The sequence below is a fragment of the Trachurus japonicus genome, chromosome 14 (assembly GCF_045865225.1).
Source record: "Trachurus japonicus isolate A0001 chromosome 14, Traja_1.0".
Taxonomy (NCBI): domain Eukaryota; kingdom Metazoa; phylum Chordata; class Actinopteri; order Carangiformes; family Carangidae; genus Trachurus; species Trachurus japonicus.
In genome coordinates this window covers 6,499,070-6,643,248 of record NC_140920.1, presented here as the reverse complement: position 1 = coordinate 6,643,248, position 144,179 = coordinate 6,499,070, and the positions used below count along the sequence as shown (strand labels likewise).

Below are 144,179 nucleotides of genomic sequence, written 5' to 3'. Positions count from 1 at the left end.
TTTGTTTTTATGTTACTAGTTATAGCCTGTTTATTCTTTGCGGTGGTCAGACAGTGCCCCTTGGCCAACCAGCCGTTATGATATGATGATGTAATAATACAGATCAACACAGAGACAGCTTTTCCCTCCAGTCTGGCTCTATCACAGTGTTGTTATGTGTTCTTCCCTACAGGGTCTATGTAATCAAAGATTTTCGAATCAACAGAGCAGAGACATGAGTCAGATATGGATCAGTTTTGCGGCAGCGTAACTTTAAAAAAAAAAAAAAAAAAAGTGATTCTGAAGCCTAAATAAACAGTGATAATGTTCACTGGCACTCAGCAGAGAATTTTCCTTAAATGCACCAGCATGTGCAGTGTGTCTCTGTGTGTGATTAAAGTTAACTGGCATGGTCAGATATGGTAAGTGATAGCAGTGTGGGATGTACGGAAGCATCAGCGTTCCCTGTAGAGAAACAATTAGACGATAGAGTCGGAGCCATACGTTAGTTTGGCAGCACGTTACAGGAGAGGAGAACTCACAGTCTCGTTCTCACTGAAACACACAGGCAGAGAGGTAAACACAGGAGCGCATATACACCAGCCATAAAACAAACTGCCATTTTCTAAGTGACACTGCAAATGTTTCTTGTGGTGAATCACATTCACAAGCTGCTCCTCTCATCTCCGAGTGTTTTTGATGTTTGGGCGCTGCTTGAAATGTCAAAAACACTCAAGAATACAAAGTGTTGAAGACTCTAAAGTTGTTTTAGAAGACGTGGATCTGAAGGAAGGAAGGCTGCAGACGAGGAGAGAGTTAATAAACACAACTTGCTTCTAGGGCTGTCAGAGTTAACGCGTTAATCGCGATGAGATTAATTTAAAAAATTAACACGATTAAATTTTTTAATCGCGGTTAATCGCGGCCCATTTTGTCCTCTGTCTGCTGGACTGGAGGACTGGAGTGTGGGACCTCCAGTCCAGTAGGTGGGGGTAAGCCACCTTCAAGTTGGTTGCTACACAAATATACACAGTCTAACATATATCCACAGCTCCATCCATTGATTTTTTGACGGCTTTGTTGTAAACAAATGCACATGGCCATGTATTGATTTTTTTGACGGCATCGGTTGTCAACAAATGCACGTGGCGATGTATTGATTTTTTGACCGCGTCTGTTGTCAACAAATGCACATGGCCAGGCAGAGGCGTAGCAAAGTAAAGGGCAATTTCCACTGGATGCAATTCGTTTAAATTCTGTGTGAGTTTCATGCATCATGTGTTATGATTAGGTACTAGGCCTGCTAGGTCTGGTCTAAAAGTTGTTTGTCTAGAGATTATAACACTTTGGAGTGTTGAAAGTCCAAAGCGCCATATATAATATTTTTAATAGAGATTAATCGCGAGTTAACTATGGAAAAAATGCGATTAATCGCGATTAGAAAAATTAATCGTTTGACAGCCCTACTTGCTTCATGTTGTGCTTCAGTTCATCCTCTTGCTGAAAGACGACTCAATTATTTTGTTTGCATACATAACTCAATAGGAAAAGCAACCGGACCTCCATCTGGCATTTTGTTTCTGCAGATCCATCGTCTTCCTGGTGTAATACTCCTTGAGTGAACGTATAAACAACACAAACCATTATCACCTTCATCCAAAAGGACACACAAACTAACACCAACTTGTGTGCTTCACTCAATCGATAACAATCAATATCACAGGTGATGTGTTTTAGAAAGCAGCTGCCGTGGTGTGTGAAGTGTTTGCTCTTAAATCCTGCAGAATTTAACCTTATTTAATTCTGTAGATGTTTGAAGAGAGACAGAATCCACTCACCGGTGTTGGTGCAGCTGTATTATGTTCCCTCTCTGTCTGGCTCAGTTGATTGGTTGTTGACTCGCGATTACTCAAGCAGCTGGGAAGTCATTAAGGAACAGACGCCACGTTCTCACCAGAGGAGACACCTGAGCACCACAGAAGAAGTTGCTTTTGTGTAGAAGATGTATGGAGTGTCGTCATGATGTGTGGTATCCATTCTGTAGAGACTATCAGCCCATAAAACACTCTGGCAACTGCTGTGTGTAAATCCAAAAATAAACATAGCTGTTGAGACCTAAATTAATTTAGAGAGGATAATCATCAGCTCGCTCTGGGACCAGTCGTAGATTTTTAGCGGTTTCTTTTATTGGGATAAAAGCTTCAGGTCGGTCTATTTTTAAATCGGTAATAATAATTATTTCGGCCCCCGGTGCACAAGGAAACATCACGACTGATTAACACCAAGCAGATGTTAGTTTTAAATCTAATAATCACTCTCCTTTCAGCTCTGGTTTGGTCTCAGCTCCAGTGTAAAGTATCGACTGTGGATTTATAACGACTGTATTCATGAAGCTACTGAGACTAAAAAAACAGAGAGTGAAAATATGCGCTCCAAAACTGTAGGGGGAGCTCTGTAGAGAAAAAAAAGCGACCAAAACAGAGAAAAAGCGTCCAAACTTACATAGTTCCCCTGTAACACTGCAGAGCAAAGACAACCTGCAGAATCGGACGTGCTCTCACCAATATGAGCGACCTTTCTCACATCACGCAGTCATTTGATCCGTTAAAAACATTGATTAATGCGGCTTCAACAACACTGTGTTTTGTAACACAGACCCAGTCTCTGACATTAATGTTAACTGATACACACTCAGCTGCAAAACACACAACATGTGCTAATAAGCAGAGTTCATGCCTGCAGGTATGTGGTCAGGCAGAGGTCATAGAGAGACCTGTGGTGTGGGATCAAGTTTTACAGCTTATTTACTGACTTTTGATTTAATGAAACACGTTTATTGGTCAGATGTCGAAGTAAGAGAGTGGTTGAGTCAGATACAGAATATTTGCTCATTTATACTACATGAATATTTATATATTTTATTTTATAGTTTTAAAATTCAAAAGGACTTGTCCTGAAGAGATGCAGAGACGGTCGGGGGGCCAGACTGTGAAAACAGAGTAACTACCTCGAAGCTTAAGAAAACACAAGAGGCCGAGCGGAGCAGTCGGACCGCTGTGATTAGCTATCCAATTAATTTGTTTTTGTATATTTTTGTATATTTCCCGTCTACAGCCGGAGTGATGAAGCAGCACGAGAGGGTCAGGACGGGAGAGCTGCAGCTAATGAAGCGAGAGATGTAGGAGGAGGTGGAGGAGGAGGACGGCAGCCAACACGCTGCAGTGGGGAGAGGAGAGCAGGCTGGTTCAGAAACAACAGGTGAGATCAGACAGAAAACAGAGACAGAGCTGAGGACGGAGGGATCAGGTCCTGTTGCTGCTGCTTTCCTTTGGTTTCTCTTGTGTTCCTTCATCTATTGCCTGTGTGTTTCCCTTGTATGTGTTTGTGTGTGTGTGTGTGGGTGGGTTGTCTCAGTCTCCATCCACACATGGAAGCTCATCATCAACTCCACAACCAGCTGCAGTAAAATCTGCCGTTTCACTCATCACTCTTTGTCAGTCACTGTTTCACATCATGTCCAAACACTGTAGCTGCAGTTTACTGACCACCTGGATGGTGACCTTACTGGGCCATACTGGGCTGATTGCAGTTATTTTTGGTTGTTGTTGAAGCTAAAAACAGCTGAAGCATGAAGCCGATGATGATGACTGCAGTGAAAGTTGAACAACAGGAGAAAGAAGTGAGAAGTTGAGCCGATGGAGTTGTTTTCGAGGCAAATAGAGAGAGACTGCTTGCCAAAAAACTGCCCCCAGCGGAAACGCGCATCAGTGGTTTTGCATGAATTTACCTCTAAAACAACTCTGTCTCGTAACGTTCCGTTATTATCTCATAGCGTGGTGAAGGTGCAGGTCACAACTTGTCCACCAGAGCGTTTTGGAGTTGTTGGATTGTGTATTTGATGAGTTTGGTAGGGAAACCAAGAAATCCCATTAGCCTCCGTAGTGTAGCTCTGAGCAGCTCGCGGCTCTGCTCCGCCGTTCTAAAAATAGCTTGCACTGACAATTAAAGGTAACGAACCTACTGTTATGACTATAGGAATTATGGCAATGGGCCAATTTGCCAAAATGTTTAACTATCCCTTTAACTGGTCAGATGTTGTTTGCCTTCCTCGTCCTGACAGCACAGTACCAGGCTACATCTTCTACCACCCAGAAACATCTGGATACAGATCTCAACCTAACACCGATAATAAAATGAAACATCAAGAAGTTCATTCTCTACACAGACTAAACCCAGGAACACAGCCCCCGTCTGGTCATGAATCACACCTACAGATCTGCTCATATACTGTAGTTTCCACTCGTAGCCGTGCTCCGGCGCTGAATGTGAATCAGTTTTTGCCTCCATGACATTTCCTCCCCTCCTGTGTTACCTGCTGCAGGCTCTGAGGGAGATAACACTGACTCACATTGATCCTTCATTTCAGCTCTTTTGTTCGCTGATTACTGGAGAGTTTTGTGACCAGGGGCTGAAACGTTTCACAGACCCAATGTCAGGTCTAACTTAAGGCAAAGAAACCAGAATATATTATGTTGAATGGTTGTGATAGATATGAGTGCAGTGAATCTCTAATGTTGAGCTGGATCTGAAGGAGAATAGGGGGCAAATCTGAGCTGGTGAAGATCCTGATTTAATACACAACATTAGATGGACAGGAATGTAGCTAGATACGTAAATAGAAGAAATAGTTTTGCACTCGTACAGCTCATTCATAATTTTAATGAATATAGATTTGAGACATTTGAGAACCACTTTCTCAGGTTCTGTGAACAGCTGAAATAAAGTTATTTTAAAAGTTAATGAGATACCAATGAAGACAGAGCCGCTCTTTAATCTCTGAGATGGAGAACAGTACAGTTCATAGTTTAGGTGAGCAAATTTATAGATTATACATTATTCCAAACAAGGGATGCTGTGATTTTTTGTGATTGCACTACAAACTATACTTTGAATTTTCAGTATTATTCAACAATGGGTTGAATTGTAGTGAGTCAGCAATATTTCACTTTGCAGCTTAAGTTTCAACAACAACAGCAATAAAAACTTAACCAAGCACCAACTGACACAAAGACAAAGGACACAATAAATTAACTAGTGAATATTAGTAACTAAGTAATCTTTATTTCTATAGCACGTTTCACAGATAAAATCACAAAATGCTTTACTATAGAGTAAATAATTTAAACCAGTCAGCTAATATTCAGGATGTAGTTCTTTGGTGCCGGAGGAGGTGAACGCAAAGCGAGAAGGAGAGCGTTGGACGAGGACTTAGCTTTGTATGATGATGATAAATAAATGCTAATATTGCTCCATGATGTGAACAAATATATTAATGTTAAAAAAAATGTAAATTCAATCTAATCAACAAAGTAGCTGCAAACATCTCAGGTGGGCAGCACCAGGAGGAGAGCGAAGTGTTTGAGAAGGTGATTATCGTATATATGTCGCTCTTCTCTGCCTGCAGGAATCAAATGGGACACATGGAGATTCAGCTGGAGGGGAATTTAATCTTCCGGAGAACGCTCTCAAACTATCGCTTAACTCGCCGTGGGGGTCAGATGAGCGGATGGAACCTGTGAATTAAATTTTGGCATAACTTGTTTTTGTAGGCAGGACAGTTGAATGTCACGTTGCTCAGAGCAGCGTTTCCACTCCATCGCTGCCGCTCGGCTCCCAGACAAACACTTTGCTGACAAAGCAGGTGGCGGTGCACTCTGATACCTCAAAACAAATCTAACATCAGTTTTCCATTACACCGAATACAATTTGTGAATTTTTTACAAAGGCTCACACACAATCCTCAAACTGTCTTTGTCACATTTATTGAATCCTCCACTGTAGTTGTTAAATAATGTGTGAATGAGTTGGAATGGGCCTCAGTGGTGCCTTTAAGTGCTGAATAAGAAGCTTCAGTGTCTCCAAATCTGGGCTTTATTTTGTTTTAATTCTTATTTTTGCCATCTCCTCTGTCATGAACCAGAAATAAAAGCTCCATTTAGATCGTTTAAGACTGTTAAGGAACTTTATTACCTGTTACTAGTTGCGTTCAGGACTAATTAGTAATGCAATTAAAACTAGAAGAACAGCAAAAAAAAACCAGCTTGTGCTCTGTGAGTTTGTTGCATCTGTCTGTGCCTGGAAAATGCAGGTGGGTGGGAAACGTGACTCTGACAACACGGGGAGTCCGACCGGCTTTGGCTTTTACACCTGTCTGCAGAGGAAGGTGAGATGCCAAAAGTAGATCTTGTAATTTCGGCCACGTCCACACTGCTGTGTTTTCATGGCAACACATCTCTTTTCCAACATTTACCTCCTAATGCTGCTGGGCCAGTGGTAGTTTGAGTCTGGACAAGCCAAAAAAGGAGACCTATAGGAGACCTTTAGAAAATGATGATGTATTAGACACCAAAGGTTGCTCCCTGATTGGTCCAAAACACTGAATCACAAATTTACAAGCTTGACCTTGCTCTTTCTTATAGCTATTGAGAATCTTAACACTACAGAAACAGCCTTTACTGCCCCTTGTTCATTGTGTTGTGTGCAACTGATCAACTGCAGAGTGGACGGTCTGTTTCCTGTTTCCAGTGTGTTTTCAGGTCTGTTGGTCTGGACTGAGATTGTTTCTGATAAAGGACTAAACAAGTCTGGAGATTGTTTCCGTCTTAAAATGAGAACATTAGAAGTGTGGAGCACAGACCTCCAACAAGACCAAACGACCGCTCCAACTTGTAGCTACAAAGTCACACAGATCACAGCACCATGAATATGTAAGGTTTTTATTTTTTACATCAAGATCCATAAATCATTTGCAAAGAGTGGAAAAATTACATATGTTTAATATTTTCAAATATTCAACTCAGTTGTTTTTTTTTTCAACTTTCTATTATTGTCAGAATATATTTTGGGGATTTGGAGCAAAAATATCACTTGGGCCATTTTGTTTTCTAGCTACGTCGACTGAATGAGTGATTAGCAGATGAATAAATAGTGAGCCTGCAGCTAAAGTGAACAAGATCAGTAAATCCAGTCTCTTGTGTGTATTAAAAGCATAATGGGATCAACGTGGTTACGGTGACAGTGCACATTTGATAACTGCTGTCTGTTTGAGCTTTTACACCAGTCGTATCCATAGCAACAAAGGAGAAGACTGCATGTCCTTCTTGGCTCTTTTTTTTTTTAATGCAGCCTCACAGCCCTGTTGCCCTTTTATCTATTTATTTATTTATTTATTATTGATACAGGCAATGGCATACAAACATAAATACACATAATATACTCAACAGGAGATTATAAAGACATGTGACACCATTGACAGAAAAAAAAAAATCAGTTCCTCTTCATTTACGTTGCAAACAAACCAACATTATGTTGTAAAACACAGCAAACCTTACTGGTACAGTTTAGATGTCAGATGCTGCTCTGCTCTCTCTGCCCCCTGTGCCTCACAATACACACACACACACACAAACACACAGAGAAACACACAACCACATTTCTTGCTCCTGATGCTAGTCTGTTACACTGGCTCAAGAGAGACTCTCCTCAGGCCTTTGTTATACCCACTTACCATGTCAGGAGCAGTGCTCATCGCAATCTGTCTCTCAAGATGCATCATGACAGCTTCTGCTGTCTGCTCTGGACAATGTTCCTGTGATGTGAGAGAGAGGGAAGGTGCAGAAGTGCCAGGGTGAAGGAGGAGGAGGGGAGAGATGGAGGGATGATGTGAGGAAACAGATCCAGGGAGACAGAGATGGAGGTTGCGTTCCTCCTCTCAGCCCTCGATCTGTTAAAAAAATGTGAAGGCAGAGAAATGTTGGACATCACAAGGCGTGTATGTCACATCAGCGTTATGTGTCTCGGCACAAAGCAGCGCTGGGCAAAGGAGCATTTTTCTTTCGCTTGGGGAGAAGTGGTTTATGGACTCGCCGCTGACTGGAGTTTCATTTGAGAACATTGGAGAGATATTGGACTCAGTTTGAGCCTTTTGTCTGAGAGCTCTGATGAAGAAAAACACACTCACACTTAAGAAGGAAAGATTATGAGCTCTAAACCGGAACAACAGTAAAGATTTCACTAAACTTTAAGTGTTGCAGTAAAAATGACTTTGCACAGAAAACATTTAAAGTATACAGTAATTCTGCTTTATTGATGCTGAGCTTCTGTTTCCTACCAACACAGAAGTGAACAGGAGATATGAGAGCAAAACAAAAAGCACTGTGACGATTTCTTTCAAATTTAGACTCGTCTCATTTTCATGCTGGATTTATTCCCTGTTCTGTGTCACAGTGTTTGACGACAGAGGGTCAGGAGGGTGAGTCACACCTGTCAGTGTCTCCATCATGTAAATCATCACTGTGAAGGATGACGATTTTTCTCACTCCACGGTTCCTCTTGTTTTCTTTAATAACAACAAATACTCAAAGAGTCCAGGCCAGAACAACCACCATGTTATTGAATATTATTTAGCTTCTGTTGTGTTTTCTCATAGACGAAGAGCTAAAAAACAAAGTACAGACTTACACACCGTAACTCTGTTCAAATCTAGTTGTTAAGGATGAGTTAAATCAGGGGAAAGGATGAGGGAGGAGAGTTTAAAGGTTCAGTGTGAAATGATTGGCAGGGTTTATTGGCAAAATCTGAATTTACCCATAAATATATTTGTATACGTGTATAATTGCTATCAAATAATATTAGTTTGGTTTTTTTAGCCTTATAATTCTTCTATTATATATACATAGCAAGTGTCCCAGCTCTCGTCTCTGCACACCGCGACACAAACGCGCCCGTAACCCATAATCTCTTGTTTATGGCAGATTAAACTACACAAATATACACATCGTAACATTGTATATGATATATAACGTTATCTACCACTCTATTGATTTCTCTCTCGCCGACTTTGTTGTAAACAAATGCACATACCCAGGACGAGGGTTAGCAACAGCGGAAAAGCGACCGGACTTGCATAGATCCTCTTTAAACAGATTCTAAGTAATTGTGATGGTTAAATAAATTATTTGTAACTTGTAACAGGGAGAATGGAGGCGCTCTGCCTTCAACACTGTCCCAGTGTCCCAGATCTCCTCAGGACACAAACGCGTCTCATAACTCGTCATCTCTTGTTTATGACAAATAGTGTAGCCTACACATTGTAAAAAAACATCATCCACCACTCCATGGGTTGCTTTCTCGCCGGCTTCGTAGAAAACAAATGCACATGGCCAGGAGGAGGGTTAGCAACACAGTGTAAAGCAACCGGACTTGCATATTTCCCCTGCCATATTGGGTCTCTGTAGATACAGTTCTGAAGACCTTCTCTTTTTGTAAAGTAGGCACTATATAAATAAAACTGACTTGACTTTTCTTCAGGCCACTAAAATTTTTAGCAACATAGCTGTTTATTGTAGTGACCTCAATTTTTTTTTTTACTGATATTTGGTCACACATCTTCTCAAAAGTCAAGTCACAAAGCAAACTTATCTCATGAAAAGGTCAAAGCCGAGTACTGTACTGACAGACACTGTGGATGATAAATACGGGATTACAGCAAACGTAAGATTAAATGGGAACTGTAGGGCAGATTTAGAATCGAGGGATTATCAGGTAAAGAGCAGAAGAGAAACCACAAGGTAGGAGGAAAGAAACGGAGGAGAGAACAAAAAAACAAGGGGGGGTTGGAGAGGAGGGAGGAAGTAAGATGAGAGGGATGGAGAGAGTATTAAGGGCAGAGAGGAGGAAAAGAAAAGGACACGGGGATAAAGATGGAGGTGTAGTCAGGTGACTGAAGAGCGGTGTGAACCTGGATATTAAGAAGGTGGAAGGACTCAGGTCCGTTTGTTCAGCGTCCTCAGTGAGTGATGAAAGTCATTTCATTTTTACACCCCTGATGACATGTCCTCCGATGTCCACTGTCAGACTGATCAGTGTGTGTGTGTGTGTGTGTGTGTGTTATTATGTGTGAATGTAACCTCTTTGCAGGGTGTGTGTGTGTGTGTGTGTGACCGCCCTTGGAGTTTTTGAATGATATCCTGTAAGTGCTGTGTGTGTGTGTGTGTGTGACTCATCGGTGTCCACAGCTGGAACAGGGGCTTCAACAAGCTCCACAATTTAATGGCCTGCCTGACAGTCCAAACTCAGGGCTAAGAGATTCCGGAGGACACTTGTTGACACTGTGTCACTCATTACTGTGAGTTTAAAGGTTTAACTGTTAAGGCGGCGTAGAGCTGTGTTCATGTGAGGGGTTAGAGGACACAAGCCTTCGAGTGTGTCTTTTTGAGTCTGCCTACCAGTGTACACTTGTGTGTGAGTGTGTGTGTGTGTTCTCTTCCTCTTTCCTTTCTTTCTAGGACGTGTGAATGCACTTGTCGTGTTCCAGACAGCCTCAAGTGGGCGAACTAAAGGAGAGGGTCTTCCTTGTCTCTTCCTTGACTTTTTTTTTATCTCACCCACTGTCTGGTGGAGATGAGCGGGGGAGTTGGGGGGGGGCTGGGGTCGTATGAGCTGTCACTCTGTTCCCCATCGCTGCACACACACCACCAAAAGAGCTCACACACTCCTGGAGGACCAGAAGTCACTAAGAGGGACGAACACAGGACACGAGGATGCACATCTGTGCGTACAGAAGATGAGATTTCACAGATGAAGCAACACAAAGACACACACTGACACAAAGAGACGTACTGACAGTGGTTGATGTCAGAGTGTATGTGTGTGTGCAGACATTAACACGCACATCCATACCACAGGGGCTACAACTGGTTGCGTGGGACAATCTTAGAGCTGTGTGATGAGTGACAGGCAGCTGGTAGCGTTCAAGACGTCCATGGGACTCAACGCCTGGGCTTGTTGTGACTACGTAACATCTGTTACACATTCACTCTCTTTTTCGTTTTTGTTGAAAGTGAAACTGTCGACTTTTTCTGGACAAAAGTTCAATCAACTGCATGATGCCTTAAAAGACCCCACAGCTTTATTGTGTGTCCACATGTTATCTCTGGATATATGTAAACCAAATTCATGTCAAGTATTTTTACTTTTAGAGTATTTTTACATCAAAATCGATGTTTCAGTCAGTTATTTGATGACTCATCCTGCACACGTCCTAACTTTGCATCCACTTAAAATCAATTTCTCAAATGTTTTTGTTCCTCCTCAAACTACTGTATAAATTCTTCCGGTCACCATGGCAACCTCGGTGCTGGACCTGCTAGCTCGTTCGAGAGTTAAAGGGATAGTTTTACATTTTGGCAAATTGGCCCATTGCCATAATCCCTATAGTCTTAGTGCGTTACCTTTAATTGTCGGTGCAAGCTATTTTTAGAACGGCGGAGCAGAGCCACGAGCTGCTCAGAGCTACACTACAGAGGCTAATGGGATTTCTTTGTTTCCCTCATCAAACTCATCAAATACACAATCCAACAACTCCAAAACGCTCTGGTGGACAAGTTGTGACCTGCACATTCACCACGCTATGAGATAATAACAGAACGTTACGAGACAGAGTTGTTTTCGAGGTAAAATTCATGCAAAACCGCTGATGAACTCCAGTGTGAAGCATCATGAGTCTGTGTCTCTCGCTCCGCTAGCATCACTGCTGCCTTCAGGTATCGGCTCAAACATATAGAAACGTCTTCATCATCCATATCATCATCATCTCCCACTGATTCATCCTCCACCAGACTCATCAATGAGGTCAGCAGGTGGAGAGAAGTCCTCCACAACAGAGTGCAGCCTGTTTTTTACTGTCTAAATCCCACAGGTGGTTCATTCCAAGCTGTTGGCTGCTGTAGGTGTCGATCAATATCTATGACAAGTCCCTCCCTATACCAGAGTGTTTCAACTGGAAACATGTTATCATGTGGAGCTGATGGGATTCAGAGAGACATTTCAGGACGTCCTTAGGTGAACCATCCCAGTCTGTCTTATCCAGTCCACATCTGAAGGAGACATCGTCTCATTGTGAACCAGCCACGGCTCGATATCTGAAGCTGGTGGAGTAATCTAACTTTTTTCTCTTTATATACCGACTTTTCTTCTCTTCTTAATTGGAAGTTCAACTTGTGGCTAAATTGCAGCATCAGGTCTTAATGGAAAGTCCTTAATGAAAAATCCCGCTTTGATTCAGTTTCATTCCACCGGTCTGATTCAGCTCTGTCCGTCTTCTTCTGACAGTAATGAGTTCAGCACGACTCAAAGAAAGTCTAATAACCCGACCCAACATTTATTAGCTTTGTGCTTCTGGTAATCTAACTCTGCTCTTGAGTACGGTGAAGATCAATTAGATGTTTGTGGACCAGGACTTTGTCAAACACCATCAGAACCACTGACTGGACTGGTATCAACACAGCACAGGACTGAACGAACAAACACTCACACTCACGACAGTCGCTGAACCAAGGCCTCTGTTACAAGCTGTGATTCACATTGTCAGATTATGTTTTGAGAGAGTGATGAGTAACGACGTCTGTGTCGTTCTCAGCAACTGAGGTGCATCCAACACTTTGCTCTTACAGTGTGGTGGCGCAGCTCATCCGACAGCATCAGTTTACATTATTTCAGTCATTCTTAAAGGGGAATTACACTCACAATGTGTTTTTACTGCAGCTTTGACACCTTTTATTTGGATTTCACAGTCAAATCATCTCCATCTACCTGCAGCAGTATTCACTATATCTGTATAGTGAAGCCACAGAATTAAAAAGCCTCATAAAGTGCTCACAAGGTGAAAAGAACAATTTGCATACACCTAACCTTTGGTGCAGCAACTCCCCGGAGAGACGGCAGCAGGTAAATGGCCAATTACAGCAAGTTAAATATGGGATCACACTCATACACACACACAAAAAAAACAATCCCTGTCACCCTGCACACACATTTACAGCCATATCACTTCTTCATACTGTAATTGGAATAAATTTATAATGCTCACCTGTCAGCCTGCTTGGTCATTTCATGAAGAAGATACACAGGCTAATGGCTCTTTTCCAGTAGCGCTATTCAGCTACTTGTTTTTTTGCTTTTCCACGAGGGATAGTACCGGTTACCTGATACCTTTTTTTTGTAACGCCGCAGCTGAGGTTCCAAGCAAGCCGAGCTGATACTAAAACATGATGGCAACCAACTGCCGGCCACTGATTGGCCAGAGTGTCGTCACTGGAAGAGTCGCAAGCACCATGTCCGACACGAGAACCAAACCCAAATTTTAAAAACACTGTTGGGTACTGGCTCCACCACCTGTGGGTCGTGCCAAGAGCAGGACTGTGAGGGTGCATGACTGCATGTCGCTGCTGTGTTGACACTACACACTGTGCCGTTGTAATGATCCGCTTTATTTATTTACTTGCGGCCGGCGTTGTGACATTTGCCCACATTGCTCTATGGCCAGTCCATCACTGTGTGCAGAAAACTACACCGTGGTACGTAATCGAGGTGCAGACGACCTTGTTTGGAGCTGATGAAAGTATCGAAAAAAGAGAGCAAGACAGAATGACCATAGCAGCCCACGCTGCACATTGAAGTAGTATGAAGAACTCAGCTGTAATGGAAAAGGACCTTAACCAAGTTGAGCCGGGTAAAGCTGTAACTGTGTGGTGGAAATGGGTCATAAAAGAGGAGATGAAAACATTTTATGATCACCTGAAGGCACCTGGACTTCTCTCTCTCGGTTTCTTGAAGATGTTTCACCTCATTGTGATTGGAGAGTCACAGGTGTTTAACCTTAGTGAGGTGAACACTTTGGAGGTGGTGCAGAGAGTCAACCCAAACTATTATCATGCGATTTTTTATTTTTTTATTTTTTTTATGATTGGTGTCGTAGGCCTTCTCTTCTGTTCAACAAGGGTTGTTCCAGTTGGACGTATACTGTAGATGTCTTCTTTACCACCTCTCTTAAACCACCTGACCTCTTTGTCCATGATGTGACCATTGGGATCTTCAAAGGAGTGACCTTTCTCCTTTAGATGAAGGCACACTAATGAGTCTGGAGAGCTTGTTCTTCTGTCTTGTACCATGTGCTGGTGGAGCAGCTGAAGAGCAACTTCTAGTTATATGTTTGTGCATTGAGAAGCTTTTGGTCCATGCAGGAATAGCAGACCCAGAAATCTGGAGGAACCATCAGAGATATTAGAATCAGACATAATTGCAAAGCTCCCACCACCTCTTGGGAATAAAGGTCTAAAGTTGCAGGTCCGACCTGCGCTGCTCTCTCCTGGTTCTACTGCACAGAGCACAGTCCTGCATGAGTCCAGTTGTCCCGGTGAATCTCAGCACTAGAACTGACTCATTATCCAAATCCGTTCCACCAGGAAAAACTCAACAGCACCTGACCATTAACAGTTCCTGTGCCATCACACAGAGGAAGAAGAGTCATTGTGAACAGAGAGGATCTTTACAGTCTCATTGAAGGCAGGTTAGAGGAGATGTAGGAGGACTGTTTGGTTTTTCCTTTTTACAAAGGGACTAAAGCAGGCGTATACGTTTTTGCCATGTTGAAGTAGGCCACGTACACAGTGTGCTGCATTTGTCATAAGTGACAGCCCTATTAATCATGAAAGGGCCGGTGTCAATGCCCAGTGGCTTTGCTCTGCAGGTGGCTTGTCCCTCTGGATGCCAGGGCTCCAACCTCACTGTTCTACCTCTGTTCTCCTTTCCTTCCCTCTCCTCTGATCCCCCGGTGCACTCACAATGTGAAATGACTCTCCTTGTATTCCCTTTGTGCATCCAACTTCTTTCACCTCTTTTTTTCCGTCTTCCTTCACCTCACTTTTTTCACTTTTTTTCCCTCTCACTGCCCTTGGAACTTCTTCTGTCTGTCTGTTTAACTCCAGACTCCAACCTCTGGTTTTTCTCTCCAAGAACTGATGTTTTGGTTCCCAGTGGTCTTGACCAACCTTGTTCCCCTCGCTCACCTGTCCCTTGGTCCATCTTCTCCTCTCAGTGTAGAGAGTTGTTGGTAAAAGCCATAAGTGATGTTAATGTTAAAAGGAGGAGATATTTGTTTGTTATGACATTTTGATTTTGTGACAGTTTCTAAGCAGAAACCTAGAAAATCCTTTGATATTAGTCAGCATAAGATGTTGCATATTTATTAGGATAAAATTAGGATAAAAAAAACCATGACATGTTGTTTCCCCCTAAGGCAAATTGATGGTAATTTAACAATGAATCCTTCAAAATCCAAAATTGCGGACCAGAATAAAGGCTGACTAAAACATAGACATGTCATTCTGCAAAATAACTGCTGTCTCATACTGCTACTAGATTGGAGGACGTCTGGGTTCCTCTCGTCTTATTTATTTTGGTCTGGACCAACAACTGTGGAAAACCCTGTGGTCTCTTTAGCTGCTAAATGTTCCACCATGGTCTCCTCCGAGCTTTGTTTCTGGAAACAGTGAAGTTGGCGGACATTGTTTGTAGCTCTAAATGCCAAGGGAGCTGCAACTAATGATTCTTCATCTTACACATCACACTGGCATTGATGTATTGATAATATTCTACAAATATTGATTGTGTCACTTCAAATCATAGTGCATCTTATTTTCTGTTTCTGGTAAAGAAAACGTTATGTCTCAGTCTCCACTAACAAACTTGTGTTGAGTAACAAAGGTAAAGTAACAACAACTAATTACATTTGGTGTTTAGTAATAAGTAAAAGTGACGCTGACAACGTCTGTGTTAAGACATGATGGTGTGAACCACAGCCCATACAACACAGTACAATTCTTAATACTGACACACAACTCTTTTATTAGGAAGACAAGTGTGCGTGTGTGTATGTGTGACTGCGTTTGTGTGCGTGTGTGCATGCATGTGTGTGTGTGTATGTGTGTGTCAATCATTGCTGTTGATAGTGTTACATATTTCAGTCAGATTCCACGGTCATATATCTGGGTGCATTTGAGACCCAAGATAAGGAGGGATTTATGAAGGCAGCCCTCTGCTAAGTCAAGGTGAACACCAGAGATATGATGCATCTGAGTGTGTCTGTGTGTGTGAGAGAGAGTATGTGTGTGTGTGTGTCTGCGTGCAATTCATTGGTTGTGTGAAAGAGCACAAATGTAGAATGTGCCTCCATACACATGCATGTCAGACTGAGTGTGTGCGTCGTATTTTCCACTTAACTATTCCATCTGTGAAGGATTTAATGTCTCCTGGTTCCTGAAATCCGTCCTTTCAACTCCTCAGGATCATTTTCTTCTTTCTTTTTTATTCTTCTTCTTCACAAACTTAATCCATCTCATGGCCGCGGCCTTGAAGCTTCTCCTTACATACAAGTAGCATGAGACAGGACAATCAGTGATGTACTAATAACATGTTTCCAGTATAAGTCTAATAATTCGATTCATAACCTCCATACTACACAGATGGATAAACTAATTTTAGCATCATTTCTCCTCCACCTGATGTTATCAGCCTGTTTCATATATGATAATCCTGTGTAATCTCATGTTTGTTCCAATGCTCCAGAACCTAAACTGCTTTGGTTTGACTCTGAGTCATTGGGCGTCTCTCTCATGATCGTCAGCCCGAAGCGTTGGCTTCTACATCAGTCACGTCTTGTTAACAGGTGGAGGTGGATTATTAGATAGATGTTAACTGTGTCTCTTTATTTTTGTCAGATGCAGCAGAGTTGTAGCACCGTCCACTGCAGACATCACTTTGTATCCTAACGAGCAACAGTCTGGTATAGATCATTATGACCTACATGCAAACAACCCACTAAGTGTTTAACTGCAGAGAGTCTGAGAACTTCATCACATACATGCAGAGATCAAAAAATGGGTCTCTCCTAGGGCCTTTTAGCTCATTGTTTTGGTTTTGGTGCTTGTAACTTCACTTTTTTGGTCCTGAAATGTGCATAAAAAAGACTCAGTTGTGCATGATGTAAATTTTTTTGTCACGATACTTCACAGAGAGTGAGTATGATGCTTTTTGAGGTGATGTCTTAAGTGATATCTCACACCTGGAGATCAGGTATTCTGGCTTCTTTGAGGAGTTGTGGTGTAGTTCATTGGGTCGTGTGGGTTTTTTGTGTGTTTCCATCAGCACTTTGGTCTTCAGACTCAGGAGAAGTGATTTCTTTGAAAAGTTGGCAAGGTGCTAGGAGAGAGGAAAGTTTTGGAGAACAGGACTGGAGACATGGCTGCAGTGTTGGGTGATGTCTGTCACTCCCTGTTTGGTGTCTGGGCAGCTCCTCCACCCCATCGATGGCTCGCTCCCTAACTGAGGAGGATCAGGCTGCTCAGCATCCAGCCTCTCCTGCCCCCTCACATCAGGTCATTTCATCACAAACTCGCTCTCTTTTTGGACTTTTCATTGAGGACTTTCAGATCCTCTTGTCCTCTCTTTCAACTTTCTCCAACCCTCAGAAAAAAAGAAACTTTAAAGCTCTTATCTACTTTTTTTTTAACATTCAATCACCATCACAAGTCAGACTATGTAGAAAAAAGGAGCACAGGCAGTTTGGGCAGGTCACAGTGTTAACTGAAAAGTATTGATTTTTGCATATCTGATACATCTAGCAGATATAGCTGTAAATGTGGTTTTGGTAATAAAATAGATTAGCTGCCATTCATCATTGTACATTATATATATAAATAAAAACATCTATGTTTGTGATTAAGTTCAGTTTTGCTCAGTGTCAGTCAAGTGACAAGCAAGCCTCCACCAGTTTGACACCTGAAGGACTTTACTCTGAAATGTACAAATAACTATTGTACATATTCTCAGTGTATAACTCAACAACAATGACCCTGAACTGTCCAGTCCAACTGGCTGCTTAGTGCTTACACACCTCTGTGTCGCTGTGTGTTAACTTGTACATCAACACAAACTGGAGGATCCAACCTCAGCTTTTAGTGACTGAAGTACCATTTTCATACACGGGCATTAGGAGAGAGAGAAAGAGCATGGCCAACGTGGGAGCTCAGTATAATTGGGTTTACACTGTCACACACACTGAGCTTCTTCAGCAAGTTGGTCGACGCTCTCTGGGCTAAATGGGCAAATAGGAACCCCAGTGCATTCTTTATACTATTTCTGTGTGACTGCAGTGACGCTAATGAGTCCTGTTTACAGCGCTCATGCTTCTACCCCATGGTTAGAGACCAAAGCTGCATTAACACACATCGTAGCTCTTTCTCTCTCTCATTTTGCCTCGCTAGTCCTTTCCAGATATGTACTGTAGCTTTACATACAGCAAACAATGTGTTGTTTGTTATTATCAACAAACAATCTTGTAAACCAACCTCATAAAACCATCTTGCTTTTTTATTTCATGAGCAGCTTTCATCACCACTGGAGATGCAAAGGCTTTTTTTCTTTTACACGTGAAATCTGATCTGTAAAGCTCCGTAGAGTCAGTTTATCAGCAATCACAGGTTTTCAAAGCTTCAGTGGTCGAGTTGTTAAGATGTCACAGACCCACAGAGTCGTCTATTCATGAAGCCAGCGGCTTCAAGAGAAAAGCTTTTTACCCTCGACACTGTAAGATAAAACAGGCTGAGATTGAAAAACGGTGAAGAGTGAAGTAAAACCCAAAGACGCTTCTCTGCAGATAATTCACCTCAGCTCTGACCTTGACCTCTGACCTTCAGCGTGAGCCAAAGTCAAACTGGTACAACTTCGTTATTGACCCTCCTGTTCTCCTTTATCAAATTCCCTCTCTGAAAAACAAAACTCCAGAGGCCTGTTCCTTCATTACCTTCATCGCCCCAATTATTCTTTCAGCTGCACCCAATGTGACAGGCTGATGTGGTGGCTGCCACCTCCCATTCATTTCTGTGACAAATGGCAAATTCATGTAAAGCATGATTGGATTATTTAGCGGCAAGGACGGAGCGGCAGACAAAGTTACAACGGCTGCACCGCGACCTAGAAAAGTTTCATCAAACACCTGAAATCTCTTGTGTAAACAGATGAAAACAGTCTGGAAGACACAGCGGGTGCACGGAGGAAGGTTTGAACTCCCTGGGTCCTTTGAATGTGACGAACATTTCCTCTTTTTGGTAATATTTCTTTCTTTCTTTGCATTTTTTTTGGTTTCATGGTCAAGCAGCATCAAATCTTTCTCTTTATCCTCTGCATTTATTCATTTTTATAGTTTTATCTTGTCTAACAACACACGTTCTGTCATTTAACCTCTTGCATCGCCGGTGCATTGATGCTGCTTTATCTCACAAACACACACACACTACTGAGTTGACCAAGGCACAGAAAACACAACCACACTGAGAGCTAATGACTCTGTTATCCTGACGTCTCTATGTACAGTTTATGTGGAAGTGATGGAGAGGAGGAGGAGGAGGTGGGGGGAAAAAAACACATTAAAGTTCGATTCCCTCCTTCTCACCATGGGTTAATGGTTTGTGTTGAGATTGTCGCAGCAGCTCTTCCAGGTCTTGTTTGTCATGACATGGACAGTGACGGAGGAGGAGGCTCTGAGCTCTGACAGAAGATGTGTGCAGGTTATTAGCAAGCAAACACGGTGACACAATTATTAGCAAGCAAAATAAAAGATTTCTCTCTCTTCTCTTCGCCTGCCATCTCTCTCTCTTTCTCTCTCTCTCTTTCTTTCGTTCTTTCTCTCTCACACACATTTTCCTTTTATCTCTCGCTCATGATCTCTCTCTGTGCTTCTCTCCAGTTAGATACTGTTTGAATGATCACGTTCCCTGGCATGAGAGTGCTATGTAATTAACCTATGAGATTCCTGCTGTTGCAACGTGCCTCTTGCCTGCCTCGCTGGGCTCCTCTGGTGGATTATTACTGCCATCTACTGGACAGACACACACCAGAGTGGGAGAGCCAATCATGACAGAGGAACAACTTGACATGTTATTGACAGGTGATCATGCAAAAAAAAATACTTCCTGTTTTTCCGATCTTCCATCTTTTCAGAGGTGGTGAAGGTCTGAGGGGAGAATCTGACTGTAAGTGCAAAAGAAAATGCACAATTTTATTTCTACATTAACAATAAGAGAAAGATATATGCATATATATATACACAAACTGTAGATCCACTTTACTTCTGCTTCATTATCAGCTAAAGATTTGGTCGGAGATTCTCTGCACTCATCATCAATAAGGCCAAACAGAAATGAAATGATCCTATTGTTGGTGTTGGTTCCTCTGCACCATATTCACATTGTTTTTTAAGACATCATTGAACCCTGATTGACATGAACACTGTTATTAAATGATGTTGTACCAGAAGGAAGCTGTTTCCTATTTGCAGAAAAAAACATGAACCTATATAACGTTGAGTAATGAGGTCACTCAGTCACTGGTTCACTCTGTTTGCACCACTTCTTCTTCTTCTTGTCTCTCTTTTGTTTTTGCGGCTGCCCACTCAGTCTGAGTGTCAGGATTAAAGTTTTTCTGAGACGTCAGTGTGTGAGCAGATCGACCAGAATGCATCGGGGCTCCCAGGTCTGTGTGTCTTGGCAGCAGTTTACTGTCAATACTGTGGAGTCGAATCAGTCATTTCTCTTCCTTGTCTGGGCTCGCTCCGTAAAACCAGAGCTTTCACCTCTTGTCTTCTGTCTTCCCTTCTTCACAGACAGGAAACCAGTGGGTTCAGTGTGAGTATTAGCGCAGCGGGATTTCACCTCGTACTCTTCAGTTAAACAATAATCATGTGTGTGAAAAGGTTTATTTTGTGTCTTGGTAGATGCTACTTTCTTCTCTGCCTGGTAGACAGGTGTATTAGTATCAATTTCTTTCTAATTATGTGGGTAGTAGGTGCTCGCTAAGGCTAATTATACATTGAAGCAGCATTGAAGGAGTTTTATCTTGGAAGTGTGATGTAAAAACACCGTAATTATAGATAATGTGGGTGTAATTAGGTACTTCTTAATGAACAGACTTTAAATGAGATGTTGCTTCGATGACAGCAGCAGTGAGATAGGACAGAGGGACTTCCACCGCGTTTGTGTTCTCACTTCCTGTGTCTGGTCTTTCCTCCGTGACTGTGCAACCACACTTTTTTTTTTTTTTTTTTTTTAGTTTGACGTTGAAAATGGGAGGTCATCTGTGTCGTTCACTCATCAATGCAACCTCACACAGCGCCGGCTAATCGATCCTCCAGCAGCAGCAGCAGCAGTCGGCTCATCACATTTAACTCCTGGGATCCACATCACACGATGAGCAGAATATCTGGCTCTCATTTCCCCCTCGTTCTGCAGATAAATGCTCAACATTACACGGCGGCAAATATTACTCTGCTCTCCAGAGGCTGAAATGCACCAAGGGTTTTTTCTTTTTTTTTTTTCCTTATTCTGTTTTTTTTGTGGTGCATGTTCCCGCATGGCTATTTCCAGCCTAACAACGTGGAGCGTGATGAGAGAACCTGAGTCACAGTCGTGGTTTAAAAACGTCCATCTCTCTCTCTCGCTCTCTCTTTTTCTGTGGGTGAGATCAGATATGAGGGTGACACAGCTGACTGGCAGTGACTTGGCTTTTTGCTTAACCCTCCTGCTGTCCTCCTGCGTCAAGGAAGGAAGGACAAAAGGAAGGAAGGACGAAGGGAAAGAAGGAAGGAAGGAAAGAAGAACAAAGGGCACGATGGGAGGAAAGAAGGAAGGGAAAAAGGAAGGAAAGATAGATGGAGGGAGGGAACAAATTGGGTCAAAAAAGAAGGAAGAAGTAAGGACGAAGGAAGGGAGGGAGGCAAAAAGGATTGTGGAAAGAAGGAAGGGAAAAGGGAAGGAAAGAAAGATGGAGGGAGAGAACAGACCAGGTCAACTGGATCAAAAGAGGAAGGAAGAAGAAGTAAGGACGAAGGGAAGGAAGGAAGGAAAGAAGCAAGGGAAAAAGGATTGTGGAAAGAAGGAAGGGAGAAAGAAAGGATGGAGGAAGTGAACAGGGGTTTTAATTCATCCATTCGCCTGCTCCTCCACCTCATCTTTTCCTACGTACCTCTCCCTTCTCCCTCATCAAAGCCCGTGATTTAACCACCTTCCCTGCTGCGTTTGACCCCCACCTCTTCCTCCACCTCCTCCTCCTCCTTAGCACTGATCCATCAGTCATGAAACCGAGCTTTGATCCGTACACGATTGGCCGTGACATCCTTCGTCTTGGCCTATCACACTCGGAGCTGCGGTTGTGTCCACGCCTGCACAGTTCAAAGGCTTCGCTCCTAAAACTTTTAAGCTCTTAACTTTAAGCTCTTGTTCTCTCTCTCACTCCAACCAACTAGTTTCTACTTTGTCCTCTCTTCTCCTCTTTTTTCTCTCTCCTTCACCTCTGCATCCTGTTGTCATGAGTTATGAGCTCAGAGTGAAGCAACATGAAGGAAACGTTACAGGGCAAAGAGTCAAAAGGAGTCGTTTGTTTGAAAAGTTAAGATGCACAGATGTTGAGCTGCTCCCACTGTGTCACATACAAACTATCTGTTACGGAGAAAAAGGGAAAGAAAATAAAAGAAGATCAGATTATTTAACGCTGTGGAAAAACACTGCAACAAGTCTTTCATCTGATGCGAGCCCGAACCTCAGAGTTTGACGGGCCTTGAGATTCCAGTCACATTCTGCTCTTGTGCTTTGTTGTCTCTCGGCTGCTCTCTTTCTCAGGTCGGCTTTTAACTTGTACTGCAGGTTCGTGGGAATACACAGGAGGGATGAAGGACATGGATTGACATTTGTATATTTTAAAGGATATGCTCGGTCTAAATGTTGTTGTGCTCCCTGCAGACCCACAGAGAGAGAGACAGAGAGAGACGGAGACGTGTGACCAGACTTCAGTCCGTCCACCGACGCCCTGTGAAAGCTCTCCCCCCCCTCGGCAGACACTGAAATGCTTTTAGTGGAACATACTAAACAAAAACGTTGGCGCCCCCTATCTGCTGCCACCAGCACTGCAGAGTTCACCCATCCCAGGAGGCCTGTGTGTGTGTGCACGGAGTCTGTTTACAAATGGACAGAGCCAAGTGGGTGTAACTGGGGGCCGCCGTGTTGAGGAAGTGGATGCGGGTCCACGGAGCGGTTCTCGATCCATCAGCGGAAACCACAGAGTCTGGTTTCTGTGAGATGTTCTTTCAGCTGAGCAGCAGAGAGAAAGACGGGCAGGAGAAATTAAGTGAAAGAGTAAAAAAGGGGCTGAAATATTGCTGCCTTGAACCTTCAGAGGGAATAACTTCACTGTGTGATTTTTCTTTACGGATGTCAGCGGCCTGAATGTCGTCTGCTGATGCAGGTCTGGCGGTTTTCAGGAGGAAGAAAGGGAGGGAGAGCCTGGAGAATTAAAATGTATTTCAGGTTTGGAGCAAGTGGTGCATTGCTGCAACTGGTATCTCAGGGAAGGAGGGAGTTTAAATGTGGAGGAGGAGGAGGAGGAGGGGGAGGGAGTGGGAGGCTTTTGCATCAAACTGTTGCTAGGAAACACTTGTGGCATCTCTTCTCCGTCTCCTTGAAATGCCAGAACTAACTGACAAGAGGAGCTGGAGTGAAATGTCAGCGCCATCCTCCCAGGAGTTTGAAGAATGTGCCGCGTGTTTCTATTTAAGTAGCCGTGTTTATCAAAGGCTTCTCAGAGAGTCAACAGGAGCCTTCCCTCCGCCGGTGTTTAGGATGCAGACTGGAGTTTCTGCGGCTCCTCTCTCTTGTCTCCTGTTTGTCTGCTCGCCTGTCGTTTCCTGCTTTATCTTTGTTTTGTTTTTTTTTCCTCCCCTCTCTTGCTCACGTCTTTCAAGATGTTCCTGCTTCCTTCCCTCCTCCTACCTTCCTCTAACTCTCACACTCACTCTCGCTTCTGCACCTTTATAACTTTATCCTGACCGTCTCTTATTGGGATTCTCTCCTCGCTGCCCAGGTCCCTCCAAGTCCAGGAGTCCATCTGGTCCATGGGTATAATCATCCTCCCAGATATTTGATCATCAACTCTCCCCTGCACTTGTACATTGTCATTCAGACACAGTATCCAGAACAAAAGCATTAATATATTCTATAGTGATGACCTCCTTCATAATATAACAGTAGAGTTGGATTTCCTTCGAGGAGAAATTTTAATGAGCAAACAAAAGGTGAGCTGAGCAGAGGAGAAGCAACAAAAGATGTAAAGTTTGAGCTGCACATCTGTTGAACTGATTATGAACTTCTATAAAACATGAATCAGCTTCATGCTCATGATATTTTATGTAGATTGTATAAGTGAACTGTTCACACCACTACACAGCCAATCAAAAGGAGATATTGCATTCAAACAGTTTACTTCAGCTTTTAACTGGATTGTTACCACACTCTCTCTCTCTCTCTCTCTCTCTCTCTCTCTCTCTCTGTCTTTACAGTTTTCATGTACCTCCTTTCACTCTCCCACAGGGAGGAGAGGAAATTCATACCATTGATTGACTTCCACTGCTTCATGTGAGGCCTCACAGCTAATTGTCTCATAATAAATGCCGGGCTCATGCATGGAGGATAATGATTTCTCCTTAAAGGAAGAGGAGCCAGGATTTCAGAGCATGAGGCTGCACAACCGTGAGAGAGACTGCTCTGCACACATACCAATGGAGGCCTGGCCGTCTTCATGTTTGGTGTTTGCTGCACCCTCAGGTGAAATTATCAACATTGTAAAGACCTCACGCCAACTTTGTGGGTGGTTTTTTGGAATTGTCTCAAAGAATGAAAAGATAAATGTTGACATTGTGTCTAGCTAACGAGCCTGTGAAGGTGAACCAGGCTGCAGTTAAATCTCAGCAACAAATAAGGACTTTATGAACAAGGAGAGAGGGCTGTGATATATTAAGTGAAGAAACTGTAATCACATATCCCTCAGAGTGACATGAACTTTAAGGATAAAACTTATTATCCTGTAAAAAATACAATAACATTCACCTACTTTTTCAGTTTCAGGCAGAATATCATTACATTATCAACAATGCATTTTACTGCAGTGATTAATAATATTACAGTTTGAGCAAAGAAAATCATGAATATGTAATATCAGGCTTACTCAACAATATTGTCATGTAGCTACAAAATACTGAAACACAAAGAAACAGATTTAAATCAAATTTGTCCACACAGTTGGTGATTTCACACAGAGCTGGAATATATTTGTTCAAACTTTAGTTTCTCGCTGCGTTTTCATAGAGGCCGATAACTGTGAGCTCTGTGTAACTTCCAGTATGGCAACAAAAAGTCGATAAAGTGAAGCCTTTTCCAGCACATTAATGTGTGTGTGTGTGTGTGCGTTCTCTAAAGTCCAATATCAATATTGACAGTGGGGGAACGTCCTGTGGTCGGAGCCTGCGGCCTGCACAGCTTCTCCAACAGTCGCTGCTTTGTGTCTGGACCCACAGCGTCTGCAGCTTCACTGTAACTTCTCCATGAGCTCGGTGAGTACAGACCGATTCTTTGACAGAATCTATGAAGATGACACTGAATGCATCGTCTGAGGTTTATGTTTTCTCTCCTTATTGCACAAGGTTTTAAATCTCTGATCCTGCAACAATGAAAATGCTGTTGAGGGTTTGTGTCACTGCAGCTCTGCTCCTGTGCTGTAAGTATGGTCTGCTACTGTCTGCAGAATATATATTATACATGATAAAGTGACATGCATCATGACGTGCCTGAGCTCTGTTGAGAGACTGTGAACTCCAGTAAACACAGACCTCGGTGGTTGTTGGTACAAGTGAGACATTTAAAGAATGATTGAGTGTTTAATGAAACATTACATCATTGTATGTAACAGCAAAGCAAAAGGCAAACTGACCCTGAGTGGCATCACAATGAGATGCCCACTGCTGCATGAGAAGAGAACTGTGATGTCTCTCTCTCTGATTAACTTTGACTGATTTTTTTCTTTATCTTTCATCACCTTAGAGGGAATTTCTATATTTGTGTTCATTGTCTGAATGAAATCTCTTAAATCAAGGCAGAAGCAGTGAAAGAAAAAGTCCAGCAGGTTTTTGTCAGACAGTGATTTTAACCCTCTAAAACTATTTAGAGTCAATGATTCAACATTTATCTATACATATTTCATGATGTATGTTTTGCAAAAAGCATGTGCAAAGGAGTGGCCTGTCATATCAGCTTTTTTTTTTTTTTTTTTTTTTTAAGGTACTTTATTAGTCACATATACAGCTAGTACAGTGAAATTCTTTCTCTGCATTTAACCCATCCCTGAGGAGCTTTATTAGTAAATATATACTATACACAGATAAATTTGGCTCTAAGTATGAAATATGATACTGTTACTAAGCAAAGACACTAACTATACTATTATATCAGTAGTTTTTATTTGGCTGTGTGAGAAATTGTCGGCACAATCGAGAGAGGTTTGATTTTGTGGGTTTTGTTACTTTACATAGAGAAAACTGAGACTGATTTGACTTAAACTGCCTAAACAGGCGTGTCAGGTATCCATAGCAACCATCTACTCAAAAAAAGAAAAGAAAAGAAAAAAAAAAACACCCAGAACATCAAATTTACTGCATCACAACACCCTGGCAACCCTGTGACGTAGCAACCACCCAGAAATGCACAACAACAACAATTGAAGCAGACACAGCAGCACACAACATCCTCGCTCTGTGCCACTTTCACCATGGCAACGAGCTCACACCCGAACATTTCTGTCTCAAAGTTTTTTCCCTTTTTTTTTCTAATTTTAACCCGCATGTCGAGGAGAAGCTGCTTCTCCTTGCCGCAGCCTGATATCCATCCCGTCCTCGTGCCTCGCTGTCATCACGGCCCTCTGGTGATAAGCAGCTTCTTTCAATCACGGAGCCCAGCGTGTGTTCTCGTGCCAGGGCAGCGTGATTGAAATATTTTCTGTGCCTCTGAGGTTAACGGAGTTAATGAAGATCAAAGACTCGTGTCTGGGCAGGGTAATTAGTATGCTGTCAGAACCAAAAACACACTATGAATAACTGAACTGTGACTCTGTCTGCGTGGACAAGAATCACAGTCCTCAACAAGTGTGAATGACAAGACGAGACCAGGAAACTCTGCTCAGACGTGGAGAAAAAGATAAATAACTACAATATAATCTAAAGCGAGAGCAAGGCCATCAACCATCCAGTTAGTGTCTATAAGGTCTGCTTTTTGGCTTTTAATCTCTTCCAGTTTTTATAGTTTGGGGCATTTTGCCTTTATTGTGAAAGGACAGCAGAGAGAACGAGACGGGGTATTAAGGTTAGAAGCAAATATTCACAGGTCGGATTCATGCTGTTTTTATGGGATTTTAAAGAGGAACTATGCAAGATTTTTATCTTAATTAAACAGCTTTGAAGTAATTGTAATAGTTCAATGAATTGTTACTGGGAGAATGGAGGCTCTCTGCCTCCCACATAGAGTCCCTTGGGCCGAAAACCAACCTTGCAACATCAACGCCTCCGACCCGGTGTCCCGAATCTCTTCTCATGAGAAACATGGACTGTTTTACAGCTCTACGACACGAACACACCTGGTGATCCGTAATCTCTTGTTTAGCCATCTCATTAGACATTGGCTTCGTTGAAAACAAATGCACAAGGCCAGACCTTGAAACTGTAGGGAGAGCTCCGTAAAGAAAAAAGCAACCAAAACAGCGACTCGCATAGTTCCCCTTTAAAGCAAATATTCACAGGTCAGATTTACATTCATTTTAAAGCAGCTGTGACTTTGTAAAGCAACCAAATTGGGAAAAGAAAAAAAATGTAATTGATCTGAATGTTGATGTGCTTTTGAATAACTCTATCTGTAACCTGCTACAATATCCTCACTGTTTGAATTTACCTGTGTGGTTATGAATAGCTGCTGTTGGTCAAATTCTCTCAGATAATTTCCTCTCTGTGTACTGTTGTTGGCAAATTATCAGTAAGTAAGATCATCTGTGACTTTAAATTTCTAAATATTAAAAAACTAAATCCAAAAATCAATCTTAACCTCATAGATATTTAATATTGAAGCGGCAAAGTCACATTCTCACTTTAATCCTCCCTCTTCCCTCCTCCTTCGCTCCTTTCATCTCTCCATCAGACATGCTGTTGACTCACGCTTCAGAAAATAAAAAGACGAAAGGTGAAGGGTCTCAGAGCGGTGACATGAGCGCCAGCAGCAGCAACATCAAGGCGAAGGGGAACAACACAACAGCAGCACACGACAGGAGATCTGAGGTTGTGGTTCCCAGGAAGAAGCTGAAGATGAAGATGAAGAAGAAGAAGACAGGAAGTATCGAGACGAGGTCAAGAGGTCGCGGCGCCGGCGGCTGCACCCGGCTGGGCGGCGTCTGCCAACCGGACCGGTTCATCTGCCCGGGACGCTACCTGAAGGACAAGTGTCCAGGGAGCAGGACGCAGCAGTGTTGTTTACCGGGTAGAGTGATGCAGCTACACATGTAAACACACACACACACACACACACACACACACCTGCACTCAGTGTTTTCAGATGTTACTCCAGGTGAGACATGAACTAACTCTTCAGCACAGTCGCTGTTCGCTGCCAACAGGGATTAAAGAAAGAGTCTGGTGTTGTTTTCCTGACTCAGACTGGAGAGCAGAGTTATTAACTCATTGAGTGCCGCGCTCCTTTCCAAAGTTTTAGTCAAGTGTACCGGCAAATTAGACCATATTTGACTTTTTATTTTAGAGCCATAGTGTATTCTATATTATTGCCACCAACACATACTGTAGCTCATTTGAAAGGTTTAATTTTATCCTTCAAATGGCCACAAACCGTTTGTTTCTACGTGCCTCCGTTCCTGAGAAAAGTCAAGCTAAACATGGCTGGGTTTCACCAAAATCCCTCCTTTTTTTCTAGAAAAGGAGATACAGCGTCTTTTATGAAAGCTGCGCTGTTTGTGCCTGTCGCTCTTCTGACACTCGCATTTCTGGATCAAAGGGCTCGTATAAGATAAATATACACAACAATTGTTGTTCTATTCACAAAACCACCATCGGGGGCGGGGGGGGCGCCACTAAACAACAATAACACAGACGCACCGTGCCGTGTCACAGCCTCTCGCCGCGGAACGTGAGGGTCTGTCGGCCACAGCGGCTCGCGAACACCGGTCCCGCCGGTGGTCACGGTCCTTCTGTGGTACGGGTCGGTGGTGCCGGTCTGCTTTGACCCAGAGACCATCAGATTTTACCGCGGGAGGACTTTGGGGAGGACACGGTGTTGCTCCAGATGAAGACCGGGCGGGACAGTGGGCTGAGAGCTTCCTGGTTCAGCTCCCAGCTGCTGGAGCCTCGCGGGTGAGAGCGGAGCAGCAGCGGAGCAGCAGCGGAGCAGCTGCTGCATCCACATGCAGAACTCCGTTTGCAGAAGCTGAGTTATGATAAAAACTTCCAGATCATGAGCTGTCATGTGACTTTGATCGTCATCTATTTCAGTTCTCCTCGTCGTAGAGTCCCCATATTTACATATAATGTGTATTAAAGTGTCTATTTTCATAATTAAAAAAAAAAGCAAAAAACGAAAAATTTCGTTTTTGGCACTCAACGCATGGGAACGAAAAACGAGAAATTACGTGGTTGGCACTCAATGAGTTAAAAAGTGACATTTGAACAGTGTCTTTGTCTTTAAGCTGTAATTGACCTTATTTTTTTGAGTACAACACTGAGCTGACTCACGCTCTGTAGATGTTTTAAGATATAATTACTTTCTTCTGCTTTTGGGGAATTTTAAAAGTGAAACATTAATTTATTTTTTTTTCTCCCGTCTCTGAAGTCGGAGCGTGGAGCGTCCTTTGTGCTGGTCACCACAACAACAGAGTGAGAGCGTGTGACACACACGGCTGTGGAGCTTTCAACTCCAGAAGGTGAGTCGTCTTCTTCTTCATCATCTGATATTTAGTGTTAGCTTCATCCTGAGAGCTCGTCCATGCACAGTGGGTGATACGGCAGAGTTTCATGTCATGTTGGATGGATGAGGCAACGTAAGAACTTCAGGTCTTTATGTGGACATTCATTGAAGCCCAACCTGCTGTTGGAAACCTTCTACTGACTAAACCAGAAGTGGCTGAGTTCACTTCAAATATTTAAAGTTAGCAGTTATTAATTATTACATATTTATTTCTATATTATATTTATTTATGTTCAATTATCGTCTACACATTCACAAGTTGAGATGTAAACAAGTGAGTTATAATGTTATAATACTGTTACAGTAACATCTGGACTCAACAGGTGTAGTTCTTCTCATATTTACCTGAGCTTTGGTCCGTCCTGCCTGCTGCCTGTTATTGGTTAGATGAATGTCCTGTTAGTGGAAGAGGAAACAGGAAGTTGATGAAGTGTGAAGCGAAAGAAAAAGCTGCTAAAAAGTGAATCCATCTCCCTCCTTCATCCAGAGGATCCAGTCCACCACATATCAAACCGTCACGTTACACATACAGTATAAACATGATTTGTCCAAGTAATATCAACATGTTATAGCCTACAATAATAATGACTAGAAATGTGTCTTTATAGTAAGGACACACGTCCTCTCCAGACAGGAGGTATAATTTGCTGTGCCTCTTTTTGCTTGGAGAGGAGCTCACATGTAAACAACACAGGTCTATAACAGAGATTTCTAATAGTGTTGCATTAGACTCAGAAGAAGTTCAGACAATGAATCTCCCCAAGTTGCACAACCCATAAACTGAGACGCACACGTTTTTTGTGAAATATGTCCAACTGAAACAATCATCTATCCGTCCTCTTGCAGAGGTAACAGCCTCTACAAAGCCGTGGACCTGGTGTGTGATGACTACGGTATCGTCAACGCCCCGTTCTCTGGAAATCTGGCAGGTCCAGTGACCCGGAGAGACCCAGAGGGGAATCAGTACGACGGGGTCAAACTTCTCAGTGACGGTGAGGAGGAGGAGAAGATGTTAAAGATCCAGGAACATGTTTTATCAATCAACAATGCCATTAATAAAGTCAGGACTTCTGATAACTGTTTGATAAATCAATAATAGAAGGAACCTATAGACACACAACAGTGGCTCTGGAGGCTTAAAGAAACCACTCAGGTCTCAGTTAAAGTGTATTGTCATTCAACATTTTAAAAACATGAATGAACAAAATACGTCACAGCAGCATAGAGAATAACATTAGACCCTATAATGAGAAATAAATAATTAAGATAACCTGAAAGAATAAATAGAAACAGACACAGTTAAATTAAGCAAAACCAACAATGGTATCAAATGAAACATCACCAAGGTCCAGAGAAAAGACTGTCGTTTCTATTGAACAACAAAAACAGGGAAAGTTGAAGACGACCAGATTTTATTGCCTGGAAATCACAAAGTGCAAAACCGTGTCGAGATTTCAATAGATGAGTCTGACCTTCTGATGGAGCTGGAAATAACCAGAGTCATTAGGATTCACCCTCTGGGCAGCAAACCATCCAATAGTTGTTAAGATGTTTGAAGTCCTGAACAAACCAACACACCGTGCAGATAGAAACCTGGAGGCACATCTGTTCCATCCCCAGAGGGGGGGGGCACCTACAAGAAGGCATTGTTAAAATGGAAGAAAAGTTAAATCCTGTAATCTATACAGTGTGGAGCTGTGACTGCGGGGTTGGGGGGGCGGGGCAGAGGGGATGTGAGGTCATCACCGCGGAGACGGCAGGTGGGGATGAAACGATAGGAAGTGATTTAGTCGGATTAAGTCGAGGCGTTGGAGAGCCGGGCTGAGATTCCTCTGAACTCCTGGTTGCCTCTAACATCTGGCCCCAGCTGCATGTGAAACCTCATCAAAGGCTGCTCATGAGTAATGACCCCCAACACCCACTACCCCCCATAAGGGCCGGCATCATCACACAACACAACAAAGCAACGCGTCCATGTTTGTGTGTCCGTATTGATGCCTTTGTAACGTATAGTTTTGTGTGCGTGTGTGTGTGAGTGTATTTCTGAGTTGATAAGGTGCAGGCGTGATGGGTAAACATCATTAGTCCTCACTCTGCCTCTACCTCTAATTGAACTGTATTATCAGAAGAACACATGTAGTGTCAGCTCCTTTCATCTCCGGCTAAAGCGCAGACATGATTAGACATCACAGAGACACATTACCTCGCCATGATACCCACATTAATGCTGAGACACTGATCATTAGGAGCTCATAGGACTTAATGATGATGCTGCTGCTGCTGCTGCTGCTGCTGCTGCTGCTGCTGCTGCTGCTGCTGCTGCCCTTATTGTGGACTGCAGCCTTTGTTTTTTCTTTGTTTGTTTGTGTGCAGAGTGCTGAAAGAAAGTCTTGAAAACAGTTATCCTCATCTTCATCAACATGGTTGTGCTGTGCGTGTGTGCAGAGTGTACATTAATGTGCATTAAGGAGGATTAGACTGCGGATTCCCATCGCTTCTGTGTCTCTCTTACAATTGTAATGATTTATTTATTTATTTACTTTATTGATCAGCCATTAACACCTGTTTTACACATCCATTAACTGGTGGTGCAGAAACATGAACCCTGTCCTCAGATGTTCTTTCAACTCGGCTGCAAAATAGGTGATAATAATCTGAGAATATTGGTATAAATATAATAATAATCCATCAATTACTGAAGACAATTAAGATAAGATCAGATAAGATAATCAGAATCAGAATCAGGATTTATTGATCGCCAAAAGGAAATTCTTTTGTTACCGAGCTCGCAATAGAAATTAAAATATGAAGTGTAATACACGTAGGAGTTAGGAAAAACAAAGATATGGGTAAAAAATAACACTTCTAAGAAGAAATCAAATTAATAAACATACCGTAATACAATTCCCCGACCCTCGGAATACAGATAAATCCCAGAGCAGCAATGTAAAACATATTTGCATATTTAAACATACCCTGTTTCCCATAAAGTTGCAATAAAATGTTATTTTTACCTCTTCTCATTAAATGATTTCGACAATGTGATTTATTCTTGATAGATAAAGTGTACATCTTCTCAAAACTTTATTGATCACTGAAAATTAAATCACAATTAATTTTATGATAGGAATAAAAAAGAGGAATGTGTCGGAAAAACAAAATTATTCCAACTTTATGGACAACAGTGTATTTACATGGGATTAAAAAAATGTAACATTAGATTAAGATTAGGATAATGCTTTATTTGTTCCACAGTGTTGCAAGCAGCAGTGATAAACAGTGGTGGACAGTAATGGAGTAAATTTACTTGAGTACTGTACTTAAGTAGCTACATATCCAGAGGATTTGTACTTTACATGAGTATTAGATTTCTTTGGTACTTATTACTCTTACTTGAATACATTTCCAAGACAAATATTTTTACTTTTACTCAAGTTAATTTCTAGGAAGGCTGAAAAGTACTTTTTTTCTAAAATACTATTGGACACAAGCTGTGTTTGTCAAAGAAGGAAACCTATCACAGTGCACGCTCTCCATTTGGGTTCTACGTATTCATTTTATTTGTTTGTGTAGGTGTTTCTGCAGGCTTTATATAACATTGTGGTTCTAAAAGCAAGCACATCAGTGCAGGTGGTTTCAAAGAGTTAATTCTCAGAAACAAGAGTTAAAAGGTCCTTAAATTCATTTAGAAAAAATTATAGTAATTAATTGATGTGAAAAATAAGAAATGTACTCTTACTTTTACTTAAAGTAAATTTAAAAGCATGTACTTTTGGATACTTAAGTACCTTTAAAAGCAAGTACTTTTTTACTCTTACTCAAGTAACATGTCGACTGAGCGACTTTTACTTGTAACAGAGTAAACTTACTCAAGTACTACTGGGGTCGAGTACTCTGTCCATCTCTGGTGATAAATATATAACACAGATAACAAATGAATAATGAGGTAACATGCGTGTCTTCTGTGTCCGGTCCAGTCGACTGCGTGAAGATCTTCAACCTCCGTCCGTACCGTTATGCCGGCGCCGTGGCTCAGGGTGAAGCTCTGGGCTACCTGCTGCCGCTGCAGGAGCGATTCTCCGGCATCACGTCACACCTGCAGCTGCAGAGGTGTGACGGCTCCGACCCCTCACCTTTCATCTGACCTCACTCACCTTCATCTCTTTGAAAACGCCTGATGATTTGATCATGTCAGCTCTTATGTTTCCATCATGTGATGATGAGAATGAGCTGTTGTGTTTTTTTTTATTAGGATTCATTTCCAGCCTGTGATGCAACAGACTCAGATCATCATCACTGACTGAAGCCAAAATAAACGTTGATGTGGCAGCTTTTAAAAATACACACACCCATCTCATAATCTTGTGATGATCAGTATTATGATCTTCCACTGTTCTGATGATCCTTCCTTTCCATTATTACATTATATACATACATTTTTCTGTATCATTATTTTCCACAGAGTATTGACTCCTTTTTCATTTTCTATTTGGATTTGAATGAGGCAATAAATTGAAGGTTTCATTTCTGCTTTTGATTAAATTAGTTTCTATTTCCAATGACTAAGGGAACAAAAAGACAAGAAGTTTAAACAGTGGAGTCACATGCTGTTGTCACTTGTGTAAGAAATAGATTTATTCTAATATCTGACCTCTTGGTTTCATTTTATTCTGCAGCCACAGTTTGTTGTTTGTGCGGAAGAACTGCCACATGTACAGTGTTGATGTAATGAGCAGAAGGAGCCAAAAGATGGAGCTATTCTGCAAGAAAACTGTCAGAAACTTTGTCTCCAGTCTCAACAGATGTCTGCAAAACTGTTAGAAATATATTAGTTATATTTTTCTTGTGTTCAGACAATGAAATCAAGAGTGATGTTACCTGCTTGACAGTTTCGACTGTGACTCCAGTCTTCCTCAGAAGCGTCATCCGACGTGTTACTTACGACGTTCTTCTTCTGAGGAAGACTGGAGTCACAGTCGAAACTGTCAAGCAGGTAACATCACTCTTGATTTCATTGTCTGAACACAGGAAAAATATAACTAATATATTTGAGAAGACAAAATGAACATAATTAATCTAATATGTTAGAAATTCAGTTTTTTTTGTTACTTTAATTTTTTTTACCTCTTAAAGAAACAAATAAGTCACAACATTAAATACACTTTGCTTCAGGATAACAAGTACACTGACTGATCTATAGGCCTGTTAAAGATGTCATGTGATGAAGCCTCAGTGAGTCAGTGAGTTACACTTTTAGTGCAGATTTAGTCTTTTACCAAACTGTTGATTAATAAACCTGTGATGGATTCAGGGCTGAAAATGTAAAGATGCAACAAACATCAGTGGAACTTTTATTGGGGCAAATTATAAAAGACTTAACTTGAGTTTATTCAATGTTTAACAAGTTATTTCATGTTAGATGTGTGTATATAAAGATCAATAATTAAAGAACATTAAACTCAATGAAGAAATTGTGAAAAGCTGTGAACTGACACTATGTTTGGAACAGTTATCTAACAGTGAGGTAAAAAATGATATATCGCCTTTTTCTGCCACTTTACTAACATGAACAGTTTTTACAAACTGTGTAGGGTGAGATAGGCTACAACAGAGATGCACAACAAAAAAATAATGAAGACGTGTTAAGAAGTGTTAATAGCCTACTGATTCTTTAGATAAGGAGCCAAACAGGTTTTAGTTTGTGTTTTTTTTTCTTTTTCTCTTTTGTCAGTGTTTGGATATTTACAACTTAGCAGACCATCTATTTATAATTTCAAAATGAACTGATTAAAGGGCAGGGAAAATAAGTTTTCTTCATCCTGCTCCCTTCCATGCATGTGGATTATAATCATCACTTTGTCAATAATGTATGAATTGAAAATGTCTATGCAAAATGAGATGAGAACACGTTTGAGTTCTTCACTCACTTTATTTTTTTCCTTTTTTTTTATCATATCATACCACAGTTACTTGAAATATACAAAGGTCTCAGCCACTAACCCCTTTTTATGAAAATTGACTCATTCACATTGGTTCATGTGCCGGTGATACAGCTCCTCCTCCTCCTTCCGGTGCTGCTCCTCTCCTCCTTTATGTGAGGCTACACAGAGATTTAACTCTTTAAAGGCCTTTAGAGGCCTCTTAAAAGATGATGATTAATATTAAAAGTGTTTGGAGAAACGTTGCCACCAGCCAGTGATCTGTCTGTCTGTCTGCAGGAGCCCGGGCTCGGTGTCTCGGTCTGCAGCCTGCGGTCCTCTCGCCGTGACGCGGAGGGGCTGGGAGTGGGCGAGCTGGGATAGGCTGGGAGTGTTGGTCGGGGAGCCGTCAGCGGGACGGCACAAGGCAGCGAGAGGAGCCTGGGGGGCGGGGAGGGGAGTGGAGGGGGGGAGTCAGAGCGGAACGGAGGCGTCCGAGTCTTAACTTGTGGCTGAATGTGGGGCAGGAAATCTGACGCAGCTGTTTGGGGGAAAAGCTTCAGTCGCTGTGGAAGGAGGAACCGAGCGGCGCTGATGACCAAGGAGCGTCGGCCTCTCAACTTTCTCCTCCAATAAACCCAGTTTTTATTTTATTTTATTCTATTCTATTTTTATTTCCCTGTGAACGGAGACCGAAGCGGAGGAAGGAGGAGGAGGACATCATGCCGCGGCGCACCGTGCAAGAAGTATTAGTGCAAGATGTCCAGAAGAGACGGAATCCCAACAAACACTATGTAAGTGGGGTTTCTTTTATTTTCTTGCTTTCTTTTCTTTTTTTTTTTTTTAAATAATCACAACAGATTGCTTTTCGCTGCGGGACTCGAACCGCAGATCGTGAAGTTGGTGCGGCTACTCTGTCGTTTTTCCACTGGGCCAAAGTAAAAACAAAGAGAGTGTCAGATTACAGCTCAGCAAAATCAGCCGAGCTGGACAGAGAGTTTACAGCTGAGAGAAGTCTCATCTGTGGGTCCTTAGTTTATTATAAGGATTATTAACAACACTGTCAATCAATAGATAAACCGATCGATTAGTGAAGGAAAAGGGTGGAAGTTTGAGAAACTTGAAGAGACACAGTCCCTTTGAAGTTTTGCCTTTATAGTTTTACAGTTTAAGTTTTTTTTTTTCTAAAAAACTGCTGAATCAGGAAAAAGAAGAAGATTTATTTTCTATTCCCACTAGACTTGAGAGGTCAGAGTTGTTTTGGATCGTCTGGCTCGTGTGACCTCTGACCCTTTTCTCTGTCTACTCATCCTCCAGTCGCTCAGTGATCTTGATGGATTCTCATGTTCATATGGATATAAGTGTTGAGCTGTTGCTCTCAGCTCCTGCAGCTTAAACAGAGGCTCCTTCAGTCCTGCTGCTGTGCCCAGTGCCACGTGTGTATGTGTGTGCGTGTGTGTGTTTGTGTGTGTCACCACAGAAGCAGAAGAGACCCTGAAAACATCCTTAATAGGCAAATCACTGCCGTCCACAAAAACCTCCTCACTAATCCTCATGTGGATGCAGTTAGGCTTCGTCATGCTCCAGACGCTTCAATTAAGAATAAAATACCTGCAGGCGCTGATAAGCAGGAAGTCCTGATCACGGTGCTCTTAAAGGTCATCACAGCAAACGCAAAAACTGTGTTTGAACAACAGGGACAGGGACATATGTCATACAGCGCTTGTAGCTTTATACGACTCTGGTTTGGCGATTTTATTCTGATCAAACACGTTCATTTAATCAGGTTATTTACACACAGAACAAGCCGAGTCCTGCAGCTGCATGGTGCTGACTTTACAAGACACAAGGATTCTGATGCCTATAAAGGTTGTCATGTGATAATGCTGCACTCATCTCATTAAGGGTATCTGGATCTGTACTGTATTGACTATAGTCAGAGAGAGGGGGAAAGTAGGTAGAGAAGCAGAGAGTGGATGTTTTTTTCCAAGCAGAGTCTGAGTGGGAGACAAAAAAAAAGGAAAAAATCTCCAAAAGACAAAGACTCATTTATCATTTTTCTGCAAATCATGAACAATGGAGCTTTTATCAGGCTCATGTGAAAGTGAGTGTGAGTGTAGAGGGGGTGGATGGATGGTGAACGGATGGTGGACGATGCATCTGGTTATTTATTTTTTTTGTCGGTGCACAGCTTAAAAGTAACACGTATGACATCATAGGATGTAGAGAGCCAACAGGACGAGGCCTCTCTGCCAGGTCCTTAGCAGGTGTTGGTGTTGTACATGCAGCGTGCCCCTCGGATCATGCATATTTCCGGATTGCATCCATGTACATATGTGTGTGTGTGTGTGTGTGTGTGTGTGTGTGTGTGTGGATGGGTGGAGGCACCAACAGGCTTCACACCACTGAGGGTGTGAACGGTCAAGGACACAGAGTTCTCCAGGTCCTGTGACTTCTCCATCTGTCTGTTTGCTCTGCAGCTCATGTTGTTCTGTGCCTCTGGTGCTCGCTCTCTCCCACTCGCTCGCTCTCTCATTCTTGCTATACACACAGCCAGGCTGGACACATTACCCCCACCCCACCCCACCTAACACCCACCCAACCCCCACTCCTAGAAACCTGAGGTGTGGTTAAGAGCAGGAAAAAAGCAACTTAAAAACCTCATCTGAGTCCAGTCAGCCCATCGCAAAGAAAAGGAAACAGTGCAGAGTAGAGATGAAGATATAAGAAGATTTTATTACCAGTCCCATTATGTCATAGCCTGGCTAACGTCAGACTGCATCTCCGTCTCATTTGACGTATGAGCATGGATCTGGTGAAGTTGTAATTCACCTCTGACCTCCAAGATTGGACTGGACAGACCTCCAACCAATCAGAGCAACGATCCAGATGACGTCTGCAGAGAGACGGAAAACAAATGTCAACAGATGTGGTTGTTGTAGTTTTGCAGGAGCGATGGCGTCTCAGGGACTTCAGAAATTAAATCTGAGAGTGTCTGGTGTCCTTACAGACGCTCGACTGACGCTACGATAGCTGCTCTTCGCTAGCCGCCATGTTACATGTAAACAAAAGCTGGATCTGCAAACAGAAATGAAAATCGCTGGCAGGTTCATTGAATTGTACAGTAGGTGAAATGATGCTCCATCTTCACCCTGTGGCAAGAATAAATCCATATTTCAGCATCGTTTTTAATGTGTATATAGATACATAGACCCTATATTAGTTAAAGTTTCTACACTGAGTTTAGACTGTGCTGTAGTGGTCGGTCCATCCGTTGCTGTATCCGACTTCAGAGCCCTGAAAGAGGAGGCGAGGCCGGAGAAGGTCTGGGAGTGGAGCCAGCAGGGTCGAGCCAGATTCACCGAGCCACCCGGGAGTTTCCGATCACCTCCCTGCCTCTCCCCTCCGCTTCATCCTCTGGGAAGAAAACGAAGAACTGTTGAAGCCTGTTGCCTCCGGGCTGCAGCGATTAGACGAGATGCTTTTTGGTTTAAATGCTTCATGATGTTCCAGCGTTGTTTATTTGTGTTCTTTACTGTGACGTAATCTGAGGTTTGACGCGGTTTCAGGGTTTTAACTTGGTGAATCAGCTACATCCATCCTGAATGCCACTTCCTCAGGAAGTGATGGGAATGGGAAATGTCGTGTTTTGTGTGAACGGATGGCGGTTGGCTGTTCAGAAGTCACAGCTCTGCAGATTACTGGCACTATGAGTCAGGAGAGATGCCCCAGGCGGGTTGCATCATCAGGATCTTAAAGCAGAAGTAAGCGATCCTGTCGTTTTGGCTAACTTCTTGTCAGCCGATGGAGTTAGCAGTCCCCGTCCTCGTCCCTACGTCACCACATTCACGCGCATCCCTTGGCTGCACACACAGAGAGGACCGCCCCTTTATGCCGTTCTCTCTCCTCATTGGATGAAGGTTGTAGGATACAAGGAAAGTTTTCTCCTCGGCTTACAGCAGAGCAGAGTGACTGACAGACCCGTGTTTCGGACCAAACACTATAAGTGATTGCTGTCGGAAGATATAACTCTTTAAGACTTATATTAACACAAATATTCCGCTTACTTCTGCTTTAATAATAATAATAATGGTTATTTGTTGTCCCACTGATCTCTCAACCTCTGTTTTCCCAGGTTTACATCATCAAAGTGTCCTGGAGCGATGGCAGCACAGAAATCATTTACAGACGCTACAGCAAGTTCTTTGACCTGCAGGTGAGTAATTTGTCTGTGTCTGTTTTATACTGCTGCAGCTGTGTGTGTGTGTGTGTTGAGTGCAGTTGCATGTCTTGTATTAAAAGGAAGGTGACAGGTTTTAAGTTTTCTACCAGTGAGGATCAGTCCAGGCCAGTCAGAGCATGGAGCAGCTCCCTCCAGATGACACTGGTAATTATATTGTATGAGAGGAATCGGAAAATGTCCCGGTGCAGTTAAACCGAGGACGGTGATGAATGCAGCGACCGCACTGATGACCACAGAAATGTCTGAATCACTCTCGGACGTCAGCGTTGTGTGTATGTGTGTGCGTGTGTGTTGCACAATGAGGGAATCTCATTAGTTTCCTGGTTTTCACTTCCTCTTTTGAAGGTATAATGGACATGTATAGCCCCCGTGCACATCTGAGCTTGGAGAGCACTGACTCTGAGAAAGCAGAGAGAGAGGCAACTGCTTTTAATGAGCACGTAGTCAATCCAGGGAAACTATCCTGTCAGTGTAACTGGATTAAATGGCTTTTAATTGATTAGACTGGTCAAAGAAATACAGTATCATGTGATCCACTAAGGGTTTCTGGGCTTGTAAATGTAACGTTAACCAGGAGGAATCTGAGCTGGTTCGTTATTAATCTCATTAATTTGACTAAATATAAAACTAAATATATTTATAACTGTTTTCTAGTCGCGTCACGTTTCTGTTTGTTGAGGTGTTGCCTCAGTGAAAGAGCGTGTATAGTTATGAACAGGAATCAGAGAGACACTGAGTAACATGTGGTGTCTGCTCTACACTGAATGAACTCCAACAACATGATTTTTCTACAAGGACACAATAATAAAATGACCTTTTTATAGAAGAAATAAGAAAGCAAATGTTGCAGATGTTGCATATTAGTTCTTAAAGAGAAACTATGAAGGATTTTTACCTTAATTAAACATCTTAGAGTAATTGTGATGGTTAAATGACTAGTTCCAGGGAGAACGGAGGCTCTCTGCCTTCCACCTACTGTCTCTTGGCTGAAAACCAACCTTGTAAGATCAGAGCCTCAGACCCGGTGTCCCAGCTCTCGTCTCTGCGGCTCAACGACACAAACACACCCTGTGATCTGTAATCTGTTGTTTATGACAGATAAGACTACACAAATATACACATCGTAACTTTGTATATGATACATAAGTTATCCATCGCTCCATGGATTGCCTTCTCACCGGCTCTACTGAAAACAAATGCACATGGCCGGGTGGGAGGGAGGGAGGAGGGTTAGCAAAACAGCAACCGGACGTAGCAGAGTTCCCCTTTAAATGATTTAAAGTTATACGGAGAGAAAACCACATCAGATTTAGATGTGATTCAACGAATCTGCACTGGAAAGTTTGGTGGGAGATTTTCAGGGTTGAACATTCATTAATTGCAGTTTCATCTTCCAAGAAGAAGCGTTTTTAGATCCTGTCAGTGATGTGATGAGGTGATAGGAGGAGATTATGAGGCATTTGACGTTTTTTTGTTTCAGCATGGGACTGGAAAGAAGCAATAAATCTTAGCACAGGATAAAGTCATTGTGATATCAGGCTTAATCACAAACGTACATGTTGTAGTGATTTGTGCGCTTCTTTAAAACATGCATGGATAATATTAATAAAAAAAAATAAAAAAAATAAAAAGTTAGCTGTCATGGATCTTTAATCCTTTGCTTGTTTCATTCATTTCGGTCATACAAATGACTTAGACACACAGCATCAGATCAGTGGCACTGGATTGAATCAGACAGGCATAACATATATATAAATGAGTTATTTTCAGCTGGGGGGCATTCCTGGCTGCATTTACCCCGACCACGCTCTCAGCTGCTTCCTGCTGTGTCGACAGCCCAGAGGGTCGACTCTCGGTGGTGACGGAGATGTAGATAAACTCAGCTGCAGAGTCCAGGCCCGTCGCTTATCTCCTGTTAGGTTTGGCAATAAGAGCAGCAGCAGCAGCTCAAGGTAGTGGTGTTGGGCCATTCGATATAAGATGTAGTATTTTGACTTTTTGTATGTTACTTTATTTTTCCAACTGTCAACCAACTTTGTGCAGAAATGTGAGGTAGCTCGGAGATGTTGCAGGGAACATGAGTCATATCTCCACAGGTGAACAGGAAGTGAATCCACTGACTTCCTCTGATTCCTCACTACACATCCTACAGGAAACTCAGTCTCTGCTTCCATCAAACTAAAACCGACACTCAAGTGAGTTTTAAACACCAGCGTCTGTCGTGGCCGTCACTTTGGAAACATGAGTCTAAAATCAGAATCAGAACTGTTTTATTGCCAAGAGCAGTAAAGGTCAGTTTACAGCACGAGGAACTTGTCTTGGTGTCAGGTGCAAACATAAAAGTACCAAAAAATAGAATAGAATGAGAATTTAGAGAATTAAAAATTTTAATAAAATGAAATAGAATGAATTAAAAAATTCTAGTGCAAAAGATACGCATATACTATACAAAACAAAAAGGAAATATGCATACCGTATACGATAAATACACATACTATATAAAAGAATAGAATAAAGATATATACAAATACTACTAAATAAGTTATTGTGCAAAATGTTGTAGTGCAGAGTGACTGTCCATAGGTTTTGGGTTATTTAGGGGAAACTGGGGCATTGTTCAATAAGCTGACTGCAAAGGGGAAGAAACTGTTCTTGTGGCGTGAGGTCCTGGTGATAAAAGGTGATAAAGTGGGAGAATTGCTTCTCCGTGTCGATGTCACTTAATTTCTCTTGAACTCTGGGCGTGGTCGCAGGTGTCAGGACAGGATGATGATGATGACGATGACATCGAGCTGCGTCACTCATTTCCTCACAACGACGTGTCTTCATTTCCTGCCATCCTCCTCTCATCCCTTTCCCGTCATCCCTCGTTCTCTCACTGGATGCTGTTGATTCAGGAGTGGTTCTTATAACAGAGAAAAGATGTTTTAATGATCCATAAAGTGTCTTTGATGAGTCCGAGGCCAGACAGGAAGTGTTATTCATCACATCCCGTCACTACAGCTGGACACAGCAGCTGACAATTCTTTAATTCCTGACCACAGACTGTTTATTCACCCTCAGTCTGACTTCACCACATGTTTCTACATCTATTCAGGGGTGTTCTCTTCTCTAATCCTTATAGCTGATATCAATCTACATATTCACATCTTTATATATCCAGACAACACTTATCTCTAATGTTCCCTTTTTTATAAAACAAGTTAAATCCAGACAGTGATCCTGGTGATAAGAAGAAGAAGAAGAAGAAACCCTGCAGAGGATAATTACCTGTTATCTCTTTAAAAGCAGCTCTGTAGCTCTGACTCACCCTGTAATGATTCTCCTGTCAGATTAAAGTATTTACCCGTTAGCAGAGGTGATAAAAAAAAAAAAAAGTGCTATTGCCAGACGCTCTCTCCTCATCTGAGATATATCTGCTGCTTCTCACCCAAACATCCAACCCAGACTCTCTGTGTCGCTGCAGAGTTAATGAACTCTCTCTCAATGAGGCGGAGTTGTTTGATATAAAAGCTGTGACTGTATTTTTTCCCCCCTCTGTGCTTCACTGTGAAACAGAAATAGACGAAACTTCTGCTGCTTCAAGAAGATGGAAAGTGTGGAGGGTCGACTCGTCCTCACTGCTGTACAGTTTTGTTTCCATGTCACTGTAGAACACGTGCTGCACACGTGTCCACTGAACGTCTGGATGCAGGAGAAACTTTTACTTTTAAAGTTGTTGGAAACAAAAAGCAGCACATCACGTCTTATTTACTGAGGCAGACGACTCACATAGTTTCCATCTGCAGTGATGCACAAACAAACATTTTAAATGGGGGGTGGGGGGGTGGGGGGAGTCATTTTGCCACGGGGTGGTGGGGCTGTCTGCTGCATGAATTTAACCAAGCAGCTGTTTTTATTTCATGAGCAAACTAAAAACTTCGTACTGTGATTATTTTTATATAAATGCACAGTGTGCATCCTTCAGGAGAGCAGTAACAAAACCAAAATGTGTTTTGAAAAGGTACATTTAGTCCATATACCCTAAGATATACATTATCCGTGCACTCTTTTTATGTTTTAGAGGAACTATGCAAGATTTTGACCTTGATTAAACGGCTTCAGAGTAATCGTGATGTATAATTGACTTGTTATGGGGGAGAATGGAGGCTCTCTGCCTTCCACCTACAGTAGAGTCTGCTGGCCAAAAACCAACCTTGCAAGATCAGCACCTCTGATATTACTGATAGACATCGCTCCCTGGATTGTCTTCTCGCCGGCTTTGTTGAAAACAAATGCACATGGCCAGGGGGGGGAGGGAGGGAGGAGGGTTATCTATGAGTTTTTACAACAGTGAAAATATGCACTCTGAAACTGTAGGGGGAGCTCCGTAGAGCAATGAAAAAAACGACGGGATTTGCATAATCCCCCTTTAAGTTGTTTTTATAGGAACAGGATAGGTAGGTATAGGACAGACATTAGCTTTAGCAACAGGGGGATATTATTGAAGATGAAGATCCAACATCAAACCACTTGATTCACACAGGGATTCCACAGGGACCGAGTAAGAGTGTCACATTAAAATGATGAAGACCAGATAATATGTAAACTGAACTCATTAGACACAGGAGTCGTCCACGTGTCACCAGAGATTCAGCTCTGTGTTTTTACTGCTATGGTAACATGAGCATAATAAATTAACATGAGCATGTACAGCACAGGGAAACTTGGTCTTAATCACAGTAAGAACAGAAACTATTTATTCATTTTTGGGAAACAGGAACAGTGATCTTTGGAAATTATTTTGGGATCAGTGGTCAGTGTTGTGTCTGGATTTTACGTTTACAAACAGCTGTGTTGCACATCAGCATCAATCAGGTTCGATTCCACAGCTAATAAACTGTTGATTATGTGGATGATACGGTACATTAAACTGGAGCGTAGACAGTTCAGCCCACCATGGATGTAGGTTTCCTGTAAAGGGTTAACAATGACCTCATCTATATGAGTCTACAGTGAATGAATGAATGAATGAATCAGAGGACGACTGTGGTGAAGAGAGCGGCCATTGTTCTTTTATATCTCCCCTCCTTCTTTATTCGAGGCCTGATGATGCGGTTAGAGCGGATCTGGACCAGACAAATTATAGACTGGTGGAAGATTGAACAGTGTTTAAAAGATTTACAGTATCATGGGGAATATTAAAGGACGTGTTGACAATACAGAGGGTTGTTCCTCCTCTTTAAAATTCCTGCTTCACAGCTGTTGGTCGAAAGTCAGTCAATCAAATTCAGACTCAAGAGTCAAAGTGTTGTTGTTTTATTATTATAATTAGTGCTATAATCAACATTGACACATTACAACACAGTTAAGAGACTGTGTGTTGTGAATGGATTCCTAACAGTTTACATGTGTCTCTCTTTATTATTCAGTTTCCTGGCAGATTAAAGTTTAAAAAAGAAAAAAGTCACTTTGCAGGTTCAGATTAGAATTAACTTTACATTATACATGAGTTTATAGATTGAACTGCTAATGTAATTCTAAATGTGACATCTGCAGATTATATTATGCAGTATATTTGTTGTTACAGTGTCAGTGTTTCTTCATCTCTACGACTATTTAAAAGAACACACTTCATAATAGCCTGTGGAGTTGACTCCACATGAGTCTCTCCTCTCCCCCCCGTCCGCCTGCCGAGCATGAATATTTGATGTTTGGCTGCAATGATGTAACTGGTATTTTGAAGAGCCGTCTTCTCTCTGGGCTGATGCCTTGTTCTGGTTCTCTGATTACAGAGCAGATACATATCAGAGGTACAGAGTCAACACAGAGGCTGGGTGTGTCTGCTGCTGCTGCACTCACTCCACTCAGTCAGACACATGGGAACAATTACAACGAGAGGAGGGCAGCCGGCTCTTCTGTCTCTGTCTGTAGGTTCGTACCGTCTCTTAAGGTGGTATCGTTGCATCAGTCATGTCTGAACCTGCGGTCCAGCAGAGTGATGTTTTTGTGAGTCGAGTGGCTCTTTCTTCCCTTTTGTCGTATCATTAAAACTCAAACACTTGAAGACTGACGTGACCTAAAAAGACCTTGTTTATTTAACTTAGCCTTTCAACAAAAGGAGGGTTGTGGCTCTTGCTCCCTCTCTTTCTCCCTCTCTCTCCCTCTTTTCTCCTCTTCCTCCTTTAGTTTAGTTTGTTATTTTTTTGTTTAACAGGGGAAATTGTGGCTTTAACTTTATGATGCCGAGCTTTGGCAGTCGGAGCCAATGAGAATCATTTAAGTGCACCCGTATGTGGTTTGATATTCATGCCTGAAGCCTGATCGCTGCAAATATATAGTGCACACACAGTATAATATAATGTTTTACTTTTTCAACCAAATCTAAGTTATGATTTGTGAAAACATAGGGTTAAGGATTAATTAAGTTGCACCAGCTTTGTCAGCTATTGTTTGGAAATGTTGACTGGATTTATCACAATGGGCTGCTTGTTGTTGGTGTTGTTCTTGTTCCACTAATTTCTAAAGAGAGGAAATTATCGAAATCCATTGAGTTGGGAGAGCAGATCATTAGTGGGTTTAAGGATTAGGTTAAAATGAGCTTGGTTGAACTTCTGTGTGTGTGTGTGTGTGTGTGTGTTTCATGAAGCTGAGAAAACAAAGGCTGGTATAGGAAACAGCTGGAGCTCTCTAAAACACATATGTCATCTTTTATGTTTGAACATACAGTATAGTGATGTTTTTTCTTTTTTTTTGCTGACTGGTGCTTTGCCATCCAGATGTCTGTGATAACCCAGATGTTGACAGGCCTTTTATAATATATGGTCAATATGGAGTTTGGATGTGGAGCCACTCTGATGCTGAGTTTGTTGTATTTCTCCCTCCATCTCTTACAGTGTATTTTTTATTTATTTAAAATTTTAATATCCAACGTCAACATGTCTTTGGTTTTATCTAATCAAGTTGTTCCATCTGTGTTTTCCACAGAATATTAAAGTTTGAAGCTCTATCTGTTCTATCTACTCCAGTAATTTGTTGAAAACGTTATCCCTCTTATTGTTTTAAGGCAACGAGGCCTCTTTGGCACCTGACCACACTGAATCAGTCCATAAAAACCATTAGAAAGGACTCTCTGGCACCGCTCTCTCTCGCTCTGTATCACCTCTGCATCACCTCGCCTCATATTACACCACCCCCTGTTGGTTTTGGCTCAGTCTCACTTATTGTTTCTCTCACATTTGCATTCAAAGGACATTTCTGTGACATCTTGATTCGACTTTGTTTTTATTGCTCGAAAGCTGGAAGAACTATTGGATTATATTGCAATGACCAAAGTTCATATCAACAAGGCCGAGTTAAAACCTAATATATAGCTGGATGTCAGCTGTTTGATTCTCTCCAACTCTCTGTGCTCACATATACACGATTATTTAATACAGTTGTGTTTTTTCAACAAATACTGTATCAGTGAGACACGGCTCATTAAATCTAACATGTTACAGGCAGTCGCTTAAACTAGTTTCCAAGCTGCTGCTCTGCTTTATGAAAGAGTAGATTTTTAAAAACCACAACATCGCCTGATAAAACAACGGCTGTGTGTGGTGTTATGTATTTACATAGACTTATCACTCAGACTTGTACAGTCACATGAGGGAAAGCCCAGCCTTGTTTTTTATGGAGGAAAACTAGTGACTCTCTTCTCAAGAATTTTTTTTTTCCAAAATGTTGCTAAATTTGTTGGTTTCTGACTCACTGGGTCTGAAAAGTCGGTAAATTCAGCCAAAAAAAGGCAAAATTATTTTGCAAAGGCAACGTCCAGCAGGGAAACTCCAACATATGCTTGACCGACAATGATGAAACATCATCACTCAGTCACATCGCAGTCAGCTGACCCATGATGTAACTCCATCACTCAGTCAGTCAGTCAGTCAGTCGGTCAGTCAGTCAGTCGTCCTACAAACTTTTCCACGCCAAAGCCCCTTAGCTTCTTGCCCCCTTTGCAAACCCACATAGTTTGATGTCAGGAGCAAACCACCAGGTCAACACTAACAGTTTATAACGTCATGAATGATGTTTTGACTGGCAGGCAATTAGAAAGATGAGCATGGCAAATAAGGTTTCGATATATTATAATAAATTATATTTTATAATAATACTCAAATTATAATAATTCATTTTATTTTGTTATTTGCATTTTTTTCTTATCTTCCCCGCCCACTTTGAAAACTGTCCTACACAATCCTACATATGAATTCAGATTCAGGAGCAGGTGGACCAGAGGAGGCTGATGCCGTGTTGACAGGAAGCTGGAGGCTTCTCCCTGTCAAATATGGGATAAACAGAGTCTCCAAACCAAAAATACAAAACCTGTCATACATAATGCATCAAAAGTCTTTGGCAGAGAAAAGACAAAAACTTATTTATGCACAAACACAAACACACACACACTGGCTGTGAGATCTGACATGTAGCTGCTGAGAATAAATATACAGCAGTGACAAGAGTCTGTCTCGATTTCCTGCTCAGGTTCAGAGACATTAAACTGTGGCAGGAATGAAATCATCCTTGGTTTAGATATTTAGTGAATTTACTCAGTTTGACCCTCAAAGGCCTCTGTAGCACGGCCTTGGTAGATAAATCCAATGGTGTTATCTGGTTAACATTGAACAGAGCAGAGTCAGAAATGTCACTAATGTCATTGTGTGCTCGCTCTGTCAAAGGACACGGACTCTGCTGCAGGCCTTCTTACTCTGTAATTATGTTGTTTTTCTATAGGAAACAGAAGATCAGACAGTATAGAGTCACTCTGGGTTCAGTTAATGCTTAACTAAAAAAACAAACTATGCGTCCTCTTCTAAAGTCGTGTTTTGTGTAGCTGCTTCATTGTAGAGATGCTCCCTCTCCCTCCCTCTGTCTGACACACAGATACATGGATGGACCATCAGAAAAAATCCATAAAGTTTTTATTGGTCTTGTATTTCACTTCACTGGTTTCTCTGTGTGCATGTATGCAATGAAAGCGAGCTGCAAGTGTGTGTGTGTCTGAGTGTGTGCAGGGACTGGGCTAAAGGAAAAGACTACAAGACAACTGGCAGTCAGTGAAGATGATGACTAAATCTTGCACAAAAAAATAATAAGTGAGAGAAATAATCCCTCATGATGTCGTCCTGTTATCATCTCAGCCCTCAAAACAACACCACTTTTCTCTGGTCAAATCAAATTTAGTTTTGGACAAAGACATCAAATCTTTTCTGAATTTTTCACGCAGCCTGTCATGTGGACACAAATTTCCAAACACTCCTCTGTTCTGCTTATTGAGTTGAGCCAAGTTATTTTACTACAAAAGGTTTGCAGGTGTCACAAAGAGAGAGAGAGTTCATGGCTGAGTGTGACCAGGTGTCTTTTTATTATAGGCCTCAGCTGCACAGAGACGAAAAGACAACATGATAAAAACTATAGTTGATCCAACATGTTGAATCAGACACTGTAAGATTGAGTTTTAAAAATAAAACAAGACAAAAAGCTCCAAATGGTGGTGGTGGAGGAAAGGAAAGGAGCCACTGGTTGATTATGGTAACAGAAATGTTCCACTATGTCAGTGGTGGCTCGCTGCTCACACACCAACGCTCAGCTACAGCAGCACACGAGGCAGAGAGGAAAAACCAAACCATCTGCTCAGTTCGTTCCTAATCACTGGCAGCTTTTTCCTTTATTGGCCGGATTCCTTGTAGGAACTGCTGATTTGTAAAAAAAAAAAAAAAAAAAAAAAGAGCCCTTCCTCTCTAGGCTCAGCTGCTATCCTGTTGTGTGTCTCTGTGTGTGGTGAATGTGAAATGCATGTTTATATGTTTTATGTGTGAGTGTAAATACCTTATGTGCTAACTAATAATGTTGAATTTGTTGTTTTTCAGATGGAGCTGCTGGATAAATTCCCAGTGGAGGGAGGTCAGAAAGACCCGAAGCGCAGGATCATTCCTTTCCTACCAGGTAAGATTTAAACACACATTACTCATAAACAGGGACTGTCTGGCATAAACAGAACGAGAATTATTCTCATCATCATCATTATAATAATAATAATGATAATAATAGCAAATAAAGGGATACCAAACAGATGCAGAGACTCAAGCTGCTGGAATTTGAGTTTTTGCTTCTTCTTTTTTTTCTTGGGTTTAAACGACTGATCGTCACGTGTCATTGTTTCTTATTGAATTGAATTAGATTAGATTTCATCACAGGATAGTTTCAACCCCACTTATAATAAGATGTTGTGTTAAAAAATGAATGAAGAACAGAAGAGTGAAGTCACATGAGTCAGTCTCCGTACTGTCGTGTCTTCGTGTTCGATTCCTGCTCACTCACTTGCATGTGGGCAACGATGTGACTCACTGATGGGTGAATGGGGCTGTGGATGAAGTGTTTTGTTGTGTTTTTTTACACAAAGGAAAAAAACCAGAATCATCTGAAACAACCACAGTTGAACTGAGCATCAATATGTTTCTTCATCTTCAGCTGAAGTCGACCCGGTGGATGAATCAGAGCTGTCTGTTATTGTTTCAGTTGATAAAAACAAGAAAGTCACAGCTCATAAGATTCATCACGGGCTGTTCGTTGTTGCATCATTTCTCTGACAGAACTTATGAAACCTGAGTGGCCTAAATAACAAGTCCTTCTCTTTTAGTTTCCGTGACTTTATTCCAAACAAATCTCAGAGCCACTTGTAGTAAAGAGCTTTGAAAGCACTCGGCCGATGTTTGAACTAGTTTCACACTGAGTTCCTGCTGAAAGTTGATTTTCTTTATGAGAGTTTGAAAGAAAGCCTCACCCAAAGACCCAAAGACCCCACCCATACCCCCCACCCCAACTCCAACCAGGCGAAGGGGGGGTGGGTGGGTGGTGGACAGGATTATTTTTGTGGCCTTGCAGGTCTGGAACTCATTCTGGGAACTCACACACACGCACACACTGGGCCTGTTTGGTGAACTCAGAGTTGGAGGAGGGGGAGAGAGATAGAAGAAAAAATGCTTCTGCTCCACTGCTACTAGTAATACAATAGAATATATATTATAGAATAGATAAAACAAACTTTATTATCATTGGACAGAATACAACAAAATCCAAAGCGATGTTTACTACACTAAAAGACACAGTGCATCATAACAGACAACCACAATGAGAAACTCAGGTTCTACTGAATAACAATAAATTAAATAAAAAGCTAACTGTATATTATGTGCATCTATATATTTGAATTTTCTACCTCAGTGAAGAGATCTGAGTGTTGGTAGAGTCTGCTTCTGTTTCCAATGGTAGAAATGTACCATTGATGGTCACATAAGAAAGAAACTCAACCGTTAACTGATGCAAAAGCACCAAGAGTTAAAGTTAGTCTACTCTACCTGACAAACCTGTAGGAACGTCACTGTGGAGCTGGAAACGTCACCTGCACTCAGTGCCTGCTAGTAAAAAAAATTGAGGTTTTAGATAAGGAGGATAATCTCCATCCTCAGGCCTGAAAACACCAAACACATGATCATTCACACACACGCGCACACACACACGGTCTGCTGTTGTAGCTGGAAAACACTGAGAACAAGGAACACTGGACCAGAGATTTCTTTATTTGCTGTAAGTGATGAGAGACGGACAGGAGGACACGCTGTGAACAAAAGAAAAAGTCTGTTTCAGTCCGTGTCTATGTCTGAAAACTAAAGACATGTTACTTTTAGATGTGTCACAGGTCCCAGATCTGCTCATACAGTCTCTCTGTGGGAAGGAACTTATTTGATTTTCAGGCATGAATTTTCCTCACAGCCAAGAGAATCCTTCATCCACAGAGCAGCAGCAGTCTGGTCTGTGGCTGAACACGGCACGGAAGTGGTTTTCTCAGCTCAGACCTCAGGACGGTTTTACTCCTTTGGTATCTGCACATCAGCAAAGTGGCTGGTCTGAATGCATGTGTGCAGGATTTCTGCTTTGTCTTTAGTATTTTTCTGCTGCGTTTAACTTTGAGTTGACCTTTAACCCCTGAGAAGACGCCCTAGAAAGCTTTTTCATATTTTTTTTCTTCCCCTCCTTGATGGTTTTGTTATCTTGAAGATAAGCTTCCTGTCATATGAATACATGCCTCCCACTGTGGCGCTGAGATTTCTTGGATGGGCTCATCATGCATGACATTTAGATAAAGGTGATGTGTTTGAACCCAGAGCCCTGAGCAGTGTCAGCGGGTCAGCTAACCGATAACCTTAAGTTGGGCTTTTTAAAGGGATAGTTCACCCAAAATTCAAATTTCATTATCTACTCACCCTCATGTCAACTAAGGGCTGAGAGAAGTTTCAGAGTCCTCCGTGCCTTCTCGGAGTTACAGCGGGGCTCCATGCAGCACTGCATGTCCATATGACAGTAGCGAACGGGGCTCAATTTTCTTCGTCCAAAAAGACACACCAAAAAACATCCAAATACCTCCACACAGCTCGTCTGTAATGTCCCTCTTGTATTGAAGCCCCAACATGAGAAATTGTTCCGAAAAAAATTAAATAAGTCTATATTTTAAGCTTGTTTGTAGCGGAAGCTCCCAGCACTGCTCTTCCTGGTCCGTCCAAATCTCGCGTGATTTGCACTGATGCTGGCGCAAATCGCGTGAGATTTGGACGGACCAGTAAGAGCAGTGCTTCTCATGCCGGGGCTTCAATACAAGAGGGACATTGCAAACGAGCAGTATGGAGGTATTTGGATGTTTTTTGGTGTGTCTTTTTGGACGAAGAAAATTGAGCCCCATTCGCAACCGTCATATGGACATGCAGTGCTGCACGGAGCCCCACTGTAACTCAGAGAAGCCACGGAGGACTCTGAAACTTCTCCCAGCCCTTAGTCCACATGAGGGTGAGTAGATAATGAGTGAAATTTGAATTTTGGGTGAACTATCCCTTCAAGCTAAAAGGAGGCGTGTGGGTCCCTGTGTGATGGAGGAGGGTGTTTTTTTTTTAATAACTTGGATCATAGAAGAATGAAGGATGAATGTGTGATTCTTGTCGGCCGTCCTCCTGAAGATGGATCAACATTACTCAGATGCTGAGCAGGGATCTCTCCGCCCGCCACAGTAGGAGGCACAGTACGTTAGACGGGTCAAGTATGAGTCTCCAGAGCCGAATAACTAACATTCCTCTGTCTGAAAAAGGGCAAAAAAAACCAACAAAATATCTCAACAGTTACCATGACCTGGTTGTTTATGTCTCGGCCGTCTCATGTTTCATCTCCTGTCTGCAGGGAAAAGCCATCACTGCTCTTGTCTAATTGAATCTGTTGCACATGTCGTACCAGGAGCGGCTGATGAAGCTGTTTGTGGCCTCACTCAGTCACAGACACTGATTACAACAGACACACGGCTTTGTGGAAACCGTCAAGTCATTTCAGAAAAAAAACCATGCAAGTCATGCAAGACAAGTTCAGTCTCAACCCTCAGCTCATGAAGTAATACGTCTTTAGTTAAGTGTCAAGGTATTCAGGATAAGTCGAGTCAAAATTTAGAAATCTGCAAATTGACAGCAAACATTTCAGAGCCTTAATCCATAAAAAAGAAAGAGAGGTTATTATCATCTGCTTGTTGCTTGTCTAATGAGGTAAAAACACAACTTGTATAGTCTGCAGTCCTTGGCTGAGGTTTGACCGAAACCAAAAAATGAAATTCAGTCATTATTGACTCACCCTAATGCTGATGAATACTCCGGAGTAGTTTTTTATTCCTCAAAGTGCATCTGGAGACCTGGGAGGCCGGTTCATAGTCCAACGAAATCCTTATATGAAAGTCAATAGCGCCCGACACAAAAACGTCCATAAAACTACACAAAAACCCTCTAATATTCCTCCACACTGTTCGTCCACTGCAATCCAAGTGTCCTGAAGGGATATAGTCCAGAGTTTACTCGAAACAACGTCATTTAGGACATTTTTACAGCCTAAACAGTCCTGTATTGAATTTGCCTGGGGCGCGGTCTCGCGTTCACATACGCGAACGTCAGAGTCTGTAAAAATGTCCTAAATTACGTTGTTTCGAGTAAACTGCTGTCGTTTCGGGTAAACTCTGGACTATATCCCTTCAGGACACTTGGATTGCAGCGGACGAGCATCGTGGAGGAATACAGTATTAGAGGGGTTTTGTGTAGTTGACTTTTTGTGTCGGGCGCTATTACTCTCATATAAGGATTTCGTTGGACTACGAACCGGCCTCCCGGGTCTCCAGGTGCACTTTGAGGAATAAAAAACTACTCCAGAGTATTCATCAGCATGAGGGTGAGTCAATAATGACTGAATTTCATTTTTTGGTGAACTATTCCTTTAAGTCTGTGTTGTTATATAAAAGTTTAAGCTGCTCATAAATTTCCTGAAGAGGCAAAATAAGGTGAAAAGAAAAAGATTAATTCATGTGTGGAGAGTTCATTGAGTGTGAGGTGTCGAACGACGACAACAACGACCTCCTCTGTGTTTCCACTTGTGTCTTCTATCTCTCTCCCTCTGACGGCCTCGCTCACCGTTGGCTCTGAAGCAGCTTCAACCCCCCCACCCCCCCTCCCACCCCAACCTGCCGCCACCCAAACAGACTCTTTTCATCGGCTGCAGCCATGAGTCGCGGTGGTGCATACAGAGTGGGCAGTGTTGAGTCAGTGCTTCTCTCCTGACCCCAGAGAGCTTTGGAAAACTGTCAAAAAAGCTTTCTGTTTGAGGAGTGACAAGGGGAGGAGAGGAAGAACAAGACAGAGAGGAGAGGAGAAGGAGGAGGAGGCGTCCGAGGGGTTTGACTTTCAAAACTCTCTCATTTTGTGGAGCTGTGTCCAGACAGTGCGTCCTTTCTGCTGCTCTGCCAACAACACGTAAAAGATTTGGAGCGTCATTCTTCATGGACTCGATCTCTCCCTCACACAGCGCTGCTCTGTCCTCCTCCGCACAAACGCAGCTCAGGTTCATCCTCTGGTGACCGCGCATGTCTGCACATCATCCATCCAAAACCTCCAGAACAGAAGCTACAGGAACAACCACATGTCTGAGGCTCGGCTCTTTTGTCACAACCCCGTCCCTCCTGCTGTAGTTTTAGTTTTAATCTCCGAACCAATCAGGTGACGATGTTGAGCTCTCTGATGTTACACATGGACAGACTCTCACATCCTCCACCTCCATCACATCTTTAGTCACATACTGTAAATAGGAAGTACTCTGAAGAAGAAGAAAAAAAAAGAGTTCCTGTGTTTATAGTCTTGGTTTTCATCGCCCACCTGAGTTAACTATAGTTGTGGTTGTGTTTTCAGGAAGTGACTTCACATCTATAAACTCTCTTCTTCACCTTCGCTCACATGTATCTGTCTTTCCTTCAGTCTTTAAGTCAGATTAGTCAACAAGCAGTAACACAGGGGAGTAAATATTAGACACTGTGGTGATCACACACTCTTTGCGTCACTCACTTTCCCGCACACACACACACACACACACTTGTGGGTTTGATCTCTGAGAAACACTTGTTTTTTTTAGTATCGTGGTTGAAGCTGAGGAGCTGAAGGTGTCGACTGCTCAGCCTCCAGCTCCTGTGACATTTATTCATGTTCCAGCAAGTCCAGACAAATACCTTCACCCCTCGATGGACGTGATACACTAAACTTTTCAAAACACATTCCCTTTTTTTTTCATTATTATCATTCAGTCCTTGTTCCGGCGTCGACTTTCCTGCCCAGTTCATATGTTTCCATTAACGCTGTCTCAGCGAGAAACTTCAGGAGAAAATAGATGGAGACTTGAAATTTCCTGCAGGAGTGTTTTTTAAAGAGGCCTATTTGTGGCCGTTTCTTGTTATTGTTATGGCGACGCGGCTCGTCTGTGCCCGAGGTTTGTTCGTGCCCGGAGATAAGAACAGCAGCAACAGCAGCAGCAGCATTTAAGCTGTCAGGCAGGCATAACTAGCTTTTCCCAAAATCATTTATTCATGACTTGGAAAGGCCAGATATTCACCTCGCTGCTCCGCCGCCTCATTGTGCTGTCAGTGATATTGATAATAGCAGCGTATCTGCATGCTAATTCACTCAACCTACTTCCTACAAGTCTGTGTCCTTATTGTCCTTTTTTTTTTAAAGTTTGTTTTTGACACAACATCATCCAAATGAAACAGCCTGGGTGTTATCTTTAATCTGATAATACCTGTCATGTACATGTTTAAACACAGTTTGCACTTTCTGTTTTTGTCAATATCTAAGCTGTTTCTTTCTTTCTTTCTTCTTCCAGGGAAGATCCTGTTCAGGAGGAGTCACATCAGAGATGTGGCCATGAAAAGGCTGAGGCCCATCAACGAGTACTGCAGGGTGAGTGTGTGTGTGTGTGTGTGTGTGTGTGACTTTAACTCAAAAGTCAGCAGCGGTCGTATTACATGAACATCCATGGTGAAAGCTCAGCACATATAAAACGTGTGTAAGATGAAGGTAGAGAGAGCGGAGTGGTCAGAGCAGAAGAAAAACATCCAAACCACCCACAGAGTGAAACTGAATCAACTCAGTCATGAACAGGAAAATGGAAAATAATCTTCTCATGGCCTCTGTGTGTTTGAGCAACACGGGAATAACACAGCGGCACCAGGACATCTGGTTTCAAGGGGACGTATTATTTGTTGTTGTTGCATATACAGTATGTATTTTTAGCGTGATAGAGCACACACACACACACACACCAACATTATAGTCGTAAAATATTCAAACACATGGTTATATTGATTAGAATTAAGCTGATGGCCACACTGCAACATTTACATAACTAAATTTATAGAGCTACATCTTTCCAGCAGCAGCAGCAGCAGCTGTGTGAACGATGCCTTGTAAATTGGCAGCGCGTGGTGTGAACTGCACTGACTCTGACAGCAGGTACAAAGGCCTCTAACAGCCCCCCAGGTGCTCCGCCGCTCACTGACCTAACTGTAAAAAGCAGCAGACAAACGAGAGGAGAATTTCTCTCCAGGGATCGATAGTGTACGGAGGAGAAGAGGATGATCTCACTGGAACACCCAGATGTTCAATAACCCATCACCATCCCACTGAACAGGACGACTCCTAATGCATCTGGTGTGCTGATGCCGTGGTAGTGGTGATGCTGTTGCTGCTGCCAGTTAACAGATGAAAGTGGTGACATGTGTGAAAATGAAAGCACTGTTCTTTCCATCACTTGCAAAAAAAAGGAAAAGAAATAGAAAGAATGTAAAACCTGTGCATTATCCAGCTCATTACACGTCTTTTTTTTTCTACCAGAGGTATAAATCACTTGGACCCTCGAGAACAGGTGGAAAAAATGCAACTGTACAAACTGCGGCTGCACCGTAGCAGAGCTGAGCTGTGACCATAAAACTGCCAATAGCTGGAAAATAATCACTGCAATCTGATGGAAATAATGTTGCCCCGGCAACCTAAAGAATACGTTATGATTGATGATGATTGAGCACATCTTAGCAACAATATTATGGTTTGGACTTTTTTTTTTTAAATAGAAAAAATGGACGAATGACACATGATTTAGGTGTGAAACAGCAGGAGGATGAGCTGTAGTGTCTCCTGTTGTCGTGGTTACTGTTAATAGAGTCACATCGAAGGCGAAGGGGTTTTCACAGGTGCTGACTTTGCTCCCGTCAGCACATCCACCACAGCCCTTCACTGTGTTTTTATTCAGCTCTACAGGTTTTTACCTCAGGGCCTCCACTCTTCCTCCTCCTCCTTCTCCTCCTCCTCCTCTTCTTTTTCTGAGACAAGGATATTTATATAAGTTAGTTCTGACTTTGCCCACTCTCTCTCTCTCTCTCTCACCCCTTCACCTGTATCATTTTCTGTCTCCTCAATAATCCATCTCTGTATGAATTAGTCTCCGATCCCGAGCTGATCGGCTGATTCTCCTTCCTTCCTGAGTATTACAGATGCTAATTTACGAGGCCTCGGAGTGAAGAGAAAGGCTTTTATGTACGATACTCCACCGAGTGTCATTGGGGGCTTAGAGGAATGTACAGCTGCTGTAGGAAACATCTTTAACCACTTATGTGAAAAATAAGAGTGGGGGGAAAGGGGGCGGGGGTAAAGAAGAGAAGAGTTGTTGGTTCACGTCTGAGGGCGTGGATGTTTATGGGAATAGCTGAGCCAGTTTTACATCTGTGGTGTCGCTGCTGCTGCACACAAAGTTGTTTTTGTGGAAATGTCTGAAAAGTGATTTAAGAAAACAACAGAAGTTTTCATTTACCTGCTGCTGATGGATGTGAGAGGTCTTTGATGTGGTGCTGCTCTTTGAGGACGGAGCTTATCTGAGATAGGTGCTGGTGACTTGAAACAACATCACTCAGCCCTTTGATGAGATGGTACAGTAGCTATACTAAAGGTCAGATCTAATGATGCAGCCGGGGCGTCACCAACCACGCTCACTTCTGAGACAAATCCAAACTTGAATGTAAGCACAAAAAAGAAAAGAAAAGTGCATTTTCATCCACCCCGCTACATGCTGCCGGCGTCAGGTTGACAAGGTGAAACTTCATGTTTTTCTTCAGGAGGAGCTGAGTCAGCACTTCTGTTGTACAGCTGAGGAGGCTTCAACCTGACTCATGGAATTTCCCTGGTTGTTTGGAGTCTCATGTTTTCTTTCAAGTCAAGTCCGGGAAAACAGTCGGATAAAACAACAAAAACACATCTAATCAGGGATTGTTTGCATAAAGACGGAGGCTGAAGTGGAGCGACTGCAGCGCCATCACATGTCAAAGTCCATGATGTAATAAAACACTTTCTATCTGACCTTCATCAGTCAGGACAACGCTTTTACTTTATTTGACAGAAATAAAATCCCTTTGACACATGTCAGTAGTTTCAGATGCAACAGACACAACATTATATCTTATATATATCTTTGTAGTATAGTTATTTTGTGTTTAACAGGACTGATCCCAGGCTGCTGTGAAACATTACCGTGCACAGTCACAGTCACAATGCTCTGTTTCTTTTTATAGGAATGAATATCCATTTATCCATTACCTTATACTTTTCCTTGGAGAAAACACACACATGCGCACACACACACACACACACACACACACACTCGACACACACAATTACCTTAATGCTGCCGGCTGTAAAGAACACCCATAAAGTCCATTTGCTGTAATGTACCCTGAGCCTCCTCCTCCTCCCTGGGGAGAATGGTAATGAGCGGTCGGGCCGCCGGCTGACACCAGGAGAGGATGGACGGTTCTCTGACCTCAGGCATGATGCAGCTCTCTGGGCTGCAGCACCAGACATTGTGTGTGTGTGGGTGTGTGGGGGGGGTCCTCTGGAGGTCAAAAATAATCTTAAATCAGCTGCTCAACTTCTGTGTCTGGGTGGATATGGATGTTGATGCACAATCATCTTCACAATATTAGATCTGCCATGAATCAACAAAGGCGTATGGTTGCTCTGTGGTGGTGGTGGGTGGGTTTGGGTTGTGGGGTTGGGGGGGTCTCATGCATTGCACACTCCCAACTCTTTATGACTTTGCTGCTAATGGAAAACACCACATACACACACTCTCTGTCTCTGTCCATGGCAGCAGGCCCACTCCTTTTATTTCAGCACAAGTTGTTGGCGTGAATTGATGGTGATAAGTGTGACGAGGCACAAGTGGCCACGTGGGGACAAGGACACCTTGGTGGGGAGGGGTGCGGGGGGTGGGTGGGTTGTCTTTGACTTCCATTTCATATCCCTCAGTACTCCTGATGTGATATCAGTGTGTGTCAGAGACTCTGCTGCCTTAAAGGACACAACAGAAACACTTAGGAGTATTAAAATCAGAGGGAGCGGCTACAGAGGAGGAGGCCTGATGGATGATGGCACCGAGCTCTGGCTGCCAGCGGATGGAGGGAGGAGGAGGAGGAGGAGGAGGAGGAGTGGTCTCTGTTTCTTAGCAGCAGCAGTAACAGAGACAGTCAGCACAGGGTCATTAATGTGTCTTCTGGTTTTGGGTGGGGGGGTTGAGCTGTTAAGGTGATTATCAGTGTCACTGCTGCCCCCAGAGAGGTTTGTTTGAAAAGAGAGTGAAAGGCAGATAAAGAAAAAAAAGAGGAGAGAGGAGAGAGAGAGGGGGTAGAGAATGTGCAATAACAGGACTCGCCCGCCGTGTGCACATCGATACAGAGGAAACGCTGAATGTAGCTGTTTGTGTTTCATCTCCTGCTGTGTTGTCAGAGCTCATCACTGATCCTCCACAGAGACACAAGAGGAGGGAGGAGGGTAATCGAGCCGGATCAATGAGCCCAGATCAGAACCAGAACCAGAACCAGAACCAGAACCAGAACCAGCTGCTGAGAACAACATTAAACTCTGGTTTTGATATAAATGTTAGAAACAGGAGACGTAGACGTCTGCGCCGCCTGCACAGTCATCTAAAAAGAAGTTAGGCAAAATCATGATGGTGCTTCGCCATTTTATACACAAAATGCATCAGATTTTGAAGCTCATGTAGTAAGAACAAAACAGTGCAAATCAAAAACGGTTTTGGATATTTAGGAGTGCATGAAATTTTATTTGCAAAATGCAAAGAATGTGTAATGGTGGAATAGGATGGGATAATATAAAAGTGGAGACCAGTACTGATGAGTTGGCATCTGGATATGAAGAAGTGAATAATAATAATAATAAACTTTATTTCTATAACATTTCTGAACATAGTTAGAAGGTGCTTGGGCAGAAAAAAAATATTTAAAATACACCAAACACAAGAGAAAACAGACAAACAAATGACAAAAAAGGATTTCAAAAAGATAAAGCAGTATAAAAGCCCCAACAAGGACCAAAATAGAAGTCACGTTTTTATAAAAGTGAGTTTTTAAAAAAGTGAGTTTTTAAAAAAGATTTAAAGTTTGTTAATGAGTGTGCTAACCTGAGGTCCACAGGTAGACTGTTCCAGAAAACGTTCATTAAATAGTCACACGGTAAAATCACCAACATCAGATAATCCACCAGCTCTGTGTGTTTTCCATATTATCACATGTTTCCCGGTGCAGTGAGAGGACTCCTGTGAGCTCAGACACACATTGATCACTATGTTTCACCCTTGGTGGACGTGTGTATATATACAGTCAGTGTATATGAGGTGATTGTAACTGTCAGTTTGTTTTGTGCTCTGCAGGCTCTCATCCAGCTGCCTGTCTACATCTCCCAGTGCGAGGAGGTCAGGGTCTTCTTTGAGACCAGGCCCGAGGACCTGAACCCACCCAAGGAGTAAGTACCACCACCACACACACACACACACACACAGACACACACACACCCACATCTCCTCTTCCTCCTCCGCTGTGGCGAGGCGTTCAGGATCTCACACACGATGGAAAAACCCGTCATTGTTCTCTTGACTGATGTCATGTCACCCCCAGTCTGCCGGTAATGAGCGTTCATTACATCTCTAATGGACGTGACTTCATGCTGTTGCACCACTTCCTGTTGAGGTTTTTTCAAGCAAAAGCACATTTAATGATCTTTTTTTTTTTTTTCAAATGCTGAGTTTGCATTTCAACATGTAGCTGCAGCTCAGACAGCTGAGTCTGCACAGCTCCTCACTCCGTCTCTCTCTCTCTCAACACATTAACGTCATATCCAGCGCTGACAGTTAACGATGTGCTAACACTAAGACATCAGTGGCCAATGAATGCCAGCCGCCAACACACACACACACACACACACACACACACAAAGCACATGATATAAACATGAGCCTGTGTTGTTATTAAAGTCAGCGGCGGCCTCGGGGGCAGGCGAGGTTACGGACGACTGGTTTCATAGAGACTTTAACCCCAGAGATGGTTTTTACACCAACAGCTGTCGGCTCAGGCTTTCAGCTTTAACATCTCTTGTCAACACACACTGGAGCGTCGAGCGGGTTTCCTCAGACAGCAGGAATATTAGTCCACAGGTCCCGTTATGTGTGGGAGGAGGAGTGCATGCTGGGAAAGCAGCGAGGGAGCGAGGCTGCGAGACATGGTGACAAAATCAGGGTCACAGAAGTGGAAGTCTGTCACTGTGTCACAGTCGTTCACCTAAAGACTGAGCTGTACACTCTCTGACTATACGATTAATTAGTAACTTTTTTTTAAAATCACTATTAGTTATTGTTGTCTTAAATATTCCTACAACTGTTTTCACTTATGCAGTTTCATGCACCCTTAAAAGGGAATTCCAGTCATTTTCTACGTAACGCTACAGGTCTAGATCCATATCAACAAAGACAAAAGGAAAACATGGCTTTAGGGGGAAAAAATGATTTTGGATGGGTAAAAAAGCAGTTATATTCATATTGATGCTTTTTCCCCATCCAAAATATTTTTTTCCTCCTAAATCCATGTTTTCCTCGCGTTTTTGTCTTTGTTGATATGGAAACAGTCCCAAGCTCGACAGTCGACTAGTAAGGTCTACCCAGGAAGCTAGAGTTAACAGAGGTACGTGATAAAAACACTACTCTCTCATATTAACTGAGTTATACATACTCAGTGTTGTGTGTTAAGGAACTGGCGGATGTTGCAAAGCATGTGTAGTGATATTTTGAACATTATATAGAGGCCAAAGTCACGGTTAGAAGAAGAACTGCCCCCATTACTTCACTGTTTAACTGCAGTGTAGCGCAGCTAGCAGGAGGAGAGCTAGGTCCGGGCTGCACATATTTTTCTCATATTTTTTCCTATGGTCACACTCGGGGACCTAGAGCTGTAGAGCGTTACTACTTAGAAAATGACCGGAATTCTCCTTTAACTGTGAAGCTCTTTAGTAAAGGCACTTTCGCTGACGTGGCTGAACAGTTAGTCTCGCTCGCCATGGTCCGGGGGTTGAATAACTCAATTCTCATTGGCTGTAGGGTGTCGACAGTTCTAAATATTATTGTGCTGGCTCAACCGCTAGTTAGTAACCATGGCAACGGAGACTGAGAGCATCACAAGTTTTCTTCAGTGCATCACAGCCCCTTGAGTCTGTAACACGCAAGTGGTAAGGAGTGTAATAGCCTTCTGTAATAATACTTAGTGTCAAGTTAGTTCATTCATCTCACTTCCCTTCACTGATCAACCATTGGACTGCGGTAGAGTCGTTGTGGCTCTACACTTCGGCCACAGCGGGTTTCCTTTTTCTTGTCTGTGGACGAGCGATATTAAATAGTCCGCTCAGCTATAGCTTGTGAAAAACCTAATTTTAAACACATTTAAGTATAAAAAAAGTTGATTTCATATTTATTTAGTTGGTAAGTGAACATGGTATAAGCAGGATAATGCCCTTCAAGGTGTCGTGAACCGTCCAACGCGAAGCATCTGTCCAAAGAATCTACAAATGCAGCACACTGTGGCTTTTAATCCCTATTTAGATTTTTTTCCCCCCAGTAAGTAATCAAATTATGTAATGTAATTATGAGCCAATCTTGTTAAATCATCATATTTACATCTTATTTCCTGTTACCTTCTCTTCACATCCGTCCTGCTCAAGGACGTTAAACAGGACGTGAGGCCGTTAAAGAGACTGAGACTGATTAAATGTCACATTAAAGTGTGTGGTGCAGCTCAGGCCTCTGATAACATGATCAGTATCAATCAGCTCAGGAGTTCTGACAATCAAAACCCTCTGCAAGTCTCCAATAACAAATTCAGTATCTATGGGTGATCACTATGAAAGGACATTCATCATTGGAGCATTATGTCATTGTTTGTTAATGCCCAACATTATACCACTCCCTTTTCTCGTGTTCAACTAAACAAATCATGTTCTCCTTCGACCGCTGGTTTTATAAAACAGTGCAGAGTCAGTCTGAGGACAAACTGTAACTTGCTCTAGAAGATTTCATATTTCCTGTCTCCTCCTGGACGTGGGGAACATTTCTGTCTGTCTGCTGCTTGATAACCAGAAATGGCAGCGGTATTTGTCTGACAGTAAATGGACAATATGTCTGAAGGAATCAACCATTGATCTGTTTATATATGTCCTGACAGCTGGACCTCTCCCTCTCTTCTCAACGCACACACACACACACTCAGTCACACACACACACACACACACACACACACACACACACACACACACACACACGCACACACTTTGTCTTCTTCTGTCCTCCCTCGGTGAGGTTGCCAAGGACACATACCTCCTCACTCCTCATACAAACCCCCAAGCATGTGTTGGAGAGAAGCAGGAAGGAGAGGCAGCGTTTTACTTGAGGCGGATGAATATAGGAAAGACCTTGGTTTGTCTTTTATTGAAATTGGATTACTGCTCTCTGCCAGTGCAGCCTGTTGTTTGGCCGACTGACAGCAGGGCCGGTGCACAGACACAGGCAGCAGCAACTGTGGAAGAAGATTTATCATGGACTGTAAATCCACCGCTCTGAGACGGACATCTTAGACTCCCTCTCCTTAAGAGCAGCAAAGTTACAGGGGGCAGGGGAGGGGGTTGTACTGTACAGTAAGTGCAAAGAGGAAGTAGAAAAGACAGCCATGATGGGAAGTGTTTGCAGAAAAGTGGAAGTGTTGCACAATATTGAAAGCAAAAGGGAAAACAGGAGAGGAAAAAAATAAAAAATAGAATCATACGATGGGCCAAGATGGAAATAGAGCTGGATGGAAAGAATGAAAAGGAGCTCAGATAAAGACGGAGACAGAAGGAGAAGGAGGTGAAAGGGCGTGGAGGTTGTGGAGAAGCAGGGAGACAGATGATGAGAGTATCGATTTTTATTAATCACTCAAATGAATGCAGGTGTTGGAACTCCAAAGCTTTATTTTAATGTCTGTGAAAGCCTGTCCCAAGTCCTGTGGCTCTGATATTTGTCACCTCATTTGTTTCACACTGCGCTCTCACGACTGGATGGCAATAGTTTGTTTTACCGTCTATTATCTGAGTGCCCTGAATATGACTCAGCCCTGTTTGTTTGATATGAATTTTCCCATGAAGGTTTGAAACTAAAAATTGACCCTAATGGTTCAGTTCTTTTTTTTTTCCTTTGGTAACCAGCCTCAGAATAAAATGCAAACTGTAGAGAAGTTAAAATAATCACATTAGGCCAAAGGTCAGTTACTGGTGTATAAATTGACCGCGGTTTCACCTCGGTACACAAAGAGCAACACACACACACACACACACACATACACAGGTCTTCTATAGTAATCCAAAACATTGGTATTGCTGTGGTTGGCTCGGGCAGGGGTTTCTTTTTATAGCACGTTAATGGGCACACTTCATGGGTAAAGATTTATTGAGACCTGAGCCTCTGCAATTAACAGTCGTGTCGATTGAACAGAGCTTTTTGTGGCTGAGAGAGCTCATGTTGATGCAGGGGAGCGAACAACAAGCTGCTGCCAAGGAAAATGATTAAGGGAGATGAAAGGAGCGAGTGGAGGAGACGTGGAAGATGTGAGATGGAAAAAAGCGAAGGCCATAAAGTGAGGGAGCAATATTTAGATAACAAAGAGGCTGAGACAGGAGTGAAACACTGAGCATTAGCCACCATTGACTTTTCTGGGAATCTGGACATTGAATCAGCTCCTGATGCCTCGGTGGAGCGATGGTCTATTTGTCTGGCTAATGTCTAAAGCAGACGCTGTATTAAGTTCAACATCAGAGGCTCCTTCCTCACACCGATAGACACAGACTCTCTCAGATAAAAAGCAGACATCACAGAAAATGGCAATATTATGATTTATTGTAGATAATTTGCTGCAGGGCATCACTCCGCTGCTTTATTGTCCTCCATAACAAATATAAAACTCTCATGAAACAATTCAAAACCCATTTAATTCTCTTTAACTCTGAGTTTGTTTAAAAGGCTCCATTAGTGCCAGATTGTTGTAGAAACGACCTTTCAATCCTCTACAAGGTTTCATTCCTGCAAAATACAGACTGAATGTTATCTTATCAGTGAGAGGAATGAGTCTCATGTTAAAGCATTTTATGACATCTGCATGTGAACTATTCAAAGTATCTTGGATAGTATTTGTTGGCAGGAATTTTATCCTTATCTCTGCAAAAGGACTTACAGTATTTCTTGGTCCTAATGTGATTTCCTCTCGTTGCCAGGGAACCAATCGGAAAGAAGAAATCAGGTAAGATGCAGTTTTATTTGTGTATTTTAAATGAAAATGGGGCGAGGTGGTTATTTTGTCCTTGTTAAAGCCTGTTGCCATCATCCCTATGTTCTTAGCAGTAGGTTTGTTACCTTTAATTGTCGGTGCAATCTATTTTTAGAACGGCGGAGCAGAGCCGCGAGCTGCTCAGAGCTACGCTACAGAGGCTAATGGGATTTCTTGGTTTCCCTCATCAAACTCACAAATACACAATCCAACAACTCCAAAACGCTCTGGTGGACAAGTTGTGACCTGCACATTCACCACGATATGAGATAAGAACAGAACGTTACGAGACAGAGTTGTTTAAGAGGTAAATTCATGCAAAACCGCTGACGTGTGTTCTCGTCGGGGGCAGTTTTCCGGCAAGCCGTCTCTGCATTTGCCTCGAAAACAACTCTGTCTGGTAACGACCCGTTATTATCTCATAGCGTGGTGAATGTGCAGGTCACAACTTGTCCACCAGAGCGTTTTGGAGTTGTTGGATTGTGTATTTGTTGAGTTTGATGAGAGAAAACCAAAAAATCCCATTAGCCTCTGTAGCGTAGCTCTGAGCAGCTTGCGGCTCTGCTCTGGCGTTCTTAAAATAGCTTGCACCGACAATTAAAGTTAACGAACCTATGCTGCTATGACTATAGGGATTATGACAATGGGCCAATTTGCCAAAATGTTGAACTATCCCTTTAAAAAGTCAATTATCACAGTAGCATTTATAAACCAACCACCTTGGCCACTGTTTTGTTTTGTTTTGTTTTGGTTTGTAAATCCTCTCTGTCCTCTTCACTCATCTAATTTTCTGAAGTTGCATCCATGTCGTTTTTTTCAGTTTTCTTCTCCATTCATTTTCCTTTCCATCAGGCATTGTGGAGAGAGCGACCACTTTCCTAAAGAGAGGTAGTAAACAAGCTGTCATGGTTGGTCGTGCTGTGTGTGTGACCCAGCCGGTTGCTAGTGGGCTGTTACTCCCCCTCTCCCTCCCCGGCCCGGGCAGGTGGGATGTGGCTCTGTTTGGAGGCTTGGGGCTGGCGCTGGTTCTGGAGATGATTCTTTTACAGTGTAACTGGTGAATTTATATTTAATAGACCCAGCGTGGCTCATGGTCTGTTGGATGAAGTGAGGATAACGACACCTACATTAGAGGGATTTCACTCTGTATGTATTCTAGCTCGGCCCACGGGTTGTCAGCATCTGGCAAAAGCAGGAAGATTGAAGTTATGGAAAATGATTTGAAAGTGTGAAATCTATAGAGTTAGAAGTAGCTGGTTGAGTTCAGTGGAAACCAAAAGAACCATTTCAGTTTGTGTCTGCAAAATATCATTAAAAATGAACGTCGCAAAAATGCACCATATGAATAATTAAATTTCACATTTTGTTCCCAAACTTTTTCAGCTGGCTCATTGGTTCTTTTCTTTGACACTAAACTCAACCGGATCTTGTCTTAATAGTTATGTGGGTCTTGCTGCAGCTCACTGAAAGGATGTTTATGGAAAAACAAACTCTGATATTTTGAGCTGTTTTCAGCTGCTTACAGTCAGAATTGAACACCTGTGAGTCCATCAGCACCTTCAGTGGCCTGCAGGCTGCAGCGGATGATATTAATGCTCCTTCACCATAACTGCCCTGGATGCAAATGGCATAACGGTTAAAATATCAGTGCACTACAGTATGTGTGGACCAGGAGGTGTTTTGTTCACCTGCAGTTCTGGTTGTGTTGTTACTGAGCCCTGGTGTGTTAAGAGTAGATGTTCTGCAGACTGGCTTGGTGCTAACACTGGGTGGTGGGTCTTGATGGTGCTGGTTTGTGTCTCTACTGTAGAATCCGCAGCCGTACTGATGATTGACTTTAACCCCTGACACTTTTTAACGGCCTCATTCACTCCACCTCTCCACACGTTTCCCCACCCCCCACCCCCCCTCACCCTCTGTCAGCTCATCGTTTCCCCTCACATCATCTCTCTCCAATCACATCCGCTACCTCCTCTCTCTCTGCTTCATGCCGGGGTGAATCTCCATCCTGTAGAGAAGCCTCTTCTCCTCTCACCAGTTAGCTTTTTACAAAATGCTCAATTATCCTTGGCATTTCATGAAAAACCTCTTGTAGCTCTGCAGACGTGTTGTAAAGACCATGCTTAAATTGGATCACCAGGAAAGTTCTTTGAAGTGTGTGAAATCTGACATTTTAAAATGTCTTATTAGGAGGTAAAAGGGTAAACAGATGTAATCTCATGATTCCAAGTTCATGGGATTCATCTTAATATTAAATAATATTACCAAAGGTCCTCAATGAGTCAAAAGTTAATGAGAAGAGGCTTTTTTACATGATTGAGATTTCATCCACAGCCTGAATTAGAAAAGGAGCAGAAAGACAAAAGAACTAAATGAGCCTCTGCTTTGATTTGTTCCCCTTTAACAGGCGACTCCAACGCGGCCGACCCTCTGCTGCTCGACCAGTACGTGGCAGTAACAGACTATGAAAAGCAGGAGAGCTCTGAGATCAGTCTGCACGTGGGTCAGGTGGTGGAGGTCATTGAGAAGAATGAGTCCGGTAAGTTCCACACAGCATCGGTACGGTACAGTCTTTAGGTATTTATTACTTAACTTGGGATTGTGCAAAGGTTGGTTTAAAGGGATAGTTCACCCAAAATTGAAATTTCACCCTCATGTCGACTAAGGGCTGGGAGAAGTTTCAGAGTTATCCATGGCTTCTCTGAGTTACAGGGGGTCTTGGCGTAGCAGTGCATGTCATATAACGGTTGCAAATGGATACCAACTGTCTTTGTAACAAAAAGACACACCTCCATGCTGCTCATATGTAATGTCCGTTTTGTATTGAAGCCCCGAAATGCGAAATTGTCCCGAAAAAAATTAAATAAGTCTATTTTTCAAGCTTGTTTGTAGCGGAAGCTCCTCTTCCCGGTTCGTCAAATTTGGACGAACCAGGGTCCGTCCTCTTCCCAGTTCGTCCAAATTTGACGAACCGGGAAGAGGAGCTTCGAGAAGCTTCCGCTACAAAACAAGCTTGAAATATAGACTTATTTAATTTTTTTCGGGACAATTTAGCATTTCGGGGCTTCAATACAAGACGGACATTACATACGAGCAGCATGGAGGTATTTGGATGTTTTTTGGTGTGTCTTTTTGTTACGAAGACAGTTGGTATCGATTTGCAACCGTTATATGGACATGCACTGCTACGCCGAGACCCCCTGTAACTCAGAGAAGTCACGGAGGACTCTGAAACTTCTCCCAGCCCTTAGTCGACATGAGGGTGAGTAGATAATGAAAGATAAGTAGATAATGAAATTTCAATTTTAGGTGAACTATCCCTTTAAATCATTGGTGGAAAAATCTGATGCTAAGGGGATTTTTCCATCAATCTAGAGTAGATTAACAAAGGCATGCTGGGAAACGCTCCCAGGTGTTACTGTGTGAGATTATTTCACCGTTCAAATTGCGTATTGAATTAAATATCAGATGGAAAGGCCACGCTCATTAGTCATGCATCACAGCAGAGAATCAGCATGAATCCTTTAATGGAACGAGGTTTGGCGTATAATGGATGTTTGTATTCGCCTCGTTCAGGCTGGTGGTTTGTGAGCTCCGATGACGCCCAGGGTTGGGTTCCTGCCACCTGCCTGGAGGCCCAGGACGACCCCGATGACTTCAGTCTACCAGGGGAAGAAGGTACAGAAAGTGTTTGTACTGTAGTTGTTTACTCTCAGTAATGTGAAGGAGTTACAGAAACTATCAAGTATTCACTCTCAAATCCAACTGTACACAACAACTTATCTTTGGTTTAATATGACTGCAAGTAGAAGTTAAGCTGTACTTTTATGAAATTCTGACAAACATTGGACAAATTTTGACCTAGTGCTGCCATCTGTCTGTTGACTTCTGAAGTACAAGCCACACACCATGTACAGCTACTTCATTTGGCAGACAACATCCTCCTATAGCTCATACTACACCCCACAGTACATTTAAAGAGAAATTCAAGGCTCTGTGGTCAGGATGTGTTTATATAAGAGTTATGTTCTGCTGTTGTGTGTTGTTTTTATGTTAAACACCTGAATTATAGAGCACTAATTAATACAAAGAATGTTAAAAGAATGATACTGTATGGCCAAAGACAAATTACAGATCATATTTCAGTCTGAGGCTTTAACAGTGGATAGTGATCTGGCTATACTGTGGTCATTTGGAAGATCAGAGCCCATTATCTTATCTAACATTTTACATGATGATGGATGTCTGGAAATACAATATGAACACTGAGGAGATTAGATTAACTATTACGTCCAGGTTTTGCTGTAATAACTTTGAATCCCAAAATGCTCAAAGATGGATTATACATCGTGGTGATGATAATCCTTCAAGGTACCACACCCTTCCTGGACTGCAACTTTGATTTCTTCTAGATCCACCAATACTGAAAATGCTTTAATTTAGATGAAAAGATCATCAGGATGACATATGTAATGTTCACTTCCTATCTTGCCCCACTTACTGTACTGGGACCAGTGCCTCGGAGATTCTGGTCACTGCCAAGGCACATGGGTCGTCGCAGAACTTTAGGGGATCTATTCAGCACAGGCTTTGGGCAAGGTGGAGCGCACGCCTTTCTTTTCCCCCTATTCTCAATGTGTGTGTGTGTGTGTGTGTGTCTGTGTGCACACATACACAACTGTGTGCATGGTTGTTCATGTGTATGCATGATGTGTATGCTGCATGAGAGACCCAAGCATGTCCATTAAATCCTTGCACGAATATTGTGTATTTGTGTGGTTTAAATTCAAAATAAATGATCGTTTCAATTAACCAGCATTAATAATAAACACTTGGTAGATCAGTGCAGTAGATTTACATCTCTGTAGTAGAAATAATGGTAGAAAAGTGCATTTGTAGCACAGTAACAACTTTGTCCTGTCAGTATTTGTGGAGGACGTATGTGTGTTTTTTGTGTTGCACAAGTGTCTATCTTACATCTTCTCTCTCCACAAGACGCTGCTCAAGCCTTGCCTCATTTAATCAGTCAGCTAATGTAAAGCCAATGTGGCGACTACAATCTACATGGGAGAGGGTTGTGTTGGACTAAGTATTTTTGAACTGTGCATTTTGTCTCCCAAGCTTTGACCCTGTATCCACAATAATCTGTGCCCCCCCCTGTTTGTGAATCTGTACCCAGCAATCTTCAAAACAGACTTTATGTTTTATACTTAATGCTGTCTTTTTCTGACTTTAGAAGAGAAGTACTCAGTGATTTACCCATATTCGGCCAGGGACCAGGATGAGATCGACCTGGAGAGAGGGATGATTGTGGAGGTGATTCAGAAGAATTTGGAGGGCTGGTGGAAGATCAGGTAATTTTGGGGATGCTCCCCAAGGAAATTTAAAGGGATAGTTCACTCAAAATTAAAATTTCACTCATTATCTACTCACCCTCATGTCAACTAAGGTCAACTAAGGGCTGGGAGAAGTTTCAGAGTCCTCCGTGCCTTCTCTGAGTTACAGCGGGGCTCCGTGCAGCACTGCATGTCCATATGACGGTAGCAAACGCGGCTCACTTTTCTTCGTCCAAAAAGACACACCAAAAAACATCCAAATACCTCCATAGTGCTCGTCTGTAATGTCCCTCTTGTAGTGAAGCCCCGACATAAGAAATTGTTCGGAAAAAAATTCAATAAGTCTATATTTTAAGCTTGTTTGTAGCGGAAGCTCCCAGTGTCTCAGTTCACTGCTCTGCCGGAATCTTGCACGATTTGCGGAGCCGTGAACTGGGTGTCAGTGCAAATCAGACACTGAAACTTCTCCCAACCCTTAGTCGACATGAGGGTGAGTAGATAATGAGTGAAATTTCAATTTTGAGTGATCTATCCCTTTAAGAACTAAAGCTACATGAATGAACAAGTTAATTGATCTCTGGTCTACACAGCTAGATTATTTCAGTGTTGGATCCGTCTTATCCACTCAGGTACCAGGGCCGTGAGGGCTGGGCCCCGGCCTCCTACCTGAAGAAGATGGACATCCAGAGCCAGAAGCAGTCGGCCGGCTCTGCTGCTCATGCCAGTACAAACGACCTGGACGGGTTTTCCAGACAGAACCAGCAAAACAACGCAGCCAAGGAGAACAAGGACAACAGCCAGAAAGAGAACAGGCTGTCACTCTTCTCTGACAACAACAAAGGCAGTAAGTGAATTGAACTGAAGCATTTCCTGGTTACAGATTGAAGGTTTTCTGACGGCCTGTGCACTGCTGCACCTCAACAAAAATATTGATTCTTCTTTTGCCTCCACAGAAGTGGGATTAAGACACAGACCTCCTCCACGCAGAGATCTGACTATTGTAAGATTTGACAGAACAAGGATTCTGAAGTATTAGAAAATGTCTGAACTTTTTCTAAACTTAACCTTAACATGTCTCCCTTGTGAATCACACAGCCCCGAGGTTCAAACCTGCCCAAGCCACCTGTTCCTCCTCAGGTTGAGGAAGAGTTCTACACCATAGCAGATTTCCAGACCACTATCCCTGATGGTATTAGCTTCCAGGCTGGAATTAAAGTAGAGGTGGGTCAGGCACTAAATATACTGTAATTACATTCAAATATAGTATGGAAAGTAATTTTACAGTGAATTTGTTTTGTTCAAATCTGTAAATGTAATCTATTAATTTATTTTGTGATTGATCTGTAATGATTTGGTCAAATAAAATTACTTCGCATTTTATTTTTCTAGGTGATTGAGAAGAATGCAAGTGGTTGGTGGTACATTCAGATCGATGAGAAGGAGGGCTGGGCCCCTGCCACCTTTATTGACAAGTACAAGAAGACCAGTAATGCAGTGCGACCTAATTTCCTTGCCCCTCTGCCCAATGAGATGGAGAAGCTGAGGCTGGAAGACGGTGGTTCCTCAAGCTCAGGCACTGATGACAGTTGGTCCAAGCCTTTACCAGACGAGCCAACCACAGAGTCCTGTACCCGACCCAAGCTGAGAGACTGGAAGTCCAGTGCCCCCAAGGCGCCCCCTACTTTCTCTGGGCCTTTGCCTCCAGCCCCAGCTGCCCCTCCAGTCGAGGAGAAACCAGCTCTGCCACCACGAAGGGAGTCGATTAATAAGAGCTTTGAGCTGGAGGTAGCAGAGAAACCAAGACCTGATCTTTCCAAACCGTTGCCCCCAAAACCACCTGCTCCTGGGGTCATCGTGCCATTGGTCACACCCAAAGCACCCCCCTTCAAACCAGACAAACTACCAGACACCAAGAAAGAAGATAAGAGCAAAGCTCTTCACCTGCGGAATGAGATGGGTCTTGAATGTGGTCATAAGGTTTCTGCCAAAGAGGTGAAGAAGTTTAATCTGAAACCGGTACCTAAACAGCCCCCAAAGCCCAAACCAGAGGTACAGGAGGAGAAACCAGAGGCACCGGGCCCCTCCGTGCTCACAAAGCCCAAGCCAGTGCTCCGGCCTAAACCTGTTCCTGCTGCAAAACCAGACCCCCCAGCAGAGAACAAACTGGACATCACCAACCTGAGGAGCAAACTGAGGCCGTCAAAACCTCCAGATGCGTCTTCTGAGGCAAATCATCAGAACGACACCTCAGCGAATGGTTCTCACCCCAGTTCGCCCCCTAGTTCTCCCCCCATTCATATCCCTACTCTCAACAATGGTAAGTACTGTGATGAGCCAAAAATCCCCCCAAAACACATCAACGGTCACAGCCAAGAGAGTTCATCACCTCCACCCACAAAACCAGCAGTGCCTCCCCACAAGGAGCCGCCTCAGAGACCCCCCGCCATGGCTCCAAGAAGACCTCCTCCTCCAAAGAAAACCGACCCGTCCAGTCCGACTGAGCTCAAACCTCCATCTGCTTTTAAAGAAGCTAAGGACATTCCCAAGACCGCACCACCACAACTCAACCGGCCCCCTCCCCCTAAACCCAAAGGGTTTGTCCCGGCACCTCCAAACAAAGAGAAAGAAGAGTTCAAGGGGAATAAAGTCCCAATTCCTCCCAAGCCCCAGCTGAAGAGCGAGAAGCCTGGTCCACCCAAAGACAAGCTTCCACCTTTACTTAAGGAGCCAAGTAAGGATGAGCTGTATCTGGCCGTGGCAGACTTTGAAGGGGATGACCAAACATCCAGCTTCAAAGTGGGTACAGTGTTTGAGGTGATGGAAAAAAACAACAGTGGCTGGTGGTTCTGTAAAAATGTAGGAGAAGAAGTCGAGGGCTGGATCCCCTCGAATTACCTGAGCAAGAAACCTTAGTGTGAAACTTAGAATCATCACCATATGAATAAATAAGTAAACTAAGGTTTTAAATGAACAAATTATCACTACTTTGTAGCTAATTAGCATTTTTTTTTATTTATAGGTACCTTTTTTTTTTTAATTGACACGTTTGTTATGTTTAATTTTGTTAAGGATGTTCTACCTAAACTGAACCAGCAATAACACATGCCCTTATGGGTATTGTGATGTTTACTTGTTTTTTTTAAAACTAAATATTACATTAAATATTAGGTAAAGTTATTTACTTTCTTTGTTGTATGCTAGTTGCAGCCTGTGCCAGTCCTGCCACTACAAAGGCAAGGCGTTATAACAGCGATAAATGTATCTACACCCATGCCTTCTATGATATGGTGCCTCAATATTATATGCAGAGTGCTTCAGTGCTTAATAAACTGTATGCAACTGTAAGCATAGTCCTTGTTGGAATCTTAAAAACTTTTGACTAAAGATCAAACATCATCATCACAGGAGAAAACTCTAGATGTTCAAATCCAGCCAGTCTTTCTCCAGCAGTAGACAAAAAAAAAAAATCCCTTAGACAGAGACTGCACATGAACTCATCAGGGGAGTTCAATGATTACATGTGGGCTTTCAAGTGCTATTAGCTAATACTAAACAAGATGTCTTTGCCAAGTAGAAGTGCAGTTTGTTATACTAGGAAAACGCATATTAGTTTTTGTGCTATCGTAATGCTTTTCTTCTTTGACTGCATACTTAATGTTGCAGTGACTTGTAACAGATGTGCGCTTTTCCAGTCATATCAGATGAGGTGTAAGTGTAAAGTTTGCACATGCGTAAGGAAGGGGAAAGAATGCCACAGTGCATTTTATTTCTTAATTTTACTCGCCATTGTATTAGCCATTTAATTTTTTATACTCACTGTAACAAAATATCCACCAATGCAAAGACGAGGCCAGAAGATCAAGACTGAAGCTGTCTTATGTATTTTCACATAATCATGTTCTATCGCAGCCAAAAAAATAAAATTGTGAAGTGTGACTTGCTGAGCACATCTGCAAATATGTACCAGATGTTTGACCTGGCGTAAGAAATTTGAAATCTACAGTGATTTGTGCAATGATTTACAGTATTTTAAATGTACAGTACAGTGATGTTTGGTGCTCAAACAACAGCAAAGTATGACCATTGTATAAAAATAATGTTTTACATTAATGCTTGACTGGTCTCAAGCATGGTCAGTATAGCAAATTATTTTTTATTGTACAGTAATGAGAGTCATATCTGAACTGTTATCACTTTTCTGTGGTGGTCCATCCATTAGGTCTTTGACTCTGTACTGATGGAGGGAGAAGCAGAAGGAAGAGCCAAGAGGGAATTTGATTGGTTGATTTGTGGGATTTATGAAAAGTTTGTGAAACAAGTGGTTGATCATTTCACAGGTGGTCCAGAGTTTTTTGATTAGATAAACAAAGTGTTCGATTGGAAAATACAAAAGTTTGTTCATGGTTCCAAATTCAGACAAAGCTATAAGCTGTAACACTGATTCTGTTCTGCTTCTAGTTGCTTTAGTATCATCTATGTTCAAAATACAGTACGTCACCAGCTATGGGGGAAAAAGATGGGATTGAAATACACTTAAAATTGTGTTGTTCAGGTATAATTTATGTGGACGAAAGGAAAGGAAAGGAAGGTCCAGTACAGTGCAACGCAAATGTGTTGGTTGATGGTGTCATCATTTCAGTATTGTATTCTTATTTACTTACATTTTGCTATGTATTTTTCATTACATTGAGTCTCCTTTTATTCCTTAAGTCAATAAAGGTTTCTGATTTTTCAGTTCAGCTGTCACACTGTGTCTGAATCGGTACTTTTAAAATCACAAGGATAATGTTTACTGCCACAACTGTTTAGAGGGGGTTTGATAAACACAGATAATGTAAAAATTTAGCTGATAAAGAAAACATTAACAACTTGTTTATTTCAACATACCTAGCCATGGACCATAGACAACTTATCAGGCAGCTCAAGTCATATTATTAAGAGTCACTGGATACCAATAGAGCTACAAATGTTTAAAAAAACAAAACAAAACTGTACTCATCTTTACTGGAGAATAACATGTCCTCAAATACTAATGTTGCCATGTCTCAAGCTTGTGTAAACAGGCAACTGTTTGCTAACATTAGCCACATTAACTTTGAACTAGTGTTGTGCTCACAGCATGTTGCACTGCCCCCAAGTGGCCAAAAAAGAAAAATCATGTGAAACTGAATCAAACTTATTAGTGGGTCACTCTGCTTGTTCTGGCAACACCCATGGCAATTATTAATTATTGCATACTGTACCTATCAGTCCTATTGTTTTCAATGTTGATTATTTGTTAATGGTTAGGAGTGTCGTAGCCTGGTTGGGTAAAATTAGTACAGTGGGCAGGTATTTCTCAGATGAGTTGTGTGGTTGATGCGCTGAGGTCTCATAAGGAACATCGGCCTGTTTCATCTAAAACTTTAGTTATCAAACAGACATTAACCCGACTGCATGTCCAGATTTCGCTCACAAAAGAACTATATTATACAGAGCAATGACAAACTGAAATAGACTTCAGATTATCTAATAATGAATGGTAATGATTTTTGTTTGAAAAGGAGGCTTTAAAAAGCTGTTTTGGGTAAAAAAAAATACCTTGAATTAATTTTGACTTATTTTATTGGAAACTGATGCTTTTACTTCTTTTTTTTTGCTAACTGTTAATTGAAAATGTATTTTTTTGTTTGTTTGTCTTGCGGACCCCAGGGAGAAGGCCTACTTGTCACCATTGTGACAACTAATGGGGATCCATTTAACAATGAACAATGAACACTTGAGTTGAAAAAAATATCATGACCTCACTGCTTCATGTCTTCATAACATAGAACTCAGATATCATCATTGCCACTATTTGAAAGAGACTTCACCACAATCAAGTTAATTAGAAAATCTGTATTTATTAAGAGTTATTTACAACAGTGGTTCCTTCTGATACAGTTTCATTCACACTCGGCGCCCTCCCCTCCATGCAAACATTGTCATGTAAACTGAGGCAGAGAGGAAGACCTAGATGAAGCCATTAAAGAGGGATTCTTTTTTTTTTTTTTAACAACTTGAAGTACTTCTGAGACAGATAGTGTGAGAGGGAGAGAGAGATTAAGCTGTACCTGATGCTGACCTGACTCTACGCTCATCTGCAGGCCAAACTGCTTGAAAAGAAAAAAAAAATGCTTTCTCTCACTTTAACAAGGCAACAAGTTCCTCAGCTGCAAACTTATGGTCTCAGTTGAAGATGAAGACATCTAGAGGCGCTTCACAGCAGAATGAATTGTTGCACTCCCTTAAAACTGATATGAGGAGTTGCGTCCAAAACCAGATCATCGTTTGGAAGAGTATACCTATTAATAATTATTGCTTATGATATGATGCATGAAGATGAAATCATTTCAAGCAGTGTCTCTTCACACTGATGCATCTGTTTTTGGAGAAACTCTTCATATGATTCTCCCTCTCAGTGCAAAGGAAGGCAAATTAAGAAAATAAAACCTCTTTAAGGTTAGCAAAGACATACATGTAATATTGCACTTTGGTTAGCAGGCGGTGCATTTGCTGCACATGGTTTAGCTATTATACACTTAATACCTTTTTTTCAAATCTAGATTTTAAACCCCCTGTTTAACATCCTTCAAAGAACATAACAGTATTTTTGCTTTGGCTTTGTCAGTTCCCATCCAGTGTGAATGATTTTACAGTAAAAAAAAAAAAAATACAACAGAAAAATAACAAATGCCATTACATGAACACTTTGTGAACAATAATTAGTCTTCCCTTGTCTGTTAAAATATCATTCCTAAATGATCATTTAAAAGAAAATATAAATGCTTGTAACTTTGGATTTAGCCTCATCCCCCCATTTTAAACAAGATAATAAATGAGCACATCCTTCATATCGTAGGTGATGGTTAAAAAAAAAAAAGAGGAAAATATTAAAATTAAAATTTACAGTGATAAATCTGGAATAAAGATTTTCTTTATCAGTAAAAATAAATATAGGCAGATTTTGGCATCTATATGACAAGCATCTGACTCATCGACTCACAGGTGAATGTGCCAGGACATAGAGAAATGGAAAAATAAAAAGAGTCATAGACTAAATCATCAATATTTAGGTTTGTTTTTGGTCATATTTTGGAAGACGACACTGATAATTTGGTGGTAAACAAAAAGTGCTTAGTCTCTGGCTCACCAGCTTTCATATAAAAACAATCTATACTACCCAACCAAAAAATTATTCCTCAATATTCACTTTTTAAGACGCATACGTAATGAGTTTGGTATCTTCAGCTCACCCAAAAACTAAAGGCCACTGTATCATGGTAACCTAAAATCTGACTGGTGAGCTACAAGGGGCGGACTAAGAGAGTAAATCAGAATACTGTATGTAAGCGGATAACTACTGTAACTGAGTAAAGAAGCACATCACAAGTTCCAAATCGATCAGATCCTACAACACTTTCAAAGAAAAATTAGTTCAACACATATAAATATTCACTAAGACGATAAAGGAACCTAATGGAGGGATAGGCCTGCTGCCGTCAGTGGCAAAACAAAGTAAAACTGAAGGCAGCAGAAACGACTACGATGCCTGTGTGGGTGTGTGTGTGGTGGTGGTGGTGGATGAGAGTGTGTACGTGTGCTCGTCAGTGGCCCGGCGACGGTGTGCAGCATCACAGCGGCTGGTTTTTATGTGGTGGAAGAATCTTGGAAAGGCACAAACTTGGAGAGTTTATGGGGAGAACTGGGGTTCGGGCAATCAGTGGTCTCAGACATCCTGAAGAAAACCTCCTGCTCCCTCTTCTTCATGTGCAGCTCGTCTTCGAGATTCTAAGAGTGGTCAGAAAGCAAAATATGTCAAATATTGTATGACTAAGCTTGAATAGAAACTTTTATATTAGTTTTAGTCAGTGCCTTCTACAGTTCTATTGGTCAGTGAGATTGTGAGCTACTATATAATGTATCTATATGTACATTTTGTAATACAGTACATAGATTGAATACAGTTAAGTGTGTTTATAAGATGAGCAATTCAGAAATGTCTTTAAAAATTTGTTTTAAGAGCATCAGATTTGTTAAAATGTACATTTTGTATTCATGTTAGTATTTGAAGTGACATTTGAACCATTTTTAAACAAATATAAGACTGAATGCCCCTGAAAATGTAAAATGTGTAACCACAAAAGAATGATAAAAAAAACTTTATCTACAGTTGATTTAACTTTGATTTAATTGAAATTGATTTTTTGCTGTATTTCTATAATTAGATTTCAATGCATTTTAGCAATACTGAGCACGCTTTTTCTAAATAATGTGTGACAAATTATGTAAAAATGTGTTAAGAAACAAAGTGTTGCATTGCAAAAGTTAATGACATTTATTCCATATTGAGTCCAGATTTTTTCCCCAGTACATAGTCAGATTTTTATGAAAAAATACTAGTTGCTGTGTCACCCTGGAGTCAGAGGAGCTTAGTTGAGCATGAGTGGAGATAGTTTTTAAACTTGTCTTTTTTAGATGAATATTGTGTGTGTATGTGTGTATATATATAGTTTAAGAAAGAGTAATTTCCTTATACTGATAAATAGAGGCTGACTCAGGACTTCATGCTCATTTAAAAGTCACTCAATCACTTGAGTGATTTCAGTGCATCATTAATTTACTGCAGACATGAAGATAAGCAAATGGAAGTGTGAAATTTGTCACTGTCACAACGCTGTGAGGGGGAAACACACCTTCTTTCTGGGTTTCAGCTGATCCCTCCACTCCTTCATCAGCTGGTTGTGCTGCTCATCCAGATGTTTCAGCCTCTGAGTCTCGTTCTCCACCAGCAGGTGACATTTCTCATTCTGGGACACAAGACAAATGTTTGTTACTTCATTGTGTTTATATTTATTGCTCTGTTCTCTACACCAGACACAAAACAAAAGGAGTCACCTGTAGCTGCTTCAGGTCTCTGATGTTACTCTCACACTGGCCGATCATCTCCCTCATCTGGTTCTCATGTTTCTGCTGCTGATGCAGCCTCTCCGACTTCTGCCGCTTCTCCTCCTGCTGAGAAAACTAGAGAGAGACAAACAAAGAGAGTGAATTACTGCATCATTAACTTTACACTTTAGTTTGAAGTGAGACAAGCCTTTCCCCTCTACCTGCTTGATCTTCTCTCTGTCCTCTGAGGAGCTGCCCGTCGAGTTGATGCGCAGGCTCTTCTTGAACATGGCCATGCGGGTCTTGGCTTCGCTGCGTTGGATCTTGGGAAGTCGGCTCTTCTCCTGCTGCTGCCGGCCTTTAAGGATCTCAATCATTCTCTGGTTGTAGCACTGCATCTGCTCCTGCTCCTGTAGACACACAGAAAATGGATGTAAATGGACTAAATGTTGGACAGCAGACATTTGGTTGAACCTGCAAATGATCCAATGAGGATAAAATGACCCACCAGCTCCACTTAAACCAAAAGCTGTCATCTACTGGTTTACCTTCTCATGTTTCTTGAGGAGCTGATGCCTCTGGAGGAAGTACTGATCTTTCAGCTGCTGCTTCAATAACTGGTGTTTTTCATAAAGATTCTTCTCCTCCATGTCCCAAACCGTCGCTTCACGCTCTAATCAGTTATTGAAACACGTCATGTCAACATAGTAACAACTCACCACCACCAGAGATCAGCAAAGAGCAACAAGATTCAGTATTGTGAATCTTGGTTTCACTTTAACTCAATGCATAACAGATATTTCACCTCTTATTAGGTTTTGCTTCTTGTTGAGGCATGCTCTCTCTGTTTCTGCAATCTCTCTTTTATTGTTGGAGACGATTCTGTTCAGTGTGGTGTCCAGGTAGTTCCTCTGACCCAACAGGAACCTCTCCTCCTAAAACAAAGGAAAGACAGACATGTTAATGACAGTGTTAATACTGTACACAACTTAGGAATAGTCAAATATTTACTCCATAAAATAAAAGATACGACTGGTAGCTGCAGAAAGAGGAGTGGAATATGTTACAACTCACCTCTTTAAGTTTCATGTCTTGGAAGGAGTTCATCTGCATTTTCAGGGATTCTTTACGCTGATTCCTGGGCAGCTTATCCACAGACTGTTTCACCTAAAGGAACATTTCAGACCATATTCAGTGACTTTGACTAAAAGCAGAGACAGAAACACTGACTTATAATTTGAAGGGAGAAGATGTAACAGATTCGCTGTCTCATGATTAATTACCTCCTTTTTCTTGTGTTTCATCTGATCCTGGAACTTGTGGAGGTCTCGTTCCTGTGCTACTTTGATGCGTTTGGTCTCCTCTTTGAGTTTGACGTGATGATCTGCCTCCATCTTCTCAATGGTCTGTTTCTGAGTCTTCTCCAGAGTCTCCAGCTCCACGTCGTAGTGCTTCTTCTTGGCCTGGAATGAACCAATAGGAAACCAAACAGTGAGCATTTAGGAAGTATGATAATAAAAGTACACTGTATGAAAAATATGTAGTTGTAATAAAGTTTGTGTGTGTGGACGTGACTCACATTCATCTCCTGGTCAAACCGTCTCTGCATCTGCTCTCTCTGAGTTTCCAGTTTGGCGTTTAAAGCAGCCTGAGCTCGATGCTCCTCCTTCTGCAGCAAACGCAGATCACGCAGCTCCTGACGTCTAAACACAAAGACACACACATATTACTATTATTATTATTATTTTTACTACTACTACTACTACTACTACTACTACTACTACTACTACTACCACCGTTATGCAACTTTAGTTCATGAATTTCAGCAGCAACTCAAATACTGTATCATTAATCCTTATTTCGGATGTTTAGGGATATATTCAGCAACTGATGCACTGTTCAGAGTCTGTCGCTCTTATTTTAGTTTAGTTGTTTTATTTTGAAGGGGCATGTATGATTTTAGTCAGTGTGATAATTGATGCCAAAACATGTCAATTTTTCCTGTTTTGTTACAGATTTCCTGAGAAATAAGACACTCATCTGTTACTTTTCCTGCAGTCCTAGATGTAACACCATATTCTTGCCACTAGATGGCAGGATTAATGCATCAGGAACTCCACAGGTCTTCAGAAACAGTGCAGTGTTACAGTTGCTCATTTTGAAACAAAACCAACTATGTAACAGGACAGAAAGAACTTTAAATCCTCTCTGACAACATCGTGACTCCCTCCTAAGTTAACCTCAGCTTCACCCTCAACTATAAGTAACTTCATGGACATTTTCCTCCTTCTGTCAAACTAATACCTAAATTTGTCCTTTTTCCAAAACAGCTTGGACATTTTGTTAACTCTGATCCCAAAGGGCCGAAGCCCAAAAGAGCAGGATGCCTTAAATAGTGGACTGTCTGTGTGGAGCAGGCAGCATCCAACAGGTCACTTATCACTGTACAGACTTCAGTCTGAGCGGAGGAATGAACGGACCCTCGGCTCAGTTCACGGCCTCATTTACAAAGGAATGAAAACATGAATTTTTCCAAGAAAAAGAAGAAGCGCTGAGAGACGAGACACAGACAGCACAGATCAAATGTCCAGTGATAAACAGATAAATATTTGAAGTGACAATACACAACGTTTTTTTTGTTGTTGTAACCCGTCATAATGAAGTACTAAATGTTGACTGTACTGTAATGCCTGCAGAATAACGACAGTATCAGGGTTTAGACTGGATCCTTAGACGCTCCCTGTCGCTGTGTTTACCACCGCAGGGAGGAAATTTGCAGAATAATTGAAGGCCGAATTCACGGCATGAAGGAAGTGCGCCTGCCACTGTGCAGCCATAACAGGAAGGGGACAGTGCTTTTGTTTTCTCCGGTAGCTATCTGAGGGTTTCCAGGTAGAGGAAAATGACATTTGGTGAAACTCCAAAAATCCTACTCTGCATATGAAAAGGAGCCGTGAAGTCTGAGCAGGCAGAAGGAGAGGAAGGTGATGAGAAAGAGAGAGAGATGGATGCAGTCGTGTTGTACCTCAGGAATCTCATCTCCTCGTCTTTCTTCTCATCGTCCCTGATGATCTTGGACGTGGTCACGCTCACCTCCACGCCGTCAATGACAAACCTCCTGGTTCGCTTCAGAGTCTTACTGGAGAAGTCCTGAGAGGCAGATTCAGAGGAGAACACATTTAAAATTTGACACAAAACACAAAACTTTGATGGCACTTGTTTACATCATCACGATGTGTTGAACTGTGTGAGGAGTTCTTGTAGTCTAGTCCTAGTTTGGTCTTTAGTTGAGACAGCTGCAGGTTTAGTTACAGTAGCTCACTGTGGCACTAGGAAATCCAACATCTGTAAATGTTGTTTTTATAGTTTAAAGACAAACTCAGCTCCAACTATGTGAAACTCTCAATGGACAAAAGGTTTCAGCAGCAGGACCAGAGATATTGTGTTTTAATACAACTCTCAAAGACAGTTTGTTATGTTCACTTTCAGGTATGTGTGAGTTTTTGATTCCTGGTGTGATCTTTGTGTGTGTGTGTGTGTGTGTGCGCGTGTGCGTGTGTGAATGTGTTGACAAAGGGAAATAATATTCCTGTCAGTCTGGTTTTACTGTAACGAGCAGTAAGATGCTCCATCATCTGTCACAGCTCTGGGGAGCGCCACGCCGGAAGTGACAGTTTAACAACAACAACAACACAATCTCCTCCACTAAATATGACACATTGTGACCTGGACTTTTAAAACCCCCTTTTAAAACTTTTTATAACAACTTTTTTTTTCCAGCTCCACTGAGATTCAAGGTTTTACCCAAACAGGAACAACGTTTATCCAAAACAAGAAGTGACCTCTGACTTTTTTTTCTTACTTTGCATCAAAGTTGAACCAATTCCATCTACAGTAATGTGGGATAAAGCAGCACAGGCCAATCAAACAAAAGGCAATGGGCGTCATATTGTGTAACACAGTCAGTCGGTAAGAGTCACAGCATGACCCCACCTTATGATTGAACAGACTGAGTTGTTATGAGCTGACTAAGCACGTGTTGGTTGCTGAATGGCGACATGTCCACTGTGCTCTATCTAAATCAGCAGCCACTGACAATATTTACAGGAGGACTGATACGGCAGCGTTTTCCCGGCACACGCACGCACTGGGCAGCTCAAACCACGGACGTCGTCACTTCCTGATTTATAAATAGTTCAGAGAGAGTCTAAGATCAGTAGACTAAAGGGAAAAAAAGGAGAAATTATGGGGTGAACAGACTAAGAGAGGCAATAAAGAACCACGGGAGCTGTTCTCAGGTCAGGGTGGGAATGACTTTGGTTTGTGTGTGAACTGCAGTTCGCTCGGTCCAAACGACCACATGGAGCCACTACAGCTGAGCAAACACGCTCCATACGAGTGTGTGTGTGTGTGTGTGTGTGAGGCTCCTACTACTGAGCTACTACTAGTGTGTGTGTGGCTCTGCTGTAAACGGATTATTCACACATTTACAGAAGCAATAAATATTTATGCTTGTTGCTGAGTGTGTTAATAAGAAAACATCGGCCCTGCAGTCTGCAGAGCGCGTTTGGCTCATTCTGTAACTTAATTGTGTTGTTTGTGCGCTTCTTCTGACTCCACATCACTCTTCATTCACAAATTGGCACACACAACAGATAAATTCATGGGAAATGCACACGCCGATGCTCTCCATGCTGGTGCAGGAAAACACCCACACTCACACTAATCCCTTAGAAAACAACAGACCTGCCTTAATATGCCTGCACGTACTTCCTATGCTAAAAAACAAAGATTGCCCATTCAGTCCCAGTGCGGGCTGCTGGCAGAGACGCCTGCTGAATAATCTGTTCTGGAAAAACTTAACATACCACAAACAGACACGACACCACGCACAGTCAATAGGATTTCAATCATGCTCGGTCCATAAGCCTCCAGAGGCGACGCAGCGACAATGAGCTGCACAGAAACTTCCATCGACAGCGATGAATGCTGAACTGTGCCCACACAAAGGCCACTGTTGGTCCCCATGAATGGAAAATGTTGCATATTTGGCTTCAGAAACACTCGGTGTGTGATGATAAAATGGTTTCTGTCTTCTTCTCGACTCGCTTCCTAACTGTCCGTCCTCACTGATGTCTGTAAGATACTGTACAACTTGGGTGATGGTTAAGTTTAAATAAATTCTCTTCTGCGTTTCTTTTGGCTGATAAAGCATTTAGAAAATCTCTGAGTAAACTGTAACTAATTAAACACCAACTAGTGTCATTCCTCAAATCCTCCTTAAATGCAATGTGTGATGCAAGCTTAATGGAAGACAGGCTATGCACTGTTTCGCATGGTTCACACCCACAGCCCAAAACACAACACAATGCAGTTTCAGTTCCTCAGTGGGTGCCAAGAAATAGTTTTTCCAAGGAGGGGTTTTCCTACGGAGGCAGCGAGCTGGTCCCTGAACCTCTCTAACACTTCTTACACACCATTAAAAACATGACGTGCAGCCACACTTGGGTGAGTAACATGTATGACAACATTAAACTGAAGGAATATTTTTAACAACTCGGACTGACTCACCCTTGAAGGCGTGGAGATGTTCTCCCTGTGGATGGACATGTCCATGCTCTCAGAGATCACGCTGCCCGAGTACGAGTACCGATTACTGATCGATCCGTTGATATGAGGCGATACAGTCTCAGGTTGTCCTCCAATCGATGAGCGGTCCAGGGTGTCCTTGACGAGGCTCCCGTTGGTCCCGGAGCGGGGTGTCGGGAGCGGGGTGGGGGCGGAGGAGGAGGATGCAGGTGTAGGAACAACGGGAGTGACAGTCGGTCTTTGGCTTGAATCCCCGTTTGGTAAGACGCCGTTCTCCTGCTCGGCCACCTGGATCTTGGGGATCTCTGGATCCATGGGGACGATCATGATGTCAACCTGATCCTCAGATGCCACCGTCTCGGGGAGAGATGGTGGCTGCTCTGTCTCTGGGGTCTCCACGGTGACCTGAAAAATCATTCAGCATCATTATTATAAAGTATTAGGAAGCAGGAGGTGATACAGGATGAGATGCAGTATGAGTGCACTGCAAAAACTCAAAATCTTTCCAAGAACATTTGTCTTATTTCTTGTCAAAATGTCTCATTTCTACTCAAAACTAATCTCTTTCCACTTAAAATAAGACTCATCACCTAAAAATTAACTTGTTTTTAGATAATTTTCACTTGTTTCAAACAAATTTTCACTTGAAATAAGTAGAAAACTATGCTAGTGAAAGCAAGTTTTTTGTGCTTGTAATAAGAAAGAAAGACTTGCTCCACTGTCAAAATGTTCTACTTATTTCAAGTGAAAATCTGCTTGAAAAAAGTAAAAAGTGGCTAAAAACAAGTTACTTTTTATGTGAGGACTGGAGTCTTATTTTAAGTATAATTAGATTTGTTTTGACTAGAAATGACATTTTGACTAAAAATAAGACAAATATTCTTGGTGAGATTTTGAGTTTTTACAGTGTGACTGAATTGGATCAGTATGTCCAGATCCCCAATTCAATATTAAAATCTCCACAGGGCACCTTTTCCTCCTCCAACGTGGGCGTACTCTTTCCATCCTCGATGCCCGAGTCCGAGCTGGAAGTCTTGGTCGAGGTCTCGCTGTTGACTTCCTCGTTTGTCAGTTTGTCGGCCAACTCCTCTGCATCTTTGTGAGGGACGTTATGCCGCGGTAAGGGGATAGGGACCATCATGGTGGAACTTGGCTGCTCCTCTGCTGGTGCATCTTCTTCTGACACCTTCCTGGGTAAAGGCATTGGTGTGGTTGTGGTTGGAGAGGGTGTGGTGGGGGTCGGGGTATCTGCAGGATGGTCCGCTTCGAAACTGGTCTGACTGGTCCTGCATGGCTCCTTGCCTGGTGACTAAAGGAACAAGAAGGTGAGCAGTCTTATTAGGCACAAACGTTTGAAGTTCTTAGGCTTTTAAGTTGGTGGTTTTCTCATAAATATTCATGTTTTCTACCTTTTACCCTCACACCTACAGACACATCAGCTTCACCTTTACTTCAGCAGGAGGAATGCAGTCGTTCCTGCTCTGCTTCCTCTCACTGAGGCCGAGATAGACATCAAATCTGTGATAATTACACTAATAATACCAGAAGAGAACGGCCAGTGTAAATCACACCTGACAAACCAGGGGAGAGAGTTCCTGATGGTTTTATTACCGAGAGCTATGTGTGAACTTTGATGAGCACTTTCCGAAACAAAAGCACTGTAAAGTCCTATTGCATTGTGGGAGAAATGCAATAGGAAACTAGGGTTTCTGCAGCGTTCACCAGGTTAGATTTAAGACAGTTATAATGCCACACACACTAGACAGGAATTTACTGCCTGTGTCATGGTCAAACTGGTAAAAGTAGATAACAATAGAAACGACTGGTGAAGATAAGAAGATGATAATAATTTACCCAGAGCATGGATGATAGACTAACACAATGTGACACAGATACTTGACACTAATGTAAATGCAATGGACTGAAAATCATTCTATAAACCAATCAACACAAATTAATGATGCTGTCTAAATGATTTTATATAATAGTGTCTGCAGAAACAGACCACTTTAAGAAATGTAAATCTTGTTGCAGACATTTCCAGATCTCAAAAAAACGTGGGATTTCTGGAGTCAGTAAACACCAGTGAAGGTGGTGTTTAAGGATCTGTCCCTCTGAGCAATGCAGCGTTTTTTGAAATACGTTTCCCACCAGAGGTAAACAATACCATCAGACATCTTTATGGTCAGGTGCAGCCTTTCTGAGGCCTCAGCAAACATCTCTGTCTGGCTGCTCTGCTGAGATATATAGGAGGAGATAAACCGGGGCCTAACTGCTTGGCTGCCGCTCAGGGACTTTAACTGCATCATGTGTCATAATGTTGCTGTGTGTCCGCAAAAGTGGAGGAAATCACTGTGATGATGTTCAGGGACAGTCAGGACAGAAAGCTCTGAGGTTGAAGTTTATATTAATGCACCATGACACTGTGGCAGGTCTCTGTACTAGGGATGTGAATCTTTGGGTGGCTCACGATTCGATTCCGACTTTTAGGGTCACGATTCGATTCAAAATCGATTTTCGATTCAACCGATTCTTGATTTTCTTTTTGCGATTTTTAGTTTGCTTTATTAACACCAGACCATGTGAAAAAGTTGAATGATGATGATGTCTACAGACTATTATATCAGAAGCCATATTTCCCCCCAAAAAATGCACATCACATGTTTCAGATTTATTCAGCAGCAATATATTCGAACCATTTTAAAGTTAACTGCTACATGAAGCTGATTTTATAGGCTACTCTCTTTTCAAAAGCCTGGACTGAAGGATGTGAATATTTGGGTGTCTCTTCGATTCAAAATCAGTTCTCATGCACATGCACATGGACATGTAGCCTATCACCTGTAACAAAGGCTGCTAAAAAAAGAAAAAAAAAAAGACGGCACTCTGCTCTCACGCCAACTCACCTGCAGCCTGTCTGCAGCGCCACAGAGGAGCTGTCAGAGCTGCTGCTCCTGCTGGTCCTCTCTCTTCAGCCTGCTGTTTGGCTGCACTTTGTATGAGTTTAAAAAAGTGAAGATCTAACGTCACCTGAGCACCGATCAGCTGATCCAGAGCGCAGTGGATGTGGCTGCTCACACCGTGTCCTAACTGGATGCGACGCGAGCGACCGACAGCTCCACTCTCCCTTACTTACACAACTACTGTTATTGTTGAGGCCAGAGAATTGTGGGATTTGTAGTTTTTGACCAATCGCAGGTTGTGCTCTTTTTGTGATTTTCCTGGTTCACACATGTATTTTTTTTTAGGGGCAAATGCGAGTGAAATGCTCGCCCATGGTGGGCATAAGAAAATTTAAGACCTGTCTAAAATTATTGAAGACTTGAACACAATAATTCAACAAATTTAAGACATTTTAAGGCCTAAAATTTAGATTTTCAAATTTTAGACTTTTTAAGACCCCGTGGATACCCTGTTATTTCATATAAAAGTTTAAGTGCATGCATATTTTATGATGCTGTGTATTTCAGGTGTATGTTAATATACACACGCCTCAGGAGGCCTGTCATTGATTGGTTAAAACAAGGTAATCAGTAGATGGGAATTAACGTCAGATTTAGTCACGGATCACCTTCAAACTCTCCTTGTCATGATATTTGAATTAATTATACATCAACACCAGCATCTATATCGTAGTTAGGTGAGCACAGTGAGCACTGGGGGGGAGCTGTCACTCCCTGTAGTGAGTAATACAGACAAACATTTTAATTATTACATTAGGCTAATTTCAATATTTTAAAGTTAAACTAAAAATAAAACAGACTAAAAAAAACACAATTAAAAAAAAAATGTAACCAAACTCATGATAAATATCACACCCTAATTTTCTGGACACAAACACAGTAACACCACCTACACACACACACACACACATTACAAACTACAGGGATGATTTGTTTTCTCTGCAGCTGGACATTGTTTCCTGCAGCGGGTGGGTGGTTGTGGTGACTGTTACAGGCCAGGGCTAACTAGGGCTAACTAGTTAGTATGTTAATGAATTTCAGTAGGAAAAAAAGACACAATAGAGACAAACGGTATAAACATTGTCTCAGCTCCAGGTGAGTAAAGGAGTTAAGTTTAATGCTGAACTCACAACATTTCTCCTCAAAACAGCCGTTAATGCTAATGTTGGCTACTTTAATCCAAAAAAGACAATGTACACTACTCACAAAAACTTAGGGATGTTTGGCTTTTGGATTAAATTTCAGAATGCACCTAAAATGCACTATAATCTTTACAGGTGAACTTAATTTAACCTTCTCTAAACTTCATGAATGCACATGTCCAATTGTTCAATGTTTCAGTACTTACTGAATTACATGTTGTTCTCTAGCAAGGTGATTAACCACAAAAATCAAAAGCACCGTCTGATTTAGCGGTTCAATTATCATTGAACCACTATATGTTCTGGTTCAGTGACAGTTTGTATACAGTCGTCTTCTCTCTCCCTCTCCTCTCCACCATGTTCACATTTTGACATCATGAGACCAAGAAAACACTTTGGTCAAATTGATGAAGTTATTGAGACATTGAGATTTTTGTTGTGCTATAGCCACCACTGTTGTTAGCTTTTGTTTGAGATAAAGAAATGACCATTGCATCCTTCTACTTAAAAGGCCTGCTTTCATGATAGAATATCACTGTAGCATGAACTCTTTATAAGGATATTCTTGTCAAATATACCTAACTTTTTGTGAGTAGTGTATAATTATCGATTTGTCTGGAAAAAGGAAGAATCTGCTGCAAAACACATGTGAAACTGCACTGTCACTAAACCGGGGCCAAGTTATTTATCTCAATAACTTCAGAGTTTTCAGTTTAGGAGAGGAGGAGATAAGTGAGCAATCGATCATCTTCACGGAGAGAAAAACATCCATGATCAACACACATTTGTCCGGCCGCAGCTTCCTTAACAGTGCGAGTATTTCCAGGATCACTGGTGCACAGGAAACGTCTGTTTTTTATTTAAAGGTCAAAGTGTAGTGGGAGAACAATGCACAGCCCTTAAATTATTTACTCCGTCAGACTTTGTGTGGTGACGGCGCTTCAGTTACAGGAGCTACGTCAACCGCTGCCCTTATATTTAACCGTCTGTGTGTGTGGGTGTGTATGCCAGTGTTCCTGTTTGTGTTCCTTTGTTTGTGCTGGGGGGCAGGTGGTAAACTTCACTCTCATTCTGCGCTCACTTTCTAATCTTAAACCTTTATGAATGGTCTCTGTAGAAATCCCCAGGCAGGAGGCCGTGTTTACCAAATGAGCTGGAGGGAAATTAACATGTGTGTGTATTGCAGTGGCCTGCGTGTGCAGGTGAGAACGTGTCTTTATGTGATTATGCACATGAGTTCTGACTTAATTATACTGTGTGGTGAGTGACACTACAATAAAAGGACCACACAGTGTGTCAGTCAGTCGGTAAATGTCACTTGTATGCTTAGTAGTTAGATCAAGGTCGAATCGCGTGTTCACTTTCGACCCAACAGCGTCTTTCAGGGAGGCTGTTGAGGAAAACACCACCTCCCTCCCTTCCCTCACTCCCACTTCTCCTTTTAGAAACAAATGAAGGGACAGAAAAAGAAAAAGAAAGGGGTGGGAGGGAGGAGAAAAGATGCAAGTAATGTACCACGGTGAGCTCCATGGCGTCGTCCTCCTCTCCTTCCTCTCTATTGTCCTCGATTTCCTCCATGACCTCAGCTTTGGCCTCGGCCACCAGCTCCAGCAGGGGACGGTTGGACTTCGACGATCTCACAAACGGGTGCTGTGGAGTGGACGGACACGAGACAGGGAGGAGGGTTAAATCCACACAGCAAGCAGGGTTGTTGTTGTGCAAGCATCATTGGTATCTTGATATTGAAATCATGAAAGTGCCACCATAAGCATTTGGCTACACCGCAGGATAAACACCCACAGCAGCACCATAAAATAATATTTGTTGAACACATTATCAGTGGATCTGAGTTATCATTAAACCATGAGGTTAGTGATTGGAGGAGGAGGATGCTGCTGCTGGACTGGAACTGATGAGGACACAATAACATGTCGTGCCTGTTTTGTTAAAGACATTTTAATGGCGCTTGGAGGTGGAGAGTGCAACAACAAAACTATAATAGACAGTGAAAACCTTCAGATAGCAAATCGACAAACAGCAGTGAGTTGAAGATATGAAACAATAAAATAAAAAATCCTGGTGGAAAATAAAGCGAGTAAAAGTCAAGTTACAAGAGCTCTGGCCCATGAGACGGAGGCTGCAGGAGACTTTCGCTGCCACCTGCAGCTACAACAATAGAAGCTTTTACAACACAACTCTCCTCCCCCATTAAAAGACACAATGATGTAACATCCTCAGAGTCCAGCTACCTTCACTTCACCGCCGCACAACGACAACTGATGAGAAAAGTGTGTTTTTCTCAGGGTGCGAACAAGACAATGATGAGCTGAGTGCATAAAAGGCGATATTAAAAGCCTGGTGCGGTGTGCGGGGGATAAAAGGCCGATCATCTATTATTCAGACGCTTTGCACTAGTGTGTAATTTAATTGGAACAGCTGACAAAGGGGGAAAAGGCAACGAGTGGTGCTGGACCATGAAGTGTGTGTACGAGTCAGTGTGTGTGTGTGTGTGTGTGTGTGTGTGTGTGTGTTGTAGGTGAACCCAGTTGTTTGTGTGCTGGGTTTGGTCCTTAAGGACGACATTAGTCTTCAGCTTTTAACTCCAGTGACAAACAACAGTCGGCTCCCGTCTAATGAGTCAGGAACTGCTGAGCGCTGCCTCACTGGTATTACACCACAGAAACTTATGGATAAGATAAGAGTATGTTGTTATATAAAATCCTATACACACACACACACACACACACACATACAGTACAACTGTTTATAGCAAATATAAACTGAAATTGAAAATATAATTGTGTAAAAACACAATGGGGTGGATACAAGACACACTTAAAGTGTTTGTAGCGAAGTTTAATGCTCCAATAATACTCAAAATATTCCGTCTCAATTTCTGATGCTTGGTTGAGGGTGTGGCAACTGAACTGAATAAATATAGTTTTATTATTGGGATTAAGGGCAAAAGTAAATAAATCACCGCAGTCCTGTGTGTGTGAACTAGGCCGTATGTTCTTTCACTGTCTCTACAGCAAAAAGTGAAAGACAGATGTTCAGTCACGTTTGGTCTTTAAAACATCAGGAAACAGTTAAACAACTTTTTAGAAAACTTTTCTGCAAACTTAAACAAAAAACATTAATGTTACAATGAATTGAGTCAACAACAGGAAACATAAAATACTTCAAATAATCAATAATAATTAATTGTCCGTCAAATCAAATCGACCAATACCTACGGCTCAAGTACGATGCTTTATTTAATATCTAACCACATAACTACAGGTCTACGATCCCTCCTGACTTACTCTGTTAATGAAAACTAATCACCGTCCTGATCTCAACCAAATATGAACTCATGGGAGATTCCTGCTTCTGTTTATTGTACCGACTGAGCTCAGACCTCCCATCATCAAACCACCTCCTGTTTCCCTCAGGCAAATCAAAGCAGCGAAGAAGTCACACGGTCTAGTTAGGTATGTAGTAATATAGTGTTACTACTACTACTACTACTACTACTACTACTACTACTACTACTACTACTACTACTACTACTACTACTACTACTACTACTACTACTACTACTACTACTACTACTACTACACTACTACTACTACTACTACTACTACTACTACTACTACTACTACTACTACTACTACTCTTTACCTACAGTGTGTGTCTGTGTGTGAGTGTGTGTTGTTTCTGCCATCACGGATCAGGACGTGGATCAGTGGAGCTTATGTCGTCTCCTCTGGGTTTCATGTTGCCTCAGACCCAGAGAAGCTGGTGATTTTGGGTGTTTCATGCGTGGCTGGGCGTGAAAAGGTTAATGTGAACAATATGGCTCAGTGGGGGGGTGGAGCGGAGAGGGAGGGGTGGGGGCATGGGAGCAGAGTCACCTGTGGAGCATTTTCACTTTTAGACACAGAGGGTCCAGAGATTAAGACTTTTTATAAAAACTTTTTATCTGTAGAATAGTTTCTACATGTTGCTCTTAATCAATCAATCTGTCATCATTTTACCAATCATTATTATTGAACCAAAGTAAAGTACGGTAGTAAAAAAAAAACTCGAAAACTCAGCTCCACTCCAAGACTCTTGTTTCTTGTTTTTAAGTTTAAGGTTATAATTAAGTTTAAAGTTAAATCTGGAGCAAAACTGAGAATTATATGTGTAGTAATTTTGGTCTGCATAAATTAAACCGACCTGATATTTCATTGTGCTCTATATAATCTACAGACCTCACAGGAAGTCGTTTCTACTGAGGTCCCTATAGAAAACTGTTGATATCTATAGTCTGTGATATATATATATTTTATGTATATAATAAGTTGATTCTCTGCCCAGTTGCAGCATAAAAAGGGATCTTTACGGTCATTTCTAAGCTGAATTATGGAGTTTTCTTTCCACACTGGAGATAATAACATCCCCAGAAAGCATAACTCACTAAAAATATGTGTACTATTGAGATCTGAGTGTATAATAAAGTTTAGAGTGAGGTCAGGGTGACGGTCTGGGCTCAGATGTATGGTGGTAACAGTGTGTGTTATGGTTCAGGGCTGAGGAATGCATGATGTCAGTTCAGGTTCTCACCAGAGGCAGAAAGAGGCACACAATTGTGAAACCACCACTACACTACAGACAGAGCTCCGGCTCAGAGACGAACAAAACCAAAACGCACCAAACTGAACTGCCCAGTGAATGACACACGGACAGACACGCAACAATCACACACACAACAAAGGAAGCCTTGGGTCTTATACATGAATGGAAGCTGTGCAGCAGAACATACAGTAGAGGAATGCAGCTGAGGGAGGAGCAGCACATTCACTGTAATTACTACAAGTCATCCAGATGGTTTCCTGCCGACCACAGTGACTGATGCTGTGTCATGTTGTTGTGTGTACATTCCTCTCAGGAACATGAGAAATAAACTAAATCCTCCTTTTTTTGTTGTTAACTTCTCTATGACAAATTGTGAAGGTTTGTGTGTTTTTTTGGTTTTTTTTTAATTTCCTCTTTTCCCTCTGACTCATTATCTTCTCATCGCTGCACAAACATCTGATCCAACTTCTGATCACATACATTAATAGAGTCTGACGCCATCGCTGCGCAGCTATCTATATAACAGTGAATATTATCTGACAGCCGTCCGGAGCAGCAGCCTGATAAACATCTGAAAACTTCCAGCTCGGCACCAAAGACGGGACCGCGCCCGTCTCTCCTCCACCCCCCCACTGGAGAACACATGCAGAATTCCCAGCAGGCCCCTGGGTCTAGGATTTTTCATCTCTGCCTCTCTCTAATTGGCCCGGAGGAGACGAGCTCGTGGCGAATCCAGACGTCCCATTGGCTGAGAGGGGGAATGTAAATAGCTGGCGTTCCCCTCAGCTGTGGGATTCAGACAGGAAACTGTGGCTCTGAATTTTAATAGACGCTGCTCTCGTGCTTTAATCCACACCCTCCTCGCTTTTTTTTCTCTTCATGCTCGAGATTCTGACGGAGATTTTGACAAACAGTTGTCAGTATCAGTTTCTTCTCGGTCAGATCACCGCTGCAAGTTTCAAATAAGTCTGAAGTCTTCTTTCATTTAACTTATTCACATCATCTTTACATCGTCTCCCTCCTCTATTCTTCTCCCAGTGCCCTCCGCTGGGCACAGCTCACTTCCCCGCCATACATCACTCTATTCAGTCCCTAAAATAGAAGATTAAAAAGGCTCCATATATGTGAGTCAGTGCCAGATAAGGACAGAGCCGGGACAATGGCACCATCATATATCAAAGTGCAGCATTACATAACACTGGCTGGGTTATTATTCTTGCACGTTGCATCGGCAGACTTACCTCCATGAGTTGTACTGCAGTTGGACGAGTCTCTGGGTTTTTATCCAAAGCTTTCCTCAGGAAATCTTTAAACTCCTGCGACCTTGAGTAAACGCAAGAAAAAGGAGAAGAGGAAGAGTTATTAATCAAAAGCAAGAGCGCTGAGGAAAGAGGAGTGGGTGGGGAGGGATGACGGGATGGTTACAACATAACAAAACATTCCCAGATATGTGACGTTTGGTGAATGTGGATTATTCTTGGCCACAGCAGTGTTTTATTTTTGTTTTGGAAATACTAAGCTCTGAACAGAAACGTCAAGTCAGCGCCACATCCCAGAGCCTCAGCACCTGACGACCACCTCGCCGGTTCAGTCCTAAATTTGTGACTGTGGAAGATTCACCGATAAAACTGATGGAGAGAAAGTTAGAGTTTGGCACGAAGCCTCTCTGCTGAGGGTGTGGATCTGTGGTGCATTCAGTGTCTACAGTAAACTGCAGGACGCCGCAAATGACCTGTTCCAGACATCTTAATGAACTATTTAATTTTTTTCTTTAAAGGGATAGTTCAACATTTTGGCAAATTTGCCCATTACCATAATTGCTACAGTCATAGCAGTAGGTTCGTTACCTTTATTTGTCGGTGTAAGCTATTTTTAGAACGGCTGAGCGGAGCGGCGAGCTGCTCAGAGCTACGCTACGGAGGCTAATGGGATTTCTTGGTTTCCTTCATCAAACTCATCAAATACAGAATCCAACAACTCCAAAACGCTCTCATGAACAAGTTGTGACCTGCACATTCACCACGCTATGAAATAATAACAGAACGTTACCAGACAGAGTTGTTTTCGAGGCAAATGCAGAGACTGTTTGCTGAAAAACTGTCCCTGAAGGCAACGCACATCAGCGGTTTTGCATGAATTTCCCTCTAAAACAACTCTGTCTGGTAACGTTCTGTTATTATCTCATAGCGTGGTGAATGTGCAGGTCACAACTTGTCCACCAGAGTGTTTTGGAGTTGTTGGATTGTGTATTTGATGAGTTTGATGAGGGAAACCAAGAAATCCCATTAGCCTCCGTAGCGTAGCTCTGAGCAGCTCGTGGCTCTGCTCCGCCGTTCTAAAAATAGCTTGCACCGACAAATAAAAGTAACGAACCTACTGCTATGACTATAGCGATTATGGCAATGAGCCAATTTGCCAAAATGTTGAACTATCCCTTTAAAAAAAAATCAATATAATAAGTTTATACTGAGTTTTAATGCAGCCTCACCATTTGTGTGGCTGCTCCAGCATGGGAGGCTCCGACTTGGCGATTTTCAGCAGCACCCTCATGGGGTTGAGTTCGTGGTGCGGGGGTTCGATCTGGGCGAGCTCGATCAGAGTGATCCCCAGGGACCAGATATCGGCCTTGTAGTCGTACGGAGCGTCCTTCATCGTCTCACACATCACCACCTCCGGGGCCATCCTGAGGAAAACACCAGAACAAGTCAGTGGGAGACACACTGGACGAGACAGAACTGGTATTAACACCTGAAAGAGTTCAATTATGATTTGAGGTTGTAAAAATCTGGTTTTATTGAATCATAGGTTGTTTATGTAAAGCAGCAGGATTGGACTGGGATCAATCCTGCATTTTTATTATTAACCACTTTGCATGAGTCAACATGGAGCACGCTTCTCCAGTCAGTGTGTGTTTGCAGACACATTTGCAAAACTCTCTCCCGACTCTAATCTGAGCTCTTTAGATTTACTCACGTGCAGAGAAACTAATGTTTGCCCCCCTGCTTCTTGTTGACTTTGCTTATCGGAGCATTCAAACGGGGAAAGGTATTCATTTAATAACAACTCAACTGTCCACAACTTTGTTTCAGGACACAGACTCGTGTTGTGCAACAGGACGGCACGGACTGGAGGTGTTGTCCCACTGAGCCGGGAGGGTTTTCCTGATGAATCATCACCTGCTCTAGTCAATGTGTAACTGGCTCTGATCACATTCACGGAGGAGAGACGGACAAAAGGACAAGGTCCAGTGTTCAAACCTCTAATTTGTTCAGGTTGCAGAAAAGACGAGTGACAACGATGGAGGATTAAAGCTCAGAGCTGAGTGTGTGTCTAAACATGCTGTTAATGAGTAGAAGGAGATGTGTGCTCTTCCTACCAGGACCAGTGAGGTCCAATGATCTGATTCTGGACCTGCGTCTCACTCACCAGTAGGGCGTCCCAATGAAGGAGTCTCTTCTCTGGAGAGTCTTGGTGTTTTTTGCAGAAACGCCAAAATCAGCTGCAAGAATAAAGAGAGACAAAACAAAACAAAGAGGTTAGATATTTGATATTTGGACTGTGGTGAAACCGCAATGATGAGAAGAAAACACAATAATCCAGAACCAGTGTTTCCCAAACACAGTACGCCTCCTCCTCCCTGACGTGGCTTCAGATCACAGCGCTGTTTCCACTCCGACTCTGTGTAAGAACATTGTGAGTGTGCGTGCTGTTCCCCGGGCTCGACAAGTGTTTGGCAGAAGCCTCAGTGTTTTACTCACAGACCAGCGAGCCGACTGCTTCACTTACAAACTGGCATTTTCTATTACAGGCACTTAAGTGTCCGTCTTGGTTTTGCGGACTTCCGATTGAAACGTATCATTTGGAGAACGGCAGTCTAAACTTCTGCCTAAGGATATTTTTTTTCTACTTCCTTTTTACTCACAAAGACCATAAAGTGAACTTCAGCCTTTATTGTACATCGAGAAATATCCTGAGAGAAAGACGGGAACATGTTCTAGTAAAAATCACATGAAAGCAGCTTCAGGCCACATGAGAACATTCAGCTAAACATCCTCAGCTCTGTATCACAGGGTTTCACCTCAAACAACAACACACCATCAGGAACTGAATGAGTGCGCAATCAAAAGGTGTTTTAAAGGGGAATCCCAACAGATCAAGTCAAGGATGGAAATAATGAACCTCAGTGAAATGGAAAAATGCAGTGTTGCAAATACTGCGCTGATTTACTTTCGTTATTGATCATCGTTCTGCATCACTGTAAGCAGAAGAGGGAAGCAGACACTTTGCTTGCTTGACATTGATGCAGCTCATAAAATTGTTCACATTTCTAAAAAACAGTCTGTAAACTTTTACGGCGAGTTGTTCTGCACGGAGTCGACGAAGCTCAGCAGCAGAGATCATGCGCCGTAGTAGGCATGTGAGTGACCTCGGAGACAGTTAATTGCTGCCTTGTTTAAATTAACATGTAGTTAGATATGTTTAGAGGCTGTAAATGAGTCAGTGTTAAGACTTAATGAGTTTAAAGAGGCAACTCCCAGTGATTAGACTGAGCTGTGGTGGTGTCACAGAGGAAGACGACTAAAGTCAAACTTTGGAATAAAAACAATAACTTAAACTCTTCAAATAAACTTCACATAAACAGAAATGCAGCATTTACACTTTCCTAAACAACATGAAACTCTGTGCAGACTGTTGTGTGTCTAACTCTGTGTTTTTGGTTTTGTTGGTCATGACTCAGTGCAAAACGACAACAGAGAGCCACAGGTAATAAAAGTAAAACATCATATTTCAGGAGAATCCAAACAACAGGCAGCCACCAGTACTTCCTTTAAGTGACACTCACATACAGTAAAAGCACATGAAACACACACACACACACACACACACACACACACACACACACACACACACACATACACATACACTTGTCCTACTTTCTGGAAAGTTCCAGTTTAATCCAAACCAACCATCCTGGATCCACAGCAGCGTCGACTGTGCAACGTGAGGAATGTGAAGAACTCCTCAAAACGGCAATAAATGAAAATATGCTAAATGCAGTTTTTCCCACACAATGTTGGGCTATGATCCTCCTACAGCTCCACAGGAGGGGTGCAGGGCCTCTAACCTGTGTGTGTGTGTGTGTGTGTGTGTGTGTGTGTGTGTCTGTGTGTGTGTGTATCTTGCATGCAAGCCAAAGGAACAACAGAGCAGAGAGTCTGGAGATAACCTACAACGCGCAGTGAGAATGTGTGTGTGAGTTTATCTGAGAGATTTGTTCCACTTGCATCACTTTGGCAGGAAACCGATTCTCCCAGTGAATGATGGGATGTAAAGTGAGAGTCCAGGCCCTTTGGAGTCGACTCCAAATCCAACCTGCAGCTCTCAAGATATGTTTAAAGTCTCACGATTCTTGATTTTAACCTCAAGGATTTAACTGTGTTCGAACCTTTGAAGCCTGAAAGTCATGAACCAGTCATGTGTGTTTCTGAGTTACATACCGTATCAACTTCATACAGAAAATAAAGCAACTCAAATATATAATAAAGCAAAAGGAAATGTGAACTCTCACCGAGCTTGATGTCCCCGTCCAGCATGAGCAGGATGTTCCCAGCCTTCAGGTCTCTGTGGATGATCTTCATGCTGTGGAGATAAACCAGAGCCTCCAACATCTGGCGACACACCACCTTGATCTGAGGCTCCGTCAGCCCACGATCCAGCTCTGACGGGAGGGAGGAGACGACAGCGATGGAGAAGTTCAATTAAATGGTTCATACTGTAACGCACACGTTGCACATTCCACACACAGAGCAGGTCTGAAGTCTTTCTTAATACGAGCTGATCTACGGTTGAGACGGGGGGAAACAGAGGGAGCCGCCGAAGCCGTGATGATACCGATCGGGGTCGGTCAAATGGTGTTGCTGGAGGAGTTTAATCCCACATCAGAGAGGCTTCACACATCTCTCCGAGCGAGCGCCGGCCTGCAGACTTTACTCTACGGTGTCTGTGTTTGTGTAGCTGCAGAGGAGCCACAGACAGTTATGAGGATGAGGATTATCCAGTGAAAACACACCGCGGGGAATTCCCACACAGGAGGAATCTGACGACGGCTTCCTGGAGGTTTTCAAGGCCCCAACTGAACTGAACCAAACCATGAGGGGGGAAAGATTCAGATTCAGACTCTGATCAGAGCTGGACTTCATTACTGAGACTCTGAGACATCTTTGTTTTCTTTATCATATCCGTATCATACTTTAAATCAATAAGACAGATCTGTAGAAGAGACACAGTTGTTGAACTGGACTGAGAGACAGGAGGAAGAAGAGCTCACAAAGATAGAGAGAGATAAAGAGGACAAATAGAGAGAGAGAGACTTACCTAACATTGTGGCATCCACTGCACCTCCAGGGCAAAACTCAATCATGATCTGTGAGGAGAGGGAGAGAGAGAGAGGGAGGGAGGGTGAGTTTTAACTTGACACAATGTAAACAACATTTTCATGGAACTTCCCCTGATTGATGATCTCTTAAACATCTTCTCATCTCATCACCCTCTGATTCTTTAACCAGAAACGTGAAGCACAAGTTTGATGTTTGGACTGAAGGGGAAACTTTGGGCCAAGTGCAAAAAAATAAAAATATAAAATGAGCTTCACTTAATTAAAAAACACAAACCGTGATCAACTGATGCACAAAAAGGAAAAAAACCAACAACAACAACAAGCAGCCGATCAGAGCGAGTCACAGTCACTCAGTCATCAGCTAAACAACGATTCTAGAGACTGAAGATATGAATCAGTTTCTCTAAATCATAAGGGCACAGATCAGACCTGGTGGTGTGTGTCACTCCTGACTGTGTGTGTCGGTGTGATGGTGACTTTGCACTTTAAATAAATTGATTGATTGATGTTAGTGAGTATCTTTCGTTTTTTGCAGGCCGCTGCACCTTCACCGTTAAATCACAATCGTCACCGCCGAGACGTCTTGACTTCCACCGACATCAAACTCTCTGTGGTGCAAGTGGTGGAGCTCAAACACTTCCTGAGGTGGACGGCTGGACTGAGACCGAGAGAGAGACTGAGAGTGTGTGTGTATGTGTACAGTATGTGTGTGTGTGTGCGTGTGTGTGTGTACAGTATGTGTGTGTGTGTGCGTGTGTGAGACAAACGGTCAGACTGCAGTGAAAACACACAGACAGCAGCTCTGCTCCCTACATGGAGTCATGTTGGACAACGGCAACTTCTCACAGTCACCTTTCATTTCCTCTCCTTACATAGACACACACACACACACTCTCTTTCTCTGTCTAACTAACACACACACATACACGCACGCACACACACCTAATTTCTGTCAAAATAAGAGCTGGGGGAAAATAAATTCCCTCTTGGGACAATAAAAGTCAAAGTCATTCTGAAAAACATCTCAATTTTTCATTCAAATAAAGTCGGACCAAAGAAAATAAAGTCATGACAGGATTTCATAATGAGCCTCTGCAGAGAACTTCAAGTGTGTGTGTGTGTGTGTGTGTGTGTGTGTGTGTGTGTGTGTGTGTGTGTGTGCGTGTGTGTGCATGTGTGTGCATGTGTGTGCACCTCACACACTGTGCAAATGCAGCACTGCCTGATAATAGAATTGCTTCATTATTGTGGATTTATTGGTTTCATCTGGTCAAAGGTCAGACGTGGGGAGTGTGTAACAATCTGATTGTGTGATGTCATTGTTATTTAAGTCCTGGTTGCTATGACGACACCGTCAAAAGCACCAAACCTGGTACTGGTCAAGGTGTGGAGTTTCAGTCCAGACAAAGACATAAAGACACGCACACACACAATTACAGCAGGTGCACACACTCACACAGACACAATGCATACCTCCAGGTATGACGACACACACACACACGCACGCACGCACACACACACACACTCAGAGGCCAGACTGTCTGTGTTTTCGAGGATGTTTCACTTCATCATCTTTCCCAGTTTCACATCAGATCTTTTCCTTTTGACTGACAGACGGTGGAGAACCAGTCTGGCCTGTGTGTGTGTGTAGGTGTGTGTGTGTGTGTCCGCTGCCTCCAGGCTAAAACACTCTCAGAGGAAACTTAATTTTAATAACCAAAGTAAATAAGTTTGAGGTCGTTGGTCTGGGTCACAGAGAACTGACTGTTGGATTTTCCTACTGCCAAATTTCTTATGAGTCACTTTAAAATAATCTGAGGACTCTTGTTGATAAATTTTGACAACACATCACTATTCCTCAATATTAACACCAGATTTTTTTGAGGTTTGCTTCATATATTTGTACAATGTTTTGATTTGTGACATTACAAGATGAAATAATTATGTTATATAATTATATATTCAAATTAAAGCTATATTGCGTAACCTCTACGTGTCTGTAAATATCCGTTTCACCCAAGCCACTACAAGAGGAGATGATACAACGCTGATTAAGCCGTTCGGCTCCTCTAACACCTCGCGGTATTTTTCAGTATTTGTTCTTTTTGTATTTGGTGTCTTTGGCGACATTCCCGCGCTGGCGGACAGGAAATAACGCGTTCTACTCGGTTTTACCTGACAACGAGAAGGGAGGGGGGAGGAGAGCGCTGCTAGAAGCAACATGGCGGAGAACCCGAAGAAGCGACCAAGAGGTTCAGAAGTGGATCCTACTAAAAAGAAAAAGCCTTCCTGTTCGGCAGAAGGTCTGTTGGCGAAGAAAGAGACAAACGGTAGCGGTGGGGAAGGGAGTGGCAGGTTACACCGGGCCATACGCCATATTGATTTGCCGGCCGTATTGTTGTAATAACGCAGAAATCCTCTAGGGGCGATAGAAGTTACGCACTATAGCTTTAAATGTACTTATATCCACATTACAACCCAGTGCAAAGTAAATAGTGATAAATGAACAGTTGAAACCAACACGACAGAGGAAGGTTTATGGCCCAGTTCAGTGTGAACCACTTCCTTATTCCTTCTCACCACCAACCAAACACACGGTTTTCTTCTTCTTCTCTGTTTAAAACCCTGCGTCCTGTCCTTCAGCAGTAACACACACACACACACACAGACACAACACACACAGTCTATACATTACTTTACACTTCACAGCTGCTGCCGGAGACAACTGGTTTTCGTCAATCTCTCATCTGCTCTGAAGAATCCAGGATCACATGTTGTGCTGCACTGAGAAATGTGCCCTGACTGGTCCAACTGGATGCAAAGCATACCCACTGTGGGCTGGACACACACACACACCAACACGAGCTCTTTATCTGCTGCTGCTGCTGTCGTGCAATGACTTATAATGATATCATCAGCCCATTTTATTCTCCACCTCTTTTAGCTCTCTGTTGGACGGACTTGTTGGACCACAGTGGACGAGCTCTGCTGACGCTGCATGTTCCTCTGAGTCTGAGTCCTCATCCGCACCGTCACCGTGGTGATTTACCTCATTTCAGTGACGCTCTATAGAAACATAAAGAGATAGAGCTGGGTCGAAACCGAGCTCAGGGCTCTGGATAAAGAAAAGAAAACACAGCGTGAAGTGAGTCACACAAACACACTCCTGCACTTTGCTGTTCAACGACCGTGACTAATGCTTCAGTGATGTGTGTGTCCTGTCTGAGGTGTGTGTATACAGCGTAGAAGACCGGTGCCAACAACACACGCACACACACACACCGACCAATTTGTGCAGTGTCATCACAAGTCTCCTAGCAACAACAGCCGGTCGGTGCCATCGTGCCGACTCAACTGTATGCAAATAGTGGCAAATACATAATAAAGAACGATTATTATCCTCGTCCCCGGGTCTGAAACCAGAGCTCATCATCCTCACCTCTTCCTTCTTTGGTGCTTGAAAAGGAACTATTTACAGACACAGCAGTGAAAACTTCATTCATCAGTTCAACATTAACAGCGTTTTCCACCTCTGTGACGCTGCTGCAGCATGTAGGAACTGTCTGCAGCATAATGCAGGTTTCTGTGTCGTTAAACCTTCGATCTCTGCTCTGTACTTTGGTTATTTAAAGGGGAACTATGTAAGTTTGGTATCTCCTCCTCTGTGTCTCTAACCCTCCTCTCCTCCATGTGCATTTGTTTTCAACGAAGCCAGCGAGAAATCAATCCATGGAGCGGTGGATAACGTTATTTAACATCTACCATGTTACCATGTGTATATTTGTGTAGTCTTATCTGTCATAAACAAGAGATTACGGGTTACGGGGCGTTGTGGTGCCGCAGAGACGAGACTCTGATCTTACAAGGTTGGTTTGAAGGCAGAGAGCCTCCATTCTCCCTGGAACAAGTTACAATTCATTGATAAAACCAACACTATTGCTCCAAAGCGGTTTAATTAAGGTAAAATGTTGCATAGTTAGGGTGAAAATCCTGCATAGTTCCTCTTTAATGTCACCGACAGGCCACCGAACCTGATGGACGTTTTGATGGTGGAGGAGACATCTGTAGTTGACTGATACTGACACTCTATTATATAATAATTAGATATGTGTAATTAAATAGACTCTGGTTTGTTCAGTAAAAACGATGGAACACATAAAATTCATTAAAAAAGTGCAACGTCTCCTCCCAAAGTCTCAGCTGTTCAGTTTCTACTTCTGCAATAATCATGAGGCTGCACTTTTTCTTTTACTGGAACTATTATTTTCTATCAAAGAATTAGTTCCCATCTAAACTGCTGAGAGTCGACTCTGGTCCCAGTTTCATTCACCTTCACTGTTTTGTTGCAGCATAAATCAAAACCTCAGCGAAAAGAACTTCCTGCACAGTTAGATTTGACTTTATTGTCATTTATGTCCCTCTCTCTCTCTCTCTCTCTCTTTCTGTCTCTCTCTGTTTGCTGATATCAGCCGCCCTGTCCTCATGTTAAAGGCCCTCTGTTTCTCACGCTGCCTCACCAGCCTCAAGACCAGATTGTTCCTGAAAGAGAACAAACAGAGCTTCTCTGACTGTCTCTCTCTCTCTCTCTCTCTCCCTCTCTTACTTGCTCTCTCTCTCTCTCTTTCTCTCTTCCTCTATCCCTCTCTCTTAGTCAGTAGAAAGCAGAAGGGGTGGGTCGGCACTGGAATGCATCATCTCACCCCAGCTCAGTCAGTGAGGCCCGACCGTTAACCATCCGGACAAATGTTAAGACTGGAAGGCGTGGTACACACACACACACACACACACACACACACACACACATACACACATACACACATACACACATACACACATACACACATACACACTGCGCTGACATGCATAGCGTGTTCAATTCAACATGTTACATATAATCATGTGTTTGTTTTGACTGCGAATTTCTACACTAATCCAGAAAAATGTGTCTCAGATGGTGAATAATGTTGAGAAACATGAGAGTGTGGGAGTGAAAGAGTGAAGCAAAAGCCTGAGACTGTGAAGTCACACACACACACACACACACACACACACACACACAGACAGGAAGTGTGTGTGGTTTGAACACTGCAGAGGTGTTTGTACATTCGACTTATCGGCACAAACCCAACGGTCTCACTGAGTCCAGAGCTTTGACTGATGGAGGACGTTCAAGTTCCAGCTACAACACGACATGACTGACACTGTGTGTGTGTGTCTGTGTGTGTGACATTTGTTTTACACTGACACTGTGTCTACAGTATAATCCTCCTGGAGTTTGTCAGTGTCGGTCGTGTTGTGTTGAACTTTTGTTGAATAATATTTCAGATTCTCATGAGCTCATTTCTATTCTTGAAACTGTTCACTGCTTCTTTTCTGCTTTTATATTTGTAACATTAAAAACCACAGCGGGGGCTTTTATTATGAAACAATCAGAGGAAACACAACGTGTCTGTCAGTTGTGGTTAAAAAAAAACAACAACCACGAAGAGTCGAAAATCTTCTCGACAAGATAATCGGCGTTCTCTTCATTTTCTATTACTGAATCATTTCTTTTTATTTCTGTGTTGCTGTTCTGACTGGTGTTGTAATTACAGTCTGACCTTTGTTTGGCTGCACTATAACGTGTAACATTATTTGCTCCTGTGTCGTATTTCTGACAAAGCTGCTGCTCTAAAAGAGTTTGCTGGACTTTCTGTTACCACAGCAACAATATAAGTTGTAAAGTCTGAAACTCTGAAAGATGAAACAATGAACTAAACAATTGAATTTCTTCAAGATCGTCCATTCAGAGGCGACTGGATTTATTGGTTCAACATAATTTCTACATGTTGTGTTGTTTAGGAAAAAGCAGAGGAGCTAGAATAATAAACAAAACATAAAACAACAACTATCTTTAGTCTGAGCGCTGCCTTGTCATTGGCCTCATATCAGAAGTCATGCCCCAGCATGAGGTCACTATTATTTGTCTTGGCCCTCGACGGACGAGGAGATTAAAAGAGGGAGTTGAAAAGTTTACACTTTACCCAGCGAGCGAGTGTGGAGAGGAAAAATAACTCAAGAGCAAAAAACAGCAAAAGTTGAGGTCATTTCTGCTGCGTGATGTCACCGTGGGGTCGTCTGTCAGGCCCAATCAGATAGTCCACTAATTCTTATCTTTGTTTTTCAACAGAGCTCTCGTGTGTCGATGATGAGATATCGTTACAGTGAAATAACAACGGGTTTGCCAACAGACGAGGTGAAGGTGTGTGTTTTTCACGTCCTCCCTGCTGGTTCCTCAGGTCTGATGCTGAGACTCTGTTTGGAAAAGGCTGCGAAGAAACCTGAGTGGACGGACACAAACTCCTCCACATGCAGCGAGGAGGACGGTGGTACAGTGTGGAGCGGACGGCAGATAAGAGGCCGTGGTCGGCTGCAGTACAGTGTGGTCCGTCCGCTCTAACACAACAGGGTGACACCTACCCACAGTTTGTTGTCGTGGTAAAACGCGTCGAGCAGCTTGACGATGTAGCGGTGGTCGCATTTTGCCAGGATGTCGATCTCCACGATGTAGTCCTCCAGCTCCTCCTCAGATTTGGTCTCGATCACTTTGGCTGCAGCCAGGACCTGCGTCTCTTTGTTCCTGGCCTGTGAAACAAGAAGATGAAGATGTATGAGTGACATCAGCAGACGTCGTGATGAAGAAGAATAAAACCTCTTCAACAGCAAAAGTAAAATGCATTTTTTTCCACTGTGTTAATCCTAGTGTCACTTCAGCAGAATGAGCACTTTTAATCCTTTAAATTTCCACATTAAATAATAATAATAACAGAGTGTACGAAGGAGTATCAGGGCCAGGCAAAAAAAAGGAAAAAAAAAGTCAGGCCAAAAAAAAAAAGCCAGGCCAAAAAAGAAAAGAAAAAAAAGGCAAGCAAAAAATAATAATTCAGGCAAAAAAAAAAGAAAAAAAGAATTCAGGCAAGAAAAAAGTCAGGCAAAAAAAAAAAAAAGATAAAAGTCAGGCAAAAAAAAAAAAATTCAGGCAACAAAAAAAAAGAGCCAGGCGGAACAACTAACCAACCACAACCAACTTAGTACTGACGGCTCAATGACAGAAGCCAGAGTCGAGTGTGAAGGTGATTTTCTGAAGTGGTGCAACTGTATTCATAAATCAACTTGATCAAATTGCCTTAATGTATGTTGTGATACACACTCTCTCTGGATTGCACGCAGGTGCAACCATCGATATGATATCAACGTCCTTACACTTATGACCACACTGTGTTTATGAGCCAAAAGAGAGAGAAATTCCTTATTACTGAAGCCAATTCTGAAGTAAGCTACAGCTTAATCAAGGCATCTGTAGTGGCAGCCATGGCCACCACTATAGTAGTTTAGTAGTATAGTAGTCATTTTCTCAGTTATTAAAAAAAACCCAGGCTTTTTTTTTTTTGGTTGGTTGGTTGGCTTTTTTTTTTTTGGCTGGCTGGCCCTAAGACTCCTTCGTACAGAGAAGATACAAGGTGAATCACACACTTTTTTAAAAGTTAGACTCCAGACTAAAGGTGGAAAACATCAAATCAAACAGACGGATGTTGTAAATCTGTAAATGAACACATACGTATATATCATGTGCCAGGCTTCTCAGTTCCAAATGGCAAAGAGAAATCCAACATGTCATAAATAGTGTGAAGCAGCAATTAAAATGTTGACTAAGTCACTTTTAGAAACAAAAACAGGAAAGGAAGTTCCACACCCTCCCTGAGCAACGGGGCAAAAAGGAGGAAGCATGGAAACCACAGAGTGTCAGTGTGGTTACACTGCGATGGAGGGAGGCCGATGTAAACATGAGGAGATGCTCACTGACTCAGGGACGAACAATGAACATCATGTGTTCACTCTGTCTCACACACACAATGTTGTTATGTGTGTTGTGTTGTGTTGTGTTGTGTTGTTAATGTTAGTGCGAGTCTGCAGTCACGACCACAGGGTCAGGCTCAGCAACAGAAGCCAAAGAGGAGACGAGAGGGTGAAAGTGACAAAGTGATACATCACAGTCAGATGTGTGTTTCTGTGTGTGTGTGTACATGAGTGTGTATGAGTGCGTGTGTGCATGTGTGTGTGTGTGTCGACCCAGTGACCTGCAGAAGCTCCACAGACTAAACAGGCTGCTGGGCTCTGATGCTGTGGGAAAACATCTGAATAAACACTCTGCAGCTCATCTCAGTATGCAGAGATTGTGTGTGCGTGTGTGTATGTGTGTGTTTGTGTGTGTTTGTGTGCGTGTTTGTCCAACAGAGTTTCAGAGAAGCCAAGCTGCCCCCCCACCAGGGTGACCCCCCCTCACCCCAGTGTGAGTCAACAGGACGTCTCCTGTCACCATCAAACCGTCAGTCAGTGAACAAACGTCCATGTTCAACACCGAGACACTTTCACCGTTTCACCTCAGCTCAGTTCCATTCAAACTGGTTCTCATACATTCTATAGGATATGCACACGTTAATGTATATATACAGTATATATACTATATAGGTGCCCTCTTATCTACAAAGTCTCTACAGGAGACAGTGAGTTATTAAACTGATCACACAGAAACGACCTGTTCTCGTGATGATGACCGAATGCTCCATGCTTCCTGGACAAACACTAACTGGAACAATTTACAACACAGACTGAAACTCAAAACATTTGTTTAATGCAACTGCTTTTATAATGTTTGGTCAAGTGGCTGTGCTTTGTGTGTTTTTTTTTATTTTTATTTTCCCTATTCACAACGTCACTGATAACGAGAGCGACACCAGACAATTTAAATAAAGGTTAAATGAAATATAAACATCTGAAGGCCTCTTGCCTTTAACAGATTGTACAGCAATAAAGTTTAGACAAAAAGTCATAAACAATAAATCTGGGGATTGATCGATCTATTATTGAGCAGAAACACAGACTGACTTGATTTATCTTTAGACTGAACTGAACAAAACGAGTTGTTTGATGTGAGTTGTGATCAGATGATGTTTCATGGACTCAACACAAGCTTTGATTCACAGCATATTGATAAAAGTCTAAAGGTTTCACTTCACCGACACCAGATCTGAACCACTGCTGTTTCCAATCTGTTCCTTTTCTACCAAACTCACCGCAGCTTCGATTTGTCATTTGTTCACACTGCAAAAACTCAAAATCTTTCCAAGAATATTTGTCTTATTTCTTGTCAAAATGTCTAATTTCTAGTCAAAACGAATCTCTTTCCACTTGAAATAAGACTCATCACCTAAAAATTAACTTTGTTTTTCACTTGTTTCAAACTAATTTTCACTTGAAATAAGTAGAAAAATCTGCCAGTGAAAGTTAGTTTTTTGTGCTTGTTTGATTTTTCTACATATTTCAAATGAAAATGGGCTTGAAATAAGTAAAAAGCCTCTAAAAACAAGCTACTTTTTTATGTATAACTATGTATGTATATGTATAAATATACATATTTTAGGTATAATGAGATTTGTTTTGACTAGAAATTACATTTTGACAAGAAATAAGACGAATATTCTTGTTAAGATTTTGAGTTTTTGCAATGCACACCAACCACACACACGGCTACGGGTTCATGTGGAGGAATCAGGCAGAAAACATCTGTGTCTCCAGTGTCACCAACACATCGACAGGTAAATAAGACGAATGAGAAGCTGCAGGTTTGAGACCTAACGTGGTGTTTTATCGTTTTAACCTCATGAGCCAAACTCCCCTCTGACCCAGCTTCACAAGGCCGCACGCACACACACACACCTTTACGTCTCAGTGGGACAGAGGCTGAGGAATGTGCCTCTGGCCTCAGAGGGCTGGGGGGGTGGAGGGGTAAACTGAGCCTCCAGCATCTACTATGCAGTGTGTGTGTGTGTTTTTGGGGAATGCATTACGTCAATGAGGGTCTTCAAGTGTAGAATACAAACATGCGTGTTTGTTTACGTGTGCAGTGCACCTCACCGACTGTATACACACACACCGACTGCACAGGGGAGGAAACTACACTGAAACGCCTCATTGTGTGTCACATGCCACTGACTCTGACCGACCTTCTGCATCAGAGAAGAACGGCGTGGGGCGTTGAGGATGGTGCGTGTGTTTACAGAGAAAGCAGGAAATGACTGCAGGAGGCGGCATCGTCCCGTCAGACCTAAATGTTTTTAATCTGTTCTGATCTTAACAACGGCAGCGGCAGCCGCTCCACCTCAAACACCAGCTACTGCCTGCGGCGACGCCTTCACTGACCGGCTGCACTGTTGGACTACTGAGAACTTCAGTTGACTCCTGCCTTTGTTATTAGTTGTGATGTCTGCAGCCAGATCAGTAGAGTTCATTCCTGCACAACCAAAGGAAGCTCTCGTCTTATTTTGCACTTCAAACGCAAACAGTATTTTATATCACATACGACCGTCTTATTCCATCAAATGTCAGAGGAATCGTTTCATTTGTCACTTTCAGCAGCTTCCACTGCAAATCTGAGCTGGACAGAGAGTAAATGACAGGTTGTTAGCAGCAGCAGCAGCAGCTCCCACTTTGTTCTGGCTGTGTTTACATGTTACAAAAACTAGAAAACCAGAAAACCAGAACAACAAACACAAACACACACCCATCCACAGACACATAGAGACACGCCAGATGTCAGAAAACACAGTAAATCATTACATAATAACAGCAGAGCAGCTTCTCTTTAAACTACTACACTGTAGCTGCAGTCGTTCATCCCCAGAGGAAACAATGCTGCTCTGTTTCTACCCCACTGACTCTACTGCTCGCTCCCTCTCTCCTCCGGAGGAGACCAACAGTCTTCGGCTTTGTTTGGCTCTGGTTTCCATGGAGATGTAAAGAACTCTTTTTTTTTGCAACCATCTTAACGGGCTCATTTCACCAGATCTCTCTTCTTTTTCTTTTTTACTCTCTTTCCTGTTCATTAGTGACTTGGCTTTCATGTAGGTTAAGTGCAGGAGGATTTACCTGTTGGCACCAGCACCAGTGAATAAACCTCTTCCTCCTCCTCCTCCATCTCCTTCACCTCCTCCTCTTCCTCCTCTGACTAAATGGTGAAATGTTTTTCTTGCAGTGTGAAGAGAGGATGTTGTTATTCTCCTCTTTAATCCTTTTTCTCTGCACCATATGTACACGTCTCTACCGGCCTGTCTCACTCATTGTCTGCCCATTGTGTGAATGTTTTGTCCCTCTTACCTAATGTATCCGTCATCCCTCCCTCTCTCTCTCCATCTGTCACCTATATTTATTTGTCTACCCGTCCGCTTTTCAGTAACTGTCGGCGTGAAGGCCGCAATCCTGCTCCACAAAAGATCCAGACAGAAAGAGAAGCTGTAAAAGCAGATGTTACTGACCCATCACCACACAAACACACTGGAGACTGAGTAAACACACACACACACACTCACATGAAAGCACACACTTGTAGACGTGTGTGTGCGTGTCATTTGCACACAATCTTTTCAAAAGCATGAATCATGACATAAAATGCAAACAAAAGTTATCGCGTCAAGAAACAGACGTTATCAGTCTTTCAACATGATTCATTTTAATTGCATAACAATCAAAAAAGTATTTGTCTAATTTAACCTCTGAGATTAAAAGATCCAGGTTTAATTAAGCCTGAACTGAACTGAACTGAACTGACTCGACACCGAGGACTTTCCCCTCAGGTCGTTCACCTCCTCCAGGCTCAATGAACATACCACACGCTGGCCACACCAGTGTGTTCAGCTCACACACTGTGTTATAGTCTCAACAAACACACACATCTGCCTTCACGGGAATGTGTGCGTGCCTGTGTGTGTGTGTGTGTGTAGACCTTTGACCATCATAAACCTGTAAATCTGTGCACACAGACACAGAGCTCCTCGGCTCCTGGATAATGAACACAACAGCTAATTAAAAAAAAAAAAAAACCTCCAGACGTCTGCATGAGCAAAAACTACATGTTGAACTGAAGCTGAGTGAAGTTTATATTAGGCCGCCTCGCCTGCACTATAGCAGCAAAATGTGCGATGACACTTTAGGAGACCACGAGCAGCAGGTCCTGAGTCTATTTAACTTCAATGGGAGAAGTGAACGTGAACCCGGATTATGGTCGATTCTTTCGCTCCATAGTCACCGAGGTAAATACTGGAGTCATTTTTCACAAGCCACATCTTGTCATCATGCCCACTAAGGAGACAGGAAGTGTAGATGTGCCTTTTCATATCATTAGTGCAGCCGTTGTTGTTGTTGTTGTTGTTACGTTATGTCTAGTGGTGCAGCTCAGGCTACAGGTGTGAAGTGAGTGTGAAGGTATGGTGCCTATAAATAAAACTGACTCACCGCATTTGTGTTTATCATGCATGTTGATATTTCGATCACTCTGTCAGCCCGATAGACAGACATTTCATCATAGTTTCATTCTGTCAATTAGAAACTGAATATCACACCCAGAGTCAATGTTCACACCTTTTACAAGCTGATCTCTGGTCAGAGGTTAAAGCTGTATTTGTCAGTGCAATCAAACTTATAAGTGTTAACTTTTTATTAACGTCATCCACCCTGTTATTGCCTTGCGTACTTGTTTAATTTCAATTTTTACTTCCACTATACATGGATGAGAGAAGGCACAGTATGCACACTGTGTATAGGGTGACTGATGCAACACTCAGGGGTGGCGGTGGGACTGATGTGCCCATTTTGATATCTTTATGAATACAGAGAGCACTTGTATGTTGTTTATGTTTTGTTTCGATAAAAATCAATAAAATCTATTTTCTTTTAAACTTAAAGGAATAGGTCACCAAAAAATGAAATTCAACGAAAACTTATATGAGATTAATGGGGCCCGACACAAAAACTTCCATAAAACTACACAAAACTCTCTAATATTCCTCCATACTGCTCAAAACGACATAATTTAGGACATTTTTACAGCCTAAACAGTTCTGCATTGAATTTCGTGTTCAGGCGATGGATGTGGACGTAAACTCGGGTAAACTCTTGGATTGCATTGGACTATTAGGAATATTAGAGGGTTTTTGTGTAGTTGTATGGACATTTTTTTGTTGGGCCCTATTTTTCTCATATAAAGTTTTCGTTGGACTACGAACCAACCTCCCGGGTCTCCAGATGCACTTTGATGAATTAGAAACTACTATTCATCAGCATGAGGGTGAGTCACTAATGACTGAATTTCATTTTTTGGTGAACTATTCCTTTAACTATCTTGGTTCAGTTATATAACAAACCATAGATAAATAACGAATAAATATGAATTTGTCGCTCATCCAGAGTTTAAAATGAGGAGGATGAAGCACGTAGCAGATCACGCCACGGTTCCGCCTCTACGCCCCTCACTGAAGGAATGAGTGTTTGTTATCAGGATGTGAAAGTTTTGATCAGCTTTGCAAAATGCCCCACATTCAAAACCACCGGGTGAAACCGAGTCATAAGAGCAAAACAGGTCAGTCGAAGGCAGGAAATCATAACAGTGCACAAAGAGCCTTGAAAGACTATCACCCATGCATCACTTCTTTTTTTCTTCCCCGACTCATTCATGCTCTAAAAACGAGACACACTTCCTGACAGCAGCCGACACAATGCAAGTAAGAACAGATTTGAGGGTTTGCACACTCATATTTGGAGCACGCTGCCGAGACCAAGCTCAGACAGGTAGGTTCGTCTGTGCAACTCTATCTCCGGCTCATCTGAGAGAACTTCAGGTGAGTGGGACGTTATAACACGAACACAAAAAAGAAAAAGAAAAACAATGTCAAAAGAAAAACCCACACACATCTCTGAAGAAGAGCTGAGTAGCTGCTAATAAATGTGATCCTTTTGTCATTGATCGTAAACTTGTCTGATACTGAATGGAAAATCCATTTTCAGTCAAATCCATGTTTGCTATTGTGTTGATACATACATTTAATCCACTGTAATTCAGATTTCTTCATTAATCTGAAGTCGACCTGAATCACAGCTCATATTGTTATTAGCACGGCAATAACAGAAGTACTTAAAGCAGTTACTATTTGAAGCTTTTACTGCTCCAATACAGTTTTAGGGATGTGACGATTACAGATTTCCTTGGTACGATTATTGTCAGAGAATTTATCACGATATTACGATAATTATGCATTAATTGATCACACTATGAATGTGCAAAATCAAATGAACACTCGTAACACTTGTAGGTCTAAAAGTTTCCTTTATTTCTTTAATTATATATGGTGTCGGTGAATGAGAAAAGAGAAAATACATTTCCAACACCCAGTTGAGCTTTGTTTTGGCTTTATGTTATGTTAACTGTCAAAATATAATTATATTACTAATTATATGACTCACTATTTGTATTTGTATTTGTATATTTAAGTATCTATTTATATAGGACCAATCATTATTCATTCGTCTCCGTTTGAGTTGCGCTTGACTATGGTTCCGGCATTATATTTCCTGATGGTATTCAGGAAACGTTACGATCAATTAACCGTAGCGCTCAATATCGCAATTAATTGTGAAATCGAGTAATCGTGACATCCCTACTGTAGAATAAAGTTTAAGGCGAAAAAAGTGACAGATTGCGTCATTTCAATTGGTTCCAGAGGAGCCAATGAGGAATTCCGGCCCCAAACAGCTTCAGGAAACCAGGAAGTGTGTGTTTTACGTTGTGATTCTATCAACTTTAGCTTCATAACAGCCTATTAATCCCTAATCAATAACAAACCGAAGGTCTCCCTGCTCCTCCAGCTCGTCACAGCAGAACAGACACTCAGCCAACACAGAAGAAACTTCCCCCGTCAGTACGTGGCAGCAACACTGTCTGCCACCACGAGGATGAGGGGGACTCCCGGTACACTGAGCCCACGCCCACCCAGCTCCGCTCTTATCAGCCACCGTCCATCCAGCTGCCTCCTGAGATTAGACCCAGAAATCTCCCCCATGGTGACGATGGTTTCACTTCAGTGTTCGTCTCTGCTCCACTGTCACCGCCGCCTATATTTAAACTAAAACATTTGACACCAACCTCGTGGTTTTTCTTCACAGAGGATGTGGCAACCTGTGCCTCCCCTCTCCCTCCCCCTCGTCTTCCTCCTCCACCACCACCTCCTTAAACTACTGGTGACACCCAGAGTGTTTTACTTTCACTTGACTGAAGAGGATGTTCCCATACTGTAAGTCACAACAAAAACTAGACCAGTGCAGCACTTCACTTCACTGGTCTACTGCCATAAATCAACAGCCTCTCTCGGGCACTTCATTTCATTTGTGCAAATAAGAGACGGGCCACTCTTAGTCTCCACTGAGAAACATTTACTTCCTGGTAGGTGGATACTCGGCTGAAGTTTTAAACTATTGGATCTGCCTTTAAACAATCACTAATGTCTGGTCCTGACATACTGTACGATGACATGAAAAAGTTTGGGCACCTCTGGTCAAAACTTCTGTTAATGTGAACAGTTCAGAAAGTGGAAGATGAAATGATCTCCAAAAGACATTTAAGTTAAAGATGAAACACTCTTTTGCAATATTTTAAGCAATATCAGTGTATTTTTTTTTTGTTTTTTACGATTTCAGAGTGAAAAAGGGAAACAAAGCAGCATCCTGCAAAAGAATGGGAAACCCAGGAGACTTGAGCTCTCAGACAACTTTGACCAAGGTATCAGACAAGATATTTACTATTTACACGCTGTGATAGTTTCCAAAGGGGGGGCTACTAGCTACTAACTATGCAGGGGGCCCAAGCCTTTGCTGAGGGCCCTTTTCCTTTTATGTCATTTTGAAAATGTAAAAGATGATTTTTTTTTTTTAAAGACATTATTTAAAATGTATAGGAACTTTACGCCTTTTGGAGATCATTTCACTGCTCACATTAATAGAAATGTTGACCAGGTGCCCAAACTTTTGCATACCGCTGGAACAGTTAGGAAGGCAATGAAGCTGTTGCTCGCTGACGACCATCCCCCAATCCAGTGAACAGAGCAAAACAACTGTATGCAAGATATCCATCAACAACAGCTGCAGGTTTTGTTCGACAAATTTAAGAACACACTGGACCAAACATCTTCATTAATGCTCTTGCTCTGGCTTTAATTCTTGGATGTTGAGCAGTGTTGCCAAAACAGAACGAATGGCTTCTCGAACGTCCGTCTCTCTGCCGCCATTACTGAACTACAACTTAAAACGTAGCGCATTAACATCAACGTCATTGTTCTCAGCCAGTCCCTCTGTTCTCCGATGCGGCTGTGGATCCTCAGCAGGAGAAAAGCCATGAAAGCGTTTCAATCCCAGGTGGAGAACTGACGGGAGATTTTTTTAAAAAGTGAGTGGAAGTACGTAGGCGGGCGGAGCCAGGCTAATAAATCGATGCAAGTGTGCCACAACATCTAAACATCTGGCCTGGTGAAGGAGCTCAGTGTTCACACCTCATGTCGACAAATCCAACAACACAAAGATAACAAACTGATCTCAAAGAGTCTCTTTTGACGAGACTGATCATACCAGACAACAACATAGATCTGTGACTCTGTAGGATCCAGTGTGTGTGTGTGTGTGTGTGTAAACCTCAGTTAAAGTCCATGTTCAGAGCTCAGTGTTTTAACGTTACAGAGCAGCGAGGCTGAGATGCTGCACTAAGGGTTTGATCCCTCAATGGGGATTTGATGGAGTGTAACCCCGCAGCTCGGCCGTGTCCATGGAAACACTTCACCCGCAGCAGCAGCGGCAGCAGGGAAATGTGCTCAGCGGCACGTGGCTCATTAATTAGTGAAGGGAATCGTGCAACTCCTGTGTGTCATGCTTCAGTTGCAAACACACACACACACAGTTTTACACAGTCTGCATTGCAACAAGTGAAAGCATGCAGAGACAGAGACACAGAGAGAGGAAACGTCCTCTGACACAGTGGATGGACAGGAAATGAGACATTCTCCTGTCATGACTGAGAAGGAGGAGGAGGAGGAGGAGGAGGAGGAGGATGATGATGTGGACCCTGAGGTGAAGTTTCACAGAAGACGCTCACAGTACGAGGACTCACAATACACAACAACAGAAATCAAACATGACAAAACTACAATTTAAATCTGAAAGGAGCACAGATTCAGCTTCTGGTCAGTTCTCCTGAACACAAACAAACTCTAAACAGGGAAGTTAAAAAGCTGCCTCAAACATTTCTTAGTGATCAGAACAGAGCTTCATATTTTCATGCGTTCTTTTGATTTATGTCCTGGGCTGAACTGACTGGAAACGATGCAGCATTAGAGAAACTTACTTTACCTACTGTGTTGAACTGTTTAACACAGACAACATGAAACGTAAACGTTGTTTCTAACCAGCAACAATTTGAAAATGAACATTATAATGTGATGAGAGAAAAAAAACATGTGTATCATGTATCTTTTTGACTCAACTGACTCTGGTGTCATCCATCAATTGAATACGAATTCTTAAAAAGTTAAACCAAGAAGAAACCTGTGCTTAAAGAAGAGTAAAGTAGAATTTAAATAAGAAGTTTCACAGCCGTAGTAGATCAACGGTTTTTAACTTTTTTCGCCTCGTGACACAAAAGTTTTTACCAAAACTTCTTGTCTGTGTTAAAACCTTTTAGATAAACGATCTGCAGTATTTCCCCTCATATGTCACTACTGTATGTGTTCCCTCTATAGTTGGTGTTGGACACACTACAGCTGAAAAGACAGCAGGACGTATTTGATGAAGTGACTGTAGTGAATTATATGAGCTGCTCCTCTCAGTATAAACACATGCTCAGCTCCAGTCGTCCTCAGTGTTTTAACATGAACCTCCAGAGGGTCGGTGTGACAGCAGCAGCTCTCTGTTGCCCTGGGTTTAATCTCAAAGACAGATGTTGGAAACAAAAGAAGCTGCCGGGCTGAACGAGGGATGAGGGTCCTCCAGGCCGCGGGCAGAGCAGACGACAAACCAAACTCGTCTGTGCAGACTTGGTCAGTCTGCGTTGTGTTGTGTTGTGTTGCATTTCATTTCACGTCGTCTGTCCTGTCACGCCCAGCAACAGCTGTTTTTATTTGTATTTTTATTCAATTTATTCGCCTCTTGCCCCTTAAGGTCTGATAAGCAGCCGATTCCACTGAGCCTCCTCCCTTCACGCCTCCTCTATCAAAGAGTTTAACGACGGAAAACATGCACGAGCTGCCGCCACTCGAGGCCTCTCCCTCCCACAGACGAGCTGATTACTCTGAGCGTTGGGAGCTGTTGAGAGGAAGTCGTCCCCCCCGCCCCCCTTTAGTGCAGTCCCACGATTTCCTCTCTTGGCCATCATCGTCTGCTCCCACTTCATCTCCCCCCTCTCTCCCATCTGACAGCTGCAGGTGTGAAGCCGTCCTCCTCCTCCTCCTCCTCCTCTTCCAACAACCCACTCAACAAAAGGAAACACGAGCCAAAGCAATGGGTTTGACATTTGTATAAAGAAAGGGAAAACATAAACCACTTTTCAGAAAGCTTGCCAACTGTTCCAACATCATCTCTGCCTTTTACTTCTGTGTTTACAGACGGTTTAAAAGGCGTCTTTAAAATTAAAGCACCTTGTGTTCAGCTGGTCTCTCAGAGGAGAATATGAAAGCACTGTTTGTTTTCATGCTATAGAAAAAAGCCTCACAAGATGCATCATGGGACGACTCACCTGTGGCCACATGAGCAAAGAATGTAACTGTATTCTTTTCATTTCATGCAAACGTGTTGCTGCTGGACTGAAATGCATCTGAACCACAGTTTTTTCTTCTGCAGGGACCAAAACCAGTGCAGAAAAAACACAGAATACCTAAATAAGGTGGAGTCTCTCTGCGAAGACTGTGTGTTTTCTGTTCGATGCAGAGCTCGGCTGAGGCATCATCACTTCTTCCACTGAGGCCCCTCGATGTGTCAAAGACTTTCACTGTGTTCGCTCCACGAGGCCGCGAGGACACTGAGGGCCTGTGAGGGAACTGACCAGCAAAACACGTCCAGATTAAATAACTGCTCTGAGCCAAAACTGCTGCTGCTGCTGCTGAGGAACGGACAGAACCAGTGAACGGTGCTTTCACTGTCCCTGTGGCTTCACTGTAAACCAATGCAGGAGGAAGGGAGGGAGGGAGGAGTGACTATAAGAGTAGTGCATGGACTCTTTCACATGCACAACCACTCAAACTGTAAAAACTTCAGCAGAAAGTGAAGAAACATCAGCACCATGAAGGTAAAAAAACAACCTTCACCCACTGGTTGTGACTGACTCTCAGGTTGTGTTTCAGGCTCAGGTCAGGTCACATTGCTGAGACATTAGTCATTATTACAGTATGTGGGATGGGGAAACATCCACAGTACAGGTGATCACAGGCTGGTCACGCCCTCTGTGGTGAAAGGTGACAAAGAAAAACCAACATCTAAACGACTTCAAACCCAAATCTATGAGGTTTAACTAACTGATCATCATCATCTTCCATCTTAGACAAACAGAGTAAAACAGAGAGGAAGCCTCAGACAGTGAGGTGAGCTACAGACACCTGTCCTGTCCTGTCCTGTCCGTATGAAGAGCTGATCTCTGCTGGTCAGCGAGCAGCAGGTGATGATGATGCCTCAATCTGGACTAAAACTCTCTCTCACTCACCTTGTAGACTTTGCCAAACGCGCCATCGCCCAGCTCGCCGATTATTTCCCAGATGTCGTTGGGGTTGATGTCGCGGTGAACGTGCTCGTACTGCTTCACCTTCTTCTTGATCTCGATCGTGGGCAGACGAAGGATTTTACTGAATCTAGCGAGAGCCATTATGAACAACACAACAGCCTTTAAGTCCTGAATTAAAAACTTAAAAGAAAAAAAAAAACTCACTAAAACAAAAAAGGCTCGTGTCTGAGCACTGAGCGCGTTACGCACGCCGAGACGCGCAGAAACAAACAAACAAAAAAAAACTCTTCTCTGGTTCAGTCTTCACTTTCCTGTGGTGTGAAGAAAAGAAAAAGAAAAAGGAGAAGTTCGCTGGTTGGAAGAACTTATTCTACTCCGTCCATCTCCGTCCTGGAGCTGCAGGTCCTCAGGTCCGTCAACATGTTGCGGTGCTGCTGCTGGACGTGTGCGCGTGCGGTGGCCACCTGCCGCTGCGACCCAAGCCAGTACCCCGACTGATCCGACAACTTGTTGCTTCAGTCACAGAGAAGCTCCACCTCGTCAGTCAACGCCTCCCTCCTCCTCCTCCTCCTCCTCTTCTTCCTCTTCCTCCCGCTGCCGTCATGGAAATGTAGTTTCTTAGAGAGACCGGGCCGCTCGCGCTCTGACGCAGACGGAGCAGAAGGACTTCATGTCCGGGTTTAGGTCGCAGCGGGGCGGGGCGGGTCCTCCACAGCTCTCACACATGGACCGAGCCTCTGCTGGACCTCGGTTCAATCCAATCAATTATATTCAATTATAATATCAATTTAATATAAGTCTGTTTTTAATGTTTCTTCATAACTCTACCGCCTCAACATGACCAACATGTCTAATGTTATCGGTTATGAGTTGATTCCTCTTTTTTCTTTATCAAGGGTCAACAACAGAGGTTCAGACTCTGGTTGGTTTATTGATGACTAGTTTCATTTATTAGAAATAGAAACATTAAAATAGTTAAACGGATCATCTTCTTACTTTCCTCTCAGACTGAACTCACCTGTACAGAAGGAGCTGCAGCGCCCTCTGCCGGTTCATTCAGCTCCACGTCTCAGAGGTGAGTGAGAGTGTGTACTGTAGCTGTTATTTAGTGAATGAACTGGATTTTAAGATTTTTTAGTTTGGACAAACGGGACTTAAATGAATTAGTTATCACAACACTTTATTGACAATGTTAACTGTGTGTTGGAATTGATTAACTGACTCTATGTGTGGGTGCAATGTTATCCTGAACCTCCGTGTCAATGTTTAAAATAATTTCCTGCAATAAATAAAGTACTTTTCTATTCTGTTCTCTTTCACTTAAGTATCGCTGTGCACAATTTGCAGCTGTGACCTTATGCAAAGTTGCTGTTGTTGTTGTGTCTCTGGAGCTTTTCACCTCCAGGATCATTATTTATCACATAGCAGCACAATAATAAACCACTGTGAGGAATCGTCCCCTCTGGTTCTTGTTGTTTGACCTGAATCTTTTCGACAGTTTCAGCACCAAAAGTTAAAGAATTAGGAACAAAAAGGGGGAAAAGTAAAGAGACGGTTCAACTTCTGTTTTGTGTTTTTAGCCTGAGGTGGAGAAAAGAGACAGATAAAAAAAAAACTGACCAGTTGATTTTTGAACAGTGACTTTTCTTCTAACAAATGACTGTTGTCATCAAACCTAATTACTTATGATCTATGACATAACACAACGTTTAACACTTATGGTAATTCTGAATTATAGGCAGCGACCTTCATGTTACATTTTCCCCAAAGAGAGATTAAAACATTTTCAGATTAAAACTCATTGACCTTCAGTTTCCTCCTCATTTACATTAATGATTAGACAGAAACAATTAACAGCTGAATTACTGAAATAAGGGAAGAAACTGGTGTAAGTGGTTCTTCAATACTTCGCCTGATCATCAGTTTAAACATTATTTCTTGCTTCGCTGAAAGATTGATTACAGTATCATGTTTTATCCACTGTTGTTATTATTATTATCTTATCTATTTCTATGTAACCTTGGTTTTACCTTGTTTGTCCAAACTGTATTCTCTATACATTGATGAACTGTAAAATCCCCAAAGGAGTGTAAACTAAAGAGACAAGCTCATACACGTCCATACAGGCCTGTGGAGGTTTATAATCCCATCACAGTAAAGACTCATCATCATCACTATATACAGTATATATACTGTATCTGTGTATGTGTTTACTCTGTACAGTTTCATCTGAAGCTTTTTCTCTCCTGTTTGAGCAGTTCACACAACAACAACAAGATTCAGAGTTTAGCTGATTTGGTTTCAGGGTCTTAATTTACTGAGACAATTAATTACAACAGTGTTATTAGTGACGCTGGTGAATTCCCTGAAGTATAATGATGGAACATCCTGGACTGGATTCACCTGGTGTCTGTACAGTATTTCAGTATCAGGGGCGTGAACGCACTACAGCCAAAATCAGATTACATTATATAGATATATAGATTAAATTATATATTTCAGGTGTATTGTGTCTTATTATATTTAGATGCAATGAGCCATATTGTTGTTTGTGTTTTATGAAGAAAATATCTTTAGCAGGAGGTGATGAAGAGCACAGATTTACAATAGAAGAGAAGAAATACTTTTAATAAGACTGGACAATATTGCAGTATCTGTACGTTGAACTATAATAACCATGGTTCTATTACCAGCAGCCTGTTTTGATATGTATATATTACAGGAAGTGAGAGAAGTAAAACAACATTCAACATAGATGGAGACACTAAATTTTACTCCATCATCACATGAAACAAAACAAAAAGAATAAGGAGGCATTTTAATATAGTTTATAATGTCAGAATGGTTTGATAATCAGTAATGTGATCATCAGTGCCAATAACACCTATTATCTTGAGGAGACAGATTATTAAAAATACATCTTGAGTTACACAACCATAGTTACCACAGATTTAAACATCATCATCGTCTGGTGTTGTTTGTTAGTGTCTCTTCTTCTTTCTGGTTGTAAAACTGTGACTTCAGCGCTCGAGTGCAGCACAGTCGAAGACGGTGAAGGCCAAGTCCTAGAAGCAGAAGAAAAAGAAAATGTAGAAGAGTAATAAAGTGATTGGTTTGATATAAGATTTCATATTTACTTTGTTTAAATAATCCTCTGTTGGATTTAGTGACTTCTGTTATAGATGTTTATCTCTGCTGAGACTCTGTGACCTGGACTGAACACTCAGGACCTGTCAGTCTGTAACTGGACTAGAAAACAACCTCAACATGTCCAACATGTGTTAAACTTCACAGCCCGATCAGATCAAACACCCACTGAATGTTCTTTTTTAATAATATGCATCATAAACCATGTTTAACTCAGAGTGATCCATGACACTCATCATCTCATCTGAGTTTCTGTTTCATGTTTACACTGTTTCTGCTTCACTTTGGACTTTGGATTGGACATTAATCAGTATGTTGATTTATAGGTGACTTTAATTGTTTAATGTTGAATCTGTGCAAAATAAGAGTTTGTTTATGAAGTGGTGTAAATACTGCTTCAATAAAAAAAGGTTTTGAGCTGTGGAGAGACTCAGACTGTGATGATGGAGGTCACACACACACACACACACACACACACACACACACACACACACACACACACACACACACACACTACGCAGTATTAATCCATCAGTGAAAAGAGATTGATTGTGTTTCTGATCATTAACCATGAAGGATTTATTATCATACTTTCGGACTTTAAGATTGTTCTGAAGATACAGAAGAATCACATTATGATCGCCTGTTTTAATTTATTGTAAAATATATTCAACTAATTAGCCTTCTCTTCTGAGATGTTCTTATTCCTGCCAAGTCTGTGCTGCACTGCAGATCTAATCCCAGTTAATCGCTTCATGATACAAATCAATAACATCAGTTATGAACGATACAATCTGAATCTAACTGTGTGACAGATATTTTGTCTTTACCCCGTGACATTTCTCCGACATGATGAAGAAGAGCTGTCTCAGCCTGACGCCCAGTTTATTCACGTCTTTGGTGTAAGCACAGCGGCGCTGTCGCAGTCCCTCCACCAACGAGACGTACGTCCTCATTTTGTACATCACGCAGCCGTTCTGACAGAATGAGCAGCAATTAGTGTCTGTTTGTGTGATTTACAACGGCTGAGAGTTAAAGTCAAAACACCACAGAGGAGGAGGAGGAGGATGGTGTTGAAAATGTTGGTGCAGCTGTGATCGCTCAAAAAACAAAGTGAAAGAGAAAAACAACAGATCAGAAAACACTTTTCTTCTGTTGTTCTTATTAGTTTCATTATTCATACTGACTTTCATCTTTAAAAACAAATAATTTGGCTTTAACAGATTTACTCTACTGTGTTTTTTGTTAAGAGTCATACTCACATGGACGTCCAGGTAGAGTTCAGGCATGTGTGCCATGCAGGCACTCTGTAAGAAAACAACATGAATCAGTAAGTTTCCAAAATAAAGTGATAATTTAATCTAATTCACCTTCTCCCTGCTCTGATAATACACAGTTATCTCATTAAATCAACTCTTCGGCCTGCTCTGATCTGATTTAACTGGACACTGAATTTAACATTAACATACATTTACAAATAATGGATCAATAAAATAGAAAAACCACAAAAACTCTCAACACAGCACATACAGTACTATCTGTGGAGTAAAATGTGGACTCACAGTCTCGTGGTCTCTCTTCAGGTCTGAGGCCCACTGTGTGATCTCCCGGGCCATGATCAGGACCTTGGTGTAGCAGGTCTGAGGGTAGAACGGGTAACTGAGCACCAGCGGCACCAAACACCAAACTAACAACAAGTGGTTAAAGATCGCCATGACTCAGTGTCACCTCCAGCACCAGGCTCATACACAGCTCATACTCATACACAGCCACGTATGCATGTGGACAGATCTTTAACACACCCCCTTTGTTTCCTCTGCAATAATTATACGACTGCACAGAGACAAAGATTCACCGCAGCAGATGAGACAGAAGAATCAGAGACAAGTCGAGAGCATCGCTGTGAATTTTTGTCCAAATCTTTCACTCGCACAGTTCAATATTTGTGTTTGCCTCCAGAAAATTAGCACAATCTTTTCTAAATATCCATCTCTTTTTTTGCTCAAACAACCAGACTGAAAAACAACCAGAATAAATCCAGATTGCATTTGATTTACCATCACTATCTGTCTGCACTAAATTTCCTCAAAGACAGCTCAAATACCAACAACATAATTTTTTCCATTTCTGTCAATTTCATACTATTTTACCCTATAATTAAAGAAGACTGACATTGATAAAGAGTTATATTTTATTTCTTATTCACACCTTGAGTAAATGTGAAGTTACTTCTGTCTGGTGATCTTAATCATACCAATAAAGTGATTTGATTAAAAATGTTGTTTTTAAGAAGTTCTGTACAGTAGTAAAGCTACATTTTCTGTGGGAAAACAAATAAATAAAAGCTCTAGTGTGCAACATGTCTCTATAAATATGTCATAATAAGACATTTCACATTTATCTTAATATTGAGAGTTACTGTAAATTTCCAGGTGACCTTTCCTGTATAAATATTATCTGCTGTCATCATTTCTCTGTCCACTAGATGGGGCTAAACTCACAGACGTCACCTCTTCACATCAAGTTTCTCTGAGCATCATGTTGAAGTTTCAGTGTCTAAAAATTTATGAAATAAAATTTAAAGTTGGCTCAATTATGACTGATTCTGCTCAAAGATGAAAACACACAGGACCACACTGATCCACACACACACACATACACACACACACACACACACACACACACACACCTCCTGTCCTCCTGTCACCTGGTCTGGCTGCAGGTGTGATGTGACAGTGTCATCACTCATGTCATCTAACACAGAGCACCACACTTCACTTCCTGAAGCTGCCAAACGTCCGATCGGGGATTGTTCTTCATTTGACTGATGCTCGTTAGGTCTCCCTGTCTGTAGAGCTGGAGGTGTGCCCCCCCACCCCTCCTCTTTCTCCTCCTCACCCACCCACCTCCCCCTCTGTATGAAGATGGATGGCTCTCACTGAGTGTGTCCTGGCCTGATGGAGAGGCAGAAAGACCAAGGAAATGTGCAGAGTGCGCTGTAAGCATAACTCTGCTCCCACAGTCCCAACACTCAGCCCCGTTCTCCTCTTGACCTTGCCCTCCTCGATTAACGTGGGACTCGGGTGACAAGGCAGTTTTCATAATGGATGGACGTGTTGTACAGCAGGAAGTTAATGACTGCGGAGGTTAATGTACGATGAGAGACTGGACGACGGGAAACTGGCGAAAAAAAATGAAGGAAAGTCTACAACTATACGGCGGAGACATAATGTGGTCTAAAAGCTGTGGTTTGAATTTAAGAAAACCTTTGAGCATACAGTACAGTACAATGGACTAGTTTAGTTGGATTGGACGGTCTTAGAGATCTTTATATAGAGGATAAATCCGACTATTTTGGGGGGTTGATTTGTGGATAAAAACCATGAGTTTAGACAAATAAGAGTTAATCTATCTGAACAGAAACAGCACCTGAGCTGTGTTGTTTTTTGCTCATAGACCCATCAAACTCACTGAAACACAATTTGAATATTTTGCCTCCAACTATCTGCTGTCCATAAAAAAATATGACCGTTTCTAGTAGTTTGTAAAAAAAAAAAAAAATTGACTTAAAGTCCCACTCCCGCGACCCTTTTCGGCCATTTTAAAACCAGCTCATTAGCCATGCACATTAGCAATGCACCTCTGGGGGGTGGGCGGAGACTGCACTGCTCTGCACCCGCCCAGCCGTAAAACTCCACACTGGGATTCGATCCCAGACTGGTGCATAGTCCTTGCTCACAGTGCAAGCTGCTCTACCAGGTGAGCTATACCTATTATACCTTGACAGCTACACCGAGCTGTGAAGGCTTTCACCTCTGAGCCAGATGCAGAGCGGGGCGGGAGCTTGTAGCACTAGTGCCCTCCCCTGGAGCTGTGACACCCTCAACTCCAGTCTTCCTGAAACTGCCAGTTTGAGTCTGCCATTGGTTCACAGCAGTTTGAAGGCAGAAAAACTCTGAAATGCAATTTTGCACTTCCTTCTCTGCTGATAAGTGCTCTAACACAAGAAAAATGCCACAGGAACATGTGAAAAGCTCAAAAAACACGATTTTCACGGGAGTGGGTCTTTAAGTTACTTCCTGCAAAGCACAGGTGTGATTTTGATTGACTTTACTGGAGGCTTTCATTGTGAAACAATGCGAGTGTCATGTCTTTGGGTTGTTGGAGGAAACCTGTGGAAGAGCATCTGGTTCTGTGCCGCTAACCTCTGGGCTCCTGTGGTTCACAGCTGTTGAAGAGTCTCAGCTGGATGTTTCCTCCTCCACCTCCTTTTCTCACTCTTCTTTCTTCATTTAGCAGATTCTTTCTCTTTTTTTCTGTTCTCTGGCAGTTCCTCCTCCTCAGAGACGTGAGGTTCAGGCTCCAAGTGTTAAATGATGAGGGACTCGAGTCGTCCTCCTGCTGCTGCTGCTGCTTCAGCTCTTCGTTCGGATGGATGGGCAGCTTCTCTCTCTGGAGGGCCTGATTGATCTCTTCCTCGGCCTACGGCTTGGTGGAGGTCAGCTCTTCTACTCTTTCTGTGTCAGGTTCTCAAACTCCTGACAGAAGATGTTCTGCCCACTCCTCAGCCTCTGTATCATCATCAGTTCCTGGCTGAAACGTCCTTTTTTGCCTCGAGTTGCAGCTGACAAGCGTCTTTTACAGCTCCAGTCTGCAGATCTGCTTTCACTGGAAGTTATTCTCTGTCTGTCTGTTTGGAGATGATGAACCTTCAACACCTCAGCCATTGTCCTGCAGCTGCTTGGTCCATGTGTTGGAGCTGAAGCCTTGGAGGCCTCGGTCTCAAGTTGCTGCACGAGGATTCATTCAATCATTCAATTCACACTAGAATAAACTACCACTACAAATAAAAATGCCCCTCACCCTACTGTACCTACTTTTACATTGTATCTTAAAACTTATTTTTGTTCGGTGGCTTTTAACTCAGCATGAGAGTTGTGTGACCTCTGTTCTTGTATGTCTTTGTATACTCATTTTATTACATTTTAATCTGTCTGTTCTTTTATGGCTCTTACTTGTTTTTTTATTTATATTTTTAATTCTTATTACGTGTTTTCTTCACCATTTTGTGCTCTATTTCCTGTTTATTAGTCACTATGCAGCACTTTGGTCGAGAGAGGGATCCAAAATAAAGACCAGAAACCACGGCTTCACATTGTTGTTTTTTTAGTCTTTATGTAGTTACTTTGTATCTTGTCGTTGCAGTTGTTTATTTTCTAAAAACTAATCTGTAGATGTTTCATGATCCTTTTTTGTTGTTGTTTTATGTCTGTGTTTGTGTGTTTCTGTTGTTGCTGTTGTTGTTGTTTGACCAACTCACCAAGCAGAAATGTTAAAGGTCACTTCACCATCCAGGGGTCAACACCGCAGGCTGAACTAATGAAACACAAAATAATACAAATGTCAGTCATACAGAGACCTATATACAGTAAACTGTGTTTCTCAGTATTTAAGGATATTAAGAGTAACATTATTGATACCTACAGAGATTTTAAAACACTGAGGACGATGACGTCGGTATAGTAAAACACCAGAGACATTAGAGCTCGTTTCTCTGCCTGTATAATCATTATTGCTTATATATATATTTATGTCTTGAAAGGTTTTTATGAGGCTGAGCTGGTCCATAAAGAGACTGTGGACTGTCCCTCACCTGGTGTCTCAGTGTTTAAACACCTCTGCTCTGTCCACAGTGAGTCTTTACTGAAACGTCTTTTTTTTTTATGGAGGTAGTAGTGACCCAATATCACCTCTGGGGGGCGCTGTTCTCCAGCTGACCGTGACCTCTGACTCTGCTGTGGAAACAAAGGGAAAAACACTTCAATAAAAAAGAGAGTATTTATTATAAGACAGGTTTATGAAGGACATTAAAGCATTAAGTATTTTTTCCTTAATACTAGATTATTGTTGCATTGAGGAATAATGTGCTTGGTCATAATAACGTTTATTGATAAAATGCCAATCGCCTGCTAATCTCGGGCTGTAATTTAAAATATAATAATAATAATAATAGAACACTTTGCAGTCTGTTTGGTCTGTGGAGATGAACTGACATCAATGAACAAGTACTGTAATAATCTGCTGAGGTATTGAAGTCTATTGGAGTCTGTCTCTGTGAAAACGCATTAGTGGTATTTAAATGTAATCATCACTGTATTGTATTGAATCATCAGTACAGTACTGAGGCTGTGTGAGCAGCACCGACAGTCAGGGAACCCTCAGCCCCTCAGCTGCAGCTCATCAGCCTGACAGCCTATGAAACGTGCCTCTCCAGACGCACGGCGGGAGCTCAGCCCATTACACAGGCGGCGATGTGGAGGTCAGTCACATCCCAGCGACGCGCAGAGCAGTTTCCCCCCTGAACCTGAGCTCCGTCCCCGGCTGTCCTCCTCTTCCCCCTCCTCCTGTCACCCACGGACAGGACAGCTCTCTGCTTTCGGATCCCTCATCCACGCAAGTCACGTCTCGCTGCGTGGTAGAGAAGTGTGCCGTGTTCTCCGTGTGGCAGGCAGCAGGCAGCAGGCAGCAGGCAGGTGTCCCGGCGCGTCGCTGTCGTCCGTCCGGTCACCGGACAGTCGCTGCTGCGCGGAGCTGAGCCGCACTGTTGCTCCGCTGTCGCCGCTCCGCTCTGCAGCAAAACCGGGGGGAGCTGGAGATGCCCCGGTGCTCCGTCCAGAGGTAGGTGCCCACAGCTGCTGCCCTGCATGGGTGCAGGAGGAGGGGTGGTGGTGGTGGTGGTATTGGAGGTGTGCGTGTGTGTGTCTATGTGTGTGTGTGCGTGCGTTATTCAGCCCCATTTGATCAGATAAGGGCTCCGAGCAGAGTGTCCTCTGCGGAGAGCTCAGCACTGCGGCTTCCCGCATTAGTTTTTGGAATATTTCATTGAAGCCATGATGAGGGACATGAGACACTGAGCTGTGACCTTACTGTGGAGACCGAGGATGACATTCAGCAGAGGAGGGTTTCCCCCAGAGGATTCACCGTCTCCATAATGACTCAAGTTTTTGCTGTTTAACCCACTAATGCAGCTCATGACTCAGTTCAGCTGAGCTGTCACTCAGGCTCAACTGGTAACAGCTACAATATGAATGATATTATAGTGATATGACATTAGAAATAACTTGAATAACTTATTGAAGCTACTGTATGTATGTCAGAAATATCATGTATGAATATGATCTTATAATAACATGCACATAAGCTTCAGTATAAAAGCTACATATTGAGGTTTGCATGTTTCCTGGTGCAGCGTCTCTTTTGTCTGCTGCTGCTGCTGCTGCTGCTGAGTGAGATGTGGTGACTCCTGATGTGTGTCGTCCTGCAGCCTGAGGGATCCCAGTTAGAGTACGCAACACCAGCAAACTGTAAATCAGACAGAAAGCCTCCAGTTCTGTGCCTGTAATGGGATCAGAATAGTTGATAATGGACAAAGGGGGGAGGGAGGAAAGTCTTTAACCTGTGAGTTGAGTTTTAAAGCTATGTTTTTTGTAAAAAATCTTCAATCTCTCTCTTTCTCTTTCTCTCTGTTCCTGTCTTTCCGGGTGGACAGGTTAGATTCCAAGTCAACACATCACCCACCCTCCTCCTCCTCCTCCTCCTGCAGGCTGCACACACTCGTCCGTCTGCCTGCGTCCATCTAACCAGCAGCAGTGAGGACACACAGAGCTGAGCAGTCCTGCACGTGAGACTGTGTGTGTGTGTGTGAGAGAGAGAGAGAGTGTGTGTTTGTGTGTGTGTGTGAGAGAGGGGCTATAGTGTTGACCGGGCTATGAGTGCGTCTCAGAGGGAGAGCTGCTGTTGGATGCTGAGTTGAGCAGAAGAGGAGAAGCTGAGAGAGGAGAGGAGAGGAGCAGTCGTCATGGGGCTCGGTCAGTCCAGCAAGGCTCCGGTGACGGACGACACCGATGAGGGTGAGTGTTAAAGAAACACCAGAGACAGATCCTTTTCTTCATTTCATCATTTATCTGTTTATCACGGTTCAGACAGGAGGAAGGTGAACTAAAACAAAGTTGGCACAAAGTTGTGAGCATGAATTCGACTCTGCTGGCCTCATGTCAAGGTGTTTTTTTTGTTTTTTTTTATGCAGCCTTGTGTGAAAGAAGCTTTTTCTTCCTCTGTGAAAAGATGGAGAGCACTCAGAGGAAACGGTTGGACGGATGTGATGCTAATTAGGGTTGTCATTAGTCTTCTTCCTCAGAAATAGGAAAGAGGGAACACCCCTTGTTGTAGCCACAGTTTTGGATATTTATGCTGAGACAATAGAAAAGTTGTTTTCCTGAAACTAAACTCATGTGGACGTGTTTGTCTACTTCAGATTTTGGTGTTTGTTTTGATGATAAATGTGAATTATTTGAATCTTGTCGTGATATTTTTCTTATCAGTTCAATTTTTTTTCCCCAGGACTGTGACCATCAAGGTCAGAACTGGCAGAGATTATTATTTTGATTGGCAAAGTTGTCGGTCTGAATTTATTTCTTGTTTTTGTTTGACCTGAGTAGATAACACACCATGTGAATTTATTGATCTGTGTCAGTCTTTGAAATTATTTCCCTCCTGGCTTCGCCTCAAGGACCTCGAAAAAGTCAGAGCTGCTGAGTATGAGTCAGTGATTTAGTCAGAGCTGAGGTGGTTTTTCCCTTCGCTGTATAGGTTTGGTTCTTTGACATACAGTATAATGTTTGTTTTCAGCTCATAATACTCCCATTAATAGTCATTATAATTGTTTTAGGATTTGTTTGTGTGTGTGTGCTGACTGAGAGATGAATTTCATCAGCGTGTGACAAACTAAAGGTTGTATATTTCACCCTGCCTCCCTCTAATGAAATCCATATCTGTGGTGTTTTCTTTACACTGGAGGCAAAACCGCTATCAAAGAGGAAATCATTATTCATGGTTAACCCTGCAGCTTAGTCATCTCAGTGTGTGTGCTTCTGCTGCTGCTGCTGCCGCCACCGCCGCCGCCGTTCTGGAAATGTCAGTCACAACCGAGCTGCTGTGAACTCTGGAGTTAATGGAACAGTTGCACCTTCTCCCTTTTGCTAAACAGCGTGGGCGATTTCACAGAGGGCACGAGGGAATAATAAACAGAGACGCGGCGTTTTGAATGAGAATTAAAAAAAAAAAAAACAAACGAAAAAAAGCTCAGTGGAAACACAGTAATCCCCTCGCTGATGGAGCTCAACGTCACAGACGGGCAGGACTCTCCTTTTTGAGGTCACACCAACCAGACAGGTGCTCCTCCACTTTATTGTTATTGTCTGACGGTTGGTAATATCCCCCGCCTGACTGCTCTGTACGTTCTGCAAAGACTCCTGGGAAACGAGAGAGACAGAGAGATAACTGGAGTCTAAGGCAGAAAAATAAAAAGATGGAATCAAAACTGAGAGGAGGAACCAAAAACCAAAGTTATTTATTTCTAATGCTGATCGTTGACATGGAAACTGCTGCTGGTGTGAATACAAAATCTGGTTCTGCAGAGAGTCTCCAGTTTTTACTTATTACAATATTATTATTATCATCATCATGAGGGTTAGTGATCACTGCATGTTGACTGTACTGTCTGTACATCAGGCTCTCAGCCCCTTTGAGAGGCAATAAAGATGCAAATTGAATTTTTCCTCTTTCTACTTCAGGAGCGTTCAGAGTTTGCCGCGAGGTGGTATTGTTCCACAAAAGTGGAATTTGTTTGTTTGTTAATGCAACAGTGGCTTGGTTTCATAAATATATTATTCATGTAAGTTAATGCTCTGAGGTCGGGTCATGTGACAGCAGCTGGAAAACTACCTGACAGTTGGTGAGGAGAGAGAGCATTTCACTGATTATGGACTTGTCCTTTTGTTGTTGAACAGCAAAATATATGTTTTTATAATATATTTTATATTTTATACAGGAGGTGACTTCCATTATTCACCATTTGCAAAATGAGTAATGCACGGCTTTTGAAAAAAAAAACGCCCAAATGTCACTTTCCATTTGCATGAGGTAGTTTTTCAGACTATTTTAAAGAGGAACTATGCAAGTCCGGTCGGAGTGCATATTGTCTATGTGTGACGTGTATTTGTTTTCAACAAAGCCGTTGAGAAGGCAATCCATGGAGCGATATCTACTGAGGTGGGTAACGTTAACAACAGATTACGGATTACCAGGCGTGTTTGTGTCGTTATGCCGTAAAGCAGTCCATGTTTCTCGCGAGACAAGATCTGGGACACCGGGTCAGAGGCTCTTAATCTTGCTTGAGTTGGTTTTCCAGACTAAGAGAGGCTAGGTAAAAGGCAGAAGAGATTCCATTCTTCCCGTAACAAGTCATTTAACCATCGCAATAACTCTGATGTTATCAAGTTTAATTAAGGTGCAAATCTTGCATAGTTCCTCTTTAATGAAGCTTACATTTTTCAAAATTCAACCTAGCTTTTCTAAGATAAATAAAAGTCACATGACAGTCATGGTCTGTGATGTTTGATGTTTGCTACTATACATACAAAACAACTGAGGGGTAAAATTACTTTAACATCTTAACATAGCAGAAAGAAATGTGAGGATATTTCCAAATTAATGCATCATATTTGCATGGCTTTTGAATTTCTTATGGGAAACACCCACAGTTTCCAGTACATAGTTTTACAGTTCATACTCAGTTGATTTACAGAGGTGTGTGTGTGTGTGTGTGTGTTTGTGTGTGAAGGTGAACTCTGTCATGACATGTTTATCCCCTCAGAGAGTGACATGTCCCCTCGGTGCCACGGTTATTTTTTCCACTGTGTGTAACTGGGAGAGTCTGGTTAATGGACGAGCCCCGTTTACTGCTGATCGTACTTTATTCACAGGGACCCATGGGCTCTGTTTCAGTTGTCAGAGCAACTGTGTGAGCGCTGATGTTCCCACGACGGTGGGTCCTTAAGTGATTTACAGGCTTCTGTGTGAGGTAGAGAGAGGGAAGTAGAGAGAGAGAGAGGAAGAGAGGGGACAGAGTGAGACAGTACGTCCACACTGAATTGGCTGATTCTGAAAATGTCAGTCACATTTTAAAACAATAAAAGTCTGTTAAGGGAAACTGATTTATTCTGTTTGCTGGTTGGACTCTGTTTCTGCTCTGTGATCATCTCTCCTGTGTTTTAATGCAGCTACACTACTGAATCACATTGTTTATGCAAATTCATGTATTTTTGTTTCTGTCATCTTTTATTATTTATTGGACAGTAAATAACCAGGAAGCTGTGACCACTCACTGCTTGGTTTAATCTTCATTATGAGTCTATTTATATTTATTCTTTAAGGTTATTTTAATTATTTATAATTATTGGGTCTGAGTAATTCATTCCTTGGTATTTTTAACATGTTGAATGACAATAGAAAAAACTTAACGGGACTGAAACACATTGGAGCAGTACACACACATATTAAAAATAATATTTATATCTGTATTGTGTGTGTGTGTTGAGATTTATCTGCATTTAAAGATCATGGTTGATAGTATTCTGTGTTTTATTACCGGGTCATTTGTGCAGCGCGTTACGTTTTGTCATCAGGTGACACCTAGTGGCCATAGATGTTATGACAGGAGCCGAAGGGAAAAGGAGAGGGTCGGTGTGGATGGATGTGTCAACATAACACAAGGAATATGACCCATAATTAAATGTTTACACTGTAACCATGACAACAAAGACTGTGTCATGATGAAGACGTAGATATTTTTTTAATATTTAGACCCCAAGAATGTATTGTATTGTATTTGGCTATAAATGCGTCTCATATTAATGTGGATGAATTACCCATACTTTTTAATGGGTCCATTTTCGATAAATATATTGTTTAGTCTTTATAGTTATTTTGATATTATTATTTAGTGGTCGACTCGCCCAGCATTTCCTAGTTTCAGTCTCACGGACGCTGCCCGGCGGGTCATGGGAATAACGCCGCCGGATCGCTAGTTGGCATCGTTTATGGTCGGAACTACGACGGTATCTGATCGTCTTCAAACCTCCGACTTTCATTCTTGATTAATGAAAACATTCTTGGCAAATGTTTTCGCTTTCATCCTCCAAGAATTTCAGCGTGCGCGCGGAGGCTCATGGGAAATGTAGTGTGAAAACACTTCGCTGTCCAAAACTCCTCGTAGTCCCTTTAACACATTTTTTTCTAAAGCTAACAAAGTAGAGTTTTGTTTTGTGCCAACACCTGAAGTCATGACTGTGTATATACTATGTTCCTGTAACCATGACAACAGAGGTCTGGTATGCCTGTTGCCGTAGCAGCGCAATTCCAGGACCAGGACACAAAAACTCCTACTGTATGGGTCGTACAACTGAAAATAATCTATACCAACGTATTTAGTTGTTTAGTTTGTACGGCTTGGTTAAACAAAATTAATACAAATACAATTATTACAAAAAATTAATCCGCTGCTGAAAATAGTCCCCTATAAAATACAATTATTTCCTTCTGCTTGAGTTGAGTTTGCTAAACTGAACTTTAAAAAAAGAAGAACATTTAACAATATAGGCTTTTTGTGACCTATTGAGGGCTGAGATACAATTTTCCAAAGCTTGTGTGGGTCTGTGCAAAGTAAAAATGTATTTTCTTGACTGCGAAGGCCCATGTGGGTATTTCAGCAGACGTCCACAAAGCTGCCCCCAAAATGCTTGACCGCACTTGTGTGCACCCGTTATCCAACAAGGTAAAAATAGAAAAGACCTGTGTCTCCATTTTAGAGCAGATGAGTGCTGAGAGTCTGGTGCATTTTCAAATCTAGTCAACTTGTTTGTGGACAAAGAAGCTTCAGACGGACGGAGGAGAACGGTAAAGACATGGGGGGAAAAAATGACTGTAGAGTGGGCCACAGTCGTACAAAGAGAGAGAGACTCGACCTGAACGAGTACGATTAGCCTCAGTCCGAACTGATCACGACGTGTCAGTCAAATTCAAATTGACGGGCAGACGAGCTCCTCAGTTCGATGATTTCCTCACTTAGTTAAATCCACGGAGAAACTGCCAATGTGTCAATTCCACTCGTCTTAAGATTTGGATCATTACACGCTCTGTTACTGGTGTGTCCATCATTTCATCGAGCACATTAAACCGTTCACAGTTGCTGCTGCTAAAATACCACAATCTCCATCTTAATCCTCTTCTCTCTCTCTCTCTGAATTCACTTTATCTCCCTCTCTGCCTTTCATTTGACTTCTTCTTATTCTCTCTTTCTCTCTCTCTGATCTGACTGAGCCTCATCGTCACCAGAATCTACAAGTAGCTCAGCAGGAAAATGACCACGTTTATATATTCAGTGTGTGTATGTTGAGTGTATATACGCTGCCATCTTTACGTCTGTGTGTGTGTGTGTGTGTGTGTGTGTGTGTGTGTACATTACAAAGCGGCATCATCATCGTGTGGACCCTATCAGAGGTTGTGTAAACACTCCAACACAGATAGTGTGAGAGGAGGAAGTGCCAGAGATACGTGACTAACAGAGCATAACATTAACTGTCACATTCAATAGATCGAGAGTCTGCAGGCAAAATGTGCACGTGTGTGTGTGTGTGTGTGTGTGTGAGCTGTACTGTTGCAGGAGAGGCAGGTGACGCTTAAAGTCATATTTAACCAGATTAGCTTTTTTTTTTTTTTTTGGTGGATGTGCGTGAGTGTGGTCAGAGGGGTCGCAGCTGATGCATCCTCTGTCCTGGTCGTCATGGCAGCAAGAAACAAACAGCCCCATACGTTTTCAATTGGAGAAAACATTTGCTGATAGATGGAGAGAATGTGAGAGAGAGAGAACGAGAGAGAGAGAGAGATGGGGAGTTAGTTCTCTGCTCTATTGTTTGTTTGTGGAGGAGATAAAGAGTGATGGAGGAAAGGAAAGAGGAGGAAAGAGAGAGAGAGAGATGGCTGAGAAGATGAGACGTCTCTGTGTCGAGGCTTATCTGAACTCTGTGCTCTATGATGTCATTGACCTGTGGTTGCCCTGGAGACCTCAGAGCTCACGGTGAAGCTACTATACTACTGTACCTGCTCCAAACATCCATCTATTTCCATTTATAATGACTCAATCACCTGATTTTCATTTTACAAAGGTTAAAAACAAAGTCTCATCTACTGTTAATCCACCTGCGTGGAATTAATGTAATTAAAGCTTTATGAAGATTAAGAACTTTTCTTTTTAATATTTAAGCGGCAGCAAATGTGCATCTACTGTTGGTCTTGTCGGGTAGTTTCACCATCTTCTAACAGCTGGGAAGAAATTATGCTGTAATGTATTTATTTATTTCTTTTTAAACTGTTTTATTTTATATCTGATGTAATTTTCATTTTCATTTTCTTCTCTTCTTCCCTGCAGTCAATTTCGACCACTTCCAGATCTTGAGGGCGATCGGAAAAGGAAGCTTTGGAAAAGTAAGTCCATGTTTTTGTCAGTGTTTGTGCCTGTTTGTTTATTATTATCAATATTGTGATGCAATCTGAGAATATTAAGATGAACGTGTGTCACAACAAGGTGACATCATCAAAGACATTCAGTTTACGATGACTTTAGCAGCAGGAAGCAGATACTTCAGCGTTACTTTATTATCAGAGGAGAACGACTTGAACGATGAACTTGATTTCCTAAACAGCGGGCGGTGATTTTCTTGCCGATTTACGACTTGTTGCAGCTCTTCATGATTTCCTTTTTTCATAAACACACATGTTGTTGCAGATAAAACATCAGTGCCCTTTGAGTCAGTGCAGCATCATCATCATCATACACAGACTCAACGTGCAGCAGCAGCAGCTCAGAGGTGACAGCCGTGTTTACCTCCTGCTGTTGAACCCAATAGTGAAGAGTAATTCACCATCAGCACTAAGGACAACATGTTAGAACATACAGCCAACGCACGTGCACGCTCACGAGCACATGTGTACACACTGAACAGAAGCACACGGCATCAATACTGTGTCCAACAACAGATAAGCAGTCTAATCACAGTGGATGTCAAGCTGTTCAATGGGAGTCGTGATGCGATCAGGGTTCGGCTGATTAACTGTGCCAGCTGCTGCACAGATCACTCTCTTAGATCGCAGTAATCACCGGCTCATTGACGCTCACAGTGCACACACACACATACACACACACACAAGTGCAACTACTACTTTAAATATGTGGCATTTATTACAGTACATTGCTGCAGTCACTTTTTTTTCAGTCATATTGTCAAAAGGAATTAATGTTGATGTTTACGTGCAGTGACAGCGACCCACAATGCACCAGGTGTTACTTTCTGTGTTTTGCTGTGTCACATCACAGTCATTTTTTTTTAATTTCTACACTGAGTGCCATTTTCCAAGAGGTTTTATGCAATTTTTTCATTTTCAAATTTAATTCCCTCCTGCTGACATGAACTAACACGTCTAACGAACGCCGACACTAACGATGTTTCCATCTCAGAAACTCACTGGTTCTGTGGTGAACGTGTGAGGGGAGGATTAATGTCGTCATCATCGCAGAGATTAAAGAGAAATCCTGAAGTTTCCTGTCGACCTTTTCGACCTTGTTCAGTGACCCACATTTCTGGCTGTTGCAGCGATGTTACGTGTAACAAACACCCCACGTTCTCATGTGTCGTACTGAATTACACTACCAGTCAAAAGTTTGGACACACCTTCTTATTCAATGTTTTTTTCTTTATCTTCATTACATTCTACAATGTGGATTCATACTGAAGACATCAATACTATGAAGGAGCACATATGGCATTATGTAGTAAACACAAAAGTGTTTGACAAGGCAGCATGTTGTTTTCGAGGCAAATGCAGAGACTGCTTGCCGAAAAACTGTCCCTGAGGGCAACGCGCATCAGCAGTTTTGCATGAAAAACAACTCCGTCTCGTAACGTTCTGTTATTATCTCATATCGTGGTGAATGTGCAGGTCACAACTTGTCCACCAGAGCGTTTTGGAGTTGTTGGATTGTGTATTTGATGAGTTTGATGAGGGAAACCAAGAAATCCCATTAGCCTCCGTAGCGTAGCTCTGAGCAGCTCGCGGCTCTGCTCCGCCGTTCTAAAAATAGCTTGCACCGACAAATAAAGGTAACAAACCTACTGCTATGACTATAGGGATTATGGCAATGGGCCACTTTGCCAAAATGTTGAACTATCCCTTTAAATGTCATCAGAATATCAGAAATCTAAGGACGCGATACAATGGTTTTCAGTGTCATTGATCAATTAAAAGACGGGCTTCATGTGGGAAAAGTGCTATTAAATTATTACTATGAAAACATTATATCATGATCACAACTGAGCATTATATTTATCATACTGGCGTTTGTCTGGATGCTAAGAGAAAAAATACTTTGCACATCTATTTGTTGGTCAGGTGCGTAGGAGAGGGACAAGTGTCTGAGTCTGTACATTTGTTTGATGCTAAAACCATTTACTGCCTTGGAAGAACTGTGAGCACACACAGGTACAGAAATAAAACATCTTAACCGTCTGTCTGACTGGTTTTGACCTCGGCGATGAAGTAACTGAGCCTTGTACAATCTCCTCAGGTGTGTATTGTCCAGAAGAAGGACACTAAGAAGATGTACGCCATGAAGTACATGAACAAGCTGAAGTGTGTGGAGCGCAACGAAGTGAGAAACGTCCTGAAGGAGCTGCAGATCATGCAGAACCTCGAGCACCCGTTCCTGGTCAACTTCTGGTGAGTCACCGCGCTTTGAATCAGTGTTTTTGATTGTGTGGTTGTCGTGTCTGTGTGTGTGTGTGTGTCTCTAAGTTTTACCATGAAATAATCTGAGGTCATTTCTGAAAAAAAAAAGTTGCGTAAATCACTTATGGTACTTGTTGAATTCGAAGGCAGGGAGCCGTGAACTGACTTTGACAGAGTGAACTCATCCGTTCCTGAAATATTTAAACAAAAAGCTGCTGTGTAAAAATTTTAAAAAGCACACTACCGATGATTTCCACTTGAGCAGGTCATCTCCACAAAGGCTTCGGAGTTTCACACCGGTTATCACCATCAGACGGTAACAGCCGCTCAGACTCAGGCCTGGCGGTGCACTCTGTGTCACCCATTTGATTTTTACAGTGATTGCACCCTGTCCATTAAATCAGACTCTGCAACAGACAAGAGGAAAAGAGCATCAGCCATTAAAAAACAGCCTCTCACACAGTCCTGGACCGGAGTCTGCAGATAGATGCATGTGGGAAAGGTGTTGACCACTGAGGAGCAGTCTCCGTCCTCCTCCCATCATCTCACACTGTGAAGCTGCTAAAAGGAAAATGTCGTTTGCTCACCGAGCTGAACTCAGCTCTAATGTAGACGATTCTCCCGGTTGCTTCTTGTTTGTTTCACCACCTCTGGGAGGTTGACGAAGACTTTTTTTTTTCTCCCCTCCTTTTCTCAACGCTGATACGAGCCGATCCAAACTGTGAGCTAAACCAAAGATGACTCATCAGGTACTTTTAAGCAACTCGTTCATCATAATTTGAGAGCGCCAGCTTATTGCGCGCGAGGAATTGCACTTTTAAGATGGCTGATAAGTGTGGCTGGTTAACTTCCCGTCTGAAAGGCATCATTAATTCTTGATAAGAACTCCCACTCTTTAAGAGGAAGCCACCCTGCTTCTCTGTTCCAGGGGGAAAGGATGTCTCTCTCTCCACAGACACAGAATAAGAGCCACAGTCCCTGCCGTCCGGTTTTCAAAAATAAAAGCATGTGTATTCATTTATTCATTGCACTATGTATTATTTCTTCATTCACAGGTTTGATTTGAGCTCAGCAGCGCCCTATAAAAAAACCTCCACCAGCTGAACAATTAAATTAGATGATGATTTATTTGTGCAGCTCTGTTTTCCGACTACTTCCTTTTTCTTTTTACTCGTCTATCCTTGGTCCTCTGTCCCACTTTCCTCTTCACCTCTCTTCAGTTTTTCAGTTTTTCCTTTTTTGTGAGAGAGCACCACTCTGGCAGAATCAGTGGCCGCCCGTCTTTTAATTACCAATTTGAGGGAAACAAAACTAAATCCTCCCACGTTGGGAATGAATGAATTAGAGGAGAGAAAGAGAAAGAGAGAGAGAGAGGCGAAGAGGAGAGGAGCAGGGAAAAGGACAGAGTAACCACAATATGGAGAGAGGGAAGGAAAATACAAGAAGACGAGAGAGCGGAGGGGAGCGTTCAGACTCATCAGACAAACAATGCCAGTGCTGGCTTTCCTGCCTGATTGCCTGCTGCGTTGGACAAAAAAGAAGGTTGGAAGTTAATGCTTTTGGCAGCGTAAAGCCCCCCGGGTGGGGCAGTGGGGCTGGTGGTGGGGAGGGGGTGATTTCCTCCAGAGATGTGCTTGGGTCAGCGCTGCGCTGTACCCACTCGCCCACTCTCTCTCTCTGTCTCTCTCTCTCTCTCTCTGTCTCTCTGGCTGTGTTGAGTTGGCGTAAGTTATGATTGTCCTGAGGTGAATGCTCAAGGTCAGAGCCGGGGAGTGATTACCTGCAGCCACATGAGCCGCACTGCAGAAAAAACTACATGCAGACAAATCCAAGCCTTTTACTTCTGCTTCTGTCCCCCCAGCCAGCTTGTCCTCTTGTCCTCTTTTTCATCTTCTCTCACCTTTAGCTTTGTCTTCTTCTTCTTTTTCTTCTTCTTCCTGCACCTGCTTCATTTCCTTTCCTCTCCTCCGCCTGCTGTCAAGCTCGGCTCCCGCTGCAGGTCTTGACCTCAGGTGTCTACGCTCGGTGTGCAGCCGAGCAACAATGCACTCTTAAGACAGGAGCGAAATGAAAACACTTCGGCCCCTTCACAACTTATTCTCCTCTCCGTGCAAACTATTGTGTTTTAATATGGAGCAGTGATGTTGAAGAAACTGAAACTCTGGCATCAAGTCAGCGCTGCTACGGTCAGTTTATTGATGTGCCAGCGCTGTGTAAGGGGAGCCCGCCACTGGCACTGCACTGCACTGCTTTGACACAAAAACCCAGAGATCCCACGCTGTTACCGGGACGGAGAGGAAGAGGAGATGGCAGCCGGTTTATTTTGCTATTGGCTTATTCAGCCTTCATTCTCGCTACCAATTTAAAGGTGGAATAAGTGATTGTGAAAGAAAAAAAACTTGCAAGAAACAAATAAAGGCCTTCAAATGTTCCACCCACTCCAAATTCATGGACCTGGCTGCATCGCCAAGGCAACAACACAGCAGCGCAATCCAAAGGGTCTGAAAGACATCTGGAGATATAAAAAAAAACATAAAACAAAGGGAGGTAATAATAATTTCAACCAAATAAAATCCACACCCGGCTGTAATTCCCTTTTGCACAAATACCAACAACGATCTCAGTAACAACAACTCTTCTGCTACTGAAGCTTCAAACATAAACAGCTCTGAACATCTGTGCAGCAGTAATTGAACATTATTAGAGAGACACACATGTGATACTGATAGCAGCTTGTAAACCAACCATTTGGGGTTAATAATATCACAAACATGAGCAAATGGGGACATAACGATACTGATGACTGATGTTAACCATCTGAACAGGAAACAGAAGAAGCAGAACATCCTCAACCTCAACCTACAAAGTTCTTTATTTGTCATCGTTACGAGAACAACGAGGCAGCACAACATCTCTAGACAATGAGCAATAAAGTAAGAAATAGAAATACTAAATAATGATTAAATAAATAACATCATATAAGAATAAGAATTCAGTTAATTCAATGTTGATCCACTGCCAACATCCTGATGGACAGGAGCTGTTTGCCACATGATGTGTATGGATGAAAGATATTGAATTACATTAACAGGACACTAATAATTCTCCTGTATCAGGATTCATTCATTGGATTGACATATTCAAAGTGCCATAGCATTGAATTAAGACTTAATTGTAACCACAAGATCAATCACTGCACAGACCAACACACAAGAAACGACGCCTGTGATGATTTAGTCGATTATACACCAAGAAAGTTTAGTGCTTCTGTCATGGTACATCTAAAACAAGAAGAGGAACAACAAGGTGAAACTTTATGGCAGTAATATTAGAAATAGAGTATTAATGTTCATGGCCAACTTTGTCAAATTGTGCAGTTCACAATTTTCAACTAAACCTGCTTTTATCAAAATCTATTGGAGCATTCAGTCATTTCTAACCTATTCAATAGTGTGACGTAACATGGTATTGTAAATAAAAAAACATTGCATAACTGTCAAAGGGAAAAGGAGAAGAACATTAACAAAAGTCTAAAAGATTGTGAAGTAAAAAAGCTTTACTTGCTTCAGGGAGTCACTCTTGCTCTGTTATTACATAATCTTACTAATGCACTTCATTTCTATGCAGAACGAGATGTCATTCAACATTACCTCCCATTCATGTGCACGTCTTCTTTTATAAAACCACACAGTGATGACAAAGTATCCACAAAAAAGCAATGACAACTATTCTCCAAGCTTCCTTACATAAAAGCTCCAGTACACTATGTTGTAT

General features: G+C 42.3%; 5 protein-coding genes and 1 long non-coding RNA gene across 15 annotated transcripts in view; 4 read left to right on the top strand and 2 right to left on the bottom strand.

Annotated features, from left to right (window-relative positions):
* The first annotated feature begins 24,389 nt into the window (after positions 1 to 24,389).
* LOC146974134 (leukocyte cell-derived chemotaxin-2) lies at positions 24,390 to 33,922 on the top strand. Of its 4 annotated transcripts, none has more exons than XM_085796780.1 (7): positions 24,390 to 24,524; positions 25,196 to 25,309; positions 25,400 to 25,473; positions 27,936 to 28,271; positions 29,631 to 29,721; positions 30,612 to 30,757; positions 33,743 to 33,922. In XM_085796780.1, exons 3-7 carry the CDS (start codon positions 25,425 to 25,427, stop codon positions 33,907 to 33,909), a joined length of 789 nt encoding a protein of 262 aa, XP_085652906.1. In that variant the 5' UTR covers positions 24,390 to 24,524; positions 25,196 to 25,309; positions 25,400 to 25,424; the 3' UTR covers positions 33,910 to 33,922. The 4 variants fall into 4 exon arrangements, with proteins under 4 accessions (XP_085652906.1, XP_085652905.1, XP_085652907.1 ...); XM_085796779.1 differs by having other exon boundaries at positions 24,492 to 24,524; positions 25,176 to 25,309; XM_085796781.1 differs by lacking the exons at positions 24,390 to 24,524; positions 25,196 to 25,309; positions 25,400 to 25,473 and adding an exon at positions 26,256 to 26,933.
* Positions 33,923 to 33,933: 11 nt separating this feature from the next.
* Positions 33,934 to 35,119, top strand: LOC146974133 (uncharacterized). The gene is made up of 2 exons (XR_015037537.1): positions 33,934 to 34,596; positions 34,862 to 35,119. It is a non-coding gene; the product is annotated as an uncharacterized LOC146974133 (long non-coding RNA).
* A 925-nt stretch (positions 35,120 to 36,044) lies between these two features.
* On the top strand, positions 36,045 to 75,729 carry sh3pxd2b (SH3 and PX domains 2B). Of its 6 annotated transcripts, none has more exons than XM_085797229.1 (15): positions 36,045 to 36,477; positions 39,819 to 39,899; positions 49,817 to 49,892; positions 56,169 to 56,245; positions 61,062 to 61,153; positions 65,972 to 65,997; positions 66,877 to 66,912; positions 68,432 to 68,563; positions 69,601 to 69,702; positions 70,540 to 70,623; positions 71,261 to 71,378; positions 71,990 to 72,204; positions 72,317 to 72,360; positions 72,456 to 72,581; positions 72,750 to 75,729. In XM_085797229.1, exons 1-15 carry the CDS (start codon positions 36,406 to 36,408, stop codon positions 74,271 to 74,273), a joined length of 2,805 nt encoding a protein of 934 aa, XP_085653355.1. In that variant the 5' UTR covers positions 36,045 to 36,405; the 3' UTR covers positions 74,274 to 75,729. The 6 variants fall into 6 exon arrangements, with proteins under 6 accessions (XP_085653355.1, XP_085653354.1, XP_085653356.1 ...); XM_085797228.1 differs by having other exon boundaries at positions 72,314 to 72,360; XM_085797230.1 differs by lacking the exon at positions 66,877 to 66,912 and having other exon boundaries at positions 72,314 to 72,360.
* Positions 75,730 to 77,222: 1,493 nt separating this feature from the next.
* Positions 77,223 to 121,057, bottom strand: stk10 (serine/threonine kinase 10). The gene is made up of 20 exons (XM_085797227.1): positions 120,561 to 121,057; positions 107,420 to 107,584; positions 100,939 to 100,987; positions 100,133 to 100,282; positions 97,990 to 98,062; positions 97,052 to 97,246; positions 95,805 to 95,886; positions 91,477 to 91,611; positions 86,827 to 87,165; positions 85,839 to 86,261; positions 83,293 to 83,417; positions 81,847 to 81,970; positions 81,551 to 81,730; positions 81,342 to 81,434; positions 81,073 to 81,202; positions 80,816 to 80,940; positions 80,489 to 80,677; positions 80,277 to 80,402; positions 80,075 to 80,188; positions 77,223 to 79,169 (listed from the first exon to the last, which is right to left on the bottom strand). The coding sequence occupies exons 1-20, from the start codon at positions 120,717 to 120,719 to the stop codon at positions 79,029 to 79,031; spliced, it is 3,117 nt and encodes a 1,038-aa protein (XP_085653353.1). The 5' UTR covers positions 120,720 to 121,057; the 3' UTR covers positions 77,223 to 79,028.
* Positions 121,058 to 123,400: 2,343 nt separating this feature from the next.
* On the bottom strand, positions 123,401 to 125,701 carry cytl1 (cytokine like 1). Its single transcript, XM_085797225.1, has 4 exons — positions 125,288 to 125,701; positions 124,988 to 125,032; positions 124,556 to 124,702; positions 123,401 to 123,643 (listed from the first exon to the last, which is right to left on the bottom strand). Exons 1-4 carry the CDS (start codon positions 125,438 to 125,440, stop codon positions 123,599 to 123,601), a joined length of 390 nt encoding a protein of 129 aa, XP_085653351.1. The 5' UTR covers positions 125,441 to 125,701; the 3' UTR covers positions 123,401 to 123,598.
* A 5,573-nt stretch (positions 125,702 to 131,274) lies between these two features.
* stk32a (serine/threonine kinase 32A) overlaps positions 131,275 to 144,179 on the top strand; it is an 86,244-nt gene continuing 73,339 nt past the window's right edge. Inside the window, exons 1-3 of one of the 2 annotated variants that reach the window (XM_085797224.1) lie at positions 131,275 to 131,635; positions 138,052 to 138,107; positions 140,245 to 140,396. In XM_085797224.1, coding sequence (XP_085653350.1) covers positions 131,584 to 131,635; positions 138,052 to 138,107; positions 140,245 to 140,396 — 260 coding nt within the window. In that variant the 5' untranslated portion in view covers positions 131,275 to 131,583. The remainder of the gene's footprint in view (positions 131,636 to 138,051; positions 138,108 to 140,244; positions 140,397 to 144,179) is intronic. The other variant, XM_085797223.1, reaches the window with a different exon arrangement.

Bases quoted from the DNA above. Each gene is read 5' to 3' on its own strand.
- LOC146974134 (XM_085796780.1), top strand. From the start codon at position 25,425: ATGAAAATGCTGTTGAGGGTTTGTGTCACTGCAGCTCTGCTCCTGTGC. The intron at 29,722-30,611 runs GTGAGTCGTCTT...GTCCTCTTGCAG, and splicing joins GGAGCTTTCAACTCCAGAAG to AGGTAACAGCCTCTACAAAG. The intron at 30,758-33,742 runs GTGAGGAGGAGG...TGTCCGGTCCAG, and splicing joins GGTCAAACTTCTCAGTGACG to TCGACTGCGTGAAGATCTTC.
- sh3pxd2b (XM_085797228.1), top strand. From the start codon at position 36,406: ATGCCGCGGCGCACCGTGCAAGAAGTATTAGTGCAAGATGTCCAGAAG. The intron at 49,893-56,168 runs GTAAGATTTAAA...TTCTTCTTCCAG, and splicing joins GATCATTCCTTTCCTACCAG to GGAAGATCCTGTTCAGGAGG. The intron at 69,703-70,539 runs GTACAGAAAGTG...TACTGGGACCAG, and splicing joins CAGTCTACCAGGGGAAGAAG to TGCCTCGGAGATTCTGGTCA.
- stk10 (XM_085797227.1), bottom strand. From the start codon at position 120,719: ATGGCTCTCGCTAGATTCAGTAAAATCCTTCGTCTGCCCACGATCGAG. The intron at 97,247-97,989 runs GTGAGTGAGACG...TGTTTTCCTCAG, and splicing joins TTCATTGGGACGCCCTACTG to GATGGCCCCGGAGGTGGTGA. The intron at 80,678-80,815 runs GTAAACCAGTAG...GTGTGTCTACAG, and splicing joins TCCTCAAGAAACATGAGAAG to GAGCAGGAGCAGATGCAGTG.
- cytl1 (XM_085797225.1), bottom strand. From the start codon at position 125,440: ATGGCGATCTTTAACCACTTGTTGTTAGTTTGGTGTTTGGTGCCGCTG. The intron at 125,033-125,287 runs GTGAGTCCACAT...GTTTTCTTACAG, and splicing joins TGAAGAGAGACCACGAGACT to AGTGCCTGCATGGCACACAT. The intron at 123,644-124,555 runs GTAAAGACAAAA...TTCTGCTTCTAG, and splicing joins TGTCGGAGAAATGTCACGGG to GACTTGGCCTTCACCGTCTT.